This window comes from Phalaenopsis equestris, unplaced genomic scaffold (genome assembly GCF_001263595.1).
Source record: "Phalaenopsis equestris unplaced genomic scaffold, ASM126359v1 Scaffold000304, whole genome shotgun sequence".
Classification (NCBI taxonomy): Eukaryota; Viridiplantae; Streptophyta; class Magnoliopsida; order Asparagales; family Orchidaceae; genus Phalaenopsis; species Phalaenopsis equestris.
Window position 1 is genome coordinate 164,852 of NW_018164746.1, and position 123,397 is coordinate 288,248.

The following is a 123,397-nucleotide window of genomic DNA, read 5'->3' on the forward strand; positions in this document are numbered from 1 at the left end:
GTCAGACTTGAGTTGGGCTAGATTGACTTCAGTTGACTTGGGCTGACCTGGATTAGATTTGGGTTGGCAGGCTTGCTTGTTTTTCTTGGGTTAATCGGGTAGGACCTGGTTTAGCTCAGGTCAAACCAGGGCTAAGGCAGGTGGGACCTAAGTTGGGGGTTGGGTCTAGGGCTGTCAAAAAAGCTCGTTATTTGCAAAAAGCTCATGTTCGGTTCGTTAAGTAGCTCGTGTTCAACTCGTTTGTTAAGTAAACAAGCCGAACACGAATAAATTTTTAAAGCACGAATTATAAACGAGCCAAACACCAACAGCTCCTTGTTTGCTCATGTTTGACTCGTTTTAGGTTGAAATAAAAAAATTATATAACTATTTATATAACAATATATTACATATATTGTTTATATAATAATATATTATATATATTTATGTCTAAGTTTAAATCATAACACCTCATGTGGTAATGTGGTTAATGCATTCTTTTGTATATATTTGATCCAGGTTCGAATCCCACACTTTACATCTATTTTTCTCAATTTAAGTTTAACGAGCCAATTTTGAGCTGAACACAAACACGAATATTTTAATCGAGCCGAACAGGAACACACTGTTCACGAGCCGATTTCAAACATGAGCCGATTTCGAACACGAGCTATTTCAAACGAGCCGAAGAATGTTTTCTTCCTTCTTCTTTCTCTGTTAGAGTAGTCTAAGGTAAGTGCTGGAGTCTGTGAAGAATGGAGAGCGTAAAGTGTAGTGTACCGAAGATACCTATGTATAGGCTTGGAAGGTGGTGGTAGAGACCTCCATGGCTGTCTATTTGGGCGGTCAGTTGACAACCATGATTTGTTCAACAATTAAGTATGTCGCAAATCGCTGTTAGCAAAATGACACGACGATTCGTGCTTGGATCCGTGGATGAAGGCCTCGAATCACAAAGCATGGCATGGGAAGTGATCACATAGGGTATGTCTGGGCATGGTTATGCCCAGAGCTAGGCATGACCACGTCGAGATATGCTTGGGTGTGGTCACACTCAGACTAGGCATGACCACACTGAGGTATTTTTGGGTGTGGTCACACCTAAGTCTGGCGTGATCACGTCAAGCAATAAAAAATTGGGCATGCACATATTTTGCTCAGTGGAACTACTCCAGACCAAAGGGTATTGCTCGCTAAGTCATATGTGACACAAATTATTGTCAACAAAGGGACCCCCAATATGTTTGTTGAACTGTTCAAAGTAAGCACACATATTGGGGTTGACCAAAGTGATCAACTAGGTTTGAAGGATATATGATTCAATTTAGGTATGTGATACACAAAAAGTATATACATTTTTAGACCCATATTTTTGGTGATATTACACTTTAATTGAAGGTATTTTTTATGTTTTATTGCAGGTTTGAAGCAAAAAGGATGAAATTTAGAGTCAAAATGAAGAATTTTTAAAAAAATTTCAGCTCCGACAGCGCCAGACTGGGCGTCGATAGCGATGTTTGACAGAGAAGGTGAATTAAATTAATTGGCCTCTAGCGCCGACGGCTCCAGTGTCGGTGCAGCCCTGTTTCTAGAAGATTCAATGAATTTGGACGTTTTTTGAAGAGCTTTTTTATGCACATATTGGGGAACCGACCTTAGGCTCTATTTAGGGCCAAAATTTGATCAGAACCCCCCCGCACCATTTCACATTCTTCCACTCAATCAGTTTTCCTCTTCGCACGCCTACATTCCACGCCATTTCACACCATTATTTAGTTATTGTCTTTATAGTTTTGAGTTTTTGTGATGAGTTTAAGTGTGAATTCTTCTCTAAGAAGTGTTGGAGATGAAGAGAAATGAGAGATTTCTTCTTCCTACATTTCTTAAGAAAGGCTACAAAGAATTTGCTTTGAGAAAGAGTTTCAGATAGGTGTTGTTTGTTTATTATAGTTGTATGAACTTTCTTTTATATATGAAATTTATGTTTTGTTGTAGCTTTCTCATAAAGTCTGAGTAGATTCTTTTATCTTTCTCCCTATTCTGAGATGTGGTGAAATGAAGAGATAATTTAGATGTGTCAATGTTAAAATTTAAAATAAATTGTGATGGTTTTTCAACTCCACTCTTAATTTACTTTTGGATCTGACCAATTGAATTATTAAAATATATTGTGAAAGTAATTTCATTTGATTTCTGTGAATTTTCTAGTTAATTTATCATTTCAAATTTAAACCTTCCCCGTGGGATAGATATTTGGGATTTAAACAAAAAGTCTTATATTACTTGATAACGATATGTATACTTGCGTAGAATCTTAATCTTAAGAGCTTAACATTATTATTACTAAAATACCACATCAAGTTTTTGACACCGTTGTAAAGCAGAGTCAACTTTATAAATTTTACACAACTATATTCAAGTGGGATCATGTTTTTGGCACCATTTTTGGGGAAGGTAAAGGTAAATTAAATAAATTTGGTACATTAGGAAATTTAGAAAGTATAGATATATATATATATACAAATTATGTGAAATATTAGATCTGAAGGTTTAGTATCTTACGATTCAGAATTAGAATGTATTATTAGAAAAGTTTGAAAACAATAAAAAGAAATTAAAAATTTGAATGTATGGCGAATAACTTAGATAATCAAATAAATGAAAATCGACAAAGATTTTTAAAAGATTGTGTTAATCCAACAACAGATGAACTTCACTTGACTATTCAAAATCCTGAAATTGCTACTAATTCATTTGAGCTTAAACCTGCTATTATCAAAATGATACAAAATGATCAGTTTAGAGGAACACCTGCTGAAGATCCTAACTTACATCTTGCTAGTTTTCTTGAAATTTGTGCTACTTTTAAATATGACGGACTGCCTAATGATGTTGTTAGGCTACTTTTTACTTTTTCATTAAGGGATAATGTCAAAGCTTGGTTAAATTCATTAGCACCTTAATCTATTAAAATTTGGGGAGAACTTATGACAGCAACTTTATATATGCTTAAAAATACAAGAATTTGATACTGCTAGAAGATTTAAATCTCCGGCAACGACGCCAAAAACTTGACAGCGACTTTATATATGCTTAAAAATACAAGAATTTGATGCTACTGCAATAAATTTAAATCCCTGACAACGGTGACAAAAACTTGACAACAGTTATAGATTTGATAAAGATGTGTAAAAAATATTCAATAATTGTAAAATCACACTTATCAATGCAAGTATACGTATCACTCAAGTAATACAGAGCTCTAATGAAGTCCTGGATATCGATCCCACAGGGAGTAATATTAGAGGCTACGAACTAAGATTTAAAAAATCAATACTTAATCACAACAATATAGTTCAAATTGCATATTCTAATAGACAATTGAAATAAAAATGTAATTTTAATAAACTCTTAATTAACTAATTCTACTAATAAAATTTCTAATGTGAAGTTCAATATATATATCAGATAATTGTTTAAAGACAACTAATTATTCTTATGATTTAATAGCTGTATGATTTTAATTAATATAAATCATTTTAAAACTTATAAAGATAATATTTATTTCAAATTAAACTAAATTACTTATATTAATGATTTCATTTTTGTAATATTTTAATTAAACCTAAAAGTATAATATAATAACCACATGAGTTTAAAAATATAAAATGGCTTCAATTAAAAATGTATTAGTACTTCTTTAATAAACGAATAATCACAGTAAACCTGTAGAACCACTCAATTCCTATGTATGTATAACATATCCACCGCCCAAACTTCAATTTATATGAATGAAATGGTGGAACAGAAAAACTTTCTTAATCTAACCTTAGTTAAAATTTGTAGAAGGAAAGCAGCGCAACATCCGAAAATAGGGCAAATTTCGAACAATAACTCTAATAAATGTAAACCTTCATAGGTTGAAGTAAATGATATCATGCAAAGAGGTGTGAAGAAAAGATGTATAAGTGCATAAAAAGCCACGAAGAATGATGGGGATTAAGAGCTTCAATTTTAGAAAAAATTGAAAGAATAAGATTCATTATTTAGAGAATCACGAGTCTTTTTATAATAGTAAGAGGCGCGCCAATATCAAAATAAGCCCAAATGAAAAGAATATGAACATGACCTCATCATTTGCATTAGTCATGCCTCTAAAGCGTTTATAAACACAAACTATTTTATAACATTGAAGTATATTAAGCCTTATATATATATATATATATATACATAAGCAAAAGGCAAGAAAAATATTCTGCTAAAAAAACAAACATTACATATGGTGGCTGAGAGAAACAAAGTGGACAGCTAAACCCATGACTTCTGTAACTGCGCATAAGCCATGCATCCCGACCTGGTGGTTGACATCGACGGTATAAGACCACTTAAGCCAGGGGTTCAAATCCCCTCTAACACAGTTGGCCTTAAGCAAGAGGTACTCGAATTGTTAGGCATATTGGGGGTGGCTGGAAGCTTGTATAATACCTACCCTCTGGTCATCCCCTTTTCAGGAAAAAAAATACATATATATAATCTATATGTAGGTATATATATATATATATATACATACATCCATTCAAACCGCCTATAAAGCTAGAGATACGTCTCAGCGCGCACAAAATGGTTGAATAAATGAAGCTAAAGCCTGTTTAACTATAAAAAGACACAGGCCTAGGCCAATACAAAGATACAAGTAAATTGAACTGCTGACAATAAAAAGTATGCAGGAAATGAAAAAAAATATTTCCATCTAGTTTCCATGCCGCAACAATGAAGATAACCTCTGCGGTAGAATGTAACAAAAAAAAAATAATAATAATAATAAAACATCAAATAATCACACATTCTGTTCTAAAACAAAATACAGAAAACCAAGAGAAACTGCAGCCACTTCAGCGACCATAGAAAAAGGACTTCGTTAATCCTAAAACGACAGTTTCATCAACTCCAACATCTTCAATTTGACAGCACATATATCTTGAAACTTGAGAAGTAATGAAGACTGAGAACTCAACAGTTTTCTTAATACATCAGTAGAGTTCCACAACTGTAGAGATCCAGATATATTTTCTCCCAATTCTGCATGGCTAGAAGATGCAAACTCCTCAAGAATGTGAAGAGTTGATCCCGGTCCTCTATCCTTCTGCATTTCTTTCACTTGACATGACAAAATGTCCAATCTTGAATCTTCTGAACAATTCATTTGATCCTCCAGCCATTTATGAACTTCTTGTATCCCACTAGCTAAGCAATCTATGGATTTGCTTACTACTGCTAGATGGCGCAAGTTATGATGATCGCAAGGACCACTTTTCTTTTTCTTCTTACCTGAAGGAAGCATTGATCTCAAGCAGGATTGGATGACCAAAGCATGCCAACTAAATGGTTCGGTTATCAACTGGACCAAAACTGGAAGGCTACTTCCAGGATTATCCAAAACTGGGTGTGCACACATCAACAGCTCTGAAATACAGTACTTAATCAAGCATTCCACCACATTCCATGATATTAGATTTACGCCGTTTTGATGGAGGAGCAATGGATGATTATGGCTTAAGTTCCATGCATTTAGAAAAACTGCGAAGTTCATAAAATCAACCATCAACTCTGTATCAACATCCTGCATATGCCAAGAGTTATTGCAAAGGAAGATGGATTTTATATTTTTGGATACAACTGAAATTAAAAAGAATTTGATTTGAAATTTTTATTCTTTAAAAAAAATAATTCTAAAGAAAATTAAGTATTGGAAATAGGTATTGGAAAACCTGCGACCAAAAAATAAAAAGAAAAGATGGACATGTTTCTTTCAGTATATGCTTCATTTCATTTCTATTTAGAGGGCAAGCTTGCAAACAGTGGCTAACCTTTGATATATAATGGAGGTTCTCAATTTAAAGCAAATACTTAACCTCTGTAAATATAGAGCAAAAGCAGCATACAAGAACCCCTGCATTGACCAATGCATAGGGCATGCGTAACATTTCTATTTGGTTATCTTCCTTTTTATTGAAATGCGCAAGCTACTCCACTTTTACAAAAAGATGGAAGGACTGATTTTGTTTTCCTTTTCCCTTTCCGTTAAACTAAATTTAAGAGCCGTCTCTCTCAGAGAAATGACTACAATTACACTTAAATTTTCTACTTAAAATCCTAATAAAAATTGAGATATTAATCACTTTTAAATTTTAATTGAACTAAGAACAATAACTCAAACAGTTGACAGCTTTTCATAATTTACAATATCATCACCCAGAAAAGATTTTCAGAGTCTTCTTCAAGATATTGCAATTTATTGTAATTTGTTTTATTTTTTATTTTGTTTTATCTTTTATTTTATTTTTTATTTTCTCTATGTGGTACTCAAAAGAATCTATTAGAATTTACTCCAACAATAATTCTAACCTTTTATGATACTCAAATTAAAGAATTATTGTTTATTAAACAAAATATCTACCTTGCAATCCTACTTTTGCACCCTATAGTAGGAATATTGATATAATTTATCATAGCTTTGAGATAATACTTAGTGCACTTTTCTTCATAGTTCATTCAATGATGCTTTATTCCTAATTTTGAGGGAGAAAATGTATAATAAAAGGTTCGTGCAATATGATGAAAATTTCTCTAAAAATTCCCTTCATCGTCCTTCTATATTTAAGATCATTAACGAATTCCAACATTGCATATGACGATATTTGATTTCGAACATTCCTCATATTTACATGACAACAAAATTACATGGAGTACAATTACTTATATATTCAAAACTAGGAGCATATGTCTATTATAACCATTCAATAATATCTTTTGAAAAATTCACATACATACCACTCAATTCGTATTTATTTACATATCTAACAGTTAAAAGTTATAACAGGAAATAATTTATTCCTGTGAGAATTTATAAGGAATAAATATTTACTTTGATTGAATCTATTTCTTTTCCTATTTTTATCTTGTTTCCTTTATCTTCAAATAATTATTATGAACTGATTAATTGGAGCTGGTAGGTGTTATCTCTTTCCTTTTCTGTTATCTCCTTTTTTATTGTCTTTCCTATTTCAGGATTCATGTAATGTATATTTATAATCCCTTGTGATATCAATAACATAATTCCACATTATCCTGATTTTCAAATGGTGTAAGAGCCTAATTTTGTACCGCTATCCCTTGTGATATCAATAACATAATTCCACATTATTCTGATTTTTAAATGGTGTAAGAGCCTAATTTTGTACCGCCGGACTCCTTTCCTGCCATCCTTCGTGCGGGAAGGGAGGTGCACTTGTCTTAATATTTAAACAGCAACTTTTGATTCTTCTCTCCCTGTAGACTTGGCCTGCCTTCCCAAGCTAGAAGCTTAGACTTTGCCGGCCTCCAGAAAGCAAGCAGCAATTTCTCAATATTTTTTCTTCCTGCTGCTTTCCTTCCGTAGAGATCTATTACATGGAGAAATTTCTACTGTTGGCTGCCCAACAATTTTTTTCCCATAAAAAACTATTATATATCTATCGTATAGATCCATAGCCGCCGGTTCCCCTAGTTGTCGCTGTTTTTCACCCTAACTGTCGTCGGTTCCCCTCTTCCCTACTGGTTTTATAAACGTTGTTGACACCGATTCTTGCAGTACGTAATTCCAGTCGTCAGACCTCCCTTCGCTTAAGAGTCGATCCCTGAATTCCAATCTTGGACCTTGTCACGAGAGACGTCCGTGAGATCCTCGTCAAGGGTATATTGTGTGGCAACCAACCGTGGATTACTACCAACCTCTCACCGGCAACCACTCTCGGCAATATTTCTGTCGGACCTCTATTGGTCTGCTCTCCCTCTCACCGGCGATCGTTCTCTGATGAGTGATAGCTTCTTTGTTGTCTCTCCCAGCCGAAGAACTTTCCTGTTGTTCTTCCCCGCAGGAGCTTCCCGCTCTTCTTCCCTCCATGACCTTCCCGTTGTTCTTACTTGGAGGACTTTCCCGCAGGAAAGAAAGCTATTTTTTCTATTGTTTTTCCCAGTTGCAGGAAATAATGCAGATTTGTTCCGGAAATGCAGCTCTGCTTCCTGTAATTTCCTACTGCTCTTCCACAAAAATCCAGCATTAGTTCTTGCAGCCTGATCAGTCGTCGACCCTTTCTCCTGCAATATTTTTCCCTTCTCAGCGCAGGCGTCACGGGGAGCTACATTTCCAACAGTTTTTTCTTTTGTAGCTTTCTCTGTCAGCAGAAATCTCTGGTGTGACTTGCTTTTTCTCTCTCTTGTGAAAATCTCAATCGACAAGCCGCCACTGATGTTTGAAGAGCGGGACTTTCTCTTTTCAGTGGCACTCTCAACTGAAGATAAGCTATTTTCCTAGATAGGTCTCTGCAACAAAGGTGGACAAAGGTGATGAGCTATTTTTTGCCATCCCCCCCCCCCCCCCCCCCCAATGCAAGTTTCAACTATTATTGCTTCCTGTAGGAAATTACAGTTACAGCCTCCTCCATAGCGTCTTTCATCATTTCACATATGTGGATTGTAGAAACGAAGGGAATCTTCCTACAAAGGAGTTGATTGTTGGTTTGCTTGCAAAATGACTTGAAAAAAGCTACTATAGAGGCAAGACTGGGTGTATCTTTGAATGGAATCCCAATAGTCGACCTACATGCCCTTCTCTGTCGGTTTCTTCCCTGCTGCCGGAAATCTCCATGCCGGTCCTTCTCTATGTTTTCTTTATCACCAAAACTCTCTCTGCAAACTTCTTCTTTGTAGAAACTCTCCTGTCCAGCAACAACAGGGGCAACTAGTTCTCTCCCTATAAGTTGAATTTATTTCTCGCCTATTTTTTAATGTTTCCTTTTATCTTTAAATGATTATTATGAATTGACTAATTGGAGATATGAGGTGTCATACCTTTCATTGTTTGTTATCTCCTTTTTATTTTTTTTCCTATTCTAGGATTCATATAAGGATAAATTATAACTTCTCGTAATATCAATAACATAATTCCACATTATTTTGAACACTAACACCGAAATTTTCAATTTTATACATATACTACATTTCATATGCAAGAAACCATGTATTAAACTATTTAAAAGTTAAAAAGTGGTATCTTTGATGTGATATAAACGATTTGAGTGATATAAATATAAAAAACAAAGTTTAGCCGTTAGATATGTAATTACATATGAATTAGGTGGTATGTATGTAAATGCCCAATATATATTTTGTGCATCAGAAGTAAACGAGAAGGCGCCAACAAACCTTTTCCAAAGCGCTTGCAAGCATTCTATTCTCTCAAGTTTCCTTATGCCCCGGCAGTCAATAATGATAAAAAAAATGCAATAAAGAACTACGAAAAATCATACCTTCAAAGACCTTTGACCATTTGAAATCTCATAGATCAGCTTTACAGCATCATCAAATGACAGACCGACACTCGATGCATATTTTTCCAGTAAAAACTTGAACTCTTCATTGCTCTTAGCATCTTCTCCAGGAGCGTTAGATTCAAAAGTTTCCTTCAGTGAAGTGGAAGTTGAGTGAATTGAAAGGTAGATCAAACGAGGAACAAGAGATTTACGTGCAATGACCTTCCTCACTAAGCCGTCGTTCTCACAAGCTTGATGCTTAAACTGGAGATAAATATAAGATCAAAGAGCATAAATTAACAAAAACTACATGTAATGAACAAAACTCAATCCATATTTATCAATGCAAAATCTGAAAGTTAGAACATGGCACTCTCCAACATTTCTTCTTTTGTTCTGCCAATATTTCCTGCACAAGCGCATTGTCATCCTACTCTAAGGCGTCCTTTGTTAACCTCACAACAATGACGGAACCAGTTGATATTTTTAACAAGTAAAAAATAGGCGCTGCTGTCCCCATTGTTTCCCTTTTTCTACCACTCTAAATAATGCATCCTTGGTTAACCTCAGAATGATGACTAAACCAATTTATATTTCTAACAAGAAAAAAGTAGGCGCTGCTGCCACCATTGTTTCTCTTTTGCAGCCACTCGAATCTGTCACTTCTACCAGCATAACGTTAACTATTTGTAAGTGAAAATATTCTTTATAATTTGAAATGTTGGTCCAATCTGACTGGTGATTGAGTTCGTTTAAAAAAAATAATCTGAAATATTTAAATATTTGCGTATATATACCTACAGTTGGAATAAGCAATGAGAGCAAGATTCAAATTCACTGTATTTTTAGCATCATGGTGTCAACAGCCATATTGTCGCTTATTATGCACCATCAGAGAAAATATAATACAAGCATAAACCAACAAGAGCTGCGTTCGGCATTGTTCTTTTCATTTAGCTGTACTGTGCTGCATAAAATTGCGGTGTCATGCCACTTAAAACTGTAGTGGATAACTATTTCCAAAAATTAAATAAAGGTCGTTGCCCATGGTCATGAAAGTATGTAGTTGCTATGTAAAAAGAATAAAAAAATAAATAAATTGAGGATGAAATTAGTGTTACTAGAATCAATATAGTCACTATTTAAAATCTAGTAAATATTCTAATTAATATTGGTTACATAAAAAGATGTATGAGATTTAAAATGATGAATGAGAAAACATGAATACTATTGTGGATGAGGTTAGAACGAAATTAAATTATTATCCTGATTCTTTTAATAAAAACTTATTAAGTGATGAGATTGATAGGGACTTTTGAATTAGTTTTAATATAAGTGACTTGGTATGTTTTTATTTAAATAGACGACAATATGAGTATGAGAGTGATTAATTATATCCAACTTATTTTGAATTACTATATTATTATATCTTAATTTATCATTTGTATAACCATTCTTATTTTATGATTTGATCTTTAAATGTTAACATTTTACATCTTACTTTGAACAATTTATGACTTGCTATATTAGGATATTAATATGTTACATTTTAACCAATAACTAGGTTAGTATGTTAATATGTTACTTCATACTATATAGTTTGAATTAACTATAATACTTTTTATTTTACACAATTTGTTGATTTTGAAACATATGACTCAAGACATACATCTCATCACGAGGAAAATAAGTGCCCCATTACACATTTGCATAATTTTAAATTTTGTATGATACATACCAACAAAAGCTTTACTTTTACAAATCATATGCCAAAAAATCTATGAATGACTGTATCCTAATTGTATATAAACTCATCAATTGAATGCCCTAAAAATTTTTTGAATTCATAAACACCCTCACATATGTTTCAAAAATACTTTCCTTACACAGGATCATGTCCAATCCTTCCATTAAAATATGTAGTTGTATTGTATGAGTATACAATCATGATAAAATTAAGGGCAAACTAGATATCAAAACAAAATCAAATAAATAAATAAACTTGTTTGGGTATGCTTTAACCTAAAAATAGTATAAAATTTTCAACCTATCACAATAAGGACATTTGTTACAATTGATATATCGTTTATTGAAACAAATCTTAATTTGAATATCATCTTTAGAAACATGAAAACTGGAATGTAGTTACTTCAAGAAGCATTTTTTTAAATAAATTTCAAAACATTTTAATGATGTATTTGTCATGTAAATAAAAACTTATTTCAAGAAATAATAATAGCTTAATATTGAATGCTTTTAAAAATAACTATAAATCCTAGACAAGATCATCATTATGCCAATAGAAGTGGAGAAAATATGAAAAATATCTTCGGACAGATATATACAAGAAAAGTATCATCTATTGGAAAAGAATCTAAGGCTTCGTTTGAGATAAATTTTCATCTCCGTTGAGTTGAACAGAACGGCAAAAACATTATTCGATGATGTTTGTTATATTAACTGAAAAATGCATTTCATTTGAATTCCAAAATTGAATCTAATTTCCTTTGGCAAGTTACCACAGAAAAATAAATGTGTACGAATATCAAGTATTTCATAGAATATTATACTATTGTTAATATACTTCCAGAAAAATAAATTTCTCCTGAAACTTACAAAATAAAATGTTCATATTGAACTTCTTTAACACACAAACAATGGGATTATATAGTTTACTGATAAAATAGCATGGTAAATCAACTTTCTGTTGGGTTTAATAAAAGCCTTCATAAAGCTATCGAACATCAATTATATGCCAAACAAGCCATGAAGAATGCAGTGACAAAATAAAACTAGTTTCATCATTTATTTTATTTTCTTATTCTACAAATTGCCTCTCAAAATAGATACTAATACATACCAAGTTCTCTCGAGAGCATACTGATGCTCCTTCAAAAGGTTCTGTCAGACAAAAAAGGGAGAAGCAAGTCAAAACACCTCCAAGACGTAAATAGTAAGAAGCCTAGTGTAACATAATAAGAAAATAATTACCAAACAGTTCTAAAACTTCCATTAAAAAGCATGGTAAAAATATATAATAAAAAACTTGGTTATTGAATGAGTTAAAGAAGGTTGACTATTTCAATATTGACGAACTACCTGAAAGATAATTTACATGAGAACTAGGAGACCACCAAGGTCGAAGCTGAAGATCTTCATTAAATGTCAAGGAATTTAGTCTCTTATCACTTGACAGCTCTAACAATTGCATTCCAAAGTCCAATTTTTCAAGAATGCACTACAAATATTTTAAAAAAAATTGTTAATATTACACCAATAAGATGTTGTTACGACAATATGTCAAGGGAAAAGGAGCAGAAAGGAAAAAAATTATGTGAGGAGCTCCTAACACAAATGCTGTCAAGAATGATTTCTTGTTGTGTCAAGTGATATTGATTATCTATATCAAGTAATTTTATACTTAATTGTCAATCAAAAAAATAATGATGATATTTACAGTAGTTTTGAAGAAAAAAATAAAAAACTATGAATACATATACATAAAATATAAAAACATGAAAAAAATGCTAAATGCCATTTATCACAACAATAGACTAAACTTAACCACAATTGCGCAAAGAGCACCTGAACTTCTTTTCAAAAAGGATAGGGTGCTGGTGCCACTTTTTCCCCTCCATGCCACCAACAAAAAGCATAAAACCCACACCCCAATGCCAAGGAACCAGAAATTTAGGGGAAAAAACAACATGGTGGTTATTATTATTGTTCTAAATATAAAAAATAAAAAAATAAAAAAGCATGACTTTTCCATCATTCCACATTGAAGATAACCATGGTGCAAAGAAGCTCTACAACAAAATTTGAGGCGGTCCTAACCTTCGAGAATAATAAATATGTTACCTCAGCTTCTTCAAGGGTAGGCCTATTATACATCCCTAACATTATGTTGATCTCCGTATCTACTTCACAAGTTGAATCATGCGGACTTCAAAAAGAAAAAAATGGCACGGCATGAAATGAAATGGGTTCAAAACTACCCTAACCACAATGGAAATTGCTCAAATGATGCTCATTCCACAAAACCAACTTGATTGATTCATTCAAAATTTTAAATTCACATAAAAGAAGATTGACATTGTCCAAGGCATTGCATGACAAAAAGGAGTAAAAAAAATCTACCAAAAAAGTGAGCAAGCCTTGCTTTTTATGTGAAGTGGACGACACAGACGTGTTCAGAACATCGAAAATACCAAAAAGGAACACCAATATTGTCATATATGCTGCTTTTTTCCATTATGAACTCTTCATGAATTGACTTGAGTATATGCAAACTATACATATTAGATACAAAAGCTTTATAAGTTGATAATTTCTCATCAGCAATATAATCCTGGAAAGAATAATTTGTGAACTTTCCATGTCTTCTCAATTGAATTCCACCTTCCTTAGAACTTCAAAGATGTGTGAATTTTGGTTTGGTAGTGAACAATCCCATGGTTTCATATTATTTTTATCCTATTTAGTGAATTTCTCTCTTAGTATACACACGTAATTCCTTGTTGTCAATCTCAAGTGAGATGTTCTAAACTAGTGGAACTTGGGAGATAATGGTTAGAGGGAAGGAGAATAGGTTGTGATGATTCTAGATTTATGTTAAAAGAATAGCTTTCCTTGAGTACGTATAGACCTTGATGCAATTCAGAGTAGTGAATCACTTTCTTCAAATCCAACACCTGAATTTCACAAGAATTAAGAATTTAACAACACAGTTCAAGTCATGTGTAAGCTTGTTAATTGAAAGTAAGTTACAATCTACTTGAGGAACATATAGCATAAAAGAGAGCTGAATATATTTGAAACCATTCGCTTCTCCTTTTGCAAAAATCCTGAAGTGAAATCCATTGGCAAGTCTAACAAATTTGGAGTCGGTGAACTCTTGATAGTTTGTGGCAGCACGAACATCTCCATTCATGTGATTAGAAACACTTGAATCTATTATCCAAGGTGAAAACCTTCCATCATTAGCGAAATAGAAGTAGGAATTGATACATTGGCTTATCAATAAGTTGGTAGGCCGCTCAATTATGCTAAAAAAAGTTGCTTCAAAACCTCCAGTTATTCCTTTGTGAAGAGGCTAGGGTTGGTCGATCCCTTCAAACAAAGCATCAGCATGGGCCTTACTATCTTGGTCTTTCCTGCCTTGCTCGGGGTTCCAATTTGCATATTTGACATGTAGTTTCCAGCACTTGTTCTTTGTGTGATCAAACTCCTTGTAATGTTAACACAAGAAACAATTCTTCTTTGGCTTCGACTCGTGGGTGGGATTGTGTGTGATAAGGCAGAGCTTTCAGTGTTAGAAGACTCCACACTTCTTGCCATTATGAGCTATGTCCTACTTTCTTCTCTACTTGTGACTTCAGCAAAAGCTTCCCTAGCTGTAAGGAGGGGCTTCATTCCCATGATTATTTCTCTGACCTCATCAATGTTCTTATTCAGACCAAATAAGAGCTTGATCACCCTCTTCTTCTCTACTACTGTTTTATACAACATAGCAGCTTGAGAGCACTCCTATACATAAAGTATCATACATATATAACTATAACCAGTATTTAATAAGTGTGTTGAAATATTGAGTTAAATTTAACTCTTCTTATCGGAGCTCATGTAGTTTTGTCTCGATCTCAAACAACTTTATAGTGTTTTCCGTACTGAACAACTCTCACGAGTTGCTTCTTAAATTTTCTATGTTGACTTGTGATGCAAAAAAATTTTCTTCAATCTCTGTTACCATAGAATATGATCCTAAAACTTCCATGAATGATAGTTAAGATCAGCGAGCTCGGGAGCTATGTCATCTCCCTTGAGATGTTTCCCTTTTTCTTTTTCATAAATATACACAAACACAGGTTGAGACCATTGAAAGAAGTAATGACTATTTAGTTTATGATTTGTTATAAAATGAGAGGGTTACGGGGTTTTTTGGATAGCATTCTTGGTTTTTGATTTAGAACTAACCTCCAAAATAGAGATAGACATCATGTCGTACTTTGTTATAAGCCCTATGCACGTTTAATGCTTCATAAGGGGAAGAAGGAATTCTGGACTGCTTCTTGCTGTGATGCTAGGCCGCAGTTTGCTACAGGAAATTTGGGACAGTGCTCAGATTTCAGTTTGCACATATCCAAGAAGATGGCCCTGCAGGGAGAAGATCACTTGCGGGAGAAGACTCTTGCGAGAGAAGATCTCTGCAGCGAGCAGCCTGCAGGAAACCTGGCTGGAACTTGGAGACGGCCATGTAGGTTGAAGATACACTTCGTCTTGAAAGCTTGTAGGAAGGACCGCCAGAAAATCCTGCAGGGAGGACCGCTTGAAAAGACAAGTTTTCACTACCGGGAGAGGGAGAATTTTGCAGGGCTGCGCTAGCTGCTACCAAATCCTACGGCTGCTCTAGCTTCTGCTACCTGCGACTGATCTTAGAGTAGCTTGCAGATAGACAGCTGCAAGGAGAGGAGCCAGTGGAGGGCCGGCAAGGACTGGAGGCTGCAGGGAGAGGCTCTTGCAGAGGAAGGAGAGTTGGGGTTTATTTCCAGTCTTTGATACCATGAAGGAAGGAGGAGAAAACATCTTCTCTTTTTTTTAAGCATCAAATTACAACTCTTCTTCTTATATAATACATTAGGGTGAGGGCAAACTTAATTACAACAATTACAACTAACCAAATATAAAACAAGTCAACAAAGAAAGAGATATAACCCTTCTTTGAGGATAAAAGAGAATTAAATTAAAATAGGAAACTCAAAACTCACACTAGCTATCATCCTCTCTCTAAATAAAGAGCGTAAAATCCTTCTCTCTACACACAAATGCTTGCATGGATGCACATGCACCCTATATATAATAAAAGAAAAAAAAAATTTGCAAGCCAAAAAGGGTGAAGGAAATAAGAGATAAGAAAAAAAAAAAAAAGAAACAAAAAGGGAAAAAAAATAGTGTGTACTCCTTGCCACAAAAATCCTATTGCCTTGTCCTCAACCTTTCGAATGAAGGTTTAAAAAATGCAGCTCAAAAAACTCACAAAATCTTGTTTGGAATGCATTTAGCGTGACAGTCAAAACTTTTGTGCGTATTTGCTAGCGCAATAAAAGAAAAATGTTGTAATGTTTGCGATGTAGCAGCTAAACCAATGCACGTTTAATGCTTCATAAGGGGAAGAAGGAATGTTGTAATGTTTGCGATGTAGCAGCTAAACCTAATAGAGCTGTTCATAACATGGTCCAAAACTTCAAATATACTTATTGAGTCGTGTTGCTCTAACACGGTAAAGAAATCCCTATCATATGTTTCATGCAGGTATCTTATGCCATCTTTCTTGACGTGATGGATTTAAAGACAATGTTTGTGATGTCTTACAGCACAAAACATGTGTTTTCTTTTTAGCATGGTAGGAATGCTTAGTATTCCTGTAGACGCCCCCATGCAATGGAGACAGGAAGGTTACTAAAATTTTCAATGAAGGAGCCAACATAGCATCCAAGAATAACATAAATTTTGCTGGATTTCTATAAATATTACTTGAATAGCTGAAAAAATAAAGTGCAAAATATAAAATATAAAAATGAAAATCAACAATCTAAATGCAATGTCTGTCGCTATGCAAGGAACATAAATAAATCCACAACGGACTTGATAACTCACCAACGAGCATATATACAACATTTCAATGAATGCTTGAACTACATTACAAGTTGATTCGAATGAATTGAAAAGAGCCAAGAAAGAGTCCGTATGGGACTCCTAGTGAATCTGAAAACTTGTTTATGGACATGAACTTCTCATTGAACACTCAGAATTTAGCAAATAATGGAATGAATGTAAGCAAGTTAGACTCTTTAAACACAGAACGAAAATCTAGATCAACCCCATTTGTCATCAGATCTGTACATGCAAGCAAGCAAAAGACAACCTTGTAAAAATTCAAAACAAAACTTGCACATATTCTAATGACAAAATATCCAAGCAAATAATTAAATTTGAATGATTATCATGTCTAGCACATTCTTTTAGAAGCATACATAACCCAAAAACACGCTCAATTACATGCAAATGCTATATATTCTGTAAACTGAACATAAAGTTTATAAAAATAAATATATCCATATGTGCTCTGACAAATATATTAAGCGTCTAAACATAATGACTGTGAATACTATGCAAACCAAAGGAAATATGAATTCAAGCTTTCCTAGCTATGAGAACTATGCGACTACTTCAAAGATGCATTTCTTTTACAAAAATTGCAAAGTTTTTTTTTTTTCAATTAAAACGAGAGTATTAGCATATTCAATGATATTTTCGAACATGCCACAAATTCAATCCTCCACATAACAAGCATTTGAGTTATCAAAACTTGCAAAAGAGCGTGATACATAAATTCATATTTTTTGCCTAATACAACTAACCCCTCCTTACAGAATATGAATCAAACGATAAAGATCTTGAACTAAAATTAAAATATCGGATTATCATGATCTATTTATTAGAATGATCTATTTATTAGAATAGTAGAATAGCGAACTAGGACTATATATGTATTACAATATACAATACAAAGAAAATAAATAAGAAAAAAATAGAAAATAAAAGAAGGAGGATTTTCAATGCAATATATAAAAACATATATCTCAACGGCACATGTGTTAACCACTTTATGTTTTGGGTGTTTACAAACCTTAAAGTTTTCTTTTATTTTCCATTTGCAAAAAGCCATAAATGGATTTTTATGAAGAAAATTCACTTAAAAATGAAGCACTTTATATGATTACACTATCAGTAAAGATAAAATTGACATGGTCTGCAGAGCAGTGATTTCAATATAAATTCAACCTATATAATCATGGACTCGGTCTTATACAAGCAAAAGTTAATAAAATCTAAAATAATAAAATAAAATCAAGCAAATACCCCGATGATACTCTTGCTGATCGGAGAGTCTCAAACGGAGGGGTTTTCTATTTTCAAAATGTCTAAAATACTAATATAACTCATGTTGAATACAAATCAATAAAAAATTACAAACTATCTCAAAATAGATTATTAGAATGTAAAAATTTTCATGAGTAATTTACTACTTTAAAATGAACAAAAAAAATCATCCGCCCTCCACAATAGTTTATTAAAAGCAATAAATTTAAGATTAATCTAAGTTTATAAAGAATCAATATTGTATTATGCATACTTTTATGGTCATTCTTGAATAATATCACATTAGTAAGACCGTGACATGTGGCATCTCATTATATGATTTTGCAATAAAATAGTACTAGACGAAAAAAAAGTAGATATTGAGCTCATGGCCAAAAACAAGATATCCCCTAATGGCTAAGCCTTCATTAAATTGTGAATCATAGAGTGCACCTCAAAATACACAAAACGTTATCAACTAAGGCCCACTTATAATTGTCCTCTTGAAGAAACATTCAACCAAGTTTTATATCTCCTTCATGAGCAACGCAACCCATAGCTACTAAAAAGATTACTTTGATCAAATCAAGTTGGCCATCTCTTTTTAGTGAGTAGACTAGATCCCATGATAATTGGGGACAACGAAACAATGGGATCCCTTCACCATCTGCTCAAAGCTAAAGTGATAAAGTTCATCCATCTAAAATTAAACTTGCTAAAACTACATGCTAGATATACATACTAACCTTAATCAACAATTTTCTTCAGTCAATGGAGATATAATTAACTATAAGAGCTTGCGTTTACAAGAGACCTAGAACTAGATCATGAAGTCCTCATAAATGAGAGAATATTTTGAATAGTGTCTTATCTAAGAATCAAATATCCCTTCTAAAATTTTGACATGGAAGACAGATAAAAACACACTTGAGTCGGACGCGAACTTACAAAGCCGATACTTTTTTACTTTACAAAATTGTAGATTAACTAAGCCTTTAATTCCTTTCAGATGCTTTTCATTGAAAACAAGAAGGCATCCATTGCCTTCCAGATTTTCTCTTTGGACAATACCTGCTTTCCTAGTTTACAATCAGTTCCTATTTTCCTTCTTGGATCAGTGTCATTGCCTGCCTTAACTTTCCCACATCTTCAAAGACAATCTAGCTGCAATTATTCATGTAGTAAATTTAAAATTTCAACGATGGCCATTAAAAAACACTTGCACATGTACAATACAATATTTTGGCTTACTTATTTTTTGCTAATGTTATATAAATACTAACAATATTTTCACAGAAGATTCCATTACTATAAAAAATAGTAGATATTTTAGCAAGAATGATAATAGCGTTAGTGAGAGGAAAAAGATGAGGAAGATAAAAAGTGTGATATCAATCACTCAAGCAAGCAGAATTGTAGTATGATAATTAGTTTGCAGGGAAAACTGGTACTAAGAAGGCAAAGATGATAGACAAACAAAAAAACAGAAATATAGGCTATTTGTTATTTAGCTAGGGCATTCGCGTTGTGAAAGTTTAGATGTAAGCCAACAATACAAACACTATGGGCATCAAAGCAAAAAAAAAGAAATGTTAAGTAAAAGAAACTATGAAATCTCCAAAGGAAGTAAAAAATGCTGGAGGCAAAAAATAGGAAAAGAATGCACAATACTTGGAATCAGATCAAAAAATGATTTTACATATCATTTCATCCTCAAACAATAAATACTTAAAAATAAATTGATTCAACAAGAAAAAAATTAAATATTTATTATTAAGCTTTTCTTTTCTTTTTAATTCTATTTTGATGTGGGTTTCCGGTATTCATTAAAAAAGCAAATGCACTTTAAATTTAAGAGCACTGTCACACTTGTATCAAAATGTGGTTAGAGCTGGAACAATCAGTGGTCATCAGCATCAATAACACAAACACCATTACATCTAAGCAATTATTTCCCGGGAGATAAATGAATCAAGTCGTATATTTCATAACTTTAAAGTTAAATTATAATCCAAAACACAATATTGAAGACGAAGTGCAAAATATAGCACAACATTAAGGTTAAACATCAACTAACATAACGGAAAAATCATAAAATGATAGAGCCAAAACCATGTAATGCAAGTTAGAATTCAATATATGAGAAACAAAATGCTGCTTTTTATGGAGGAAACACTATAATCTGACATGCATGCATAAAAATCATTACATAGAAAAAGAGTTACACAATTGAATCACACTAATGGACGTGGAAAAATATAAGACTAAGAATTCAGCTATCATGACGCTTTCAATTTCCAAATGAACAAAATTCAGTAAACCAGAGATTTTACAACCGATGAAGTTTTCATAATAAATCCCATCAATGACAGAGCAGCAATAGTCTAAATTATGCCAATGGAATCAAGTTATCATAATAGGTCACCTGAATTTTAAAATGAGCAGGAAGCAAATTCAATTTTTCAGTTGATTTTTGCTTTATGAAGAATGAACTGTGACCATGATAATCTAGAAAATTGGGTACTGAATTAAGGAAACAATTTTTGTTACCATTCAATTTCACAATGCAATAAGCATAAAATTTAAATAGAGAATAACTGGGACATAGAAATTGAAAGGGATTATTACAGTGATGATACAGCATCATACTTTGGAGTAATTACGATGGCGATAAGCCAAAAAAGTTAGATCAGCAGCTTCTCTTAAATAATCATCCATAAACTTGAGATAATCTTTTAGAAGAGCAGAGGTTTCTGAACAAAGGGGTGACACCAACAACTGCGGTACAATATGGTGGGATACAGTTTCAAATAAGATGTTCTTTATATCCAGTGTACCGTACCTGAACAAGAAAACAAAAATAACATAGCGGCATTTCAAGTGCTGATGCAGCTATATAACTTGCTAGAAAGCTATACAAAAGATAAAATCAGCAGAGCCACTATTTGATTTTCTGAGAATTTTACCATTCATATGCCAATGGAAGTGCATTAACGTACGAATATAGATGCACCAAAGAAAATTTATATTGCCAAACATATCTGCACAACAAATGAAGAAGGCACACGCTAATTATTAGGTAGCTCCAAAGAGAATGATTTCATAAACAAGAATGTGGCTCTAGTTCTATTACAAATATAGATGAGCAAGATTGTAATAACATTTTACAGTATTTAAAGGACAATAGAGACAAGATCCATAGCATAATAAGCAGTTCGTTGAGGCAAAAATTGAAAGATAAATATTCAAGTTTTTCCTAAAATGTTACTAAAATCAAAAAGACAAAACAGTTAGTAGGTCATCATTAAAACTAGTAATGAACCAAAACTGAAAAGACTACTACAACAGCTTCATGCCATCATTTTGCATCTCCTGTAATAATAGCTTTGAAATTTAATGCAGGCCATGTTAGAATTTTTGAATGTAAAACCATAAATCCCAAAAAAAAAAAAAGTTTTAAAAAAACTATCTTCTAGGGAAATTTTGACAATCATTGAATTAAAAAATTTAAAAATGGCCACATATAGCCTTAAAAAAAAAACCAGCAATATTTAAATATAAAACTTCAAAAGGTTCCCCTGTTTTGTACGAGGGCTTGCATTATAACCTGCAAAAACATTATTGAATTTAGAATAGTATAAAGAAAATTTAAACATAGATGTTAAAATATATAACAATAATTCTATTTTGCAAAGAGAATTTGTAGGTACAACGCATTTTAATTAGGTAGCTATGTATAATACTTTTCAAGTATCGGTCATTAATTTGTGGCATTAGTTGAGCATTAAGGTAAATGAAACGATACGCTCCACTTTGATATGATTTCTAAATAAAGATGGGGCCCACCTACTAAGCTTTAATTTTGTTACCGATTCTTTGATGGGGAATAATAGATCTTCTAAACATTAAAATAGATTCTCCTTGGAATAGTAGATCTTCTCAAAATTAAAATGTGTTACCGATTCTTTGATGGGTAATAAAGGATCTTCTCAGCATTAAAATATATACTTCACTCATTTCTAAAACAAAATTCAAATTCCTACATCTGATAATGCTATAAAATATTTTAATTCCATCCCTACTCCTTATCTTTCAAAATAGGATATTATTCATATAAGTTATAGTGTGGATACTCCTCAACAACATGGAGTCACTGAAAGGAACAATAGACATATTTGAGGTGGTGTGCCACTTAAATCATTAGTTAGATGTCAAGTAGAGTCCTAAAACTTCAAAATCCACATAATATTCTCACAAAATCCTACCGATATATAGCTCTTTTTCTTTCTGACTTATCAATTATGATTTTTTGTTATTTTGCCTTTGTTCACATCCATGAACACCACATTAAACTTGATCCCAAATCTTTCAAATGCAACTTTCACAGTTACTCTAATAAAAAAGAATGCAAATTTCACTCTCCAACCACTAGGAAAATATACAATTTCATGGATATCACCCTTTTATAGAATCAATCTTATTTTCCCAAATATGAAATTGGGTGATGGGGGTGAAGCCAAGAGAATATCATATTTGGAATTTTTTTCAAGGTATTATAGGCATTTTTCTTTCAACAAAAAAATAAAAGTGAAAGATTTGTTGTATCAAACAAAACTGCATCTGCCACTACAAGGAATCATCAAAAAACTTGAAATGATGACACGAAAAAATAGGAGTATTGGATCGAACAGCTATAGGTTTGATCCATCATTTACTTACCTCATCTTCTACATAATGAATGAGAAAATATGATAGAACTCATGGCAGCACTGACAATGATGCATGAAAAACCTTTAGCATCAATAAGATTTTTTTAGATAAAGAGATTACTCAACATAAAAATGATGGAAGAGTTGAACACTTGAATCATTTCAACGTTGTAACTAGTTAGTTGTGTTTTGCAGGTATCAAATTCAATGATAAGGTTAGAGAACTATTAATTCTACCTTCATTATCGGACAGTCGGTATGGATTAGTCGTGGCAGTAACTCTTCAGGTAATATAAAGTTGAATTTTGAAGAAAAAAGGGAGTTAAGGATGAATGATGAAGTTTGCAAGAAGGCAGCGAGCGGTGAATATTCAAGTTTTGTGTTAAATGTTGAGAATAGAAGATAGAATACAGACAGGAATGCAGGAAGAGACAGATTCAAGGACAGGAGAAGAATGTTTAGATCAGGAAAAGGAAATGACATATGTGAATGCTAGAACTGCAGAAGGAAAAGTCATTTCAAGAAGGATCGCAAAGCTCAAAGGAAGGTTGGTGGGGGAGACCAAGTCAAAAATCTCTCTACAAATATCTTCACAGGTGAAATCCAAGATTACCCCCTTATCTTATCCCTAGTCAGTATTACATCTTAGATAATAGATTCAGGAGTCCCTTTTCATGCATGTCCCAACAAAGAGATTTTTAAAAACTATACTCAAAGTGGGTTAGAAAATGTATATTTGGGAGAATACAAGATCTACAATATCATAGAAAAGAGTAATGTTAATATCAAGTGATCAAATATAACAGTCTAAAAGCTTAGTGGAGTTAGACATATTCCAATTTAGAAGAGAAATATGATCTCAGTGAGCTAGTTGGCAAAGTCATGGTATATGACTACTTTTAAAGATTATTCGTAAAAGGCGACCAGGGGGCAATGATGATGGTTTGAGAACATTGAAAGCACCCTTTACATGATCAACGAGAAGACATAATTCATTACTATGAATGGAACCAATGTTGATGCAGGTCTTTGACACTATAGGCTAGGCAATATGAGAGAGAAATGTGTACAGTCTCTACTTTCAAAGGACAAAATTTAGGTTATAAAAATTTTGAATTAAGAATTTGGTGAAGATTTTTTATATGGAATGCAGAAGAAAATTTCTCTCCCATGGTGGGTCAATGGAGAAGCCAAAGAAGTTGAAGCTGGTATATACTGACGTGTGGGGTCCTATTCCAGTTCAATCCATTAGAAATTCCTACTAGCTTGTCACTTTCATTGACGATTACACCAGAAAGGTATGAGTTTAGTTCTTACAATATAAATCTTATGTATTTGAAGTGTTTAAAAAGTGAAAGAGTATGATAGAAAATGAGACAAACTTCAAGCTAAAGTAACTCAGATCAGATAATGGGAGCGAGTACCATGATGAGATGTTCATGTAAAATTGTGATTCAAAGGGGATCAGACATGAGTTCACTGTTCCAAGAACACTATACTAGAATGGTGCAGTGAAGCACGTGAATTGAACCATTATAGAGCGTATCAGGAGTATGCGGTTGCATTTAGACATGCCAAGACAATTCCGGGCAAAAGCAGTGAGCACTGTTGTTTATCTGATCAATCGTGGTCCATCAGTACAACCGAAGAAATTCTTAAATGAAGAATCCTAGAGTAAAGAAGTAAATGTATCCCACCTAAAAGTATTTGGTTGTTCTGCACATGTTCATGTTGATGTAGGGTTGAGGGATAAACTTGATTCGAAATCAATCAGGTACATTTTTATTGGGTATAACTAAAATGAATTCGAGTAAGAATTCTGAAATTATTAGAATCAGAATTTTATCAGAAGCTGGGATGTCACTTTCTATGAAATGAAGATGTACAATTGCCCGCCAATTACTTCTAAAGAGTCCGTATATACTGAGATGAAACATATTGGTGATCAGGAGCATGGAGAAAGGAGAAGCACCTAATCAGATAAAACACAGTAAGTTCTACAGTCACTTGTCACTAAAGATAGGAGGTCCGACAAAATTACACAACCAATATAAAAGTATTCACCTTCATTATATTATTTATTACTAACTGATAGAAATGAACCATGGTGTTATGAAAATTACACTCAAGTTGAAAATTCAAAGGAGCAGAAGTTTATCATGGATGAAAAGATGCAGTCAGTGAGATTGAATTGGACATGCAATTTGATGGTATTATCAAATGCAAAAGAGCACTACACAACAAGTGGATCTACGGACTAAAATGGGAGTCGCATATTAGCAGATGCTACAAGGCAAGATTTCTTGTGAAGGGGTTTCAACAAAGGAAATGAGTAGACTATAGTGAGATCTTTTCTCGTATAATAAAAATGACAACTATCAGAGTTATATTTAGCTTAATAGCAGAGGAAAGTCTGCATCTTGAGCTGACAGACTTCTTACATGGAGATCTACAAAAGAAAGCGTATATGGTGTAACTGTGGGTTATGGATTTCCAGAGAAAGAAGATTTAGTCTGCAAGTTGAAGAAGAGTCTCTATGGCTTGAAACAGACCCCAAGACAATGGTACAAAAGGTTTGAAATGTTCATGTCAAACAGTGGATATATGAAGTGTCAGATAGACCACTGCTGCTTCATTAAAAACTGAAAATATTTATATCTTCCTATTTTTTGTATGTGGACGAACTTCTGATTATAAGGGCAAATATATAAAAAATCAGAAACTTCAAAGAATCATCAAGAGAGTTTGAGATGAAAGATTTAATTCCAACCAAGAATAATTTCGGGATAAGAATCAACAGGGACAAAATTAAAGGTACACTGAAGTTATCTAAGGCAGAATATGTTGAGAAGATCTTACAAATGTTCAATATGAAGAGGCAAAACTAATTTGCAACCCCCTTAAATAGTCACTATAAGCTATCTAAAAACTATCATCGAAATCCAAAATAGAGCAAGCACAAATAGGGAGAACTTGGTATCATTTAACAGTTGAAAGTCTGATGTATGCTATAATATGTATGAGATCAGATATTGCACATGTAGTGGGAGTAGTCAGGAAGTACATGGGCAATCCAATCAAGCATCATTGGAAGGCGCTAAATTGAAATCTCATATATTTGAGAGAAATGATCAACATGACATTTCATTTTGGAAGTGCAAAAATTGATCTACAAGGCTATAGGTTCAGATATGGTAGTAGATATAGATGAACAAGAAGTATAATATGGCATGCCATCACTTTAGGGAACACAGTGGTGAGTTGATTTTCGAGATTGCAAAAGATTGTAACACTTTCAACTACAGAAATCGAATACATTGCTATCACAAAAGATAACAAAGAAATGATTTGGTTGTTGAGCTTTATGGCAGAACAAGGTAAGGTGCAGAGGGTTTGAAATCTTCATAATGACAGTATGGTGTTAATCATATGACTAAGAGTGTCAATTTTAATGTTAGGACAAAGCATATTTAGCCGAGACATCACTTTCATCCGTTCTCTCATAAAAAATGGGTCGTTATTCTTGGAGAAGATACATTGCTTAAAATCATGTAAATATTTTTACTAAGATGGCGTTGAAAATTGAAATAATGCTTGGCTTCAGTTTGAGATCAAGAAGCTTGAAACTATAGCTGAGTCATACAACAATACAAAACTATGAGGATGGCGCAGATCTTAAGAAGAAGCGTTGAGGTGCAATCGGTCTCCAAATGAGAGATTGTTGAGTGTGGAGCCTGTTTGCATAGCAGTCACAACCAATAGGAAGCCAGCAGTAGCACCAGTGCCTAAGGGCTTAAGGAGATGCTTAAGCGGCACCTCGGTGCCAAGGTCATAGTTGTTCCCACTTGCCCAATGGGTCCCTAAGCACCTAGATCCAATGAGGGTGGCGCCCAGGTTTCCACTTTGAGCATCAATGGGCAATCCATTCAAGCATCATTGGGAAACGATGAAGTGAATTCTTAGAGATTTGAGAGAAATAGTTAACATGATACTTTATTTTGGAAGTGCAAGAATTGATCTATAAGGCTATATAGATTCAGATCTGGTAGTAGATATAGATGGTACAAGAAGTATAACATGGTATGTCATCACATTAGGGAACACAATGGTTAGTTTATTTTCCAGATTACAGAAGATTGTAACACTTTCAATTGTGGAAGTTGAATGCATTGCTATTACTAGCAAAGAGATGATTTGATTGTTGAGTTTTATGGAAGAACAAGATAAGGAGCAAAGGATTTGAAAGCTTCATAGTGAAAGTATGAGTGTTATTCATATGGCTAAGATTTTTATTTTTTATGTTAGGGTAAAACATATTCAGCTAAGATATCACTTTATTCATTCTCTTATAAAAAAAGACAGTTATTCTTAAAAAGATACATAGCTTAAAACCGTGCAAATATCTTTACTAATGTTGTGTTGAAAAAATAAAATTATATTTGGCTTCAGTTGGAGATCAGGAAGATTGTGACTGTAGGTGAGTTATACTACGGTACAAAACTATGAGGATGGTGCAGATCTTAAGAAGAAGCGATGGATGTAATCAGTTTTCAAGTGGGAAATTGTTGAGTGCGAAGCTTGTTATCTTAGCAATCGCAACCTACAGGAGATCAGCAGCAGCACCAATACCTAAGGGCCTAGGGAGGTGCTTAGGTTGACCACAGGGCACCTAGGCGCTAAGGTCTGAGCTCCCAAGAACCTGGATCTAGTGAAGATGGCGCCCAAGTGCCACTTTCAGTGCTCCCAAACTTGGATCTAGAGAGGCCAACGCCCAGACACCGATTCCGAGGTCAGACAACCCCGGATTCGTGACTTCAACCCAAGCGAACAAAAAGGTCATGCCTAAGAGAGGCACTTTGGTGTCAGAAGCAGTTTGTACGTAACTAGACATTTAAGCCTTTATTTCACGAAGAATTATGACTCTCGCATAGCGGCCTTGTAAGGTTTTCTCTCAACGACACATAGAAATTATTGAAAGTTTCAGTGGAGTAGATTTGTCAATAATCCAAGTGGTGTAATTTTTGTACATTCTCTTTCATAGTGAAATTTGTGTTGTGTGACTACGACATTTTTTCCTGTTCTTAGGGCTTTTCACATTAAATCTTAATGTATTTCACGATGCGATTTTGATTTTTAATCAGTCAAAACCCAAGCTTTTCATCCCAACAGTAAGTCAGAACATGAATAATTCAAAAGATCTGAAAAATCCTTAGATATTTGAAGATGACCCCTGGATAAGATTTGCTATTCAAAAGATCTGAAAAATCATGAGATTGAGCTATACACATATGCTATTAGATAGGAGAGGTAATTAAAATCTCAATCAGAGAGTATGCTATCAAAATGCCCAAAAATATTAATGCAAATAATTTTTGTCATAAATATAGATAAAAAATGAAATGTTAAGGATATTACAAAACATAAAAATATTCAAATAAAATCATCACTTCAAACTCATAATAACAATTCATAAACCCTCCTAAATAATTTGTCAAAATAAAAAAAAAACTAATATCATATCAGATGAACATATATGATCACCCAAAAACTTTTTGCCAACAAAAATATGGCACTTGTCCTCTTACCGTGTATTCTTACTGTCAAATAGCACCACTAAAGAAAATGCCTATGATTGAGTCTCTTTGACTAGGTGATTCATTGAAAAATAACTCTATTTAATAACAATCATGACAAATGGCACCAAATTCCCCAATGGTCTAAAACTCCTAAGTGGTAAAATATAGTGCAATTAAAAGGGCACAACACCCTCAACTAGTTAAAGTTGACTTCAAATCGTCTATTCAGAAAAACTCTTCACCCAGGTTTACTAGTCACCTTGAATGATATAAACCATAGTTGCTAACATTAATCTTTTAATAAGGTTGCGTTAACTATCTCATCTAGTAGTGACCAAGATAATCAGAGAGTACAAAAGCATATATCTTGATTAATGAAATATTGGGTTGTATATAGAAATCCGACAGTAAAAGCTATGCCAATTGTCTAAGACTCGAGGGCAGAATATCGAGCTATACACGCCACTCCTATTCTAGAGGTACCCTGGCTGTACGTGAGCATGGATTTCGTGATGGGCTTACCCCAGACACAATCGAGTAATGATTCTATTATGGTACTGGTAATCTGTCTTCATAGTATATCAAAGAGCATTACCGGGATGCGAAATTATTCAGCCACGTTTATACCTTATGGGATATTAAGTACGAAACTTTAGTTCAATTCAATAGCTGCCCTCAAACAAATGGGTAGTCAAACGATTTAAACCACAGTTTGGAAAGCTTCATAGATATCTTGTGAAAAAAAATATCATGTAGTAGAAATTGGTTCTCCCTCAAGTTGAGTTAGATTATAATCGTTCTGCTAGTCAGCTTACATCCCAATTAAGATTGTGTATGGGCGAAACCCATTAAATCTATGGAATTAGTCCCGATACTAGCATCTATTGAGCCTAGCACTGATACAAAAGTTTGGGTCATGGATATTCAAAACATACATAAGCAGGGCAGGTAGAAAATTACACCAAGTCCAAAAAGGGGACATGGTATAGATCGAACTAAATGAGCAATTTCCTACAGGTCGTTTAGGAAACTCAAACCTAAAGTTGATGGCCTACTGAAGATTGCTAAGAAAATTAATAAAAATGTCTACAAGCATGACTTACTGAGAGATTATAATATTTCTGCTACTTTTAATATTGCTGACTTGCCATTGTATTATGAGGACCTAGGTGTTTTTGAAGACGAGAGAAAAACCTCTACTACCCGAGGAGAGTGACATGGCATGCGGTAGTTCTTCACGGTACCTCATGCCATGACTTACGGCTCCCCCGACTACAAGAATAATGGGTCAAGAGTTTCTTTTTTTATTTATTCTATTTTCAACTAATTTCTTTTATTTCTTTCTTTAATGATCTTTTTTTTCTATTTTCAAATTAGGTTATTCCCTATTATGGAGCTTTTATATATTTTATACTTGGTTGTTTAAGAATTCAATCTTCTGATTTTATATAGTTTGAAAGATTTTATTTTGATTTCTGCTCTACAGAATATTGTAGCATCTCAGGTTAGGTTTGACTACAATTTTTAGAGTAGTCAGCTCATAGCCCACTTGATAATGTGTATGAGGGGAGCCCCTTACACCATTGGAATTGGAATTAGTCCTCATACAACAATCTATTGAGCCTAGCACTAATGCAAAAGTTTGGGTCAAGGATATTCAAACCCTACATAAGCAGAGTTGAAAGAAAATAGCAACCAGTTCAGGAAGGTGACATGGTATAGATCCAACTAAATGAGTAATTTCCAACAGGATATTTAAGAAACTCAAGCTTAGAGCTGATGACACACTCAAAATTGCTAAGAAGTTTAATAAAAATGTCTACAAGATTGAATTACTCGGAGATAATAATATTTATGCTACTTCTAATATTGTTGACTTGTCATTGTACCATGAGGAGCTTGGTGTTTGTGAAGATGAGAGCAAAGCCTCTCCCACCTGAGGACAATGACATGGCATTCGGGAGTTCTTTGTGGTACCTCATACCATGACTTCGGCTCCCACGATTGCGAGAATAACATGTCAAGAGTTTCCTTTTTTATTTATTCTATTTTCAACAATTTTTTTTATTTCTTTCTTTATTGATTCTTTCCTTTTTTTCCTATTCTCTAATTAGGTTACTCCCTATTAGGGAGGTTTTATACATTTTATATTTGGCTGTTTAAGACTTCAATCTTCTGATTTTATGAATTTTGAGAGATTTTTCTTTGATTTCTACTCTACAAAGCATTGTAGCATCTTCCTTTGGCAAGTGGCGTGTGGATGTTCTTCGCCGCTACCTCGCCATTTCACCATTTAACCTCTGCCATCAGCTCAGACAACTACCAAAGTCTTTTGATTTGCTGTCCAACAGCATATATTGCCTCCTCTCCACTTCCAAGCATTGTCAACCAAGCATATTCTCATCCCCTCGATACTCCACAAACACATCCTCATTAGCTCTGCTTTCTAAACACCTTCTAGAAGCTCTAGAATCAAGTCACAAGAGCTTTTGATAACTCTACTTTTTAGTGAACCAAATACCTTGCTAACTGAAAGCTAGGGCAATAATAAAAGTTTGTGAGAAGATAGTTTCCTTAAACTCCATATATATACATGTGTATAAGTGCAAGCAAATCAATGTTACAAAAAAGATGATGCTCTGGATATTAAAGTCATTTTGCGAGAATATTAAATAGATTTGTGTAAATATGAGCACCAATATCAAATGTTGCACGAGGATTCTTGTGAAAAATATGTGTAAAATTTACTTAGGAAAATTTGCTAGTTATTTTTATTCACGTGGAATAAATATATACAGGGATTTTAATCCCTCCTAATTTACAAACTAACAAAAAATATCCAAACCAGAATCAGAAAAAAAAAACTCTGAATAAAAATAAAGAAACATAGATAGGTAAGGAACAAACACAAAACAAGAGGTTTTTAAATTGGTCTCCAATCAAATCTCTCATAAGATCTTGGATAGTGGGACAGTCCATATTAGAAAAATCATATGAAACTTCTTAGGTTTCTACACTTCCCCCTCAAGCTAAGTCGTAGGTGTTGTAGAAACCAATCTTGCTATTGAACTTTGAGAAGGTTCTTAAAGGAAGAGCTTTGGTGAAGACATCAATAACTTGTTGGAGTGTAAGGATATAGCTTAGATGTATGATTCCCCTATTAACATTTAGAGATGAAACGTCTATCAACTTCAATATGTTTGGTCATGTCTTGATGCACATGATGCTTGACATTACTGATAGCATCTTGACTGTCGTATTAAATATATAGGTCTATTGGAGGTACATCACAGTTCTCTTATCAATTTTTGAATCCCGATACTTTTCCAGATTCCCATAGCAGTACTTTATATCATGATTCTTAACTGCTTCAAGAAACAACAGTTTGTTTCTTACTTCTCCATGTAACTAGATTTCCCCATATGTAAGAGCAATAACTGGTAGTAAACCTTCTACCAGTTAATTCCCCAACCCAACTAGCAGTGAAGACTTTGACATCTAAACTTTTGGTTTTCTCATAAATTAATCCACAAACAATAGTTTTCTTAAGAAACTTCAGAACCATGGATACCAGCTCCAAATGCTCTCTATTTGTGTTATCCATTGCAGTGTAAACAGATTTACATCTAATCATCCCAATTTCCTTTAGTAGATATAGGATGTATTTCCTCTGTAATATAATAATGTCTTTATTGGACCTTGTTGCTTCTGGACCTAGAAAATAGCTCATGTTTTCTCGGTCCTTAATTTCAAACTTAATGACAAGCACTTCATTGATTTAAAAAATTTCTCTCTCATCATCACGAGAAAGAATCATATCATCCATATATACGGTCAATGCATTAATCTTATCTCCCTGAGTATGTTTTATGAACAATCTATGATCAACTTCACTTTAAAAATATCCATTGAATTTCATAGTTTTAGAAAATCTTTCAAACCATGCCTTGGTGATTGTTTAAGCCTATAGAGAAACTTCTTGATTTTGCATTCTAAGTGTTTGTTTGAATCATTCTCAAGTCCTGGTTGTATCTCTATGTACACTTCTTTCAGATCCCCATTTAGAAAGGAGTTTTATATCAAGTTGATGTAGTCCTTATTCCTTGTTAGTTGTTACTGAGATAAATCTGATAGTATTCAGTTTTGCAAATTGGTATGAAGGTTTCCTAATAATCAATCAATCCCATAGAACCAAATGAAATCTTTTGCAAGAAATCTGGCTTTGAATCTCTCAACGCTTCCATCAGCTTTGTATTTAATGTTGAACACCCACTTGCATTCAACTAGCTTCATATCCTGGGGGAGTTTAATAAGAATCCATGTGTCATTATGCTTTAATGCTCGAATCTCCACTTCCACTGCTTTCCTCCATTCTGAATTTTCAAGAACTTCATGAATGGATTTAGGAATCTCCACACTATCAAGGTTAGATAAAAAGACTCTATTGATAGCTTCCAATAAGCTACATACTCTTGAATTTGATATATGGTACAACTTCCTCGTGATCAGCACGAGAAGAGCAAGAAGATAACTCTAGGTAATAGACTCACCCAAAATTTCAGGTAAATGAGAATGCAGAAGAGCAATTTTGGTTTTGCGAATTATCTTCCACCTGCTTAAGATTTTGTCCTTCTAGTTTACACACTAATCTTTGTTGTGAACTTCAAGTTGGGTTTATTAAATATCCTCAACAAGAGTAGGAGGGTAAGGTGGAAAGGAGTAGGAAGAGAAGCAGGTGGGTAGTTGTGTAGGTTTCATCAAGTGCATCAAAAAATTGATGCTCATTTGCACTCTCCCCGAACATTAGACTTGAGATATTATGATTGAATTTCAAAAAATATGACATCCATGGAGTTATAATATTTTATGGTATAGAAGAGTAACAATTATACCCCTTTTTGTTTGAGGCATACCCAAGGAAAACACACATGATAGATTTTGGGTTAAGCTTTGTGTTGTTTGGTTGGTTATTATGGACAAAAGAGATACAACCAAATATTTTAGAGGACGATGGGATGAGAATGCTCAAGCATGAGGGAATTTTTACATTAAAATAAAGAGATGGACTTTGAATCCAAGAACCCTGTTTAGTCTTCTATTCATGAGATAGGTGGTTGTGAGCATGTCTCTCCAAGAATATTTTAGAATATTGTAAGAAACTATCATAGACCTAAATACCTCCAGGAGATGTCTATCATTTCTCTCACCAATCGCATTTTAATTAGGAGTCTCAACATAGGAACTCACATAAATAATATCATTCTTTACAAGGAAGGGTCCAAGGATAGATTTGAAAAATTCCTTTTCATTATCAATTTTAAGAATTTGAATTTTGCATTGGAACTGAGTGCAAATCATGTCATAAGGTTGGAAAATTTGTGCAATTTCAAATTTCTCCTTCACAAGGAAATAATCAACAAGTTCTAGTGTAATCATCAATGAAGAATACAAATCATATGTGTCCGTTGGTGGTTTTCAATTTTGAAGGTACCCAAATATCATTATGGATGATAGAGAAAGGATGCAAGGATTTGTGCTGAGACAGTGGATATAGATGATGGCATCTTTCATCAATTGACAGGTTTCACATTGATGGAACTAAGGCATTTATTAATAAAAGGATGGGAGTACAACTTCACAATATCAAGAAAATTAGAATAACCCGAATGAAAATGCCTTAATAAAACTTGACTTTCAACATATTTAGACACAACAGATTTGGAATTATGAGAAGACGATAATGAATAAGTGAATTGTGTGTTAAGGGAATAGTTTTCCTTGAGCAGATATAGCCCATGATACAATTTAGCATTGTCAATAACCTTCCCTGAATCCACCACCTGCAATTCATAAAGTTACAATGAAACTTAGTAATACAGTTTAGGTCATGAGTAAGCTTGCTAATTAAAAGGAAATTGCAATCTAATTAGGGAACATAGAACACTGATGAAAGTTGAATATCTTTAGAGATTTTCACATCTCCTTTCCCAAAAATACTAGAGTGAGATTCGTGATCTTTTGGTAGTTGATAAGAGCATAAATATCCACAGTCATGTGATCAGAAATGGTGTATTATCAAACTGGAAGGCTTTGGACTAGAACTAGATGTTTTCATTATGTACTTGGTCATAAACCCTATTCACGTTTAGCGCTGGAAGAATTATGAGCTAATACAAGCTGCAAGATTCCTGGTTACTTCTTCCCACAGAAGTGGAGAATGCCTGGAGGATTCCAACTGTTGTTATTATTGTTGTTGTTGTTGCTTGTTGTCATTGCTTTTGTTGTTGTTGTGCATGCTGCACCTGAAGAATTTTATCAAAGGAGTAAGGCCTGCACGAAAGGGCGGTTGAGGGACCTGCAAAGAACCAAAAGAGATTATACTGCTACTGAAGAGTTCAGTCGAAGGAGGAAAGCTTGTCGGGAAGGGTTTCCGACTGAGGAGCCAGTAAAGAAATCAAAGGTGGTTTCCGACTAAGAAGACCGTAGGAGATTTCCTGTCGGAAAGACCACATATTTCCAATTAGGAAGACCAGTGCAAGAAGACCAGAGCATATTTACGATTGGAAAGAGGGGAGTTTTTGCACGGAAGGCAGAGGAGATTTCTTGCCAATAAGACAAGAGGAGATTGTCAGAAGGCACGGAAAGAAGGGATTTCCAACTGGCCTACAAGCTGGCTGAGGGATTGGAGAGGTTTTGGTGACAGGGAAGCTAGAGTTTTGGTTCAAGGCTCTCACACCATGTAAAAATTTCTTGATATTTTATTCAAAAGTAGGGTGTGTATGTGTGTGTGTGTGTGTCTGTGTGTGTGTCTGTGTCTGTATGTGTGTGTGTGTCTCTCTCTCTCTCTATATATATATATATATTTATTATTAAAGATAAAGATACATATAGGTTTATATGGGTGAGCCTAAAAACCCAACGAGCCTAAACACCCAACCCACACGATACAACACACACGAAAAAATTTAAAAGATGGGTACATATAGAAATAAAAAGAAACAAAAAATCACCCAGGGGCTGAAAAAGTGTGGGTCATCCCAATCTAGTATTGTCTCTGGCTCTAGTTCTCGGTAGGGATCTAACTAGCAGATTGGTAAGGTACTGACCATTACCCGTAGTAACCAAAATATCATCCATAAGACTCCTGAACTCCAGTAGATCTCCATTCTTCTTCTTCCTCCTGGAAGTGTAAACCTGTCATTTCTCCTCCGAAGAATCCGCCTGATGGTGTAGAGCTGAATCAGAAAGATTACCAATAGTGGTAGACCAACAATAATACCCACAATAAGTACTACAATATGTGAAGTATGAGTTGTCGCTACACCGGAAACTTCTTGAAGAATGGAGCTGTGAGGCTAAAAGAAGGTCCAACTCACATTATCAGTCTGAACAATATCATATCATTTATAGGTAATAATCCATCAGTATTGTTTTGTATGGAGTTTGTAGGTGTCAGCATTGCATCACTCACAGTTACAGTAATAGCAGTGTCATGGGAGGGGTCCTCAGGGGCCACTGGTAGTATCCTCGCAGGTGGAACTAAAATGACCATAGCAGTGGGGTTAGACCCATCCTTATTCACCTGAACCTTAGATTTCAAATTAGGATGACGTTTGTGGCATTTAGCAAAGATATGGCCAAACATCTTACAGTAGGTACAATATTGAGGTTTATGTTCCATGACGATTTGTTGTCAATAGCCATTATGGGTTGTGCCCAACCAGACTTCAGTAACATCAGGTAAAGTAATATCCCTTTCCACAAGTATTCTGGCCACCGAGGGTCTAGTTAGGTTGAAAGTAGGCAGATCTAGTTTCAAAGGATCCCCAAGGATGACCCTAATAGAGTAGAGAACCTGATGGTAAAAAAAATGCAGCTTAAGACCAGGTAAACTAAACCATACCGATACATTGGGAGCTTCATGATTTGAGTCGAAATCAGAAGACCACTTGAGCAACTTCATAGCTTTTCCTGCGATATCAAGATATTTCTTAGAGAAAATTCTGGTGTAGTCTTCAGCCATTATTAGTTGGATCAACACATGTCTCCCATTCATAAGTTTCACTTTCCACTTGCCGACTGGCTTAATCATCACCACCCTTCCTGATAATATCCATAGGAGGGTGTCCCCACTGAAATTTTCTAATAACAACAAACTTAAATTTTTCCGTCAGGGTAGAAATTTATGATTCAGAGAAAAAGATTGTTTCTTTTCCACCTTTCCTACTTTTTAATAAAAAGAAAATCATTTGTACCCTCACGAGATTCGTTATAACTTGAGGAAAATCCCACTGAGGGCTCCACCTGAGGGTTACCCACCACGTGGACAAAAGAAACTTTGTCCGGCTCAACCAAACAAGGAGGCGCCATCAGAGCAACGAGAGCTGTCGACATTAAGCTACATCGAAGTTGTTGCGGCAAGAAAAACAGTGAGAAGCGTCACAAAACTGGGCTGACGAGCGGCTCTGTCGCAGATGACGTGGCGCTAAACTGGAGTCGAGCGGCTCTGTCGCAGACAAAAGCAGAACGCAGATGTCGAGCGGCTGGACTCGTAGAGCAGACGCAAACGCGTCGACATCGAGACGCAGACGAACGCCGACGAAGCAGAAAGGAGTGGAAGCTTCGAGCGACAGAATTAATGGCGATCGCCATTCGAAACATTTGAAACCCTAGCAGAGCAGTCGTCCGCCATTCGATATATATATATATATATATATATATATATGGTAATTCCTCCTAATTTACAAACTTACCAAATTCATCTAACCCTATTTAGGAAAGGAAATCATTCTTAAAAAATAATAATAATGAAACATAAATAGGAAAAAGAATAAACACAACAAAAGTTTTCCAAATTGGTCTTCAATCAAATCTGCCATAAGATCTTGGATAGCCGGACGGTCCATGCTGGGAAAACCACCTGAAACTTCTAAGGTTTCAACAATCTGAAATTTTCTTCGGAAAAAAAAAAATATCTTTTAACTATAATGGTCAAGTCTAAGAATGAAAGTCGCTAATATCATGGCATCTATGCATAATCAAATGCATGTTAGGCCTTGACATCAATCCATGATGGGCCTATAAGACCAATAAGATAAAAAAAAGTATGATACATCATTGGTATCAGCATTAATAGTTTGATGTAGAACTGCTTCATATTAAAAACTATTTGGGAAACATTTCAAACAAAAACGCCTACTGAAATTTAGAGCAAAGATATTAAATCCCAGATTTAGATGAAGAGAATCAAAATATCACCAACCAAACAAAATGCACAAATATTCAAAAAGATGTTCAATGCATAAGAAACTTACTTTCTAATGTTCAAACCAAACTCCAAAACTAAAATTGCCTCCAGTAAGTACCCAAAGTACCTTGTACGCCAATAAAGCTGCATAAAAACATATCAAGGATTTTAAGGCTTAAAAAAAATTACATAACATAATAAAATCATGTCACTAAATAGAAAAGAAGATTTGATGGCATCACAATGTAAGTAAATTCTTGTAAGAATAGCACAATGGAAAAAAATATTGGTGAAGGTGCAAGATGACTTGGAAAGCACTTTAATGAATATTCCAAAAAGCCTACAGGTTTTTCTCAAAATGCTGCTTATGGCTCTAGATACTTTTTTCTTAGTAAAATATAAAATATTTGAATTTCAAAGAATCTAAGGCAAGGTTTTGTTTTTGGCTAAGAAACACCCTTTAATTCCTTTCCAATGTTTGATAATCTGCAGCTGCTAAGTTTGGTTAAGTGGCTGTGTAAGTGAAACCCGAATATAGGGATGCAATTGGATATTGAACGTAAAATATACTTTACACATATATGTTCGCTAATACTTAATTGCTTCAAGCCTATATAATTCATTTAATTATTCTCAATTTTTCTATGAAACTCAAGACAGATGGCCAGACAGAAGTTCTCAACCAAAACATTATAAATCTTCTTAGGTGGTTCATGGAAAAGAACATCCAATAGTAGGATATAGATCTTTCCATAGAAGAAGAAGCATCTTCTCCTAGTCTGACAGAATGACGCGAAGTGTTAGTTCCTTGCCATAAATGATTGCAAGATCTTGCGTTTGCGCAAGATTGTAAGAAGACATGAAATTGCAATTTGGACAAGGGCACCAACACCAATTTAACTTATTTTTTTCCGTTTGATCTCTTTCCTATTTATCCACTTCTAATTAGGATATTTTCTACTAGAGAACTATTTAAATCTTCTTAATTCCTCTTTTTTTTAATTTTTTCTTTCCTGGTGTATTTTAGAGATTTTATCTCTAATTCCTGCTCTAAAGAGTGATATATCTTTCTTCCTTTTGCAAGTGATGTGCATGTATCTCACTCAATAAAAGTTGTTAAACCTCCTCGCTACCCTTACATTGTCATTATGGAGTTCTCTTTTCAGTTGTCAGCCGAGAAAGCTGCCGAAAAAAATGTCTATCCTTGTCCAAATGTCATCAACTTCTCATAAACTCGTTCCCCACTAGTCCCGAATCATCTCACCACTAAATCCACTTCATAAACACTATCTAGGAGGCCTAAAAAAAACGCCAAGGGTTGGTTGGATTTCAACGAAAACAAATGTTTTTAGCCCTCCAAAAGAGCATGAGAATACAATTTTTAATATTACAGATATTTAGATGGAGTCTTTTATGTCTTCTCAATAAAAGACTAAAATTATATAATTAATATGAATTTTTATTAATGTACCATTAACAATTATGAATTTATTATCACACTACCCAATATTATAATTCTAATGGTATAGCACCCCAATCTAGTAGCTCACATAGAGTTATCATTACTTGCTGCTGAAACAAAATATTCCATGAATATATTTTTAATAAATAACTCAGATTCAAACGCCTTTTTTTTTACAAACTGGGTTGGGTCAATAAAGTGTAATCCCTTAAAAATAAATAATGTCCATAAATATGATCAAATCAAGTTGGTTTGGGTAAACCTAAGTTTCGAGCCAAAATATATGTCAAACCCAATTATTATTTTTGTCCAAAATTTGTTGGGGGTGTTCAATCCCCCATGCTTAAAACTAGGTCAAGCATTAGTTAACTCATCTAAATTATAATAAAGAAAGAGAAATATTAGTAAGAAATGTCAGAATGACTTACCAAAAATATATGCTTCCTTGATCATAAACTTATCACCGTTGATTTTATGTCCATGTGTCCACACTTCAAATCCACAACCTTTTATTCTGCCTCCCCCACTCTCTCACTTGCACAAACATTGCTCTTGATGACTAGATATATTTTGAAATAATATGGACATTGAAAGTGGCCATAAACAGTCCAAAGATACTACATAAATAGTTGCCTTATTCAGAAGTTTACATCAATAAGCTCTTGTTACGTGAGTGTTTAACCTAAGAACAATTGTCTTTGTGTGACTAAGGGCAATTTAGTCTTTTATTAGACCAAAAGAAAACTAGTCATTTGTCATTTATTATTGTTTAGTATAAATAGGACTTAATAGTTTAGGTTTAGGGTTATACATGAGACTATTGTTGTTAGTCTTATGTTTAGGATTTGAGAGATTTCCCACCTCTCAAATTGTAAAAATTGGGAGAGATCGCCTACTCTCAAATTGTAGGTGTTTATCTTTTGTATTCGAGTTGAACGTTTGATGTTCTTGAAATAAATATTTATTTGTCATAATTTCTGTAGAAAATCATGATAATTTATGGGTCGAATCGTACCAATGCCTTATTCAGAAGACATGCATCAAAATAAGCACCAAGAAATTTAACTATTAAAATCCTACATTGTTCAAAAACCTTTAAACTCCATTTTGCACATAGCTAAGCCAACACTGAAACTAAAGGTCTGTTTGAGGCAGCTGCTATTATTTGAAGAAATAACTGTGAAATTACAGCAGAAAAAACTGTTATTCAAAAAACTGCTTTGACTAATATAAATTTATTTTAATTGCAAAAAATTAGACCACAGTTTTCTTGTAGTGAACGCACTTTAACAGGTTAGGTTGAAAAAAATTATTTATACCACAGAAATTTCTAGAAATCAGAGAGATAGTAGTTTCCTAAACAAACATACGATTGCAGTCTGAAAGGCAAAATAGACAGAAAGCTTTGTCAAATGGACCCTAAACCTTCAACGTTAACTGGCTCTTGATTGTGCATTGATGGTGTGACAACAAAGTTCATTGAGAAAATATTAACCGCATTTATAGAAGATATCCTTCAAAATTTTCATTTACATGCCTTGTGAGCTATAAAATATGAAATTATTAGGAGAAGCTCTGCCACTGACCCCTGAATCCCTTTCTAGCGTCTGTTGTAATATATAGGAAATTCCCAGCAAGCCCTTAACATTTAAAGTATATTCATAGTTTATAAACTAAAAAACCACCCATTAATCAAGGTTGCTTTCAAGCCCTTAACAGCTTTCTCAAATGGACCCTAAACCTTCAACGTTAACTGGCTCTTGATTGTGCATTGTTGGTGTGACAACAAAGTTCATTGAGAAAATATTAACCGCATTTATAGAAGATATCCTTCAAAATTTTCATTTACATGCCTTGTGAGCTATAAAATATGAAATTATTAGGAGAAGCTCTACCACTGACCCCTGAATCCCTTTCTAGCGTCTGTTGTAATATATAGGAAATTCCCAGCAAGCCCTTAACATTTAAAGTATATTCATAGTTTATAAACTAAAAAACCAACCATTAATCAGGGTTGCTTTCCAGCCAACATCTTATTAACTCTACAACACTATGAAAATTGTAAGGATCATTAATCTCTTCCCCCTTTACCCGCCACCAGCCACATCTTATTAAACTCCATTTTGCACATAGCTAAGCCAACACTGAAACTAAAGGTCTGTTTGAGGCAGCTGCTATTATTTGAAGAAATAACTGTGAAATTACAGCAGAAAAAACTGTTATTCAAAAAACTGCTTTGACTAATATAAATTTATTTTAATTGCAAAAAATTAGACCACAGTTTTCTTGTAGTGAACGCACTTTAACAGGTTAGGTTGAAAAAAATTATTTATACCACAGAAATTTCTAGAAATCAGAGAGATAGTAGTTTCCTAAACAAACATACGATTGCCCCCCCCCCCCCCCCCCACAACACCCAAATAAAAAAAAAAACAAAACAAAAAATAAAAACTAAAGAGAAAGTCCTATTTTTTTCTGCATTCACTCTCAAGTATTCTTTCCACATTTTCCTTGAACAGTGCTTAGTGTGTCACAAAGTCACATCTTGGTCCACTTATAGCAACCCAAACAACAAGCAAGCAGACATTTATCACCAGAAATAACTAGCAAGCCTCAATTAACAGATGTTAATAAATTAAGTTATTGAGATTATACAAGACAAACCCAAAAAAACACGAGCAAGAAGCACCAATTAACAGTCTAAAAAACTAAGACAAAATCAAACTAAAATAAATAAAAAAACACCATCCTATATTTTGGAAAATGTCTAGAACAATACACCGTTAACAAAATGAAAACCCAGCCATACAAACAAACCAATCATACATGCCTTCGTAAGTGACTGCAGCATCGAAGAGCTAAAATCAACTTGACACAATATGCAACTCTCTAGCCAAATTAATTGAACATTACATCAATCGAGATATAACATAGTAAATACTATAATACCAGATAAGGGAATATTTACAAGTAGATCTCTATAAACAAGTTGAATTAACTTCGCCGCACTTAAAGTTCTAACAATAATATCATAGTACCAAAATCATTTAATCCACTCAAGAATGCCACCATGATTAAAACTTTAACAAATTCAAGAAATATACCATTTCTTAACACCTTCCCCAACACATTTCATATTACATAAATGGCAGATGGCCAATCGGTGACGACAAATAGCAACAGAATAGCATATGCATGCTTATTATTTACTCGACCAACATAATTTTTAACACAATACATTGTTAACAAAATGTAAACACAGCCATACTTTCTAACCAATGCAGTAATACATGCTTTCATAAGTGACCGCAGGATCGAAGAGCGACACATTATGCAACTCTCTAGCCCAATTAAGTGAAAGATATAACATAGTATATATTATAATACCAAATAAGGGAATATTTACTAGTAGATCGATAAAAACAAGTTAATTATCTATGCCACAGTCCTAAACAATCATATCATATTACCAAAATCATCTAACCCTTTCAAAAATGCCACCATGATTAAAATTGTAACAGATTCAAGAAGTACAACATTTTTTAACACCTTCCCCATCACATCTCGTATTACATAAATTGAAGGAGGCCAACCAGTGACGACAAATAGCAATGGAATAGCATATGCATGCTTATGATTTACTCAACCAAGGTTCCCCATAAATATGCTAACAATATATCATACCCGTAAGGCAAAAGTACTTTTGTATGGAAAACAAGTAGCATTCAATTCGTCTAACATTAAGTCAACAAGTTATACTGCTATAAAAGTAGAAGTGCCAAAAATTTCCAGTCATCTGCCCACCTTTTATGCACATAATCTTTGAGTATAATGACAAGTTCATTTCTCCCAGACTTGAATACAATCAATGACTAACACCTTTTTCTCTCTCTCAAAAGTTATGGAAAGCAAAACAAATATCAAACACAATGGTAACCTTAGAAAAACTGATAAGCCTTGTAATATTTTAACAACTGGTGTGTTTTTAGCAAGTTTTCAAGCAGAACTAATAAAGCATCGGTGGAAAATATAATATTAAATGGTATATGATTACAAACCATGACAAGGGCGCTGCTAGCCATATGTAACAGCTCTTCACCATGCATATTCTCCTGAGGATCCAGATCGCTTGAAAGTGCAAGGTTTTTACAATACATATCCACCATCTTTATAGATGTTTCCTCCAGTTCTTGAAAAATATCCAGCAACCGAGATAAATCAATAAATAATACCAAATGAGTTGCTTAGAAAAAGTTAACACAATATAATGTGCAAACTCAAACAGCTATAAAGACATAAAAGAGCTATAAAGTTTACCTTAATAAAAACATCTACTGAGAAATTCTTAAATATGAGAATAAAAAAAAGCAACTCCTCGTGATTGTAAAAACAAGGGGATATAAATTATCTGATGGTTAAAAGGCTTACTTTACTTATATGTTGTCAACTATTTTAAATATTCTTCCCTTTGGCTAAATTTAGACATCACTGAATTACATCTATAATAGCTGTGAGATGTAATTGGTAAACACGGTAAACGCAAAAAATAATTTGCAGACTCAAAGAGCTATAAAGACAAAGTATAAAGTTTTCCTTATAAAAACATCCACCGAAAGCAAATTCTAAAATATAAAAACATAACCGAAAAGCCAAATACCTCTATCAAGAAATAAGCAACTTTCAATGAAACAATTATACAATATAACAAAGAAGAGAGAAATTATCTGACGGTATAAAAGCTCATTTTAGTTATCTATGGTCAAATATTTAACATTACTCTTCACTTTCACTAAATTTGGAGACGTTATGAGACAGTTTTCAATGATTTACATCTTTCATAGCTTTGGGATGCACTTGGCAAGAGTTTTTCACTTCTGCAGATGGTTTCAATATAACTCAATGGCATGGCAAGTTCACAGATGAAACTAGTACCAGCTAATTACCTCAAATAAACAAGAATTGCAGATAATAAAACAAGTTGTAAAAGAAGAAGCAAGCTGCTCAAAATACTAAAAATATTATAATTATACTGGTAATGTTGTATGGATTTAAGTACTTACAGTAGAAAAATCATTCAAAATCTTAAGTGCAGTATAAATAGGAGTGTTAAGATGTATGGCAAAACCAAGAATAGTTAGATTGACATCTATTAAAGCTAAGGTAAATGAAAATAGCATGTGATTGCTAAGGGAAATGAAAATAGCATGTGATTTAAATTTTGATGGAAAGAGTGTTTTCATTTCCGGCGCCTTTGATGTCTTTGGTTTCATGGTTAAAAAAGAATTAATTGCATATAATACAACGGATTTCTCCTTTTGCAATCCTGAATTTGTGTGTTGTAGCTTCGTTTTTATGTAGCTTTTTTTGGTAGCATTTAAATTCATTCTTGCTGTAAAAAAGCTAGATGATTCAAAATTATTTCCCTTTTTGAATTAAGAATCATTACTGCAGATTTCTTATTGAATGATCCTTGTAATCAAGTTGTATTAAAAATTTAAAACCCCATGCAATTCGTCCAGGTAATTGAACAGAAATTAAATAGACAATTCCTCATTTAGTTCCCTCTACTCCCTATAAAATTTTAACATGGTGTCAGAGCGGAATCCATGCCAAAAGAAGATGAGCTACAATCACAAGGAGGTCCAGGCTGGGTTAAGCAAATATGTGAAAAAGATCGAATCGTCTACCTCCTTAACCAACTACAGCATGAATTAATTATCCAAAATGGAGCACTCACCTCTCCAAAATACTTCTTTCAAACTAAATGGTAATACCTTCTAATAGTCTTATTTTGCTCAAAAGATTATCAAAGGGAAAAAAAATTGGACAGCTTGATGAGATCACTGGATAACCTTGTTAACCTCTATATCTATTTCACGAATTGAAGCAAACATTTGTGACAAAAATGACGGATAGCAGCCATGACTCCAAGTGAATTGGTTTTGAATTCATCTTGACCACAGTCCAATTATTCAAATGCCCATTTGCAAAATAGAATGTTAATATGTCTGGAGCGTTAAAATTGTCAAAACAACCTCCACGACAAATTGAACCAAGTGCGAAAAAGATGAGGAACAATGGATGCAATATCGCCCTAATTAGGTAAGGATTACCTCGAATGCAATCCTGATGTCTCCAGTTTGCAAAACAAACTACTTTGATGTGTCTTGATAAAGGATCTCTTGCATAAATAAATTGCCACCCAAGAAAAATAGAAGAAAACAGATGCGACTTCAGGCAACTTGGCTTTGACATTCCTTGACCACATTCAAAACTGCCCAAACATTGCTCATTTACACAACAGACAACGCCAACGTGTATGAAGCATCAAATAACCAAGGAACACTTGCATGATGCATCACCAAATTGTCCCCAAACAAAAGGCGACAAATGCCTAACATGTCGCAAAAGACGGATTCAATCCAATGGTCGCATATTCGTAAAAAGGTATCTATCAATATATCCAAAAAGTTGGAAAAACTAGAATGGTCGCATATTCGTAAAAAGGTATCTATCAATATATCCAAAAAGTTGGAAAAACTAGAGTTGTTACTTACGTCCGAACAGAAGGAGGATTGACCACTTATTTTCTTATTTCAGTTGGATAACATCAAGGATCGGCTTCAAGCCCAAATCTTTTTGCTTCAGTTATGGATGCTCTAACTGGATATTTACAGGAGGATGTAACTTGGTGTATGCTTTTCATGGATGATATCCTTCTTGTGGATAAAACTAGAGAAAGAGTTTAGCAAAAAACTTGAATTATGTAGGTCTACATTTAAGTCTAAAAGCCTTCGTTTGAGTAGATCTAAAATTGAATACATGGAATGTAATTTTAGTAGTAGTGGCTCTAGTGGTTGAGTTGTAATTATGGGCGATCATATAATTAAGAGATGTGAATGTTTTAGATATTTTTGGTTGATATAGATGGGGATGTTATTAGTAGAATTCAAGTTGGTTGGTTGAAGTGGAGGAAAGCACCGGGCCTATTGTGTGAAAGAAAAGTATTGTTTAGACTTAAAGGAAATTTTATGAGAAAGTGATGAGACATGCAATGTTTTATGGCACAGAATGATAGCCTTTAAAAGAGAAGCACAAAACAAAGTTAAGTTTTGCTAAGCTGATAATGCTTAGGTGGATGAGTGACTTGACACGTAGAGACAAAATGCGAAACGAATCTATCCGTGAAAGGGTTGGTGTAGCTTCAGTGGCAAACAAGATTAGAGAGTCGCGTCTTAGATGGTTTGGTCACATAATCATCGACCATCTGATGATCCGATTAGGAGAGTAGATTTTTTAGATTTAACTTATGTTAAGAAAGGTAGACGCAGATCTAAAAAAACTTTAAAATATTGAATAAAAAATGATCTTAATATATTAGAATTAAATGAAAATGACACTCTATAGGATATAATGGAGAAAAAGGATTTATGAAGCCCAACTCACCTAATGGGATAAAGGCTTGTTGTTGTTATTGTTGGAAATGCTTCAAAAAACCCCTCCCAATTACCAAATCAAAGACAGAAAAAAATGATGAGCAATGGATGCAACGTCGTCCAAGTTAGGCACAAATGCCTCAAACAAAGTCAAAATAGTTCAAACATCATCCATTTACAAAACAGATTGCATCAATGTATCCAAACTTCAAAATTACCCATGAATGACACCCACATTGCCTGAGTTACTGCATGAGTGAAGATCGAATAAATTATTCATGATCCACACAAGGCACAAAATTCAAGGCATTTTAATGACGAGAATTTAAGAACTCCATAAAAAAATATATCCTTTTAAGAAATATATATATGAATTAGCATGACTTTAATATTTTCAATAAAATTAGTATTATTATTATTAAAAAAATTCCTTGCCAAAATCAAATCCCTTTATCCCATAGCCCAAATCTCTGCAATCAGGCACATGCATCCCTACCAAAAAAAAAATAAAGAGGTAAAAGTAAAACTAAAGCCAACTCCCAACCCCAACATGATGCTCGCTGTTCCGCCTACTTTTCTTCCCTAGACTTTATCTCATGCGAAATACCCAATGACTTGCTCATTCTTACCCTTACATTTTGGTTCTATCCCACGCACGACCCTCCTTTATTCCTGTAGCCCAAACACCCCCTCTACCTATTCAAGCCTGCCTGCATGCATCCTAGCCCATCTTTGCATTTATCTCAGTAACCCTTTCCAACTTGCACAACTCATTTGCTAAGTTCCTCACTATGGTCACACCACACCCTAGCCAGTTCTCTGCTACTTTTTGCACACACCTGCAATGCCAACCCATCTTCCTCTTCTTTAAGCATCCGAAAAACCCAACTTCACAACCAACTTTTTCACTCAAGATCCGTAGCTCACCAAACCCAGAACCCACTCACACATCCCCTTCCTCCATATCTTATCCTCCCTCAACACAGCTGCTAATGCCAACAGCCTTGTCACCGACAACAGTTATCATCATCCTTTTCTACTCTCAAGTCAATTCCCTCACTTTCTCTAAGTAGAGAGAACACAAAAAACTCTCCTTTCTCTCCAAATAAAGGAAAAACCCCAAAAAATCCCTTACTTCCACTCTTCTATCCATAACACACTCTCGCTCTCTAAAATATATCAATCAATACAAGATGGGAGTCTAAACAAAAATAAAAGAGAGAAATGAGCGTGTACTTTGATCTTGCCAAAAGCTGGTTGGCTCATACTCATCATCAAAGCTTCAGGCATGAATGTATGAGAAAATGTGACTCCAAAAAAATTCTGAAGTTTTCATTGCAATGTGTTTAATATTAGAAGTAAAACATGTGAGCATTTTCTTAACGTGGTGGCAAACTTGTATTCGACCCTACAATACAATGGATAAAACTTGTATACACATTTCTTAGCATGACGGTGAAATTCAAACTATTTGTTCGCATTGTTTCAATGCGACAAAGAAATATTGCAAGTTTTGTGCAAGTATACAAAGAACGAAATGAAACTTCCTCAGTGCAATGAGATAAATACTACAATGACGTCACAATGCCAACCATCCAAAACCTTTCGATGAAGTGGGAAAGTCCAAACTCCTATGAATCCCCAGTATCTAGGAAAGAAGCCAGGAGAGATGCACCTCTCATTTACTTGGTGAAGACATCATCAAATGCTGTATGTTAATGGTCACTCCGCCCAATCTGACATACACTCAACATATTGTCAAAAAATATTGCATAAACTAACACAAGTATTTTGCTCCAAGAAATGTGTAAATATATTGAAAATACACACTCCTTTTTTTTTTCTAATCAAACACAACCTCATCAAATTACTCATGCTCATTGGTGAACGTCTCTACAGAAAGGGAAAAGTCCTAAATCTCAATTAACATATTTGATCCTCCATCACAGAAGGGTCAGAGACAATAAGATAAGCTTGAAATTCATTTATCCCAAGAAAGAAAAGAAAAACATCTTATCTCCACATTTAAATACATTCATTAACACGTTTTTCAAAATTGGTGATGTCATGTTCATAAAACACAATCATAAATGCCAATACATCAAATTTTTTGTCCCAATGATGAATATGTTGACTTAATATAACAACCTAACGGTTCATTCTCAAAATAAAGTTCTCAATTTATGAATTTAAATACTTCAAATACCACACCCCAATAATGGTCAGGTTGACATAAAATCCTAACTAAAATAGTTCTTTCTCCAAATAAAGCTATCAAATTATAAGCATCACTTCAGATGATACACTCCTCTAATAATCATATTGAAAGTGAATCTCAATCGAAGGAAAATAAAGTTCTCAATTTATGAATTTAAATAAGGGTCAGGTTGACTGAAAATCCTAACTAAAATAGTTCTTTCTCCAAATAAAGCTCTCAAATTATAAGCATCACTTCAGATGATAACATTCTTCTAATAATCATATTGAAAGTGAATCTCAATTGAAAGAAATTCTATTTTCAAAGGACATAAAATCCAAATGCAATTCAACTCAAACCCAAATCTAGTTAAAAATATTAAACTATGAAAATAGTTCATAAAATTCTCATAAAATTCAACGATATTTTGAAAAATCTACCACTTAAAGCTAAAACTTAATTTGTTTATTCTCTGCAATAATTTTTTGAGTGATAAATTTAAAACTAACCCAAACACACAATGAGAAAATGACAAATGTCAATGGTCACTCTCAAAAGATATCATGCTATTAAAGGCATGGTCCATGTCCTTTAACTGCTTGATTTTGCCCCTAAATGAATGGTTTATTACAAAATAGCACCATTATATTATATTTACGACTGAGGTATAGATTTTCCCTAATAGATTGATTCCCTTTGAGCTATGAAACATAGGCATGCATAAAGCTATTTGCTAACAAAAATAATTATAAATTTTTTTTCTTATACAACACCTACCACAAGACTAAGATTTTGTTGGAACAACAAAGCCCGTAGTTGATCTTTGTGATCCATCCGTCCGGTTACGTCAACTATTTCATCTGATTAAATATAATAGTATTCATGACGGCTTGAGTGCATGGAATCATAGGATCTTGATCGAGTTTGCCATCACTTCCATCATTCATTTTATGCTAAAAGTTGAGTTTTCTAATATAAACTAAAATTACTACCATTTAGCATTTAGCATTTTTTTAAGTTGAGGATCTTGATTAAGCCACTCAATAATGATATAGCAGTATAGAGGAAATGTTAAATGGAGAGAGCGGAACTAGAGGAAATGATGACAAACTTAGCAAAATTAACAAGGTAAGTATCCCATAATCTCCTGTATACTGCTAAATGTTGAGTTTTCTAATGTAAAATTAAAATCACTATTACCATTTAACATATAGCAGTATACACGGACCCTGTGGGATTCTTGACTTATTATAAAGTGGCTTCAAATAAGTCTTTTATTTATTGAGTTTAAATTTCAGCTAGCTCGTTAAATAATTAAACGAGTCAAACACGAACCAATTCGAACAAACAAGTTTCAATCAAGTTGAACACGAACATGTTATTAAAGAGCTCTTTCGAACATGAGCTAAACACGAACAATAAAAATTTTAAACGAACCAAACACGAACAAGCCTTCAGCTCACTCAAGCTCGACTTGCTTACACCACTACCCGATTAATGGCTTCTCTCAACAAACATATGGGCACACACAACTTACTCTGGTACAACAGATAACCATCATCTCTGTAGTATGTAATCCACCCGAGGGTGTATCACTATTTTGTACAGTCTTGATAAAGGCACCAGAAACTTGATAACTGTCTTGATAAAGGCACCAGAAACTTGATCTGCTCTCTAGCTAATTGATTGAGTTCTTAAAATTAGGTATTATTACTCCCAGTGAAGTCTCACGAAAGTATACGTATCGTTTCGGTGAAAAAGGACTACTGAGTCTGGATTATCGATCCCACACAGAAGCGATGCAAGAAATTCCTTATATTATGTTCAAGTTTTAGCTTGGAATATCAATTAAGGTAATTTTTCTAACAACTACTTCTAAATACAACCCTAAGTCTAATGTTAAACCTAACTAGATAAATTGATTTGGTAAATTTCAAGAGGTAAAAAATACATTTCTCTTATTACATTAGTGGATTGTCGGATCTAATACTTTGAATTGTTATTGTGGCTAGTGACAAATAGGAGTATTCCTCTTCTTTAACCTTTGTCGAGTGCATAAAAAAGTTTGATTAACCAAGTATTAATTTCTTAAACCCTCAATTACATTGATTATGATTCTAGTCTGACACTCTAGAGTCTCCAATTTATACCCTCAATTTGGCTAATCTAGTTTTAATTCATTAAAGCCTAGATCAAATTGGCTAGGATTCTTGCCTGTCGCCCTAGAGTTTCCAATTTACACCCATCAAAGCCTATTTTCATATCTATTGGTGCTGCCCTCACCCAATAGTATAATGTGGTTCTTCCTAGTTATTCATAACATAGCTCTCCCGAGTCTTTATGGTGAACATATAATTTTACCAGTGCATATGGCTAGTACAAAAAGTAAATGAAGCACGGAAAGAAAACCATCACATAAAAGTTTAAAAATCAATTCTAAAAGCATCCTACACATCCTAAAAATCTTATTTATTCAACACAGAAGAAGAGTAAAAGAAATCTACTCACAACTCATGAAGAACACCATAGAAGACATCATCCTAACACAAACGAATCCACTAAATATATATTTACAACAAACTATATGACATTATATAACAATATACTTAGTTTTTGCCTCTGAAAAAAAGATGCAAATTCCTCCAACAAAGCCTCTTGTTGTTCCTTGCAATGCTGATATATATCCCTTAACAATTTTCTCTCAAAATCCCCTATTCAATCTCTCGAAGAAAAGGTAAAAATCTATATTTACTACTTTTATCTACGACCTCTTGGCCTTCTTGGAGAATTTCAGGATTTCGAAATGCCAAAAAGTGTTTTTCCAAACATCTGAAATCCGTCAAATAACTCCACAAGTCGTGTTGAAACCGCCTCGGGCAGTTCTTGCGCCTAGGCGCTAGTCTGTGGAGCCATTGTGCCACCTTCTCTGTTTGTGACACCATCTGACGCCTAGAAGCCCATCTGCGGCGCCATGGAGTAGTGCCTAGTTGCTAGCTAGGATTTGTGACACCATCTGACGCCTAGAAGCCCATCTGCTAGCTAGGAGTCAACCTGTTGTTTGCTCCATTGCTCCATTTGCCTCCTTTTCGCTCTGTTTCCGCTCTAATTTGCTCCAAATCTCCTATCTTTTATACCTACAACAAAAACATAAAAATATTTTCCTTTAAAGTGTAATTTTATCAAAAAACATGAAAATATTTTCCTTTAAAGTGTAATTTTATCAAAAATAATTGTTAAATATAAAAGAAAATTAGAATACTACAAGACATGTTAGTATGGCAGTATGGGGCTCTCTTGAAAATGTCCACAAATTTTCCTAAAATCTTTGTTTGTCATGTAGAACTCCTTCACGACCTCAAATCCCAGCCTCTAGACTACATAGAGGTAATCAATAAATGTTGACGACTAAAGGAATCAGCTACTCAATTCTAAGTTCCGGTCTTGTGCTTGAGCATGAACTGGAATGACGCCAGTAACTCAACCAACAAAGCATGTCTACCCTTCAACTTGCTCTGGCTGTTCAAAAATCTCAACGCCTCATGATCTGCGAATAAAGCAAACTAGTTCTTCAAAAGGTAGTGGCTCTAGTGTTAAAAGATTCTCACAATTGATTAGAACTCCTTGTCCTATGTCGATACTTTCTCCTAGACTCATTTAACATCTCACAGAAGAAGAATATAGGGCATCCTCCATGGCTCAACACTGTTCTGATTTTCAAATTAAAGGCATAACAATTCATGTTAAACACTTGATTAAAATATGGTAAAACTAACAATGGGTCCTGTTCACCTTCTTTTAAGAGTATCAAAAACTGGAACGGGATGTCTCTGTCACATAAAACTTCTCTCCCTTCAAAAGCTCAGTCAAGGGAGCTATAATGGTTTTGTAGCTCTTGATGAATCACCTGTAAAATGACATTAACTCCAAGAAATGACTCAGTTCATTAAAAGACTATGGTGGTGCCTAACTCAGGATCACCTCTATCATTGCAGGTTCCATCTGAATGTCTGCACTGAATACAATATAACCAACAAAACGTTGCATCCTCAAGAAGTGGCACTTCTTCAAGTGCGCATATAGCTTCTTCGCCCGCAAAACCTCGAATACCTGCCTCAGATGCTGCAAATCCTCCTCGGAACTCTTGTAGATAAGGATGTAGTTGAAGTAAACAACCACGAATTTTGTCATGTAAGCCCAGAACACCTAACTCATCGGCCTCTTGAAAGTGTTAGGTGCATTGAACAATCCAACCGGCATGGCAATCCACTCATACAACCCATCTCTTGTCTTGAAGGCAGTATTCCATTATCCCCCGACCTCATTCTAATCTAATGATATTTTTGTGCGGATCAATCTTGGAAAAGATTATAGCTCCAGCTAACTATTTCAATAGGCCATCCAGCCAAGGGATGGGAAACCGATAGTTAACGGTGATCTTGTTGATAGCTCGACTATCGATGCATATCCTCCATGAATTGTCCTTCATGAGCACCATCAGCACATGAACTATGCATGGGCCAGTACTCTCTCACACCAATCTCTTAGTAATGAGATCCTGCACTGGCCTCTGTAACTCCTTATACTTCGTTGGCCTCAATCTATATACAAGCCATTTGGCAACACTAATCTTGGGATAAGATTTATGACACCATATGCTATGTTGTTGGAAATCACCTCCTGAAAAATCGGCTAACAGTGGTTGGACCATCTCTTGTGGATCTGTCTCCTCCTCATTTCCCTCTAAAATGAATAAGGTCAGTGTCACAAGGGCTTCTCAAACTGAAAACACAATAATGGCACGTGGGACCTCCGGCTTATCCCCTACTGGTGTAGCTGCAGAATCCTTGATGGAAAATAGAAAGATCTGTTCCCCCTCCATTGTGTATGTGTAATTGTTCTTAAACCCATCGTGATGCATCTTGAATCGAACTTCCACGGTCTCCCCAGTAGGATGCATAGGCATCTGTGGGCAAAACGTCACACCACACTTGATCCTGTAGTTGATATCTAATGAAAAACTTTACTGGACGCTGCAGATAAACTCGTATCTCATACCCTTTTTTGAAACACGTCAGAAAATAGGGCTAAGAGTGTTTGTGTAATCAAATCAAACTTCTTCAACATGAAAGCGGAGACCATTTTCTCACAGCTTCCTCCATCAATAATGAGGTTGCAAACTTTCACTCTCACTATAAATCTAATGCGGAAGATACTGTGCCTCAACCACGAGTGATCCCTCTACGATTCCATCCACAAAATTATCACTAGCATTTCCTCTTCATCTCACTGGGCTGGTATTCTTCCCCTTGATCCTTCATTGTTTCTTCATTACTCACTTCCTCCACAGAACCCTGTTCGATGAAGGACACTACTCTGCTTGTCAGGTAGCCCGAGAAGATATGGCCAAATTTGTGGCATCAATTTTTGTGTTGGAACCATACCAAGTGCACTGGTCTTCTCCAACTTCTTCTCACTTTGACCTGTCTTGTCAATTCTCTGTCCAATCCTTCCCACTCGTCCAGGCGTACTCTTGTTGGGGACTCCAACTGTAAGGGATTGTTTGAAGTGATACGGGTACCTCTGTTGCCTCTGTTACCTCTTTACTTTCAACATTAAGGTCTGCACGTCTCTAAATGTCCAGTAGGTTTGCTGTTGGACCACATTATTAATTCCGGGCTTTAAACCCCCTAAATATTGAACTATGGAATATCCTATGTCTCATTCAGCTCACATTTCAATTTGAGTTGCATTAACTATGTTGTGTACTCCTCCACTAATAGCTCCTATTGTTGGTAGTAGAGTTTCTTAAGAATATCCTAGTGGTATTGAGAGGGTAGATATTATCGCAGCAGCGCCTTCTTCATCTTCTTTCAAGAAGTGATTTTGTCTCACCCTTCCCTCTATCCCTCCCTTTCCAAGTTCTCCCACTACAGGAAAGCATACTACATCAGCTTGATGGCGACTAGCTTCACTGTTCTATCATTGAGAATGTCCTTGTACTCAAATATCCGCTCAATCATTTGCATCCATTCGAGGAAATCATCTGGATTCATCCTCCCATCAGAATTTAAAAGGTCTACTTTAACTCCCAGATTTTGGTGCCCTCCAGCAAGCACTTCCATTCTTGACCTCTTACTGAATTCTGAAATGCTCTGGTCGATTCTCCTCTTCATTGAAGTCATCCTTACAAAAAGGGGTTCAGTGTTCTTCAGGCTCTCCTCCCCAGTCTCACTATTACGGTCAATGACCTCACCAATGGTACTTTCCTCAATGGCCTTGCGCAACTATAGCACTTGAAGGGGTATTCATTGTATGTCACCCAGAATAATATCTTACTCAGGATCCACCATCCTACTCAGGTTCAAACTATTGCCTACTCGGGTACATGGTTAGGGTTTTCGTGATGATAGTCGGAAGAAAGTGAGAGGTGGGAAAAGAAAATTTTTGGCAAGTGAAGATAGGTTTGGATATAGCGTATACCAAATACTCTAGAATGAGTCTAGTGTTAGGCTAGCTCTGATACCAAATGATATCGGAGCTAACCCATACTGCAATGAAAAAAAAACAAATATTATAATTCGATGCAAATAAGTATAAACAAGATCACAACAAAAAGAAAATATAATAAGAAAACACAACACAAATACGACAAGGGTTTCATTTTGAAGATGGTGAGGGTGGACTGTTAGCTGGAAGGGTGGTAAGAGTAGTGGTGAAGAAACAATCACAGAAGGAACAGTGAGTTGGGCCTATAGGTTGAGGACAACGGGATGTAAGAGGGTGTTTACTAGAAGGGGAAAACAAAGATTGGGTAGCAGTTGGTTGGAAGGAAAGAGTAGCTTGTGGCCGGCTAGAAGACGGAAGACTGGGAGCATGTTGCGGCTAGATGGAGAAACTTGTTGTTGGATGGGATGGTTTGCGGCTAGAGGGGGAAACTTGTGGTTGAATGGGGAAGCAAGAAGTAGGTTGGGACACATAAACAACATCTTATACGAGTTGCAGCAGGAGCACCTTCTTGTCTTCGAATATAACCTTGAAGGGAACCCTGTAAGCTGGTGGTTGTCCTAACAGGAATTTGAAGGAAAAAAGCTGACCCAAAATACACAAAATAGTATATAAATACTACTAGGTGACAAAAGATTGCCCACTCCTTTTGGGTGGCAACTCCCAACAGTAAGGAGGCTGGTGGACCCTTCGTGTTTCCAAGTGGAGTGGCTACAAATCCTTCTCGTGGTCAGTTCTAGCCTTCACTGCCAAATCACTCGCAACTATGAAAATTATCAAATTAGATAAAATTCTCACAAAAATGAGGGTGAAATTTTTTAGTAGTGTATAATAATAAAAAAAAATTAATTTTCAAATCCTATATATTTTTGCCAACTGTACTAGAAAATATTTCTGTTTCCATCTTTGGTAACTCATATAAACGGTTATATTGATAGTTACAAAAAAATAAAATATATATAAAAATTGCCCAAAAACTTGAAAAATTTTTATAAGATGAACATCAGGACATGACAACTGGGTCTCATATCAAAGAGCCGCCAAATGGTGCCAAAAAGAAGTTAAATAAGTAAAAGCTTGATGCTTCATGAAAAAAAGCTATCTAATACTATAAACCAAAGTAAGCTCAGGTAAGCATTTCAAGGTCAGCATCAAGATGTGACACTTAGTTTTCAAACTCAAATATCCACCACCAAAGATCCCAGTGGAAGTGAAAAAAGTTTGAAGTACAAGGCTTCACAAAAAAACTTAGCTTGAAAATAGGTTTGCCTCCAAGAATTCATCTTTGATGAAACATGTCAAGGAATGATTCCAAATGAAAATGTTCTACTAAAAATTGCCAACTTAGTCAACATTTTAAAGCAATGTCCTATTCTCAAAAGGCAATAATAGTCCCAAAGGAATCTCCCAATGCATGGGCCACTATCCAGCCCAATGGTTTAGAGATTCTCATTATTAATATTAAGACCACTACTAAGATTAACAATATCACCAGGCCTCAAACTGTTGAAGCAGCCATGTCATACATATCAACAACACATAAAAGGAACCATGTTAAAGCTATTACTATTGAAATTCAACAAAAAGATTATAAGTATTTTGAAAGCTTAATAGATGTGGAGGCCCTAGCTATAAAGAGAATTGTCACCGGTAGGAATTCATGTTAGTGCTTGTAAGCACGACTATCCAACCTACCAAGTTATTTGCACCACGAAGATATGACACTAAAGATTCCACATTTGTGGGAAAGTTAGCCAAAAGGCAAAATAATTGTAAAGAGACATTGCAAAATAGTTGTAAAGATATGTTGCAAGATTGATCGCTTCAGCCTGAGCACACTTGCATAGTAAATCTTGAGACCAACAGCAAATATCCGCACCCAAAATAAATTCAAAAACTTGACATGTAGAAGTGAAGTTCAGAAGATGATTAGTCTATATCTATTTCATAGGTTGACTTGAACATATGGTAAAAAAATGGAATATAATGAATGTGAAATCGGACATATTGTATTTGAATCCATATTGATCATAGTCAAAACCCCTATAGCAACACCCATTCATAAAATGTACTGTGTCGATGAGTCTGAAACATTAAAATTACCACAAAAAGACTTCATGATTAATTTGATCAAGTATCACAAATAAAGAGGACAATTGATGTAATATCATAAAAATCAAGCACGGATTGTCTCAATCACAATTAAGATGTACTCAAACGTCGCAAGTCCAGAAAACAAACAACATCGATCTGTATAAGGCAGCAAACTTACTAAAAAAGGACCATTGCATAACTAAGTTTTCACCCAACAAGATCGAAAAAAAATACAAATATAATGTCGAACAAGATTTTACAAACACAACATCTTTGTAAAATGGAATTGTGCCAACACGTCTAAAAAGTTAAATCACCGATAAATGACCTCTTGCATCACTAAATATCACCCAACAAAGTAGCCAAAATGAACATGCCATCATACGAATGTAATTTGAATTCCTCAACTGCTACTAAAATTGCCCAAACATCGTCCATTTTCAAAATGGAATATATTAAAAAATCCAGAGTACAAAAAATACTTAGAAAGAATCTCCACATCGGTATATTATCAGACAACCAAATTGGTTAATTATGGATGCAACGTCGAGCGAAACAAACTCAAAATGACTCAATTATTCATAAAGTTCCTCAAATGGTGTCTATTCACAAAAACAAATTTTGATGATGTGTTAAAAACACTGAAATTAACTAAAAAAACACATTGTCTTGGTTTCCACATGAGTAAAATTCAAGACAAATTATCCATGATAAGGGCTAAAACATGAGATTTAAGTTGACTTAACAATGAAGATTTACAATTAAGAGATTATTATACAAACCTCTAAATTATTAAAATATAAAAATTAACATAATTTAAATATTTACATTATTATTATTATTATTACTATTATTATTATTTATAATAATATTATTATAAGAAAAAAATTCCTAGTGAAAATCAAATTCCCTTATTGCGCTACTCAAATCTCTAAAATTTAACACATGTACCATCTGTCCCAACCAAAACAAAGAAATTAACTTACATAAAGTCAAATCCCAATCCTATCACATAACTTGTTGACACGCTTCCTCTTCCTCTTCCTCTTCCTCCATCGGTTTCATAAAAATTTGGTCGCCCTGATTCTCTAGTTTTATCCCATACACAACCCTCACCCTTTCCTCCAAGCCACACATATCCACTCTTTTTCGGCCCTCCAAAACATGTCCCAATCCATCTTACCTCTCTCTCAATAAGTCAAACTCGCTCAAATCCCTCGTCAAAGGAGCACATCACATCATCCAACTCTCTATTACCTTATGCACACACCTTAAACATTGACCCACCTTTTCTTCTCTTCTCTAACCAAAAACCAAAACTCCAAATCCACCCCTCTCAAGATTCACAGTTCACTCGACCCAATACCCTCTTGCACATTCATCTTTCCTTCTCCTCTCTTCGTCATTACAACCTTGAGCAGCTCCACCTCTTCTCCACTCAATAAACTTGATCATTGCCAAAATCCATCCTCCATTTTTCTCTCCCGCCACTTTCTTCACTCTCTCTCTAAACAGAGAGACCAAATAAAACTCTTTTTTTCTCTCTCAAAAAATCCCTCATACATGGATATCTTCCCGAACTGACTTGATTAATGTTATTGGCAGTATAGATCCTTTTTCAAGCTTTGATATTGTTGAGGATATTAACAAACATGAGAGTAAAAAAGAATTTAGAGGTAGTTTTAAGACATTTGGAAAACTATATCTACTAACTTCTTAGAGAAGTACTTCATATTGAAATATAAGATGGCATTCCAACATGATTGACTAGATGGTAAAGGAATACCTTCAACAGGGACCATTGTCATGAAACCAAAAAGCTCTTTAAGTTTAAAAATTGTAATAGCCTGGCCCATCCTTTTTAATGGTGCATGGGCGGAAGATTCAGAAATTTCAACGAATCTCCCCAACAACTCTGTTTTCTCATTGTGGGTCAATGTTAAAGAAAGAGAGTCCAGGTCAGAAGCAAAACAAGCCAAGTGACCAAACCTGCTCGGGTAGGAAGAAAAAAACAATAAGGATAAATAATATGTTTGGTTATTGAAATGATTGTTACATAATCAGAAAATAGGCTTAACCAACGAGGCAACTACTGAATTGAAGATAGGAAATAGGATAAACCAGTAATTAAAAGTTTATGAAATGAGCATAATAATATAAACAACGATACATAAATACATTCCCATGTTACTCAAAGGCGTCGACAGATTAATTGGCAGCAGCATAAATAAAACAAAGATAAAAATTGAAAACATGTAGAATAAACCGTTAGAACACAACAGGAAATATTAGAACAATTGTAACCACAAACCAATGAAACAGGTAAGCTCAAATGTGAAAACAAGATATGATTTCAAATGAGATGAAGCCATAAGGCGGAGAAAGAGTTTATGTTTTAGTAAGACAAGGCCAGCTACCAAACATGAAAACTTACACCAAGTTGAACAATAAAAATATTCTGGCCAGAGTTAAATTCCCAAGTGCAAGATTCTAAAAAAACTGGCTTTAGGCAAGCCTCACACTACATCCCTCAAAGTATAGGCAAGCTCTAGTTTATGGGACAACTTTTACGTATAACATTGAAAAGATGTCCATTTTCGAATCCTGGAGATTAAAATGCAGAAGCCTTTTTTACATAATCTCAAAAATTTTCTCAATGCCACATATGTGATAACCAGGACAAATTTTGGGAGGCATTTTTAATTTTTCAACACAACTTTGAATTAAAATTTTAGTTAGATAAAAGCTTTGGGATAAAAATTCAAGGAGAATTTATAAAAAGATCATGCATAAGAAAACTTGGTAGTATAGTGATTGGGTAGAGAAAACATTAAGATGAAAAGATCAACTTTCCAAAAAAATGTTAAAAAGCAAATATGATTAAAGATAAAATATAAAAGAAAACTAGAAGTTTGAAAACATGACAGTCGCAAACCCAAAGCCATAGCCTCTAACAAATTACATAATAAGCTAGGTATTAAGAAATGACAAAATGGCATAGTTAAAACTTTTAAAAATATAAACACATAATGGCTAAGATCAAAGGAAGAATCCAAAAATTTTAATCAAGTTTAATGTAATAAAACTGAAGATAATAAAACTTAATTAAAGAATCAAATATCAATGGAGGATAGATACTTTATTTTCTATAAAATTTTGAAGGAGAGATACCTTTTTAGAAGAGCAAAGCAAGAAAAAATAAATCATAAAATTTACAATACATTTGTAAGACCCTTAAATATCAATGGAGGATAGATACTTTATTTTCTATACAATTTTGAAGGAGAGATATCTTTTTAGAAGAGCAAAGCAAGAAAAAAGAAATCATAAAATTTACAATACATTTGTAAGACCCTTAAATTTCAAAGAGGTGTATTTAAAATTTATCTTTAAATTATCTAATTTTCCCACTTCTCAAAAATGCTCAGAAATATTTTATAATATTTTAATATTTTGTTTTGATCATTTTGTTATATTGAGAAACATATAAATAAATATATATAAAAAATTATTAATTAACTTCTTAGTGAAATTATTTTCCGAAGGAAGTTATATTTAGAGCAGGGGCATGAAAGTAAGGTTAAGGCAAAAGTAATAAAAAATAAAAAAGGAAAAGGATAAGGAGAATGAGAAGGAGATAGAGGAAGAGGCAATATAGGAGAATGGGATGCTAGAGACTTAGGTAAGATTTTTTTATTTTTTTTTTTTTTTTTTTTTTTTTTTTTGGTATGCTTAAAAACTTTAACAAGGATAAATTTTTTAAATTGCAGTTTTAGGCTAATTGATTTTTTAAAATATTATTTTAGAAATTCGTATTTATTGAAAAGATTGATATTGTTATTTAATTGTTTAGAAAAAAATATAATCAAGGGAAAATAAATTTAAGGAAATCTATGGCAGGAAAATCTTATAGAGGCAGATAATGGAACAGCTCACAAGTGGAGGTTCAAACTATTCTTTCCCTCCAACATATCATAAGCCAGGGATGGATGAGGGAAAATGCAGAATTATACAAGCGGTAATTTTAGGAAATCCAAACGTAATAGAACTTGGCACAACAACGTGAAGACCCAAATGTTGCATTTCTTTATAATTCAAGCAAGTAATTTTTAAACTTATAGCTAGAGATTAAAATAGAGTAGCGCATTGTTGTGCCCATACAGCCTTACATAGCAACTTTGTTATGTAAAATGTAAATGAACAACTTGCATTTTATTTCCTATATAGTAGAAAATAAGTCACATTGTTTAGATGCCTGAGGAATAGTTTTTGGTACACTTTTTGTATATTTTTTGAAGTACTAATCCAAAATATAACTTTCAAGGTGCAACACATAACACATTAATATATTTAAAGCATATTTAACAAAAATTAACCATTTAAATTATACGAAAGTAATCCAAAAATTTCAATTAAATATATCTACACAGTATCTAAAAAACAACAAATTTCCAAACAAAAGGCATAAACTTCATATAATGTCTCAAAACAAAATTTCTATTTTACAAAGTTATATAACAGAATATGATCATAAAATTGAACTAATTGTACTCATCCTCAGCCATTTATTTTTTTTCCTGTAAAAATAATCATAACAATCTAGTGAGAAGAACTGTAAACAATTTGTCAGCTAACCCTGAATGAAAATAATCATAAATTGGGTACATATGATCAGTACATAGAAAATTAAATTTTGACTAAATAAAAATTTATATTAAATACTATCACAAGATGATGGCAGTATAATTGCACAGATAATTCTTTTATCCATGCATTATGTTTAATCAAGAACCCAATTACATTTACATTACTTTTTAAATGCATCAAATCCTTCTTTTGCTTATTTATTTGTTGTTGTCTTGTATTTTATTTTAGTTTAGAATATGTCATACAGTTATTTAGGTTTATTGGCCATAATAATATAATGAGTAATACCACAATATAAAATATAAACTCAGCCAAAATATTACATCATTAAATTCAATGGAGGCCAAGTCAAACTCAGCATTATCTCTATTGAACTAAATTAAAGATCATTTGCCCTGATTGGAAACTCTTTTGCCCTATTTGCACAGCTATCATAAACACGTAATTGTGAATCTGTCCCTCCATAATATGAAATATCTTAAGCTCCATACTAATTCATTTTTTAGCACTTAAATAAGCAAGTTATTCAATTTAAAATAAGTTAAATAACAGTAGATAAAAAAATTCAATTTAATAGTACTATATGTCTATTCAAAAGTGTTATCAACAAACCAATTAATTGTATAATAATAATATATTTAATCGAGAACTCGCAGCATCAAAATTTATGTGTAATCATTCAAACATGAATAGTGAGTTGTAAGAATGATTTTTACCTCCATAGTAAAATTTACATGTAATAACAGAGACAAAAGAATAAAAAACCTTCATTTTCTGTATTAGAATTTGCCCACCTTCCAATATGGATGATTCAACTCCCAACACTTATCTTTTGTAAACAATCACAAAAGTTTTTTCTCTTTTGTAAACAATCACAAAAGTTTTTTCTCATACAAGTATAAAGACATATAACTCTGATTTAAAATTAATTTATTAGAGGAATACCAAAATTTAAATTTTACAACAAAATATTATCCTTCTTAGCTCACAACTACGTGCAAACATGAATTAGTATGAGAAAATAATGTGAATGTAAAGAGGGAATGACGGGTATGCTTATTTATATCTATATCAATATCAATGTCTATCTATCTATATATATATATGTATATCATCAGCCTATGCATGTTTAGATAAGTGGAAAACCGAAATCCTAAATCTCAGTAAGATATTAGTGGGTGTCTAAAATTAAATTAAAACATCAGAAAATTTCATCAAAACGAAAACTAATTTCGAAACATCCCCATCTTCAAAAATTAGCATATAGCTCTATATAACAAAATAATGATTTATAAACATATAATATAAAGAAAAGTTTTATTATGATTTACATAAAAATTAATATTTTAGGTATAATTTATTTGAATACTTTCACCCGTATACTATCAAAAATTTGGATGTTATGGATACCATGCATGTGCTTTGACCTTGTGATAATGCCACTGAATAGCACCATAAAATATGTGGTTAAAATTAAGGCTCTCTAATTGAGTAGTTTGTTGCGAAATTGCAGCATTATATTATAATCAGTATCTCAAACTGAAACAGTGTACAAAAGTACATGTGTCGTTCAAGTAATAGAAAAATGATTAGAATTTAGATACTCACCTCAGTTGTCATACTAAATTCTTAACCTTGGGTAACTAGCTAGACGTCGCAATAACTTTAAGTTGAGCTTAATAACTTATAAAACATAATATTAAACTTTAAGATTTAAGAAATTTTTGTCAATCAAATTAATAATATTAAACTTTAAGATTTAAGCAATTTTTTTCAATCAAATTAATATTCTTAGTTTAGGATTAATTTACCTCAATTTTACGAAGCCGTCTTACAAATAGCTTTCACATGCTTGCCTCAAACTCATCATCTCGAATAAACAAACAGAAATCTGAAACGACTTAAGAATTTATGATATCTTAGTTCATAAAGTGATTCAACTCAAAATATAATTGATTTGTCAAAACATACCTTAAATGACTTCTAAGCAACTGAACCCTTCTCCGAGTTGCTAAAACTTCTTTCATCTTCTTCTTATCTTCTAAATCTTCTCTTCCCCTTTGATGAATCCATACTAAAACCCCTACGGAAACTCGCAAACCACTTTCGACACTTCTGGCAGAAGATCGGCTCCTCTGGTGGCTACTAAAAACGAATAATGCACGAAAAACGAGACAAATCACAAAATGGAATTAAGAGGATTGAAAAGAAATTCTTAAGTAACCTTAAAATCAATTTCTCACTTACCAATTTCGTCCTCGAATTCGAATTCATGGCATGCGGCTCTCGGCGGGCCGCTCGCTTCCTGCAGGTCATGTTTGCAAGTCGCGGTTGTGCTCAGCCCACAACTTCTGCTACAGGAGCCATGCAGGAGCCCTTATGTCGAGTGCAATGGAGGCAGGGAGAACGATATCATAAGAGTGGGAGAAATTCGGGCTCTGGAGACTCCCATTCAACTGAATCAGTGATAAATGTCGCAAGGTAAGTCGATGGCTACATTGTATGTATGTGAGATTAAGAATAATTAGGTTGAATTAAAGTTAATTAAACTTATAGCTTCCAAATATTATCTCCCAATCCAATCATAATAAATATAGTGTTTTCAATTGAATTGATTAATTTAAAGTGTATAAATTTATAAAATTGCTTCGGTCGAAATATGAGAGGTGAAATTTTGAGTACATTTTAAGTTGCCAAAAGTTTAATTCAGTCTCTCAAAAACTGGTTGTTACAATCTTCCCTCATAAAATTTTGTTCTTCAAATTCATAAACTTCACATCAACTATATATTTTATGGGGATGAAACAAAAAATGATTACAAAAGTTTGTTTCGTGTTAAGTGATGACTAAAGCACATGTGATAAAGTATACATCTGATAAATCCAACATAACACCCAAAAAACAATTCATCCAACAAACTATGCATCAGCATCAGTGGCAACATGCACTTATGAGTTAAGAAATAAACTCTTGGGGAATTGTTCTGCCTTGGTTGCTCCTTACGAGTCACAATATTAGTTGTTATTATCCTCTGCTGACCACTTCTAGAAGTAGATTTATCCTAAAAGTTCCTTTGAGTTGGATTTTTTCATGGGTTAACATCTAATGTGGAACTCTAGACAAACATAGGGTACTTTCTCCTCTGATGTACCTGTTGTCTGCATAAGTAACACAGTTTCATTCCAAATAAACATTCACCTCAATGTTGCTTCTCACACTTAACACCGGGTTGTATAGAGTTGCTGTCAGCCTAGCTAATAACTCCAACCAATGTAGTATTTCATCTTCTTCCCAATAGACTCTCCTTCTCCTGAATAAACTGTTGGAGTCACTTCTTCCAAACTCTTTCTCTTGTGCAAACATCTACGTTTCTAAGTCTACTGAAAATCAATCTCCACCTACCTCCACTAGTACTAAATAGTCTTCAATACTAAGTCGCACTAGAAGCTGCCTAATTGAATCCTTCAATCCAAAAATAAATATGTTTCATTTCTCAGCATTTGAAATAAGTTGCAGTACATATCTTGATAGCATGGTAAACTTCATTTTGTACTACATAATTGATTGATCTCTTTGAACCAACATAATGAATTTATTGGGCACCTGTCTTCTTGCCGACAGTGGTACAAATCAATCTTTGAAGGTTCTCCCAAACTCGTCCCACTGCACTAGTTCTACCTCCAAAATTCTCCAACATTTATCCTTGCAACCATCTTTAGCTTCCTCTTCAAAAGTAAATGTAAAAAGTGTAACTCTCCTCTCCGATAAACATGACAGCCCATCTAAAATATTCTCCACTCTTAATAACCAATTTTCAGCTTCTACTGGCTCTCCTGCTCCAGAAAATAAAGGTGATTTCATATCTTGAAAGAGCTTCAAGTACTTATCCATTGATGCTCCTCCATTGCTACTCCCTTCAGATTTGAAATTCTTAATCAGTTGAGTCTCTGCATTCATTACACAGAGAATGCACCAACAATGACTGACATTTTGGAGTAAAACTGATTCTACATTCTCATCTCTGGCCCTTTTTTTTGGATCATCCATACTTCTGAAATAATAACCATATAATTTAATTATATTCAAACAGAATTTTTAATTTATATTATTATAACTTAATCCAATTATTCTATTGGCTCTTTCTTTAACTTTAATGTTATTTAATCTAAACATCTTGCTCCGATACATTTTGTCACGATCTGACCCGGAGCTTGAAATTAATCAAGGCGGTAATGGATGGTCAGAAGATGAAAATTAATTGTATGTTAATCTATTTGTTATCACTAACAGTTTAATATTTAAAAAAACATGAAATTATCACTAAATACGGGAATTAAAATTAACAAGTTGAAATTTATACCATTCCAATTGTCGTTCTCGCTTCCTTTTATATATTTGCTCCTCTTTTGTCCATTTTGCTACAATATTTAAAACATGCAAATATATTAAAACAACATAATGAGTTATATAAACATAACCCTGGAATAATCACTCTCTTAAACTACAGTAATCCAAGGAAAAGAATACAAATGCATACTGCTTTTTCATATTTTTATAAGAAATCTTATAATATGTTAGTCTTTCATGCTTTTATAAGAAATCTGATAATATATTACTGCATGCATCAGTGACATTTTTCAAAATAAAAAAAAAATTAGAGGCTTTTGTATGCATTTACTTTATCTTTATTTTTATTTTATAATATTTACATGCATATTTGTCTCTATGAGGATCACCATCAACAACAAGCACACCCTTAGTCGATATTACATCGTCGGTTCCCGTCGGCAGATCGATTAGCAATATAAACATCACAATTGTCACGAGTGACATGGCCCTTACATGCCTTATGGTCGATATTATTTCATCGACACGGCGGTTAGCAATATAAACATCACAATTGTTTGGGGAAGTAAGCTTTGGTTTACTCGCCTCTGACCGATATTATCCCGCAACACAGCGGTTAGTAATCTAATCATCACAATTGTCTATGGTGGTAGAAAAACTCTACATATGCGGGTAGATTAGCATCCCCTACCTGGAAAAGGGGGTGAACTCCTCTGAAAATGCTTATACAAGCATTCATATATAATTTATTTCATTCTTCATAATATATATATTATTCTAAAATATCTTTACGTATCTATTAACATGCATATTTATTTTATTGTGTAACTATTCATTATACAAAACTCTCATATCATACAAATCATTTTTCTCATGTATATCTTTTTTGTATTATGTTTATTATGCATATATGATTCATATCATGTTTAGCTTGTATACCATACGTATCACACATGTCATGCATCTCATCCATATTTTTCATGCATAACTTGTAAATCTCTCTGTCAACATATATTATTTATCTAACAATATAAAAAGTCTAACTAAATCTGAGCATACATAGAGTCACGCAATATACTAAAATGCATTCTAAAAAAAAAAGATTACTAAAATTTAAAAATATAATTAATCACCTTGGTTGTCACACTAAACTTCTAATTATGGATAACTAGTTGGACGTTGCGATAACTTTTATGTTGAGCGTAATAGCATATAAAACATAGTATTAAACTTTAAGATTTAAGCAATTTCTATTACTCGAACTAATCTTTTAGCTAAGGATTAATTTACCTGAATTTTATGGAGTCATTCTATGAAAAGCTTTCACATCATTGCCACGAACTCGCTAGTTTGGAGAAACAAGCTGAAATTTTAAATGACTTAAAAATTTAGGATATCTTAGTTCATAAGGTGATTTAACTCAAAATGTATTTGTCAAAATATACTTAAACGGCTTCTCGACAACCTAACCCATCTCCGAGGTGCTAAAACTTCTTTCCTATTCTTCCTATCTTCTTAATCTTCCCATCCCCTTCATTGAATTCACGCTAAAACCCTTACGGAAACTCGCAAACCACTTTCGATACTTCCGACACAAAATTTGCGCCTCCAACAACTACCGAAAATGAACAATACACGAAAAAAGAAGTAAATCTCAAAATAAAAACAAGAGAAAGAAAATGAAAGTAATATCATTAAAATCAATTTCTCACGTACCAAATATGTCCCGGAATTCCATTTCTTAGTCTGCGGCTCTTGGCGGGAGCACGCCTTTTTCAGTCACAACTGCGGGCACCGCTATGCTCCGCCCGTAACATCTACTATAGAAGTCGCGCAGGAGCGCTTCAACCGAGTGAGATCTATACAGGGAGAAGGATATTGAAAGAAACGGAGGAATTCAGAGGCTATGGAGAGTCTCATACGACCAGACCGATGATAAATATCGCGAGGTAACTTGGTGGTTGCTATGTATGTACGGGAGATTAAAATAATTAGGTTTATTTAAAGTTAGTTAAACTTATAGCTTCCAAATTTTATATTTCTCAATCCAATCACAATAAATATATAGTGTTTTATATCAAATTGATCAATTTGATGCGTAGAATTTCATAAAAATTTTTCGATCAAAATCTGAGAGATGTGAAATTTGAGGTACATTTTAAGCCGTCAAAAATTTTACCCAATTTCTCAAAATTGTTTATTACAAGTCTTCTCCTTTGATGTCTTCTTTCTTTTCACTTGTTTTCTCTCAGTTTACTTTCTCATACCTCAACTCCACACTTCATTTAACACTTCCTACAATCAGCAAAGTGTCTCCACTTGATAACTTCCTCGAAATCGCAAGGATAACACTCTAAGCTAGCTCTAAAAGTATAATAAAATTATTTGGTTGGGGCTGATGTGTTGCGGCACTAGATTGATGGCACCAGAATACTATGAAGGTGTTGCAGTGTTTAGCCGCCGCACTACTGCATTGAGCTTTCTACCTTCTCCTTAAAATTTTGCTCCTTCTAGAGTTGAGGCGCTCCAATCTATGGCGCTAAAGCACTTAACTCCCATGTCTTCAAATAGCAACTCTCCTGTTTTGTGGCACTCCAATGTTGGATACCAATGATTAGGTGGTACGCTTGGGTCTCTAAACATTTCTTCAGTCTCTGCAAACTCGAGGCACTCGGTTGTCATTTAAGCATCAATTTTCTAGCATTGCGGCATTAAAGGATAGTGCCATAGCAATAGTAGAGGTGCGTGTTTTGAACAAAGTGTTGATGCACTATCTTGAAAATTCTTGAATTCTATTTCAACTTCTCCTATAGAATTTCTTGCAAAAAATAATACAATTAGTTACTCTTACATAATAATTTTTATAATTATATAATTCACTCATCTCACTCAACAAATACCCCTAGACTCAATCTATTAGTTATTCTTAAACAAATAAAAAAAATTTATTATAACTTTGATTTATTTTAATATTACAAGACTTTATGCTCCTCAAGTATGTTTATACATGTTCAAACGAATAATTTTGTAATGCCTGGAAGAATTAATACAAATGATATCTCTTAAAGAAAGAATTTTTAAATGGCCTCGAAATCTTCCACTGCAATTCATAATTTTAAATCATAAATTTTAATTGTTAATATAGAAACCCATTTAAAAAATAAATATTTATATAATTTAAACTTAAATTATTCAAATGACTTACCTTAGGCATCATGAACAACTTCTTTAAGCTAACGCACGCGAGCTCCGCCCCTCTTCTTCTTCTTCTTCTTCTTCTTCTTCTTCTTCTTCTTCTTCTTCTTCGTGAATTTGGCGAAACCCAATAAAGAAGCATACTGCCTCAACTCCCCTTCCTCCTCTTTTCCCTGCACACAAGCACAGCAGAAACATGGACTCGTCTTCCTCTTCTCCTACACACAGCTCGATGCGCGTTGAACTTCACAGGTAGGATGCGAGCTTCGACGTCGCTTCTCCACGCACGACACAAGCTTGTTCCCTCCACTTTCACACAGTAGCAGCGCATGAGGACAAAGGCGAAGCCATTGGACAAGGTCATGAAGGTTTTCTTCTTCCTTTACAAGAGTACGACGTCAAAGCCACCACGATGTCTTAAACACAAATTTGGTAACATCTATCTTCTTCTTTCTCCTCCCCCTTTCGTTCACTCGTTCTTTTCGAAGGCTATGAGTAAATGGATCGCAGAAAACCACCTCTCAACTCTAATAATCAAACCAAAGCGATAATTATTCTTTACACTATATAAATTTCATTCTTGAAGTTTGAAAATAAGCATAAAAGTAAACATACCTTAAGAGAAAAGTTGTGGATATATTTCTTGCATCTCAGAAACCTTCTCCCAAGTAGCATCCTTTTTTGACCCATGCCTCCATACAATCATCACAAACAGAATCTCTCTGCTTCGCAATTTCTACAGATCATAATCCATAATCCTTTCAAGCTCCTCAACATATATCAAATCAGGCTGAATGTCAAGAGAGTCTGTTATCACCCTACTGGCCTCATCTGTAATATACTTTCTCGGTGAAGAAATGTGGAAAACATCATGCACTACCTGCATATCAGTTGGTAAAGTCAATATGTAAGCTACTTTACCAATCCTCTCCACAATCTCAAATGGACCAAGAAATCTGGGGCTCAATTTTTTCTCTTTCCCAAGGCGATCCACACCCTTTAATGGACTGACCTTGATGAAAACAAACACTCCAACTTCAACTTAACAGGTATATGGAAGGCATCATAGTATTTCCTTTGTCTATCCTATACTGCCCTCAGTCTATCTCAGATCAGTCTCATCTTCTAAGTAGCGTCATTAACCAAATCAGCTCCAACGATCTTTCTTTCACCTATTTCAGCCCAACATAGAGGTGTCTTGCACTTCCCTCCATACAAGGATTCATATGGAGCCATCCCAATAATAGCTTGGTAATAGTTATTATAGCAAACTCTACCAAACTCTACTAAAGATATATGTGATTCTCAACCTCCACCAAAGTCAATAACTCCTAACCTTAGTAGGTACTCCAAGGTTTGAATAGTCCTCTTTGACTGACCATATGACTGAGGTTGAAATGTTGTACTAAAGATCAGTTGAGTGCCCAAAGCTTCCTGAGCCTTTTTCTAAAATCTAGAGGTAAACATGTCATCTCTGTCGGAGACAATAGACTTTTGTACTCCATGCAACCTCACAATCTGATCCACATATAATTTGGCTAGCTTATCAACTGGATCTATCTGTTTAATAGGCAGGACATGTGCAAAACTTAGATAGTCGATTGATAATTACTCATATGGAATCACGACCCTAACGAGATCTACGCAAACCAATCCATAAGGAATTTGTGATATGTAAGTTTTAGGTGGAGTCTGGCTAGTGTTGATTTTCTTTAAATTTGTGAGCTATGGGTTTCGGGTATGATGTGTAGGTGACCTGAAGTTTCAAGTAGGATGTGTAATATGTAGATGTATTAATCTATAGAGCTACATTTATGGTACAAATGGATATTTAAAGCGTTAGATCATGAATGCATAATATATTATATCCAGGGAGAAAATGATTTACTGATGAGTTAATTGTTGGTGTTGAAGAGTTCGTTCAGGTGGCATCGCAGCTGCTTGTTTATCACTTAGAAGATAGGTTTTGATGTCAATATGCGAAGCACAAGAATTAAGCGTATCTGAAACCTGACGAAGCAAAGTTAGGCCTATACCGTCGGGGGTTTAAACTGGATTATTGATATTGGACTTCACAAGATGAATTTAAACCAGATGTTCAGTATGATCACGTGGAAGTCTCATCAAGTTATGCCCCACAAACAAATCACAATTCTAGGCATGTATAAGCAAATGATTAATGATGCGACCAGAGCTAATTTTGTTGCAAGTATGTCTGATGAAGACTAGGAATCGAACAGTAAAGCGCAACAATTCTATTAACTATTAAATGTCGTCCGACAACCATTGTGAGAAGGATGCACTTCGCACAGAGTTAAAAGTTCTTCTATGAATTTTAAGTATTAAATCTGATTTTAACATGCTCAGGGAATGCTTCAGTCAGACAGCAACATTATTAAAAGAAATAAATCCTGCTGGTATTTTAGTTCTTGAATATTTTTACATAACTAAAAAATTAGTGGAGAAGTTGGGGCTACTATCTGAAAAGATAGATTGTTGCGTCAACGGCTGTATGTTATATTACCGAGAGAATGAATAAGAGACAAAATGTAGATTTTGTAGCGCTGATAGGTTCAAGCCAAAAGGAAAAAAGAGTAAAAACCAGAAGAATATTCCTTACAAATGTCTCTTTTATTTTCTTCTTATTCCACGGCTCCAACGATTCTTTGCTTCTATGCGCAAAACTTCCCACATGATATTGGATAATACTAGATCTGTTGATGCTAGTACAATCACTTGTCTCTCAATTGGTGAAGCTTGGAAATACTTCGACCGCAGTTATCCAGATTTTGCAGTAAAACCACGCAACGTCAGGCTTGACTTTTGTGCAGATGAGTTCACACCTTACAGTCATGCTGTAACACATTATTCTTGTTGGTCAGTTATTATCACGTCATATAACTTGACCCCTTATATGTGTATAATTGCGTCGTTCTTATTTCTAACATTGATCATACCATATTCACATAGCCCAAATAGTAAAATTGATGTGTACTTACAGCCTATTATAGATGAACTACAGGTATTGCGGGAAAACCGGAGTGTTGACTTATGATATTGCAACGAAACAAAATATTTACTTGAGAGTTGTTCTTATGTGGATGATCAGTGATTTCTCTACCTATGGAATGCTATTTGGTTGGAGCATAGCCGGGAAATTTGGATGTCCCTACTGCATCAACATAGCATTCACTTTGAAGCATGGAAGATAAAATTCATGGTTTGATTATCACCAAAAGTTCTTAGCACGTGATCACCCATTGCGAAAAAATAAAGATGTATTTTTCAAAAATAGAGTTGAAAGATCAAGTTCAACCCCAAAGATTAGTGGAAGCGATGTATTGTGGATGATCAATGGAGTTCAAAAGATCACTGAGAGACTAGACATAGACTCAATTCATCTTCCAAATTATGGCGTTACACATAATTGGATGAAGCGGAGTACTCTTTGGGATTGTCCATGTTGGAAAATCAATCTGATTGTGCATAATCTGGATGTTATGCATATTGAGAAAAAAAAATTTTATAATATATTTAACAGTTCTCTTGATATCAAGAAAAAAACAAAGACAATGTCAACGCAATAATGGATTTGAAAAAGTATCGCAAAAGAAAGATGTTAGAATTGCAAAAGACAAATGGAGGTAAAGTAATAAATCCCAAAGCTACAAATTATCTAACATCTAATCAACGAAAAGCAATCTTTGAGTGGTTGCATTCCTTTAAGTATCTAAGTGGTTCTGCCTCTAACATAGGTTAATGTGTTATTTTGGGCACGGAAAAAATATTTGGCATGAAGAGTCACGATTGTTATATTTTCAAACAATGCTTATACCTATTACATTTAATGTTTTGTCAAAGCCGGTACTCGATCCATTAATCGAAATCAGTACATCTTTCAGGAAGTTGTGCGCAGACACTTTGAACATCATTCTTTACGAAGTCTTGACGCGAATTCTCCATAATTGTTGTGCAAGCTCGAACGGATATTTCTTCCCAGCTTTTTTGACTCTATGAAGCATCTGTCATTTATTTATCACGAGGCTAAACTGGGGAGATTGGTGCAATGCAGATGGATGTATCCCTTTGAGAGGTATGTAATTTATTTTAGACAGAAATATTATCTTATTTTTTAAAAAATTAAATAAACTGTGCAAATTTCTAAATAAAATAAAATAAAAATTTAACAATAAAGCACGTCCTGAGAGTTTGATATGCGAGACATGTCTATTAAAGGAAATAATTACTTTAAGTTCTTATTATTTCGATCAAGAGTAACATATGCATGAAATTGTTGGTCAAAATACTTTGCAAACAAAGTTATCGGTATTTCAAATATTTGGTGAACAATTAGGCAGGCATGGTACGCGCTACCTAATCAATAGATGGTTTAAAGCAGCTACTTTGTATGTTCTACTGAACTACGATGAAATAAAACCATTCCTATAATAAGATTAAATATAACCAGATATTTTTAAGGAATGTTATACCAATTAATTCAGATATACAGGTCACAATGATGTCCGCAGATTATTTACGGAGAGCTTGAACGTAGAAAATGACTCTTTTTTAATCAAGAAATCTGAAAAAAAAATTCAACATGGTTCAAATTACACATAAGTTGAAGTAACTTTTAAATTCACCGGTATATTGTGTAATTGTACTAATACAAAGTTAAACTAATTATTCTATGGAACTTCTACTAGGTCCACAATACAAGCAACAGAATCACAGACCAAGGCTTATTAGATCTTGCTAGGGGGTCTAATCGTAGCATGAAAAAATGTCAAATATTTGAAGTTAACATTTACAAATTTCACACGACCTCCTAGTGTGAAGGAAAACAAACTTATAATTGTGGTATTTGTGTTAGAGAAAACACACAAATAATCAACTATTACGATATAATAAATAAAGTAGTTCAGTTGCAATATCTGGGCTATGTTGAATGCAATGTCTACATGTTCAACTGTGAGTAGCTTAATACCATACCTAATCGAGGAACTTGGACGCTCAACCGGTATAATATTGTCGAAGTTAGGATGAACAGAAAATATGCAAAGTATGACCCATTTATTCTGGCAAGTCAGGCTAATCAGGTTTACTATGTTCAATATCCTGGCTGCGCAAGAGATAAACTTGATTTGATTGTTGTATTAATGAATAGACCACGAAAAATTGTGGAGATGCAGAATGCTATCAAACCTATTCACTAAGAGTCAGTCATGTCTAATTTTCATATTCAACTTAGATCACTCAATGAGTTAAACGTAGAAAATACCACGAGGATTCATGAAGAAGTCCCTCTAGATATAGATGAAAATGATGACGAGATTGATGAAGAAAATTTAAGTTCTTCAACATCTGAATTATCGAATGAGATGAATTAAAAAATGGTATGTATACTTAGATGAGTAATTTTTGCACTTTTTTGTCTTTACTTTCACTTCTTACACTGTAGTTATCCTTCTTAATTTTCTTTATTTTTTTGCGTGGACACGACATGTTTCACTTCTCTGATTTTACTTTTTTGTCTTACATTACATACAAATCATGCTTGTTAATTCTATTTTTTTTTTCTTGTTGCAGATGGTAGGTTCTTAGCCTCCCGAGAGACCCTACCTTCAAGTGACTTTGAAGAACACGTATCGAAGGCTAAAGAAGGCCGTCATTTCCACTGACAAGTACATCACTCGTGCAGCAACTTTGGTGACCCCTTTTCTTGCTCTTCCTCCCACACCAGGTCCCTCGCAGGCACCACCTCCCACTCCACCTTATTTCTGCCCATCATCCTCATCCGATGAGCTAGGCCCCTCAACTCCAGCACCTCAGATGGCTGACACCGCCGACAGAGTCTATATTGAGTTAGAGGGTGACTAGTAAGGCAATTTTCTTTTTAACAGTATAATAATTTCAATTTTTCATTCGATTTTATAATATACTTAATGGATTATTTGCAGGTTCTACGCCCCCAAGCCGCTCGTGATGTGGATCACAGAGATCATCCGGAGCAGATATGATCAGTCATATCTTTCATGGAAGCAGATCTCGATTACCACTCAGAAAATGTATTTTAAGGAGTTTTAGGTATAATATTTAAATTAGAAATAGAAAGTTAACCCTAACATGTTGCATTAGACCCCTCAAAGATGCATCACGGATATTTGAAATCCAAGAGAACCCAAAAGAATTACTAATACTAGAGCAGACAAGAAACAAGTCATCAGCTTCTGAAAAGCCTCACAACGATCAGACCAGTCAAACTTCACCGCCTTCTGAGTCTACCTTGATAGTGGCATAATAATTTGTAAAAACCCCTCAACAAATATCCTGTAATAATAAGTCAAACCTAGAATACTCATGACCTCAATAACAGTAATAAATCTTGACAAATTTGCAATCGCCTTCACCTTGTTCTGATTCACAGATATGTTGTCTCCACTAATAATGTGCCCAAGAAAAGCCACATTTTTAAGCCAAAATTCACATTTAAAAAATTTGGCATGGAGTGTATTCTCCTTCAAAACCTATAACGCAACATGTAAATAATCTGCATGACTGACTTAATTCCTCGAATATACCAGAATATCATTTATAAAGACAATCACAAAAGTGTCCAAAAACTACTTGAAGACCCTGTTCATTAAGCCAATGAAAACTGTTGGAGCATTTGCCAGTTCAAACAGCATCACCAAAAATTCATAGTGCACATATTTAGTCCTAAAAGCAGTCTTCATTGTGTCTTCTTCTTTAATCTTCAATTGGTGATAGCCTGACCTCAAATCAATCTTTGAAAATATTGAAACCCCATCCAACTGATATAACAAAGCATCAATCCTCGTCAATGGATACTTATTTTTAACTGTGAGTTTATTCAACTTTTTGTAGTCAATACACATCATGAAGCTACCATCCTTCTTCTTCACAAATAACACTGAAGCTCCGCAAAGTGATGTGCTAGGTCTGAATCAAGTAACTCCTGTAGTTGGCTCTTCAGCTCCTGCAACTCCTTAACTATCATTCTATAAGGTGAATTGGATACAGGCTCAGAACCTAGCAAGAGCTCAATACTTAAATCAACCTCTCACATTAGTGGTGGGTCTGGTAAATCATCCAAAAACACTTCTAGATATTCTCTTACCACAGAAATATCTCTCAAAGACTTCATTTCCTTGGAAATATTTGTCACCTGAGCAAGAAAACTTTGACTTTCATGATTCAGCAATTTGCAAGCTTTCATGCAAGTAATTATCATAGATGCCAGCCCTCTGTCACCAGAAAATTTAACTTCCGCCTCCTCAAGTACATCTATTTTAACAATTTTCTTATTGCAACCAATAGTGAAAAAATTTTAGGATATCCAATCCATGCCTAAAATCACATCAAATTCTACCAAAGGTAACACAATTATTTGACATGTGTGCTGCTTGGTGGCACCAAAAGCATGTGTTGGATCCAAACAGAAACTCAACCTTGTGTGACCTTCCACACTTGTCACACTTCTTCACTTCAAACTGGGTGACAACGCTGCTAGATCTAGAATTCTTAGCACTTGTACAAACTGACTGAAAGGACTGCCTCTGAGAGCTTTGAGAAAATATGGATCTCTCTAAATTTCTTATATTTTGAATATTCCTCCTCTAAGCAGCCTCCAGATTCAGCTTAATCCTATTAGCACTCTCCATCAGAACAAAGTAATCATCGATACCAAAAGGAATCAATGATTGTCTAATCACATCCCTGAGCCCAGACAAAAATTGGTGGCACTTCACTGCATTATGAATCAACTAAGGCACATATCAAGGAAGCATTGAAAATTCAGCTTCATACTGCATAAACTTATCATGAATTTGACTTCGGGCGGACAGTGATACAAATCAGTCTCTAAAGATGCTCACGAACTCATCCACTAAATCATGTGACTAGCTCTATCCCTAAATTTCTCCTGCAATTGTCCACGCCACCATCTCTCTGCTTCTCCCTCTAAAGCAAAAGTGGTTAGTATAACCATCCCCTCGAGACGACAAGATAATCCATCGAGAATCTTCTCCATTATCAGCAACTAATTTCAACATCTATTGAACCTCCTCCAGAAAAAAACAGTCTCAAATCCTGAAATAACTTCAGTATTTATCCATCTCAACTCCTCTACTGTAGCTGGCCCGAGTTTGAGAATTCTTAATCAAGTGCGGTATTGCAGTCATCATCTCAGTAAATGCATTTGCATTTATAGTAAAATTATGATCGGACACATTAGCTTCTACAATATCATCTCTAGCTTCTCCTTTATTATCCATATTTCTAAAATAACATAAGAAAAGTATGATCGGACACAATTTAATCTTTTATTCATATCACTTATAAATTAATTTAATCATCATAATGACTCTTTTAAATCATAATGAAACGTAAATTCTCTAATGACAATTTTGCACAATCTAGTTCGATGCTTAGAATTAACTAAAGTTGTTAATGCAGTCGTACAATATTAACATCTAACTTTCCTCAAAATTTTCAGCAATTTCTAATATATAAAAAAGCCACTAATCCACAAAATACAATAAATTTAAATCATCCAACAACAACAACATCCACAAACAATATTTTAACCAAGAATTGAATAGTTGAACAAAAACCGACAAAAAAAGCAAATAAACTATCAAAAAGAAAATACTTAGCAGCATTAGTCTTTCTCTGATAGACCAAGTATCTCCTATCATACATATCAATTTATAATTTTCCTTCTCTTCAAAAAAAATATTTAACTTCTGTTGTAAGACCTAGTAAGTGATTATAAATTAATATGCATTAAGCTAATATGTTATCCTATGCATGAATGACTGAGAAAATATGTGGTTAATTTCATTAAAACTATAAATTTATCCCTTACGGTTCCACTTTAAGTATTTATCGTTTTTAATTTCTTTAACAGTCATCAGAGGATTACCGTCATGCATGAATGTATCTTAAAAAATGCGCCCGAATGCACCCTCAAAATGTGTTCGAAGACACCATCAAAAATGTACCCGAAAATACCCTCAAATTGCACCCAAAATCGCACATTTATCATTTTTTCTAACGTGCACGGGTACATTGCATCCCCTGTCAGTATCATCTGGTGTAATCATGTATGACTTAAATACTTAACTTTCATTTCATTTCATTTAAATTATATTCTTTTAAAGATATTAAGCTTTCTTTTTTCTTTTTACCTTTATTTTCCTTTCATTCTTAAACTACAACATGCATATTAACATAAAATAATTTTCTAAATCTCTAAAGAAATTCTTTATTAATAAACTTTAAATTCAATATATATAAAATAATAATTACTCACCTCGACTTAGAAGACCTCTGAAAAAGTTTATTACTTCTCATTTCCTAGCACATAAACCAATAAAATGTGCATATACTTATAAGAATTTTGTTTTAATGAAAAGACTTCAATGTAGCTAGCTTATTTAAAGATGTAAAAAAGATTAAAAAACTCTAACATCTATTAACCTTCAAGTTCTTAGTCTTCCTCAAAATTTGAGAATTTAGCATTTTTCTACACCTTCTGATTACATAAAAAATTTAATAACATTAATTTAAATAATTATACTATTTGATCTAATAATAATATATTATTAATATTTAGCTTATAAGTTGCTCAGGTTGATCCTTCTCCTAACTTCCACATTCCTCAACTTCTCCTTTGAATCAGAAATCATTATATTAAGGTCCTGATTAAATTTTTATCTTCATTTAAACACTCACACACACAAAAATTCATTAAAAAGCATCATGAAAACCTAATACACCTTAAAATCCTATGGTTATCCAACTCTTCCTTTTCCCTCGAAATCTTCCACTATAATACCTAATTTAAAACCATAGACTATCATAACCCATTTAATAAATAAAAATTATATAATTAAAACTTAAATGATTCAAATGACTTGCCTTAGGCTTCAGTTTTATAGCTCTGGCCTCACGACCGCCTTCTTTAAGTTAACGCATGCGAGTTCCGCCCTCTTTTTCTTCATCTTCTTCTTCGTGAATTTGGCTAAACCCAACAGAGCAGCACATTGCCTCGACTCCCCTTCCTCCTCTTCTTCCTGCATGCGAGCACAGCAGGAAACCTAACCTCGTCTTCCTCTTCTCCTACATACGACTCGACGCACAATTAACTTCACAGGTAGGGCACGAGCTTCGACGTCGCTTCTCCACGCAATACACAAGCTTGTCCCCTCCTCTTTCGCAAAGTAGTGGCGCACGAGGACAATGGTGAAGCCATTCAACTAGTGCACAAGAGTTTCCTTCTTCCTCTACAAGAGCACAACATCATAGCCCCCAACCTCTTACATACGAATTTGGTAACCTCTTCCCCCCCCCCCCCTCGTTCGCACGTTCTTTCCAAAGGCTATGAGTAATGGATCGCAGAAACCCCCCATTCGACTCTGATAATCGAACTAAAGCAACGGTTATTCTTTACTCCGATTCAAAAAATTTTCCCTCTTTTTTTAGTTATTACAGATGAAGATATTTAATATAGATGGGTGAGATATTTTGATATAATTTTCAATAATATTTTTGAAAATATGATCGAGTTAAGTGATCTTAGTATCATTCGTAATAATAAAATGTTTATTTTATCGTCGCATTAGTAAAAAAAAAGTTAAGAAGGCTTTAAAAAAAATTAAAGTTGAAAAACCAGTAGTACCTGATGGTATCAAAATAGAAATGTGTAAATAATTAGGTAATTTAGGAATTACTTGGGTAACATAACTTTTTAATATTATTTTAAAAACTAAAAAGAAGTTTGAGGAGTGAAGGTAGTCTATTTTGATCTCATTTCTAAGAAAAAAGAGGATGCATAAGAGTACAAATTATAGTGGATTTAAGTTAACTTGTCACAAAATAAAGTTATGGGAGAGAGAGTAATTGAACATAAGTTAAGACGTGATATAAATATTTCTTATAATCAGTTTGGATTTATTTCAAACAAGTCTACTATAGATGTTATACATTTATTGAGAGGTTTGATGGAGAAGCACGGAGAGGGTAAGGAGAATCTACATATGATTTTTATTGATTTAACAAAAATTTACGATAAGGTTCCAAGAAAAGTTTTTTGGAGTGCTAAAAAATAAAAGTGTTGGAATATTCAAGTCGTTAAAGATATTCATGTTATAGTTATTACTTAAGTTCAAACAAATACAGGATTGATCAAGTATTTTTTTTATTTCAATTGGATTACATCAAGGATTCGCTTTAAGCCCACATCTTATTGTTTTAGTTATGGATGCTCTTACTAGACATTTACAAGAGGATGTACTTTGGTGTATGCTTTTCGTTGATGATACATTTCTTGAGGATAAGACTAGAGAAAAAGTTCATGAAATTTTTGAATTATGGAGGTCTACTTTAGAGTACAAAGAATTTCATTTGAGTAGATCTAAAACTAAATATATAGAACATAATTTTAATATTAATAGATCTAGTGACAGGGTTATAATAACAGGTAATCAAATCATTAAAATAAGTTAAAGTTTTAAATATCTAAGGTCTAATCTTCAAAGTGATGGTGATATAGAGGGGATGTTATTAGTAGAATTCAAGTTGGATGTTTTTGAAGTGGAGGAATGCATCGGGCCTATAGTGTGATAGAAAAGTTCCACTTAGACTTAAAGAAAAATTTTATAAAAAGGTGGTGAAACCAGCAATGCTTTATGGCGCAAAATTTTGGCCTATAAAAGAAAAGCATAAAACTAAGTGTTGTTGAGATAAGAATGATTAGGTGGATGAGTGGATTTACAGACAAAATGCGAAACGAATATATAATATGAAAAGGTTAACATAGCTCTAATGGCATACAAGATCAGAGAGAGTTGTGTTAATGGTTTGGTCACATTAAACGTCAAACATCTGATGATCCGATTACAAGAGCAGATATTTTAGATTTGACTTATGTTAAAAGAGGTAGAGAAATACCTAAAAAGAGCTAGGCATGCTGTATTAAAATGATCTTAATTAATTAGAATTAAATGAAACTATGACACTCAAAAGGACACAATAGAGAAAAAGGATCATGTAGCCAACCCCACTTAGTGGGATAAAGGCTTATTGTTGTTGTTGAATATTATTGATTTATTTAATGATAACTATTTTAAAAATTAAGTGAAATTAAATATATTTTTAGATAAAAACTAACCTCATATACATCAATATTAATGACAAATGATAATGAATTAATAATAATTTAAATTTTTACTTCAAATAATATCATTCTAAAATTGAACTTTTTTAGTGATTTGTGATTTTGTAATTGATTTTCATGATTTTTATTTTGTAAATTATTATAAACTTTTTTCATCTATCATCTAAATAATCATAACTAAGATGTTCTCTTCTGAATACAATACCATCAATTTAGATTTAATAAATGTTGATTACGGATTTATTTTAATACTTAGCCTCCAACATCTTTTCTCTTTTATTTTTATTCTTCCATTTATATATTTTTCTTTTTTGTTTGTCTAGTATTTTTCAATCTTTTATCTTCTTTTAGATGATCAATTTACCGGATAATTATCATTTAAATGATTTTAAAAATCATTCTATTTTTTTATATATTGAAATTTTTCAGAGTAATATAAAATTCTTTTTTTGAGTACTATGATCCAGTTGATACTTATTTTCATTATATTATAAAAATTGATAATATGTCTGCGTTTTATAACATATCAATTAACTAAACATAATTCAAGTCAACAATGTATACATGTGTTCAAAGAATACTATGGCATTAGAAATATTAATCTCCACAAAAAAAATTAGCTATTATTAAGTTAATATATTATTCATTACATAATAATTTAGTGCGAATGTAATTCATAAAAAATTATTTAATTTTTTTAATTCTAAAATAATGCTAATCACATATTTAACCAAGTTACAATCAATTACTTAATTACTTAAGACATAATAAAAATTAATACAAAAAAGAAATTACAATACCGAACTTCATGACACCAATACCTCAAAATCTATAACTAAGCGCAAAGCTTCTACCGAACATAGTTTTCTAAAAATAATAAACAGCAATAACAATGTAAAACAATTAAAAAGCAAGACAGAACAAGAAATCGCCATTTTTCGCTCTTCTACCTCCTACTCTGATCCTTCTTCTTCCTATATTGTTGTTTTGGTATGGTTGGGTCGAGCGTAGAGTTGAAAGTGTGGTACTACAAAAAAGAAAATTTTGTTTGACCTTACATATAGCTGGATGTTTTGAAACATGTGCTAAAACTGAGTTTAAGTTAAATATGTAAGGATACTATCGTTGTTATTTCATTAATAATCAAATTTCCACCTAATTTCTCACTATCACTTGAGTCCCTCATCAGCTGTCCACTACAAGCCACACTTGCTCTCACTTGCTCGGCTATGGTCTTGCGTGCTCTTGATCTACCAGGTGCAGGTATTGTGGAGCTCTCCAGACAATGGAGCTACCTGCAATGTTGTCTCTGCATTATTTAAGACAATACTGCGAACCAATTTGTGACCTGTATCGGACGGGTAGCTTCCTAGTGACCTGAGACCGGTTCAGAAGAGCAAATTGAGTGTCGGTCTACCTTCCTAACATGGATTTGGAGCCTACTTTCAATAGATGGCCCAATCCTAACGACCTATAGGGTATATATTCGATTTTTGTGTTTAGGTTATGAGTTCTGGCATATGATTTCAATCGGGAGAGTTGTTTGCATCCTCTTTTGCCCTTTTACGGTTGTATCCAAGTGCTGGTGATGCTCCGATTGTAGCTCGTCTGAGGTGGCGATCTCATTTCAAGTGATCGAGTGGATCTTCGGTTGTAGCTCGTTCCCGTGGGGGAATTTATCCCACACTTTCCATCCTCCGCATTCCCCCCCTTGTTGTTGTCACTCTTGGCCTTCCTCTTAAAGGTCATCGCTGACCTTGCCCTCCATCTTCGCTGTCACAGCCTCGCCAACCTTTCTTGTTGTCATTTACCACTATCTAGCCGCCTGTCGGCCATTTTTTTTTAACATTCGTGATTTGAAAAAGTGATGATTTTGTAATTTTGAAAATAATTTAAATATGAATATAACCCTTTTATATTTTTAAAAATAACATTTTAATTTTTAAAATAAATGAGACCAAACGAGTCTCACATTTTAAATAGTTTAGATGATTTAATACAATACCACAAGTAATACACTTATCCCGAAGAATAAATATATCACTTGTAATAGGGGTTCAATCATCTAGACTAAACAATTTGTGACATCCGTGTTAGTCTACGAAATAATTTTTTTATAAAAAGGCCAACAAATTCCTCTATCTAAAAAAAACAAAATAGATAGGGTTTATTTTATCTGGGTTCCTGGTTCCCTATAGAGGCAAGCCCCTATAGTTAATTACATCTTAAATGATTGAAATCACTTAAGAAAACTCTCGATTAAGATCAGGTGATTTTGTTTTCAAGATTTCAAAGTTTAGGTTTTCACGATTGGACATAGAAAAATCAAATGGGAATGGCTCAAAATAGGAACAATTATTTAAGGAACTCAAATGGAAGAAAAGTAAGGGATATCACGGATCTAGGAAAAACCCCGGTGACCTCCCAACTATCCTATTGTTTGGTTTTATGTCTTTGAAATGATGTTTATTTGATATTTCAATCCTGCAAATTATTTAGAATTTATGACTTATGTTTTCACAATATCGGACTATGTAAATAGCCTAAAAGATAGGAGGATTTACACCGTACCGTACGGTAACCTCAGAATCCTAAAACGTTAGGACTTATAATTGTACAACAGAGTTGTACAGAAAACCTAAAGAGTGATCCTATGGGTTGTTATTTAAAATAAAGAAAGTGTATAGTATTGTGAAAATGTTTATGTGATGAGAAGATGTTTTGCTGCTGCAGATTCACCTGGAAATTATTCCTCGTCGCGTTGTCCACGATGTTCGCTTCAAACTCTTCGTAGTAGCACCTCCTGGTTTAGTTTTAGTTTTGAAAATGCTTCTAACCACTAGGTTATCCTAAACTAAGGCATAGTGTATCAAAATAACTAAACATGCAGTGTGAAAGAAAAGTAACAATGCACTGTACAGTAAAGAGAAAAGACAATATAACATGCTGAAAGAAGAGGGAAGATTCCAACATATGTTCCAACAACGGAGGGCAACAAATTAAGCTAAGATAAGCCCTCAAATATAATTTCGAGCATTAGGAAGATTCCAACATATGTTCCAACAACGGAGGGCAACAAATTAAGCTAAGATAAGCCCTCAAATATAATTTCGAGCATTAGGAAGATTCCAACATATGTTCCAACAACGGAGGGCAACAAATTAAGCTAAGATAAGCCCTCAAATATAATTTCGAGCATTAGGAAGATTCCAACATATGTTCCAACAACGGAGGGCAACAAATTAAGCTAAGATAAGCCCTCAAATATAATTTCGAGCATTAGGAAGATTCCAACATATGTTCCAACAACGGAGGGCAACAAATTAAGCTAAGATAAGCCCTCAAATATAATTTCGAGCATTAGGAAGATTCCAACATATGTTCCAACAACGGAGGGCAACAAATTAAGCTAAGATAAGCCCTCAAATATAATTTCCAGCATTAGGAAGATTCCAACATATGTTCCAACAACGGAGGGCAACAAATTAAGCTAAGATAAGCCCTCAAATATAATTTCCAGCATTAGGAAGATTCCAGCATATGCTTCAACAACAGGGGCAGCAAATAGAAACAAAAGTAAGCCCAAACATGTTTTTCCAATTTATAAAACGCTTCCAGATTTCATGTCATTCGAAATAATATAAAGTAGAGGAGAGAAGAAGAATACCTCTTTAGTGTAGACTTAAAGCAAAGCACTAAAATAAGATTGAAGAAAGCACAACAGAAATTTCTCCTAAAAGCTTCATGCAAAAGCTTTCTCGATTTTTTTTTTGAAATTCTGCAAGCTGCAAATCCCTTGAACGACGGAGAGGAAGTAAAACTTCTTTCGAACAAAAAGGATCGATCCGTATGCTAACCGTGAAAGAGGAAGAAAGCAGATGCCGAATTTTTTCTAAAGAACTCCTCTCTCAAGAACACTCTCCCTTTTTTTTTGTTAGCAAAAGAAAACTTCTCACCCTTACTCACACAGCCACTAACTATCCTCAGGAAGCCAAAAGGCAAAGAAAAGAAAAATAAATGTCGATCGTTTGCCGCCCTAACCTACAAATCGAGCGAGAGAAAGGAATCGACACCATAAATGACGAGAACGCTCAGCCTCGAGGAAGAGAAGTGTGCAAATGAAATCGCGGGAGCTAGGGCACGGCACACCCGAGCAGTCGCGGGATTGAGTCGAGCGCAAGATGGAGAATTTCATCGTGCCAGGAGAATGGGAAATAGATATTAGGGTTTTATAAATATTATATAATTAAAAATATAAGTATGAAAATACTTAATTTTTAAAGTAAAAATTTGATTTGCACATTTTAATTCGTGTAAAATAATTGCAAATTGGACACCCCTTTTAAGTAATTTTGACGTTCTGGACACGCTGGCACAGTCCGTTTCGCCGTCGAAAGTCGTTTTGACAAATTCATCGATTTGCGTGCCAATTTTCTCGTGTCGAAGATATGGCAATATGGGTGTCCTTTCCTACCAAAATTGGTGTCCCGGACGTGTTGGCGCAGTTCATTTTGTCGTCGAAGGCCATCCGGAGAAATTAGCATTTTCATCCGTCCTATGGGCTTAATTGAAGTCCGATTTCTTGCAATTTTGTGAATTTTGTGCATTTGATGTGTGTATGTGACAAAAAAGTCGTGACGATGTTTTTCTTAAGGCTTGGAGTCCTATTAGGAATTTTTCCCTTGAGTCTTCACAAAATAGTTCATAACCGTTTGTCCATAAAATTAGGAATTTTTCCCTTGAGTCTTCACAAAATAGCTCATAGCCGTTTGTCTATAAGACGATGATCTTGTGCCAAAAATGCTAGACATCAAAAGAAAATAAGAAGTGGTTAAACTTTCTAAAAGAGTGGGTCCCAATTCTAGTTTTCTAAGACGGTCAGTAGGAACTCCTAGAGCTAGATCCTAGGATCCTAGAAAAAGAAATGACCTCAAAAATGAGGTCAACACCGCCCTCTATTGTTGCAGCCATGCTGAACTGGCTCCCTATTATTGTTTCTTGTAGTTCCGAGCCCCAACAACACCTTCCCCACCCTCCATCACAGTTTCAGCCCTCCACCTTTTGCTTTCGCCACCCAAATATCTCTCGCCCTGATGTTTTACCGTTGTCTGACCATATTATATCACTTCTACAGTCGAAGACAGCACATTCCCTATTGTATACCCGTTGTCCAACCCCTCGCTTTTGCTACCACCACCCAGGACAGCCTGTTGTCTCACCGTTCAACTAGTTTATCACCTCCCCTTTGTTGCCACCATCATCCCCTTGCTGCCGCTCCACCATGCTGCCTTCCAACCGCCTTTTTGCTACCTCACCGAACGTCCAAACCCTCACCAATCACTACCCCACACCGAGATCCACCCTAATTTGTTTGTTTCCATGCTTGTTGTTATTTCTATTTCCATTTGTGAGTTGCATTTCCCTATTTAAATTCAACAATAATACATTTTTCGTTATTGTTTAGGTTAATTTTGATATCATTTGATATTAGAGTTAGTCTAACCCTAGTCCTATTATAGGGTTTCAAGCATTCACCAATACCCAACTCTATCACCACCCAAAAACCCTTCCCTTGGCCGATTTTCCAAATCAGCCCCTAAAAAAATTCTTTCGCCACAAGCATCCACCCAACCAAAACTCAAATCCTAGCCACCACCGAGGAGATAATTGTTGAACACCTAGTTGGGAAAAAAGGACATGATGCCACTTATGAGAAATCTGCAAAAAAAGGTGCAAAAGAGACTTCTAGAAAGAATATACAGTGAAAAATCCCCCAACTGTAATAGAGCGACGTTGCCTTTAAGGGGAGACCATCTAGAAAATTTCATTTGATCCCTAAGATGATGAACCACTACTCCAAAAATTTGGCATGAAATATTGAAGAAACCAAAATTTTGATGTAAATGTGGATGTCATATTTTGACAACCACAATGAACTTGCTCTGGACATTAAAATTTGAGTGTCAGGATGACCCATCAGACGAAATGGTGAAACTAGCAACCAACAAGTTAAGAACAAGTGCATCTCAATGGTGGGCGAACTTGAAAATTCTTTGACGGTGCGAAGAGAAGGGTAAAATTATTATCTATTCCAAGAGATAAGAAAAATGTACCGCTAGTACCTACCTACAATATAGGCAAGATATGTGTGTAATGTCTCACCAGTTACAGCAACATCCCCGAATGAAGACCACATATTACAGGTAGAGTTCAACCACAAGATCAAGTAAGAGTACACCTAGCAAAACATCCAAGCTAACCCAGTTTGTGGAGACACTAGTTCAAGGTGGATAACACGTAGAATCAATTAACATTTCCAAATTTATCCAAGTCACGAAGAATTTCAAATGGCATGGATTTGGGCATGAGCATATTGAGATTGCACAACCATGGGAACGATCTATCTCGCTAAGCATGGGAAGGAAATTCTCATCGGCGCAAGAAGAAGTTCGGCGGCGAGATTTAGTTCTGCGATCGCGGCGCGGCTCAAGGAAGCGGATCGCGACAGAGACCTTCGCGGCTGGGGGGATTGTCCGGCTTAGGAGGACGCGGCTCGGGAGAAAGAATCGCGGGAGCCAGTTCGGACCAGGAGAGCGGAAGGATAGAAGCACACGAGGAGCAGCACTGCTCGCGGGAAGCAAAGGAACGCCGGGAGAGAACCGCAGAGGCTTCGGCGCACTTGCGGAGAAGGCTGAGGAGCCCTTTGCGGAAAGGAGTTCGGTCCTTTCCTTCCCTGCGCGGAGGTGCTGGAGAATTTGGCTGGAGGAAAAGGACAGTCGCAATTTTTTCTTTGTTAGAAGGAATAATTAATTCCTTGGAAAGTAAGGAATTGCCATGGATTCCTTGGAAAGAAAAGACACAGGAATATTATATTCCTAAACTGGAAAAGTGAAGAAATCTAGAGGAATTTTCCCCTCCGATTTTCCTTTGCTGGAAGGAAGTTAGAGGGAATTAAGTAATTTCCATTTGCTGCAAGAAGCCGAAATTTAAATTACAGGGAAGTTTTTTTGAATTTTGCTTAATTAAAGGAAAGTTTTCAAATTAAGCAAATTTAATTAAGGATTTTCTTTGCTGAATACGGAGAAGAAATAAAGGAAATATTTTTTTTTTTTTCTTGGAGGCGGAGAGGAAATTTTTTTTTCTTTTGCTTGAATTTTAATTTTTTTTTTTCCTCCTTTTTTTCAAAAAAAAAAAACAAAAAAAAAGGAGGTCTAAGCAAGGATTTTTGCAGAGGAATTTTTTGCAGAAAAGTTTTGTTTCAGGATCAAAATTGTTCGCAAGGCGGACGGGCTCGCGAGAACGCAACAAGGAATCTTGCGGAGAAGAAAATTTGGAAGTATTTTCTGAATTTCATTGGCTGGAGAAAAGAAATCTTGGCTACGACGTAGAAGAATATAAAATTTTGCAGATTGTTCGCAAGGTTGACGGGCTCGCAAACAGGTGCGAAGCAGTTTGGATAAAGGGTTGCGGCAGTTCGGCGAGTTATGCTTTAGGGAGTTCGCGGTAGAGGCAGTGTCGCGACTTCGAGGCGCGACAGTTCATGAAACTTCGCGGCATTAGACAAGGTGGAGTTAACGAACATGAGTTTGTGTGCAGTTAACGCGAACATGAGCGTTTGAGAACAGAGGAATTTGGTGTTGTTCGACCAACGGAGTTTGGAAGTTCGTCGCAGGAGTTGCGACAGGTGGAGTTCGGTAGGGTGCTGACGAGCAAGCAGGCACGATTATTCTCGAACAGTGGTTTCGCGAAGGGTTTCGCTCACGGGACGGCAGTTTAGTCGAGGTGCTGGCGCAAACAGGAAGAGTGCAGTGCTTCAACCCACATTTATGCATAAGAAACTCCATAATATATTTCTCCTAAGGGGCTGGATATTCGCAAGGTGGAGATTTTCTCCTAAGGGACAGGATATTCGCAAGGTGGAGATATTTCTCCTAAGGGGCTGGATATTCGCAAAGTGGAGATTTTCTCCTAAAGAGCAGGATATTCGCAAGGTGGAGATTTTTTCTCCTAAGGGATTGAATATTCGCAATGTGGAGATTTTCTCCTAAAATGTTGGATATTCGCCAAGGTGGAGAATTGTTAGGTATGACTCATAATATCAGGATTTGGAGTCTCTTGGAATGAAGAGATGTCTCTTGGAATTGAAGAGATGTGTCTCTTGAAATTTAGTGGGTTGAGATCAGCGAGGGCGCAGCAGAAGCATGATGGCCTAAACCATATTAGTGCAGGTGTAACTCCCAGGTATCTTTTCTCCTAAGGGGCTGGATATTCGCCAAGGTGGAAATTTGTTATGGTATGGCTCATATACCATATAGGGACAGACGCTGGAACGAAGCGGAGCGGAGTGGAGCGAAAGTATCTGTCCAAATCGGGAAGTTATGTTATATGGGTTGGGGCTATACGGTACAGGGGTAATTTGAGAATTACATATTGTATTGTAGGGCTTACTCTAGGATTACAAATAGATCTGTTTGTAATCCTAGGTCTTTGAGAGAGTTGGATCCTCTATTCTGTAACCCTTTTCTGAATATTGAAAGGAATCGTCGCTCTGCTCCCGAGGACGTAGGCATCTTTGTCGAACCACGTTAAATCTCTGTGTTCTTCTGGATTTGTGTCGTTACTCGTTTTTCTTCGCCCTAATATAGGCAATGACAAAGTAAACAATAAAGAATGTGAAGACACAAAACAGGAATACCAGCTTTCAACTAATGTGGGAGAGATGTATGTAATTCAAAATGAGCCCATGAGAGATACTCCAACAGAATTAATAGTGGTTGCCCAAAATGGTCTTGAATTCGAGGAATCGATGCCATACATATGGCAATCCCATATAAGAGAATTTCAAACTTTTCAGATATATTATCTACTTTCTGAGTTACCCCTACTGAGAGAGGTTCAACATGTCAGAGACGAGACTCATTAACGCCACTTTTGGAAGACTTTATGAAGTTTTTTGGGTATTAAAATCATTTCAACAGTATACCCACCGACAAATGATAAGCCATGATAGATAACCCACAATGTTGGAAATCACCTCAGGAGCTTTGTAGGAAGGAACGTCCTACAATGGAATCCAAGTCCTTCTAGAGAATAAGAAGAGACCTCTCCTGAGTGGCTATACTTCAGTGTAGCCCAGTTTGCCATAGATGTAGTTTCATATTTCATTCCTCCATACAAACTTATTTATCAAATACATCCAGCAAAGGAGAAGTGGGAGAAGCAGATGATAGATTTACTTGCTCAAAATTTGGCTTGTCAGAATCTAGAACAATATGTAGAATCGGATCAAGTTGTGTCAAAAGAGGATGGATACTTATTCTATCAAGAAATGTTCTTGAATGACGTCTACAAGTTGACATACCGGGAGCTTGCAACATCTCCTCTACCATCAATGGGGTTGACCAAACTACTATAAGGAAATAGAAGTTTTGATAGAAGAGATCGAAGCTCTTCTAATCCTGAGAGATTGATGCATAAGCTACCCAAAGAGACGTCTACGCGTTATCTTTTACAGTACAACAAACCAATTTTGCAACCTGGACCAGATGGGAAGCTTCCTAGCAACTTGGGACTAGTTCAAAATAGCGAATTAAGGGTTGACCTTAAGAAGATTTTGCACCTCCTTTCAATAGTGGACTCAATGCTAATTACATAGATATTTGATTCTTGTCTTTAGGCTATGAGTTTTGTCATATGAATTCTATCGGGACATCCTTCAACGTCCTCTTTCTCTCTTCTAGATTACATCCAATGGAGGGTGGTGCTCCGACTCAAGCTCGTCTGAGGAGGTGATCTCCCTTTAAGGGATCGAGTTGTGCACCGGCTATAACTTGTTCTCACGGGAGTATTCATCCCAGACTTTTCAACCCTCCAACTCATTCCTCCCTTCGTTGGCGCTACTGTTACCGCCTTCTACTTCATAGGTATCGTTGTCTTTGCCCTCCACGTTCGATGTCACAACCCCGCCAATCTTTCATGTTATTGTTTACCCGTTGTCCAGCCCCTCACTCTTGCTGCCACCGCCCAGGACAATCGTTGTCTCATTGTTCAGGTAGTTTCTCACCTCCCAATTGCTACCACCATCGTCCCCTTGCTGTCGCTCCACCATCCTGCCTTCCAACCGCCCTTTTTTCTTACCTCTCTGGAGGTCCAAACTCTAAGGGATCACCACCCCCACCACGAGATCCAGCCTAGTTTGAGTTTGTTGTGTCGTGCTTATTGTTATTTCTATTTTCTTTTGTGAGATTATGTTTACATATTTTGAATTCAACAATAATAGCCTATTTTTTCGTTGTTGTTTAACCTAACTCTGGTTTCATCTCCCCATCCTCAAAGGTTGATTCTTTATAAAACCAAATTTTGCTTCCAGTTAAAACAAAATTGGAAAACAATTACTCCTCTGAAGAATTCCTTAAAACCTCAGTTTAAAGGCAGAATTTATAAATCAAAGAGGGGCGTTCAAAATCTACAGTTGTACCACATTTTCAGCATAATCAATATATAATTTTGAATGATCCTCTTACATTTATAAACACACTTATGAATAGCATAATTTTTCATTGTTCTATTCTTGGTTACCTCACTAATATTCCTACTAAGCATTATCTTAGCAGAAATGAAATAAAGTAAAATATTTTTCACGTCCAACCGATACTTTCTGCCTTGGTAATTCCAACCTCTCAGGCCAGGTTGTGACACTACCTTGAAAATTCTTGAATTTTGTTTCATCTCTTCTTCTATAGAAGTTCTTGCCAAAAACAACACAAATATGATCATAAATTGCAAAATAATTTAATAATTTAATTTTATTTTTATTATTATTTGATTCACTCCTCTCACCCAACATGCAACCAATGCCCAAATATTTTCCGATTGCTCTACCAACCCCTTGTGAACCATAGATTGCACCTAATAAGATAAAATTCGCTATTAGCTAAGATCAACTTAATTCTATCGCCTAAAACAAACATCTATCCCATATCTATAATATCCCCCAAGACGGGGCAACTTATGACTACTTATAATAATCTTAAAGTGAGGTTGAGTAGATTATCTCCATTTATTAAAATATGTTCCATGACAAATCATAACAATATAATCATGAGATCTTCGTCAAGTTTATCAACATTCTCCCTGCTAGCTAAAAATGTTAAATTTCTTAACCTAAAACCAAAATACTACTATAGGCTATAAACTCTCAACACCTAATGATTAGCCTTAATCCAAAGTTCTCTCTCCTTACTGAATGAGGTAACCACCTAAAGAAAATATGAAATAATATTAGAAAATCATCACAAAATAATATCAAAATCACTAGGTCGTGTCTTATTTAGAAATCTAATCAACTTTGTTGAACTTTATATCAAAACCATAATAAAACTCTCTTAGAAAAACAGAGCAGATATTTTTAGAGCTCAAATGAAATTTTATTATAAGAAAGGGTAGCGAGATGGAGAGAGAGACAAAAAGAGAATAAAAGGGGATCAAGGTAGCATCAACTTGAAAGATATTTAGGGCTCCCAATTAGACTAGCAAAAAGAGTTGGCAACCTTCTAAAGTGGCTAAGAAAATTGCTGGCTAGGATTAAAATATCTATATCAAAATAAAAACAAAATAATGGCCTTCTAATGATGCCAATGGCTTTTTGATCTATGGTTAGGGCTTCTCTACCCAAACAAGCGACATAAAGGACCTTCTAAAGAAAACAAAAGGAGATAACATGCTTCTAAAAAAGATCGCATTCTAATTGGCAAAGGCTATATTTATCCAAGGATAGTTTTCTCTACCAGCACAAGATAGAATAAATATTAAATGGGTCGGATCAAGCAAGCTAAGAAGATTTGACAGTTTCATATTCATCCTAACAAGGCCAATTCTAATATTGAATTTGCCCAGAGCTTTCAAGCTAGCTAGCATTTTTCTTGTTATACAAGTGATTTTATGGGATATCACAGCTAAAAAATCGACTGAAGAGGTTTGGACACACACAACCAGAGCAAAGGACAAGACAAATAGGTACAAAGAAAGAATGAATGCGAAAGAAATAGGCAATAATAAAACTAGAGATCAAAGATATCATGAATATAAGTGTGGAAAAAGCTCCATAAACCTGAGTCAATATCACATGTAGCAATCACAACAAGAAATGAAGAAATAAAAAGGATTTATAAATTACCCAAATAGGTAAGAGAAAGTTAGTTATGATAACTAGGAACAATGTTTAGAAAGAGCTATAATAAAGTGGTCCAATACCATATAACTGGACAAAAACAACAGTAAGTTAAAAAATAGCATAAACAGAAATCTAGAAATGTCTTAATACCACAGGTGAATTAAGAAGTGTTTATCTTCAAAGAATGTCTTAATAACATTCTTAAAATAAAATATAATTTTATTTCATAGTCACCACCATCAGCAACAAGCTATCTAAAATTTCTTGTTAGCAAATAAATAAGATTATTGATAGTGTTAAATGCTAGCTAAGAAATTTCACTTAATTTAAACTAATTTTGCAATTTTATGCTTTTGCTATTATATTATTTGTTCTAGGGTTGAGTTGTTGAGTTTCTATGCAGCTCGAAAAATTTAAGTGTAATAATCAATAAAAATAAAATAAAATAAAACAAAATAAATAAATTTTTAATTCATCTATGACGATTGTAACCAATCGCGTCTCAATTAGGTTCTTAGGTATCGAACATTTCATTCAAACCGATGGTAATTACATGTGTGATCGAGAGACAGACATAGAGAAAGAAAAAGGAGAGTCTGACAGATTGATAGCAGGAGAAGGAGGAGAAAGAAAAAGGAGAGTCTGACAGATTGATAGCAAGAGGATTCATGCCTGGAGATTCAATTCCATTAGGAACACTGCGGGCTCTAGCATAAAGGAGGAAGATGACGGACGTGCATCTAGGGCAAGTGTATGTGCTCTCCACAAAGTGAAGATGTCAACACCGAGTGTGGAGGATGAGGAAGAAACCGGACAAAATCTTAGCCAAATTTCAGAGAGGAGGGTGCTCTCGTGTGTAGGTGTAGAGCCATTTCAAGCAGCTTGGCTTGTAGGAGAGGGGCTCCAATGCGGGGGAGAAGGTTTGTGCGTGCATCCTGTGCGCAGAAGGAGAAAGGGGGAGGAGGCAAACCGTGCATGCATTAGAGAGAAAGCTCATGTTTGTATGAGATAGTAGCCTTGAATGTTTTCATGTGAGCAAGGGAGGAGCCGAGCATACAAGGTGAGTAGAGCTAATAATAATATTTATATAAATTATTTATTAAATTAATTTTAATTAAGTGTTAGTTATTATAAGATGAGCCATTGAAGAAAAAAAGTTTATAAAAGACGCAGAAAATCAAAAATGAGGTAAATTTAACTATATTACTTTATATTTTTTATTATAATGGCTCTTTTATTTGTTAAATGTTAATTACAAAAAATGAATATAAACAAAATAAATTTTCTACCATCCGACCATCGATTCCGGCCTTACTTAATTCTAAGTCTCAGGTCGGGTCATGACATTATGTCGTTACAGTTCTTCTTTAATGTTGATCAAAAAAACAAAAATTGAATACTAAAGAAAACATGTTCCATTAAGTTAGAGAGGTATATTTTATTTCACAACTAGAAGAGTTACAAGAAGTGCATATGCTAAGAAATGGAATGAAACTGGTAAGGGTCCTCTGTAACTATGCTGCTAGGTTAGAAACTTAGCCAATATAAAAAGGAGGAGGACACATGAGAAAAGAACCTGCGGAAGTAATTTAACAAAGCTTCCAACAGCATGGCATCTGCTTTTCCCCTAAGGCAGCATTGCCTTCCTATTTCAATGGATGCCAAGTAAGGGCATCTAGCAAGACCATCATGAACTTCCATTTGCATCTTTTGCACAAAAGACAATGCATTTTGTATGCGTGAATCAAACTGCAGAATTAAAATAAAGTTCCATTTTAAGACAGTAATCACCATTATTGCTACAAAAAGTGTTTAGATTTATTTAGTCACAAAAAGATCAAATAACAAAACAGAAAGTTACCACTTCCAGGGAAAGATTGGTTGATTCGAAGCCTTGAAAATCAACATTATCTGATGAACATAGTTGGCTAGATGTGCTTGTTGACCAACTGAAATCAGTCCCTAACAAACAGCCCAAGTAATTGAGGAATGAACCCCAATCATCGGGACTGCCCATTAAAAAACTATCACAAGCAAAATAATGTGAAAAAAAATACATCTACAGCACAAATGTTGGTGACCAATAGAGATACGTTATAAACAAAGCTCATTAATTCACTCTAAAAAACACACAATAATATATTGAAAATATGTGAAATAATGTAAATATCTAATTAAAATGGCGTAACAACTAAGTAGATTATAATTTGATCAAAGAAATGGAAGCGAATTAGAAATACAATTAGAAATTTAATTTACATTTGGGTAACAAAACCAGTTGGAGTACCAACTTTCATTTTCATTCCAATTAAGAATAGTATGTGGAGTTAATTTGAAAACTTCTAGCCAAATTATCTACACCCGACCCTCCATCCTAACATTTTTAACCAAGTCTACCTTCAAATAGTTAAATCTGCAGCTATTTAGGATAAGAACCGCAGCAAATTAATATATTATCTACTACCTTAGGCTCAATAACTACTGTTCCAACAACGATATTAATAAAGTATAGCCCACCACCACATTCTCCTCCACATCCTGCATATGCATTTGTAAAGTGTTGCATGTCATTCCCCAGCCAACTACACTCCAATTTGCACACTTCACAAATAAACTGACAAAAGGAAATAATCCACCTAATTACTAAACATATATGTGGATGTAGAAATATATATGGCTAATAGTCACGCATAACAGTGGATAATGAAGATCTTCAGCGCAATTAAAGCTATATTGCATCTAAACCACAAATTGGAAGTTTTATTTACAGATGATATCATTAATCTAAACAAAAGCTTGCATCTCATTCGTAGATATTAAGAACCTGCATTGTGAAAATAGACAGATTTATAGGAAAGAATTGGGGGAAGAATCCTTAGTATAACAATAACAAAAAGATAAAAAAATTAACATCCAAGTAGAAAATGGTAGACTGTGTTAGGGTTCAGAATAAATGTAATGTCTAGCCCATACCTACAAAAGGCAGCATAAATTTCTACAGTTCTTATATAGTAATATAAGTAATGATCACCACAATAGCAAAGCACATGTATTAATATTTAGAAACCTTTACGTGCCCCATAAACAAACAAAATTTCTCAAGAATCAAATGATATTTTTATTAGCAGTAGCTATTGACATAACATACTTACCGTGATTCTAGGATCTTTTGGTAAATCTCAGAGGCAGCAGCATAGTTGCATGCACGAGCAAGAAGCCTACCCTGTCAACTTGATGTCATAAACAGCTATAAGAGACTCAAAAATATATTAAACATATCCAAGGCAAATCAGGAATGGACATTAACGTTTTCAGATGCAGAATATACTGTGTTTCAGTGTCAAAATAAGTCAATATACTTGTATACTTCATTATTAGATATGCAACCAAGCTTATGTTCTCATTCGCAAATGAAATTTAAGAAACAAAATATGTTCAAAAACTTTTCCTATAATTCCTTTAAAATTAAGTAAATTAGAGCTCAAATTATAGGCCAAGAGAAGAGCAAGAACTGGGCACTTCCAAAGTGACATCATCCCTTTAGTCAAATGACTATCCCTTCAAATTAAGTGATCTTCTAGTTGAGACAGATATAAATGAAATTAAATTTGGCTTTAAATTATATTGGAAATCCATAAGAGTCATTTTGCATGGTCATGCGTTAATATGTACATTTCTACATTTTGTTTCAAATTTATGGGTTTTACATTGTCATTGTACAGATTAATCAAATCAAATGATTGAGCTTACAAAATAGGCACTTTGGTCCACACGAAAGTGTCCAGATTGACTAGACTTTAACTAATAAGTATATTTTGGAACTTCTCATGAAAGGTGTATTTGCATGAATTATTAGACTGACACCGGGGATAAGAATTATTCAAATATACTCTCTATATCGCCAAGTTAGTAGCCGCTCTAGCAGCCCTCCTGATAGGTTTCAAACATCAATCCTTCACAAACTTACATTGGTACGGGGCTCATACGTTAGATATGTTTCTTTGTCCGGCACTTCACATGTGGCTTCCATAGCTATTCTCTGGAAACAGCTAGATCTAACAAAACCAGTGTCAAAGGGCATTTATTTGCATTATCTAGATAGCTCATTAAATCTTTTCGTAACCGAAAATAAAACAAAAAAGAACTATAATATATAGAACAGTACAAATTCAATTTCAACATTTCCTCCATCTCAAAATATTAATAAAATTCCCAGTTCTTCCAAAAAATCTGTTGTTTTTAGATAGCACCCCTAGCATTTCTCACACCATTTAACTCTTTTAGGATGCATCAATCAACTTATGGTTCGTTTGGGGCGGCTTAATTGGTGCGGCGCATTTTGAAAACGCCGGAAAAAGTGTTAGGAAACAGTTGCATGGCCGCTTATCGTAGAACCCGCGGCTCGCATTTTCTCACACGTTTCTTCTACCCTTATTACGCTATTTGTCTCGTGTGTTTCTTCTGACCTTATCTCTCTCGCATTTCTTCTGCCCTCATCTCTGTCGATCACCTCTCTCGATCGTTCCTCTCTCGTGTCTCTCTCCGATGGCAACGGGTTGCCTTTCTCTTTTATCTCTTCCCTCCGATCTCTGGTAGCAATGGGTTGCCTCTCTACTCTCCCTCTTCCCTCCGATCTCCGGCTCTCTCTATTTGTTTGTTGTGCTCTCCATCCTCCTACGGTATCACATATTTTTTTTCCGATGTAATGAATTTCTCTTAGCAATTTGTGGCTTTCTCATTCGCGGTTTGAAGTGAGAATTTAGATTTTGCGATTTGTGGTTTTCTCTTTATGATTTGTGATTTTATCTTTACCTTTAATATTTGAGTGAGTTTGAAAAATGACTGAATGAAGGTGGGTGCTAGATTTGTGGCTAACAATGTTTTGGGTGTCCTTTTATGTGGTATCCTAAAAACGAGAAATATGGAATTGGGTTTTATCTTTACCTTTGATGTTTGAGTGAAAGATTGAGAAATGCCTGAAAAAGAGTGTTTGATTTGTTGCTAGCAATGTTTCAGGTGCCCTGTATGTTGCATCCCAAAAATGAAAAATATGGAATAGAACTTTATTTTTACCTTTGATGTTTGGTGAGAGTGTGAGAAATTGCTGAAAGAGAGTGCTTGATTTGTTGCTAACAAAATTTCGGGTGCCCTGTATGTGGTATCCTAAAAATGAAAAATATGGAATGGCGTTTTACCTTTACCTTTGATGTTTTTCTTATAATTTGAGAAATAGGTGAAAGAGGGTGTTTGATTTGTTGCTAGCAATGTTTCGAGTGCCCTGTATGCAGAATACTAAAAATGAAAAAAATAGGGAATGGGGTTTTATCTTTACCTTTGATGTTTGAGTGAGAATTTGAGAAATAACTGAAAGAGAGTGCTTGATTTTTTGTTAGCAATGTTGCGGGTGCCCTGTATGTGATATCTTAAAAATAAAAAAAATATATGGTATGGGGCTTTACCTTTACCTTTGATTTTTGAGTGAGAGTTTGAGAAATGAATGAAAGAGAGTGTTTGATTTGTTGCTAGCAAATTTCCTGTTGCCCTATATGTAGAATTTTAAAAAAGAAAAATATGGAATGAAGTTTTATCTTCAGCTTTGATGTTTCTGTTAGAGTTTGAGAAATTGTAGAAAGATGGTGCCTGATTTGCTGTTAGCAATGTTTTGGGTGCCCTGTATGTGATATCCTGAAAATGAAAATTATAGAATGAGGTTTTATCTTTAACTTTGATGTTTGAGTGAGAGTTTGAGAAATTGCTGAAAGAGGGTGTTTGTATTGTTGCTAGTAATCTTTATAGCCTTGCAGTCAATTAATTTTTTTAAAACTATTACTCATCAATATATATATATACATATATATATAATTGATCATTAGTATTTTGAGCCAAAACGAGTCGAACATGAGCTTCCTAACTAGCTGAATACGAGCTGCTCGCGAACGACGAGTCGTTTTGACAGCCCTATGTAGAGGTGGTGGTGGGGGTGGGTGGGGGGGGGGGGGGGGGGGGGTCTGCTCTGTGCCTCTTTAAGTTAGAGGTGTTTGTGTGTGGAGGTGGGGTCAGTGGTGATGTGTAGATGGTGTTGCAGTGTGGTAGGGAGAGGCATTGGTGTTGATATTGTGACAATTTTATTTTTCTTTCAGTTCTGATATTGTGGCATTCATATTTAGGTTAATTAGTTTTTCTTCATGCTAGCAATACAATGGTTAAGAAAAAGAAGGTCGGTTCATCTCCAATGTGGGATAAAGAGACAAAATTAATATTTTGCGACATTTGCCTCAACAAGGTTAAACTGTGAAATAGGCTGACAACCTATTTCAACAAGGAAGTCTGTCAAAATATTATTAAAAAATTCAAGGAAAGTAAAGGCAGAGAGTATCATAGAAGACAGTTAAAAACAAGTGGGATTAGCTAAAGAAGAGTTGAAAAATATGGAAAGAATTGAAGCGATGATCAACGGGCTTGAGGTGGGATCTAGTAAAGTAAACGATTGATGCTTACGAGTAGCGCGCAGAGAGACTGACGGTGAGCCTTTTTTAAATATCCCCTATTTTTGTCAATTTTTAATTTGTTTTAAATCCAACATGTCATATGAATTTGTAAGTGGTGTCTCCTGCAAAAAAAATTAAAAACGATAGAATCGATCCTGAGTTAGAGGAGAAGTTTGATCGTCTGTTTGGAGGTGTCGTGATAACGGGCAACAATGCATGTGCCCCCAGTGAGGTAGGGTTGGGTGGCATCCCAGGAAATTTGGGAGTTAACCAAACGTGTGATTCTATTGAAGGCCCCAGCCCGGACCTCCATGAAGTTGAGTTCATCCGGTCAAAGCATCCCCGAGTTGAAAAAAAAAAAGAATGAGGGAGCTTCTTTCCTTAGAAGTCGAATCTCATAGTTGGTGGTTTCAAGCACCAATGACCTCAGTCCATCACAAGCAATTTCTATCCAGCAGGTTATGAGAATTTTGGATGCAACTCCTGAAATTTCTGAGGACAGACCATTGTAATTGTTCTCTATGAAGTTGCTTGAAAATTCGGCCCGGAGCGAGTTTTTCACAGTGATGTCAGCTGACCGTAGGGTGTCTTACCTATCTTATTTTCATGGAAGCAGTGACATTTGAGGGACACTTTTTTTAATTAGATTCTTGTGAGACTTTTTTATTTGTTTATGGTTTTTCATGATGTTTTGGATATTTATGTTGCTTCATTCATCGTTATGTTTTCTATTTACTTTTGTAATGTTATTTGTTTATGTTGGTTTTGTTCGTAACCTTGTAGCTAATTCATTGATGTTTATGTGTTAGTCACTTCGATACTGAAATACATGAATGCGACTAGAAAAAGGTGTAGAAGGAGAGTTGCACCTATCATCGTATGTTTGATGTATGAATATTATAACATGTACATAGAGCGCTCACTTTACATGACATTATCATATGTTGGAGACAAATGGGTTGGGAAGTTGCATGCGGGTCACACAATGAGATTTAGCAATATGTTTCGCATGATACAGCCGGTATTCACCAGTCTGTTGGAGGAACTACAGAGTAATAATGAACTTCATGGCTTCATATGTTGGAGACAAATGGGTTGGGAAGTTGCATGTGGGTCACACAATGAGATTTAGCAATATATTTCGCATGATACAGCCGGTATTCACCAGTCTGTTAGAGGAACTACAGAGTAATAATGAACTTCATGGCTTATCCAGAACAACTTCGCGAGAGGCGTTGGCAATAACCCTCTACATATTATCGCAAAATGAATCAATATAAGGAGTTATGGAGCAATTTCAACACTCCTCTGAAATGATTTGCATATATTTCTCCGTGGGGTTGAATGCACTTGTCAATTTTTCTTCACAAGTCATAAAACCAACAGATCTTACATTCGAACAGACTACCACAGAGATTTCGCATGATGCGCGGTAAATGTCATACTTTAAGATAAATTTTTTAATTTATTACATTCAATTTTCATATAGATATCATAATTACGTAACTCTTCATTATCTTTCTAGAATTGTATTAGAGCAGTCGATGGAACACACGTTGATGCACATGTTCTAAATAATGAAAAAGATCGCATTTATCAGTCGTTGTGGGTTCCCGACACAGAATGTCATGGCAATACGCGATTTCAACATGTGTTTTACTTTTATCATGGTCAGTTGGGAGGGAAAAGCACATGACAGTCGAATTTTCAAATTTGTAACACTGAATAACAAGTACAACTTTCCAAATCCGGCCACTGATTCGCTTGAGACTGAGCTACTCTCCTTTTTTTTTTCCTTTAACACTAATCATTCAATTCACATCAAGTAAATATTATTTGGTTGATGTTAGGCATCCGTTGCAGTGAGGGTATTTAAAGCCCTACCATGATACGAGCTACCACATACCAAATTTTCAGCGAGTTAGCAATGTCGCGCGGGACCGAAAAGGAATATTCAACAAAAGACATTCATTCTTACGCGGTGTTATTGAGATGACTATTGGTATTTGGAAGAACAAATGGGTTATACATCGCGATGTCATCTTACCAATTTCCCAAATAGGTGCAGATTGTGATTGTCACGATGGTTCTCCACAATTATATTTGGAGCCTTCCAGCAACGACATGGACTCCCGTAGGGCGGACAAGGATCATGAGCATGTCCCTACCGAGCATATGAGTACCGTCTTGGACAATCTTTGTCACACGACAAAAAAGATATTCTAGAGACCTGTATTAAAGACGGGAAAGGTAAAAGCGAGATAACAGAGTTAAGAGAAGAAATTACGGATGTGATTGTTGGAGGGTGAATGGAGTTTTTATCATATTATTAATTGCAATGATTATTGAAGAGATTCACTGTTTATTGTATAGGTAATTTATATAGTTCATGTTTATTTTCGTTCTTTGTGTATTTGATATTGATCATTTTGGATTTTTACACAATTTGTAAATGACTTTTTTACTTTTACATTTTTTTTGTGGGTTTTGGAGGTCTATGATAAGACGTTCGACCTTATGGGTTCTTCTAAATGGTTTGTTTGTTACTATTAATTGGTGGCACATGTAAAATCCTAATGAAGGTAACCAAGTTTTTTCTTCTCTTCGGTGCTATAGTTTTTGAGGTTCTTCTGGATTGTCTTTTTTGGTGGTATGCATATGTGACACACACGAGTTTGGTAGTACGTGGGTTAAAGGCAACCAAGAACCCATTTTTTATAACTTATGTCGTCTTCTTATAGTGACAGATTCGTTGATTTATATACTGAATTCTCTAAGACCTCACAGCTGCATAAAATTATAATTAATTACTTCTGTTGTCAGTTTTTACTTTTATTATGTCTAATGAGATGTTTTTTTAAGCATTCAAAAAAGATGAGCTCAAGAATTTATGGCAGCTCCCAAGTATGCGCTGCTACTATAGACTTCAAATTTTCCTGCTAGTTCCACGTCAGCCACATAGCTACGGGAGATAGTTTTCCAGGTGCCCGCAGAGAATCATGAAAAACTGTGATGGGTAGATAAGTTGGAAGATTCCACCGCCAAGTGTGATAACGCATGAAGAGTATCCTTGGAGGACGACTTAGTACGTGACATACGTCGTCTACATTTTTAAAATAATATTATCATATTATTAATTATTGTTTTAATAATTTTTTTTTTAATTTTAGTAATCATGCTACTCACTGTTAAGTGAGGTGCCTATCTTTATTTTGTAATATTTTATGCTGGATTTTTGCTTTTAAAGTATAAAATATATTCATATGAACAGTTTTGTTGCAAACATCATTACCATACAGGGGCAGAATGGTCATTTGTCCATAAACAATTGCAGCACAGTTGTTTCCAAAATGCAAAAAAAAAGACAGACAGCTTATGCGCAGCAGCTTCCTGTGACAACTGTTGCGCAGCAGCTTATTATTAAGCTACAGCTACCCCAATCAAACCCTTAATCTATGCATGTCTCGCATCTCAATTATTTGTATTAATAAATTGTAGATTCATATAAAAAACATGAAGATATTCTCCCTCCGGCCTCCCTCCCTCCCTCTATACATAAATATATAACGGATACTAAGCATAGTAAATACGATACATTTGTCAACAGCAATAATTAGAATATATGCACTGAAAATAATTTTAAAAAAAAGTGCAAAAAATCATGCACAAATAAAAGGTAGTACCATTCGAGGTTTCAAGTTCTGCCAGCAGCTTCCTGTGACAACTGTTGCGTTATGAACAGTTTTGTTGCAAACATCATTACTATACAGGGGCAGAATGGTCATTTGTCCATAAACAATTGCAGCACAGTTGTTTCCAAAATGCAAAAAAAAAGACAGACAGCTTATGCGCAGCAGCTTCCTGTGACAACTGTTGCGCAGCAGCTTATTATTAAGCTACAGCTACCCCAATCAAACCCTTAATCTATGCATGTCTCGCATCTCAATTATTTGTATTAATAAATTGTAGATTCATATAAAAAACATGAAGATATTCTCCCTCCGGCCTCCCTCCCTCCCTCTATACATAAATATATAACGGATACTAAGCATAGTAAATGCGATACATTTGTCAACAACAATATATGCACTGAAAATAATTTTAAAAAAAAGTGCAAAAAATCATGCACAAATAAAAGGTAGTACCATTCGAGGTTTCAAGTTCTGCTAGCCGTAGGAGAAGATACAAAATTAGCAAGGAAAAAAAATACTAAATGGAAAAGGGAAACCATTTAAAAAAGGCTGTGAAAACAAGAATTACCTGCAAACGTAACTTGTCAACTTCAATTCCTATGAGGGAACCTAGATTTCCAGAAATAATTTCCAAAGCTTCGTCATACTTGGCTTGTTGTTCCAGAATGGAAATGTACATGACAACAGCTGCCGTGAATATTGAAAGGTTAATCACAAGTATCAAATACTGTTAAAGTAAATAAGCTGCCAAATAGTGTTTTTTCTTCAGATGGGAACATGAAAAATTAAAGAGCTGTGACACTTCTGGAACTGGAATATGAAAAAAGATAAGAGTCAAACCTTCAGGTTCATGCAGACTATGTGAAGCTATATGCTTCTTAAGTAAAGCTTCAGCAAGAGATAATAATTTCTCACCTCCCGAACTGCAAAGAACCTGCAAAAGCAACAAGCTCAGATATATGCAAGGCAATTTGACCATACTTATTGTAAGAGGAAAAAAAACAATACATGGTAATTGGTGTACAATTTGCAGTAACAATAACTTCACGATTATGCAATATGAAAGCATGACGCACTAAAGAGCTATTATGCATCTCATCAAAAAAATAACATCGAACTCAATAAAAAGAAAACACAAGAATGAGATTAAATAAACAAATCACTATGCAAAGAAAAATAGAGAAGTAAAAAAAGGCTAAAATGATCACCAAACTATTTGTAGGGGTGTTGATATCAGAGTTAACCAAAAACAACAATTGAAAAAAAATTATTACTATTGCAAAAGCCAATAGGGGATAAAACTGACTCACGGAAATGGAGCAACAATAACAGACGCAGCACAAATGTAACTAAACTTATACCACACTGGGGTGGTGGTAGGATCCGCGGGAGGAAAGGGTGTAGGTGGTTGCGATTGGCTAGCAGAAAGGAGGCCAACGGCGCCAAGGAAGCTGGAAGGTGGTTGTGATGGGTCTAGAATAGTGAAAGAGGGTAGCAGGGTTGGGAAGCCAGTAGGCCTAAGGGTGGCTGTTGTAGGAGGGCAGCAGGCAGCAAGAAAGTACGGGATGTGGTTAGCTACAGAATGTAAAGTGTAGTTGGGGTTGAACGTAGGTAAGGAAGGAGTCTGGAGGAGTTGCAGCTGGGGTGGTAGGGGGTCAACAGGGTTTTAGGGAGTTGCCAGCTAAAAGAAAACAGTGAGGATGGAGGGGATGCGGCAGCAGGAAGCTGTGGGGGCTACAGGAACGGCAAAGAAACAATTATCCGAAAGTAGCTGCACAAGTACGGTGAAGGCAGCAACAAAGGTAAGATTGCAGTAGATAAGTAAGTTGAGGATAATCACCACCTGGAAACGAGATAGAGCCGGAGCACCCTTGCCCTTGGATACAGCCCTAAAAAGAGAAACTTGGAGACGCAGACGGCTGTCCCGACAGAAAACACATGAAAAAATTGCATTAGAAACAAGAAAATAACACATAAAATGCTAAAATAACTAGGGGTGTTTGCACTCCTATTGGGCGACAAACTTAGCCCCCAAGGAGGCCAGTTGGCCCCTCTACTTCCCACTGAATTAGTCCAAGATAGCAAGCCTCTTCTGCCTCCTACTGTGTCCAGTCCAAGAGAGCACTCGCGTCGGTCTCCTGAGATTGAGAGAACTTTGACCTCATTCGTCGAAGCTTCTGCTCCTCATAGTATAAAATCAAGTCAGGCACTTTGAAGCTAGCAGAGTTGTTATAATCCCCGGGAATTGAAGGGTCTTTGATTGCAACGATATGAGCATCCGGATCTCACTATCGATTGCATTGTTCCCCAAAACGCTTGAATTAATTTCCCCACTTGTGCGTAGTCATCCATATCGGTTCAACCATCTAAGGGTACGGGTACAATACTAGACTGAACTGGGACTTCTTGCTAAGTATATTTTGTAGGTTCTTTCAAAGGTAGCCCATGGTTGGCTCATCCCTATCTAATGTGAGGAGATTTTGAACTTCCTCTAATGATGGCAGTTGTGGTGGTAATGCATCGATCATGATGTCATGAAATACTCTTTGTAGAGCTTGCCCTGTGGCTAAAATTGACTCTTCTGTCTCATTATCCTCTATCATCATCGAACTCTATACCCCAGGTGCTTTCTGAATGGCAAGAGCACCTGTAACCTCGAAGTCTGAAGAAGGTAGGAATTATGCGCTGAATCCATCGTACTAAGTTCGGCGATCAAACTGTTTGACAATTTCCCCAATAAGATGTGACAAGCATCAATGGGCACCATGGCACACGACAACTAATCTTGCAGCTATTTTCTAATGAAAAACTCTATGAGACATCTCCTGTCAATGTTGATTATGTTCTTCTTCAACAACATCAAAGAGTATGGTTGGGAATGACTTTGAGTCGTGAGGCTCAACTTATCCACCATCTGTGTAGACGTCATCTTCCGCTGATGATGAGGTTGCACACATTTCTCTTCACACTGCAATGGGTTTAGAATAAGTTATGGTGAAGCAAATGTTGCTCCCTCATAGCCTCAGTCTGAAGGACCTGTCAAAACATAAGTATCATGCCCTCATCTGGTGAAAGTTGGTACTCCTCACCATGTTCTTCAACTAACTCCTCTTTGTTCACTTCCTCTATCACACCCTACTCAGCGAAGGATATAACTCGGCTAGTCGGTCAACTGAAAGTAATATATCCAAAATCATGACATCTAAAGCATTTTCTGTCTGGGATTTTATTGAGGGTGTTGCTCTTCTCAAGCCTCTGCTAACTCAGGGCAGCCTTATCATTCTCTTGACCATAGTTCTCATTTATCTTGAGTGTAAACTTATGGAGTTGTGGGTGGCTGCCTAAATGGCAGTGGATGACTGTTCTGCTTCTGTTGTCTCTCCACGTTCAGCGTTAAGGTCAGAATGTCACCAAAAGTTCAAAATGAATTGTTTTTCTAGAAAAATACCTTGTTCTTTGGAAGAACTATCTCGTGTCTGGTACTACATGGTTCCACTATGCAAGAACTCTGAATCATTCTCTTGAAGCTCATCGTTTTATGAAAAATGATCCATTTGCACCGAAATCACCCAGTCCAATAGGGAAATCTCAATTCAGTGAGCCTTTCGATACAATCAAATCGTCATATTCTAGGAGCCCAAACTATGTGATTGATGACTCTGGGTGAACTGCGTTTTGGTAGCTTATGTGTTTTCAAAACGCAGAAAACAACGTTTTCACACTGCACCTATCTAGGTGCGGTGGCAGCTTATTGGCAACAGTCTGGCTTTTCCAAAAAAATAAAAATTTGTAATAGTCACCGCACCTAACTTATTAGTGGATTATTTTTAATCAGCTTATCAGCAGATTATTCAATAAGCTACCGCTGCCCCAAACAGACCCTGAATAAATCCTCTTCTATCTGTTGCGGATACCATCCCCTTCTTCAAACTCCCCTTCTTCAAACTCCACCCTTCTTCAAACTCCAATTCGTATTTTTCATATAGAAATCTCTTATCAACGATAGAACAAGATCCATTTTGCATCATATCTAATTGATTCATTGGATAGAAAAAATAATGTCACTCAATTATTATCAAACTGGCTGCAATATTTTTCTGTCCATGAGGATCCCGCCAAAGCTAGAGAAATAAAGCAATAGTTGAACCACGTTGCAAATGGTGGGCTTCAAATCTCAAATACCTGATTATCATGTGTTACTCTAACTCCGTCAGTTCGCATTTCAGCCTAAGCAGCATAAACTCTGTTGTGTACTCCTCCACTAATAGGTTTCTCTGTTTAGGTAGTGGAGCCTCAAGAAAAGATTTTGACAATAGTGCGGGTAGGTACTCTCGTTGCAACTCTCTTCATCTTCTCTCATGTAGTAATCTGATATGCCTCGGCACCAAAATCAGCAAACAATAACAGTGAAACAGCGATAGATAGATGGAAATAAGTCAAATAAGGGCTGCTCTTATGAAAAACAAATGCAAACAAGCAAGATGCAAAAGATAATCTACTTTTGAGAGATTGATCGGCTCTCCAACACCCTAGATGTCGCTAGGAACACCACCCAAAAGAAGAAAACACAGGAACCAACCAAATAAAGTATAAAGAAAGCGAGCTCTAGGTTCTCCCCCTAATAACATCCCCTCACAGCATTTAAAAAACTTTCCTTCCTAATTTACCCTCCAAACTCCCTTAATTTCTCCTCTTTGCATAGGTGATTATGGCCCTAGTAAACCCTAACATTTCCTTTTCTTCTTTTGCAACTTCCCTTCTCTTCACTTCTTCCTGTCGCCAAGACTTGGCTGCCTGTGGGCCAGTTATAACGCTTCCATCTGGTCCAAGGTGTATAGGCTCGTGTATGGGCGTAACATTACTCCTCTCCCAAAAAAGTACCTTATCCTCAAGATGGAAGGATGGAAAGTACTTGAGAATCACCTCATAAGGCTCTCATGTTGCTTCATGGTCTGATAGCACCTTCCATTTGACCAATACCTCATTTGCTTCCCCTACTCGGCGCAGTCCTTCGATCTCTAACAACTCCAAAATCATCTCTAGGTCTTCTGTCAGCGTCGATGATAGTGTAGGCGATGGTGTATGATCTTCAATCGCACATCTCAGATGTGACACATGGAAAATCATGTGTAATGCGAACGATGATTGTAAACCAAAGTCACATCCAGGTCTTCTATCAGTGTCGACGGTAGTGTAAGCGAGGGTATATGATCTTTAATCGCACGTCTCAGTGGTGACACATGGAAGACCGACTATAGTGTGAACGATGATGATAACCTCAAACGATAAATCACTTCCCCGTTATGTGTCATCACCTCATATGGTCTAAAGTATTATGGTAAAAGTTTCTCACTCCTGGCCAATGTCTTCTGTCGATATAGTCTCAGCTTCAAGTAGATCATATATCCTGGTTCAACTGCACCTCTTTTTTGTGTTCATCAGCTTTCCTCTACATGATTTGTTGAGCTCTTAGTAAATGTCCCATGAGCTTTGCTAGTATCATGTCTCTCTCCTTGATCGACGCTAGATATCGGTATGGCGCCATGCCCATAATGTACCAAGTGAGGTGGATCCCGCCCATACAATATCTTGAAAGGGGTGGTCTGTGATGTGGTGTGGTACGACGTGTTATACCAATATCCGCTCCATAGCTTCGGCGTGTTATACCAACATTCAGCCCATGCAATCCACTTGGCCCATAGCTTCTGTGTATCAGATACAGAACAAAGCAGGTATGTCTCCACCCTCCTGTTGACCACCCTCGTTTATCCATCAGTTTGGGGATGATATGTGGTACTCCTCTTAAGGATTGTCTCTTGCAACATGAATAGCTCTTTCCAAAAGTGGTTGAGGAGCACATTATCCCTATTCGAAACAATCAATTCCAGTACTCCATGCAAACGGACCACTTCCTGAATAAACACTGCTGCGACTGAGATTTATCGTAAGGGAATGAAATGTGCATTCTTACTCGGGCGATCCACGACTACCATGATCACCGTAAACCCTTCTGAATGTGGCAATCCCTAGATGAAATCCATCGTCACTTCTTCCCAAACCTTTCCCGGCAATGCTAATGGTTGTGTAACCCCCCTGGTGTCGTGTTCAAGTACTTGTGTCGCTGACATACGTCACATTTTGTCACCATATCCCCGACGTCTTTGCTCATCCTCACCCAATAAAGTTTTGTCGTCAGACGACTGTAGGTCTTCTGCACCCCTGAGTGTTCCCAGATAACACTACTATGAAACTCTTGTATTAATCTCGGAATATACTCAAAAAGAATTGAGTAGCACGAAACGCGCCTGATGAAGCAGTTGTTGTCCCCTCAATGCACATCCTGGATGACTGTTCGGATCTCGTAGTAATTCGGCTCTTATCTTCCTCAGCTCCTCATCCCTTTCGCTCTCTTGTCTCAAGGCTTCTCAATATAGGGGTTCATTCACCTTTCTTGACAGTGTGTCCACTGCCTTGTTCTCAAATTTTGGTCAGTACTGAATCTCGAAATCATACCTCAGTAGCTTGAATGTCATCTCTGATGCTCCTCAGTCACCATCCGCTACTCCAGAAGATTTAGACTCCTTTGATCTGTCCTAACCACAAAATATCATCCCAACAGGTAGGGTCGCCTCTTCTAAATGGTCAAGTTAATTGTCATCAACTCCCGTTCATATACTAACTTTAGTCTATCTCTGGTCCTAAGAACCTGACTGAAGTAGGCAATTGGTCGTTGTTCTTGCATGAGCAATGCTCCCAATCCGTACCCTGATGCATCTGTCTCCATCACAAATAGTTTAATGAAATTTGTAAGTGCTAATATTGGTACGCTAGTCATGGCCCTCATCAGATGTTCAAATGCATATGTTGTTACTTCCTCCCATTTAAGAATGACTTTCTTCAACTACCCCGTCAGTGGTCATGTTATTGTGCTATATCCTCTCACGAACTTCCAGTAATAGCCGGTGAGACCAAGGAATCCCCTCAACTTCTTGGTAAATGCCAATCAACCATAGCATTGATCTTGGACTAATCAACTGCTACCCCCGTTCTAGTTGCCACATATGTCATGTACTCGAGTTTCAACTATGCAAAAGAACATTTCTTCAAGTTGGCATATAACTGGTGCTACCTCAACGGCTCCAGGACTGCCCTTAAGTGTCTCACATGCTCTGTCTCTGTACAACTGTAGTAGATCAAATGTCATCAAAGAATACCAAGAAAAATTTCTAGATGTAAGGTTGGAAAACTCTATTCATGACGGATCAAAATGTCGCCAGCGTGTTTGTGAGACCAAACAACATTACTAAGAACTCATAGTGTCCTTCATTTGTCTGAAATGTCATCAAAGAATACCAAGAAAAATTTCTAGAGGTAAGGTTGGAAAACTCTATTCATGACGGATCAAAGCGTGTTTGTGAGACCAAACAACATCACTAAGAACTCATAGTGTCATTCATTTGTCTTAGTGTCCTTCATTTGTCTGGTGCGTCGTCTTGTGCACATCCATTCAATTCATCCTGGTCTGGTGGTCCCGACTTAAGATTAATTTTTAAAACAATAGTCCTTTTATAAAGCTCATCCAGCAACTCATCAATCACAGGAATAGGAAACTTGTCCAACACCGACTCCTTGTTCAAAGCTTGGTAGTCCATGTAGAATTTCAAACTACCATATTTTTTCTTCATCGACAGGACGAGACTAAAAAAAGAGCTCACACTAGACCAGATAATCCCGGTCTTGAGCATCTCTAGGATCAACTTCTCTATCTCATCCTTTTGAATATGAGGGTATTTGTATGGTCTGACACTGATGAGGGAGCACCCTCCTTCAAGGTAATAGCATGTTTGTGCTCCCACGGGAAGGTAACCCGCTTGATTGTTGGAGAAGACATCCTTGAACTGCTGTAGAAGCTGTTAGAACCTTTCAAGAAACTTTGTCAACTCTGATCTTCAAACCTCTTCAATGCTCTGCAACTCTACCAGGTAGTCGAGTTCTGCTCTCTGTATCGACTTGACCATGGTTTTGAGTGATACCATAGTTTTGCATAAACTAGTATCACTTCTCAGCGTCACCTTTCTACCCTCGTCAGGGACTTCCAATCCCTGTTCATCTGTCCCAGCGTTCGCAGCCACTTCATCCCCAAAATCACAACTGTGCTACCCAAATCTAAGGGAAGAAAGTTTTATACCACCTGTAAGCTATGGAATGTCAGAACCAACCCTTTGCAAATTCCCCGACTTTTCTCCACCTTCCTCGTACCAACGATGACGCCAAAGCTCCATGTAATCACCAGCTCCAACCCTAGCTTCTCCACAATCTGATTTGAGATAAAGTTATGTGTGGCCATGCTATCCACCAACACCACAATCGGTTGTTCTCCAATCCACCCCCTCACCCTCATGATGTGATTCGGGGTAAATCCCACCACCGAATTGAGGGATACCTCTGCCACATCCAAATGTAAATGCTCCTCCACCGCATCCTCCTATGACTCCTCACTTTCTATATCCTCCTCCTAAATAAGAAGAATCTGAAAGGCGTGTTACTTACAACGGCGGCCTAGGGTATATTTCTCGGCACAGCAGTAACACAATTTTTTTGTTCTTTTATCCTACGCTTGTGTATCTGTGAGGAGTTTGAAATTTTCCCCACGACAACGAAGGGAAGGTTGTAGAGCATGGGAAAGTTAAGGATAATTACCACCTCGAAACAAGATATAGCCGGAGCACGACTCGCCCTTAGATACTTTCGTAGAACGGAAAATCTAGAGACGCTGACAACTGTCCCAGCAAACACACGTAAAAGCTACCCAAGAAACATAAAAACAACATATATATAATACTAGATAACTAATGGCGTACCACTCCTATTGGGCGGCAACCTGACCTCTAAGATACCGGTCGACCCCCTCTACTTCGCCGCTAAACCGGTCCTAAATAGCAAGCCTTTTCCAGCTCCTACCGCGTCCAGTCCAAGGGAGCACCCGCCTCAAGTACATTGTAATATCATATTATATAAAAGATTCAACTTAATCCTTTGACTCTAAAAATAGAAGTCAAAATAATCTCATCATTAAAATTAATTGAAATTAAAGTAAAATTAAAAGTTAGCGGATGGTGTTAAAAATGTGAACAATAAAAATTTACATTTTTCTGAAATTTTTATAACTAATAAATTATTAGTTTAGGATTGAGATTATTTTAGAAAATTTATTAATAATAATTGTTAAAATTTACAAATTTAATATGTATTAATTTCTTCACACAGCAGCTTAAATATTTTATTAAGCAAATTATCTGTTTAAGTTTAAGATTTTTTAAGAAAATATATCAATAATAATTGCTAAAATTTATAAATTTATTATGTATTAATTTCTTTACAAAGCTTCTGAAATAAAATTAAAGATATTGGAAATATTATAGATAGACTATATCTCAAAAAAAGATAAATTCAAAACTAGATTCTGTAAGAATTTTAATATTGCAAATTTTTAAAATACTCTCATTTTAAACACAATTTGTTAATTTTCACTTAAATTTTTATTACTTTTAAAAGCAAGAATATGTTGTCTCCCGCGTTAGGAGTGCAGGGATTAAGTGAAACCTATTATATATTATGATACTAAGATGAAGCCCGCCCCCCAACCCCCAAAAAAAAACCACACACACACACACACTAAAATTAATCGAGTTGCTATTTTGATCATTTTCTCAAAAGAAAATGAACCATTCACTTCAGATCTGGCTTGAAAAAATATATTAGGATACAATGATCGCATGACATCAGAGTAACAGCCACTTCTATGTGTTAAAGGCTTCATGTCACTTATGAAACAAAATATCATTGGCATCGTATCAATTTTCAAATTGAAACACATAAAATTGAAAGGCATTTTATAGGATTAAGATTGAAGAATGAACAAAACATTTGTAACCTAAGGAGGTAATCTCCATATGTTAGCTTCCATAAAAGATAAACTCCATAATGGGCAAAAAAAAAGTACATATGCAGCAAACAATAAGACAGCGATATAAATAATCAACCATGCACGCTAAACATAAGTAACAAATATTGTTTTCAGTTAGGACACTTTCAATTGCTTCTGATTGCTTATTTATCTATAAAAAATCAACAAAAGTCAAAAGTTACAGCATGCATTGCATCTAGAGTAACCCAATACTTGTATTGATGGTAAGCAAATACTGAACACCCACAAAAGATCTAAAATAATTTCAATGAATAGTCAATATGACAACCTGCAATTGAATGCTGCAAATTGCCCAAAGCAAAAACCTTTCTTCAGCAACAATCTTGTACAACTTAATGGCAGTCTGCAAAAAATAACCGCACAACAAAATCAGTAATCACTAGTGGAGAAGTAAAACTCAAGAAGCACTGCCTCATCAAAAATACCTGCTGTTGCTTCACAAACGAATACTCACGCACATAACAGTTAAAAAGACCCATCAATAATTCTAAGTTACTTGGGAACTTTCCACAAGCATGTTCATAGCATGAAGTGGCAAGGTCCACTGGAGAGATGAACATAAAATAAGACTCAGAATATAAATCCTTACAAGATATTGATGATTATTAAAGAATGTAACAAAGAGTAGTGATACAGACAGCGATCAAGCCTTTGAAATACAATCTGTAAAGTGCTGAGGGTGAGATCATCAATTGGAACCATATTCAAATTACTCAAATATAAGAGCTCTTTGGCCTCTAAACAAACACTTAGTGCTTCATCAAGCCTCCCTATCCTTTCCAAAATGAGAGCCTTGAGTGCCTGACACAAAGTACATGAAGATTTCAAAATACTGTATAAACATAGTCTGGTGATAACCATTTCAATGTGGATGTTAGAATCTGTAACACTAAATTGATAATAAGAAGGGCAGAGAATAAACAGAATGAGTGAAAGCTGTAGACACAATTCATAGGCATGCCAGCTAATAAGATGTAAAAGACTAAAACAATATGATATCTGATATCACTCAGCAGTGTTAAATAGCTTTAGATCTAGGCCTAGGTGTTTGAAATAGAGATGCCATATAAGTACCACAAAAACAAGAGAAATACCATAGAGACTTAAAAGTAGATGTAGAAACATATTTAAGCCATTTATGTTGCCTGGATATAAGTGCTCAGCAGCAAAAAAGTCGTTGAAAAAGTTGAATTGGGAAGAAAAAAGAATGTTAAGATGGATATGTGGAGCAAAAAACAAATAATATAAAGGAACATTGGGAGTATCATCTATAAATAATAAAATAAAAATAATAGACTTGGGAGGTTTGAGAATGTACTACGTGGAAGATGTAATGAGACTTGTAGATAAAATTAATGTTGAAGGTTTAGAAAAAAAGAAGTAATTGAAGGTAACTTAGACACAAATTGTGCATCAAGTTTTGTCCAATTGGTTTAACTACTCATGCACAACTCAACAAAGAAGAAGAATGGCGAATGAAAATTCCTAAAAACAATCCAAAAAAGTTGAGATAATATTATTAATAACAATGAAGATCACCATGCCCTCAACATTGTTAGGTTTAAAAATATAATAATAAAGCAATTCTTTTAAAGAACTTGCTTTACACATCTTTTTAGCACTCAAAAGTAAAGCTCTTCTAAAATGCTTTGAAGCAACATCTTGGAATCGTTTCTTTTCTCTAAAGCTTATTATTTTAATTTAGAGTTTATGCTAATCACTTAACTTGGAAGCATCAAATTTTTTGGATAAAAATCCCAACTGTACAGTTTTGCTTATTTTCCAAACGCTTTTCTTGAAATGGTGTGTTTACTTTGTAGGGCATATAAAGCTACTTAAATTTAAGAAAAAAAAAACATAATTTGAATTCTAGTGCAGAAAAAGAAACCTAAATGTAGAATTCTCATTTCTAACAGTTAAGAAAATTAATTTGTGCATCCTAAACACTTCTTAAGGAAGGTAAAATTAGTACTTTTAATACTTCACTTTTCTCTTTGACATATAATATACGGGGTTAAGTGACATGTTCATATAATAAGTAGGAACATCATCATAAGTAGTCTTATCCCAAAAAATTTAAATATGTATTATGAATTTAAATTTTTCAATTGATATTGGCAAGTACTATCCAAGGTGTTAAGCATATTCTTCACAAATCTTTTTAAAAAACTTCTACTCATGAAACCTCAAGTCTATATAGTCACCTTAGTTACAATGAAATATTATTTGATTTCTAATGGTTGAAAATAAACTTAAATGTACAGTTCTTGCATTAAAAAGAACAAATTGTACATCTTAAACCCTTTTTCAATTAAGGTACAATCATTTGCATGTCACCTCTTTTAATCCTTTACTTTTCTCTCTGACAAGTATACGAGCGTATGTGATAAGTATATAAAATGAGTATGATCATCGCCGTCATAAGCCTTATCCCAAATAGTTTGAATCTGCATTATAAGTCCATATTTTTCATATGTTCCTAAGTCGTTAAACTTAATCATCGCATATCATTTTGAACTGTTCATGTAAAGGTGCTTTTTCTATCCTTTATTGCATGTCCAAACAACCTAAAGTAAGTTTTCAATAATCTTCATTGCATATCATTCCAACTTTTTCTCCAACATAATTTTCATTAATTTATCCATCCGAATTTTTTCACATTTCCATATTAACATTCTCGTTCCTGTCACAATCAAATCAAATATCAATAACAACTTCAAATCCCAATATTCAAATGCATACAACATCATCGACCAAACCAAGGGTTTATAAAATTTATCTCTAAACCTCCTCGATATCCTTTGAACACATAAAAACTGTGTGGCACTTCTCCATTTTATCATCTATTCATAACTATAAAAATCAAATTCAATATATATGCATTATTCTATTCAACAGATCCAGGATATTTAACAAGTTACATCAAAGTATCACATTATCTTTCAATAATCATAAATGATAAATGCTAACATCACACACACTAAAATATCATATTGTATACTCAATCATTCCTTTACTAATTCCAAGATATATCTTATAAATATTTGAACAACTTTTTAAAATTTTTTCACTTATTTTAATGAATGCTTTACTAATTAAAACCATATTATCCAGAAAAATATACAACAAGGCACTTCGCTTCATATATTCTTTATAAGCATCTCCATATCCAATATAAAAAAGAATAAAGAATCAATATTGATCCTTAAAATAAAATTAGCATTGTTAAAAACTCTTGGATCACTCCATAACTACCAATTTTAATAAATATCTTCATCATACATATCTTGAATAATGTCAATACATCTTTAACACTCAACTTTCAACCTTAGGCATACCAAATCAATTCATATTGGTATGCAATTCCTATTATACTCAATCATATATTCTTAAGTCCAGTATAAATCATATGAAGATTATTTTTTATCATTTTGCGCTCCTCTAATTGTCTTGATAAAAAAAAATTATTCAATTATATAAATTTATGGCATGAAACCAAACTGATTATCTAAGGTTTATGTACTTTTTAAGCTTTATAAATGATAAGTATTATCCCTCTATTATTAGCAAGATCGAGAACATCACCCTTGCTCTTAAAGGAGTATCAAAATATGCCTCCACGGATTTAACATCATTTTAGTCTTCAAAATTCTATTCAAATGGTGTGTAAATCAATCACTACAATATCCACATAACTTCACAAATCTTAATAAATATCATATATGGACCTAAAGCTTAAGCCTTTACGCATCTTTTTTAAAGCCAACTCTATTTGATTTTTTTTTTATCGATCTATTATACGGGAATACTAGACCTCACGAAAATTTGAGGTCAACATACGCTTCAGCATATTTTTAATCTTTTTTAAAGCCAACTCTATTTGATTTTTTTTTATCGATCTATTATACGCTTCAGCATATTTTTCATTTTTATCGTCAATAATAATTTCTAATTTAAACCCCTCATTTAAAAGTTTCTTTGTCATTTCTTGGTGTTTTCATTTTTAACAAACATTATCATTTTTCTCCATTTTAATGCAAGTTTAAAAAAAACTTTCTAATGTTTGGGCGACTTCAAGTAACACGGGAGAGTCTCGCTAAAATCACGGGAATAAGGATCCCGTCCCGTTCATGAATATTTTGCAATATTGTGGAATAAGAGTTTTCGCGATCGTGGAAAGCCCGATCCAAGCATATTATGTCCTAACATAGTCACATGAGGGAATTTATTGCCTTCTTTTATTTATTTCTTATTTATTTATTTCTAATATGAGACTATATGCGTGTGTGTTTTTATCTATTTTGGAAGACTTTTAATTTGGTTTGTGTGTTTCAGAGATTGTATCTATGATTTATGACATAATAGAGTGTTGTATCATTTTTCTTTCGCATGTAGGGCTGTCAAAAAGGCTCGATGTTCGCGAACAGTTCGTGTTCGGCTAGTTAAAAAGCTCGTATTCGATTTGTTCACTAAGCAAGTCCAAACCAGTCGAACACGAACAATTTTTTTGCGCTCAATATATAAACGTGTCAAAAAAGAATAAAAATTTGTTCATTCATGTTCGGCTTGTTTTGTTCATTCGTGTTCGGCTTCTTTTGGCTTAAAATAATTTATATATATATATATATATATATATATATATATATATATATGAGGGTCAAATAAATTGCAATACGATTTAATGAAATATATAAAAAATAATAATAATAATAATAATAAATAATAAATTAAAAAACAAAACTTGAAGATGAGAAGTCTATTCCTATGTATCTATCTATCCACCTACATAAATGCTAATGTATTCAAAAATTGCATAAAAATATTTGGTGGTTGAATTTGCTCTATGTCAATTATAAAGCAATGTATAGTTGGAAATGAACTTCTAACTTCCTAAGAAGAGCATTGTCATTATCCTTCCATTTAAAAACTAGCATTATGCCTTCAAAAGTTAGATCTAAAGCAGCTATTCTCCATAACATCATTAAAGTAAGTGGCAAGCACTATTTTAAGAACTTTTAAAAATTTGATCATCAATTGGATGAATAAAACTTTACACAAACGATGGCTCTGATTTCATGAAATAATTCAATTTCAATGCCTAGTTTCTAAAATGGATTACAATTAAATACATAGATATTTGATGCTATTTAAATATATTAGATTGTTTAAATTAGTGAAATGTAGTGATAAAATTAGACTTCCAAGTGGGCTACTAGATGTGAACAAATCATCTTTTTGTTTTCAAACATTTGATGAATGTGTGTGTTTGTGCTATATACCTTTTCAATTAATTTTCTTAAATTTTAGCCTTTATTTTATTAAACCTTCTTGCATCTCTTTATTCAAAATATAAACATAAACTCGTGAAATTTATGTTCCACCTTTTAATAAACAATTCCACTTGTTAAAGGGTTAAGCAATCACTTCCTAGTTTTTATAAAATTTCCCCACATGCTTGAAGAAATTCTGTAATCACACCAAAAGTTTTAAAAATATAGTAAAATTCTAGTTCTTCACAAGAAAATTTCAAAAATATAAAGTGATAAGCTAAACATCACTTAACCCATTGTTGCAGCAGTTTCGAAGAAAAACAAATAAACCCATTTATAAATTATATCAAGAACTAATAAACATATCAAAAGGAAGAATATTAAATTTAGATGATGTATCAAACAAAAAAAAGAATGAAAACAAGCTATTGCTAATTTAAAAATGAATTTTCCCCTTTTAAGCACAATTATTTAATATTCAAGAAAGAAATGTGGAAAGCTTGAGCTTAAAACAGCCAAAACAAATTTGGTAAAAAGATTTATTTTTATCTTTTTTAGCATTCAAGTTTTTTATTTCTTATTTTTTTTACCTTGTATTCTTCTTTAGGAGTAAGGATGGACCATATAAATGTATTTAAAAAATGTCATGCTAACATAACTAAGAAAATAAGAGTCTTTCAGTTTCTCATTGCTTTAATTTTCAAACGACACCACAGTTCTTTTTTGCTATAAATTTCTTGTTGATTTCTAAAATCTTTGTGATGGAAAGCTATTTTTTATAGCCAGAACTACTGAAGTGTAGTAACAGTAAGAAAGCTATTGTTCGCCTTTTTTGAAAAGGAGAACATTTACATAGTCATAGCAGCTTTTAAACAATTGTTTTCTCCATAAAATCTTTACAGCTAATTATAGAAAAAGCAATAGCAAACCCAAATGGACCCTATGTTAATCAATGATTGGTGAGTTAGTCTTACTTTTTTATGCCATAAACATAATTCAAGTTTTCATTTAAAGCGGAATAAAAATTGAATCTCCATGATGACAATAATATGCCACAAAATGTTTCAATTTAGCTAAATTGAAGAGGCATATGACCTAGATACCTCTGACACTCAAGTAAGGAACTACTTTAATTCCATTCCAGAAAACTCATGTGAGAAGCTGAGCTCTATCCCTTTTCTAGTGTACAAGAATTTATTGAGATCATCGTGCATTTTTCCTCCTCTTTTCTCCCTTTACTATTTTACTTCCTTCCTGGTACACATATAGTCTATAATATGTAACTAGTGGGTGCGAATCCACCATAACTTTGATCATCATAACAAATGTTTAGTTAAATAACTAATTAGCTTCCTTTTTTCCTAGTTTTACATCTCGTGCATCTCTCATCCAGAAAACATTTTTACTGCAACTTGCACCTTCATATGTATTGTTTGACTTGGTGTTGTACTATCATAATGTGGAAAGAATTTTTAATTTCGAGAATGAAATAGTTATAATGCTTCCATGATACATGTTAAGGGTTCAATAATAAATGTAAAATTATAAACTACAGGCCAATTTCAGGCAATCACCTCAACAACATCATACCTCGGATCATGTTAAGGGTTCATAGGGAGTATTGCATTTTCTCTCAAATTGAAATGCCCCAATGTTCACTAAACTTCCTTAACACAATTCCCTATCAAATTTCAGTCCTTATTTTACAAGGGAGTAACTACAACTGCAAAGTAAGAAATCCCAGATTGGAATAGAAATGACAAGAAAAAAAGATTATGGTTTGAATACGACAACAGAGGGAACTTACAAGAGCATACGGAGAATTTGGGTACTTCGCTAGAAGCGCAGTTGAAAGCTTAAGAGCCGTCTTAAACTGACGAGAATCGACTGCGTCCCATATCGGCCGTACCCTTCGCTCCGGCATCCCACCGGCGAGCCCAAGCTTAGAGGCCATTGAGCCTTAGGTTTTGTAAGTGAGAATGAGGATGCTAGGGTTCCTTGGGTTTAATTCTCCGTTTGATTGAAGTTTTGGTTGCGATTAGTGGGAAGGAAGGAGTGAGGCAGGGAACGAGCTCAGAGGGCAGCTTGGTTACCGTCTGCTAGAAAAAGACGAAACATTTGGCTGAGCAGCGAGCGCTCGCAGAAAGACGGCTAACTCATGAAATCGGTTGGTGACCGTGGTTAGCTTTTAGCCGGCGTGAGGGGAAGATTGTTGGGTCATTCAGATAATCAGCACATTACTTTTATTTATTTACCTCTCACACCTAATTTTTTATATTTATATCGCATAAATCGTTTGTATCACTAAATGGTAGTATTATTATCACTTTCTAAAATAAAAATACACCTTTTAAGTTATAAATTTAAAACACTAAATTTATGTATGTAAATATGACAATTTAGATGTGAGAAATAATTATATAAAAACTGTGTTCTCCATATGTAAATTTTCCAAAAAACATTCTAAAACCTGAGAATTATCATGCATGGCTTACAATATGTGTGTGTGTGTGTGTGTCTACATATTTATATTACAAAAGATTGGTTATAGACTATTGTACAAGTCTCCCAATCAATTTCATGTGTCTAAGAATTCTATCACACAGATAAGCGAAATCAACCCAGGGGCCTTACAAACTCTGTCAATCAAAGAATCACAGTATGCAGCACACACACACACACACACACACCCACATATATATACATGTATATACATATATATATCTATACATGTATATACATATTATACATGTATATACATATATACGTGTATATATATATATATATATATACGTGTATATATATATATATATACGTGTATATATATATATATATACGTGTATATATATATATATATACGTGTATATATATATATATATACGTGTATATATATATATATATACGTGTATATATATATATATATACGTGTATATATATATATATATACGTGTATATATATATATATATACGTGTATATATATATATATATACGTGTATATATATATATATATACGTGTATATATATATATATATACGTGTATATATATATATATATACGTGTATATATATATATATATACGTGTATATATATATATATATACGTGTATATATATATATATATACGTGTATATATATATATATATACGTGTATATATATATATATATACGTGTATATATATATATATATACGTGTATATATATATATATATACGTGTATATATATATATATATACGTGTATATATATATATATATACGTGTATATATATATATATATACGTGTATATATATATATATATACGTGTATATATATATATATATACGTGTATATATATATATATATACGTGTATATATATATATATATACGTGTATATATATATATATATACGTGTATATATATATATATATACGTGTATATATATATATATATACGTGTATATATATATATATATACGTGTATATATATATATATATACGTGTATATATATATATATATACGTATATATATATATATATATATATGTATATGTATACATATATATATACATATATATATACATATATATATACAGATATATACATATATACATATATATGTATTTACTTTATTTACTTTTCGATCTGGTCAATTGAAATGTTAAAACTTATTGAGAAACATATGTTTTGAAAAAGTATATGATTTCTACAACATAGAGAGAGTCACATTTGATTTCATGGGAGAATATGTCATCCATGGGATTGGATGCAAATAAATAGGGAAATATACTTTATTTGTAAAATTGATTATATACATATATACATATATATAGATATATACATATATATATATAATATGTATATATGGATGTATGTATATATGGATGTATGTATATATGGATATATGGATGTATGGATGTATGGAAATAACGATTTTTTTATTAA

At 34.6% G+C, this 123,397-nt stretch overlaps 1 protein-coding gene across 1 annotated transcript; it reads right to left on the minus strand.

Moving 5' to 3' along the window:
- Nucleotides 1-4,660: 4,660 nt before the first annotated feature.
- On the minus strand, nt 4,661-121,682 carry LOC110025577 (N-terminal acetyltransferase B complex auxiliary subunit NAA25). Its single transcript, XM_020726132.1, has 24 exons — nt 121,285-121,682; nt 114,846-115,008; nt 114,633-114,751; nt 114,476-114,550; nt 105,060-105,153; nt 104,788-104,906; nt 97,192-97,262; nt 95,901-96,048; nt 95,616-95,788; nt 59,263-59,465; nt 43,304-43,434; nt 37,851-37,927; nt 21,218-21,292; nt 20,901-21,093; nt 15,752-15,845; nt 15,504-15,641; nt 14,107-14,282; nt 13,970-14,023; nt 13,541-13,680; nt 13,191-13,275; nt 12,429-12,567; nt 12,190-12,230; nt 9,327-9,593; nt 4,661-5,599 (listed from the first exon to the last, which is right to left on the minus strand). The coding sequence occupies exons 1-24, from the start codon at nt 121,429-121,431 to the stop codon at nt 4,904-4,906; spliced, it is 3,618 nt and encodes a 1,205-aa protein (XP_020581791.1). The 5' UTR covers nt 121,432-121,682; the 3' UTR covers nt 4,661-4,903.
- Nucleotides 121,683-123,397: the final 1,715 nt, after the last annotated feature.

Excerpts from the sequence above, each read along its gene's own strand:
- LOC110025577 (XM_020726132.1), bottom strand. The coding sequence starts at position 121,431 with ATGGCCTCTAAGCTTGGGCTCGCCGGTGGGATGCCGGAGCGAAGGGTA. Across the intron at positions 114,752-114,845 it reads ATTTCAAAGGCTTGATCGCT|TGGACCTTGCCACTTCATGC; the intron begins GTCTGTATCACT and ends TCATCTCTCCAG. Across the intron at positions 59,466-95,615 it reads TTGTTAAATTACTTCCGCAG|GTTTGGTCACTTGGCTTGTT; the intron begins GTTCTTTTCTCA and ends CTACCCGAGCAG.